This window comes from Bufo gargarizans, chromosome 11 (assembly GCF_014858855.1).
Source record: "Bufo gargarizans isolate SCDJY-AF-19 chromosome 11, ASM1485885v1, whole genome shotgun sequence".
Classification (NCBI taxonomy): Eukaryota; Metazoa; Chordata; class Amphibia; order Anura; family Bufonidae; genus Bufo; species Bufo gargarizans.
In genome coordinates, this window is record NC_058090.1 from 81613842 (window position 1) to 81735737 (window position 121896).

General features: G+C 44.0%; 3 protein-coding genes and 1 non-coding gene across 4 annotated transcripts; all 4 read right to left on the reverse strand.

Annotated features, from left to right (window-relative positions):
• Window positions 1-6105: 6105 nt before the first annotated feature.
• On the reverse strand, window positions 6106-7026 carry LOC122921372 (olfactory receptor 1019-like). The gene has a single exon (XM_044271349.1). The coding sequence runs from the start codon at window positions 7024-7026 to the stop codon at window positions 6106-6108; it is 921 nt and encodes a 306-aa protein (XP_044127284.1).
• A 12171-nt stretch (window positions 7027-19197) lies between these two features.
• Window positions 19198-19271, reverse strand: TRNAR-UCU. Its single transcript has one exon. It is a non-coding gene; the product is annotated as a tRNA-Arg (tRNA).
• Window positions 19272-47799: 28528 nt separating this feature from the next.
• LOC122921718 (receptor-interacting serine/threonine-protein kinase 4-like) lies at window positions 47800-99730 on the reverse strand. Its single transcript, XM_044271906.1, has 10 exons — window positions 99500-99730; window positions 95669-95987; window positions 84448-84584; window positions 82223-82272; window positions 70596-70760; window positions 69566-69675; window positions 67446-67500; window positions 67298-67365; window positions 63344-63401; window positions 47800-49216 (listed from the first exon to the last, which is right to left on the reverse strand). Exons 1-10 carry the CDS (start codon window positions 99631-99633, stop codon window positions 48960-48962), a joined length of 1353 nt encoding a protein of 450 aa, XP_044127841.1. The 5' UTR covers window positions 99634-99730; the 3' UTR covers window positions 47800-48959.
• A 2693-nt stretch (window positions 99731-102423) lies between these two features.
• Window positions 102424-118578, reverse strand: LOC122922036 (receptor-interacting serine/threonine-protein kinase 3-like). Its single transcript, XM_044272449.1, has 10 exons — window positions 118202-118578; window positions 113162-113489; window positions 110365-110504; window positions 109741-109790; window positions 109468-109626; window positions 108384-108490; window positions 108220-108271; window positions 105992-106083; window positions 105496-105544; window positions 102424-104701 (listed from the first exon to the last, which is right to left on the reverse strand). Exons 1-10 carry the CDS (start codon window positions 118345-118347, stop codon window positions 104655-104657), a joined length of 1170 nt encoding a protein of 389 aa, XP_044128384.1. The 5' UTR covers window positions 118348-118578; the 3' UTR covers window positions 102424-104654.
• Between the last annotated feature and the right edge of the window lie 3318 nt (window positions 118579-121896).

Below are 121896 nucleotides of genomic sequence, written 5' to 3' on the forward strand. Positions count from 1 at the left end.
CCACAGACACAACTCGGATGCTACCTATTTTTGGTTTCTGGTTTTCATGGACCATTGGTAGAATGTGCTCTGGAAATAAAATTTCAGCCTAGCAGTGTCCACGGAATATGGAGGACATGGATGGCAAAAAACAGACACATGGACCAAACAGGGTTCCTTCACGGACATATTAACGGATGAACCCCTGAATACCTTGTCATAGATGTCAAAATGGGTGGGAAAGAAGTCTAGAAAAATAGAAGGATGGACCACGTGATAGATCTCAGGAGAGCCAGCCTTTGGGTGGCTGAAATAGGCTTGCTGCTTTGCCAGTGAAATTACATGAGGTCTTTATAGACATGTTGCCCATTTCCTCCTTTCTCCAACTCTTAAGTCTGACTATTGGACTCTCCATCTTCAGTTATTCCAAGGCACATCATTCAGCACCATAACCCTGTCCCTACATCACTATCAGGCCCTTTTTCTCCTACAAACTGGCCGCAAGGAAATTCTGTTTCTTGGCAGCCTATGAGTCTGGCAGGGTTGCTGCCTTGTAGAGCAGCCCACTGAACATTAGCAACAACAGGGGCAACAGCAAAAATGATGAGAAGAGACAATACAATAGGGCAAAAGGTGAAGGTACATCAACGGGAACAAAAGAAAATACAAAAAGAACACAAAAATTGGGTGGATAAAGTTATACTACTCTTACACTTCTTCCTAGATTTAACCAGTGCAGTCATAATTTTCCTTCCAGAATGTACCTATTGGTCATAAACTCCCTTGAGGTTGCCATCATCTCCCAACCCATTTAATATCAGTCTTCCTACAGTTTCTGTTACGATATGTGCAGAGAAGCTTCTGTAGACCAAACTTGTCCCTAATTTGGCTGGGCACAGAGTTAACTAGTGCTTGGATCTACCCCCTATTTCAGACTACTGTGCTCGAGAGGAAAATTCTACACCCATCACAGGTTGACTGGGCTCATCAGTTTCTCTGGGGAGTCATGCACTTAAACCCTCTGTCTCACCAGCTTGGCTTGACCATGGATAAGATAACCTTCGATTGGTGCGGGCATGCCCCCTTCGGCTAAAGCCCTATAACAGGACTCGGGACACATACAGTTCATTTGTCCCATTCTCTGTTTACTAAAGCAGATTACATCTACTTTCCCTCTGCTAGACTGTGAAGGCTCCTGTGCAGGTTTCTCTATTTTAAACGTGAATAAGGTGCCTCTTGTAGGCTTAAAACCCTTTCAGTGTTCCTTTCATTGGCATCCAGCAACCTCTCTATCCATGGCTGTGTTTATATACCTCCATTCCACTAAGCAAAACCTGACATGTCTCGCGGATACCTTAACAGACCATCTATGTACGGTTCATGTAACATGCATATTGCAGAATAAGCCCTCAGCCCAGGACTTTTCTAGTTTATTGGAATCTCACCTTGACAGTAGCGGAGATGTGGCATGGTAAAACAAATCTAAATTGTTGGTGACAAACTAGTTAGGAAAGTTTGGTTCCTTATTTTGCCATCTACTCATAAAGCGTATCACTTCCTTCTTAAGACCTGAAAGGGTTGATGTGTCTTCAGTAAGAATTAGCTAATCAATTCTAAAATAATTCTAAAAATGTTCACAAAACAAATCCAAAGATTTTTTATTCGTTTTGGATGAATTGGATAAAACAATAAGCAGCATCATTTTATTGTCCATATTGGCAGGCAATACCATAAGGGAGGAAGAAGGATGGTCACATGAAACTGGGAGGAAGTGGGGGGAGGGTTTACCATGATTGGCTCATAGGCTTACAGACAACTTGGATTAGGCAAGCAAAGGGGCAACAGGCAGGGAAGTGACGATGCAGAATAAGCCGAACATCATTCTGCTTTGTACTTGCGACCTGGCAGGAAGCTATGCTGTGGCTCGTCCTCTGCAGACATAACCCACTGATATACTGAGATAAGGACATTATAAGATGATTATAGGGAGAAATTAGGTGATAGGGACAGTATGAGAAGATTATCCGTAGATAATAGGTGACCGGGAAGGACAGTATAAGAAGATAAGAAGATTATAGGGAGAGAATAGGTGATAGGGAGGGACAGTATAGGACCATTATGGGGAGAGATAGGAACTATATTTTGGAATTTGGGGTATATTAAGGAGTGTAATCAGGAAGAGGGAGTAAGAACTGGTCATTATCAGATGTATTTGATGGCAGGCTACTGTCAGCTCAGTTTCTGGCAACTAATTCTATATTATAGATTCCAGCAGAAACAGGAAAAGAAGCTTCATTACAAACACTGAGGAATTGTCCAGTTTTTTCTTCTAGAAACCAGTTTCTATTAACCATTTGTAATTGGGCATCTCAGTGTGTTATAACCGTATTACTGAACACGCGCATTGCTGAAATATAGGGGGTGGATAAGGTACATCAGCAAATGCATTTCACATCAATAACGCAAATTACAACCATGTTACTTAAGGCAACTGCATCACAGCATCTAGTTCAAAAGACGTCTGGTATGCTCCTGGTCCTATGCTACTCTTAGAGATGGGCTTAGTGTCTGCGTATGGAGGTGCCTGCTGTGGGAGCCATCCCAAAGAATTTGTGGGTAAGGGAGTTAGAGGTCAAAATGACCTGACTTGGCCATGTTGATGGGGTGCTGCCTCCCCGCTGCTGCTGCAAAAAATATGACCCAGTGGGCTGTGAAAGACATGTACAGTCCCTGGCCGTAACACCTGCTCCAGGTGTCCACTGTGGAGTGCAGCTTGCCCCACAGTGAGAATCACAAGGAGCTGCCCTCGTTCTCTGCCACGTAAGAGTACAATGATATACTACAATGGTATGGCAGCGACTGCACCGCCAGCAATGTCTCCAGGTACCAAGTGGGGTTCAGCTTGTAGATGTCTCACGATGGAGTGGAGTACAAGAAAGAGTCTTATAAGGAGAAGAAGAAGGTGATGATGATGATACTGAATACTGTATTGCTTGGGGGTGTGGGTTGACTGACACAAAGAGGACCAAGAGAAGTAGACCTCTAGTACCTATGATTGTGTTGGTACGTCCAAGGCTCATTTTAATCCTGCATATCTCAAACGAATGTGGTTTCGTGTGCCTGCTTTGTGGTGAAAAAACATCATGCAGGAGTTGCTCACACAGAGATAGTCAGCCAAGCTTGGTTTAGCTCTGGCACATTTTGGGCCTAGCCCACCCACAGTGTTAGTGACATTACCAGGTCCCAAAGCAGATGTGACCCTGGTTGTTCTTATGTAATTATTTAAGTTCCACAAAGTGACTTCAGAACTAGACAACATCCAGGAAGCTATGGGGAAGTCAAAAAGGCAGCTCCCTAGGCTGCACAGCGGCAATCTGGACAGCTTCTTTGAATGGGGCCCTGCCAAAGATGGCGCAGGTTCCCGCGCCGGAACCCGTGCATCGTCTCCTCGTGACAGCGTATCGCCAAGGAGCGCTTCCAGATCCCCATCACCCCCACTGGAGCCCGATGCCTTTTCCCTGACGGAAGCAGAGTTCCCCTCGCTCCCACCAACTCCGAGTGATTTAGGGACTCCAGGGAACACGGAGGCACATAATGGCGCCGCTGCTAACCGGATTGAGATCCCACCCTCTAGCAGCCCTCAGAAGCAGAAGCCGCGCCTGGACACTGAATGCTCTTCTAAGGTCAGTGAGGGGTCCTGGGCCCAAGCAGTGGAGTCTCCTGCTGCAATCCTCATTGTCGCCTATCGAACCTCAGACAAGCCACTCTGTGAGGAATCTATTAAAAACATGCTGCTGGCATTACATCAGTCCCTGCGCTCAGACATGGCTGGGTTAATTAACCCTCTGGCGGCTAAAGTCAAAGACAACGCAGATAAAATCCAGCATGTAGAGAATAAAATGGCAGACTTTGCCATGTCGCAAAATAGCATTATTGATGCTCACAACGATATGGCGGATGAACTAGAGACCATCAAAAGCAAACTAGCAGATCTGTCTGGAAGATCGTTCCAGAAGGAACAATGTTAAATTTAGGGGCATCCCTAAAGATGTAGCACCTCGAGATTTGCAGCCCTATCTTAAAAGCCTCATCAAGGCATTGCTACCCAAAATCCCCGTCCCTGACATGATAATAGGATATATTTCCACTGGACCGGGGGTCGAGTGGAGGGGTGGACCGTAGGCGCAAAAACGCAACCAGAGTATTTTTAGAAACCAATGACATTCAGCCTCCAGACGCCACACGTGCCAGGAGCTAGAAGCAGCGCTCTCTCCACCAGCGGCTTCCACCCACCGACTTGAAAAAGGGGTCCGCAGAACCCCGAAACGCGTTGTCACTATAACAATAATAAAAAAAACATTGGTTTCTAAAAATACTCTGGTTGCGTTTTTGCGCCTACGGTCCACCCCTCCACTCGACCCCCGGTCCAGTGGAAATATATCCTATTAATCGACCCAGACGACGGCTTGGCCCCCGCCAAAGGGGAACGCGGACGGAATCGGCAGCATCAACCAGTGAGACAATCAGTAATCAGTCCTATCCACCTCCAGTCCAGTTGCACCAAACAATAGGTGCATCAACAACAGGTGAGCAATACCACTCTTCCTGTTGCTCCGGAGGCTCGATTCTTAACTTATTTACCCTATGAGCGCCTTTTTCTCTCCTTGGCCATTATCTACTGACATGATAATAGACAGGGCTCATAGAATCCCGAAACCGTCGCACCTGGGTGCGGATACACCAAGGGACACACTCGCTAGGATCCATTTTTTCCACACTAAGGAGGCCCTAATGATGGCGGCTAGGAACTGTGACAAACTCCCTGCTCCATTCCAAACCGTCAGACTTTTTGCGGATCTCTCCATGACGACCTTGAGGCAAAGGAGGGAACTGCAGCCGATCACTCTTGCCCTCAGGGATAAAGACATTCAGTATAAATGGGGCTACCCACAAAAGCTGCTAATCCGGAAAGACGGAAAAACCCATGTGGTAAAATCGGTCTCAGATGGACGTGAACTGCTTTTAGCGTGGGACATTCCTTTTCAAATGGAAAAAAGAGGGAACCGAAGAAGGGATGATCAGATAAATGCGATTGGAGCCCAAGATGGCTGATACCTTCAATGTGACTACCATAGTTCCGAATTGGTGATGCAGGAGACGTTATAATTATCTGGCGTCGGATTATCAACAGTCTAGAGGGGTGGAGTTATTTTCGCACTTTTCATATGGGGTTTGATGCCTAACCTTTTTATCTAGGTGCAGATTATGTTATATGTTTACACACCTAATACTCCTCTCAGCCTCACTAGTGGACTTACGCCACCTATGCCACACAGGCGAGTTTGACCGTCTGGAGTCGTAGTACTTTTCCCTGTCTTTGTCCTTTTCCCTAACTATCTTGACTCCTCATTAATCTGCTGCTTTGAATATATATACACAGAGTTTTGTAGAACCTACATATTGTTAGACACTTGTCTATTGTTAACAAAGTTGATTTGCTGACTTTTGGTTGCCTGTCTACCCGCACAGACCTTGGTTCCTCCCCCCACTCTAATGGGTCTTAAAATCTTGTCTTTGAATGCTGAAGGACTTAACTGTCCACAAAAAAGAACATATGTGTGGCGGGAGGCAACTAAAGCTGGAGCGGACCTCATCTGCATTCAGGAGACCCATTTACTACAGGAAGATGCTAAGCGTATTCATAATCGTTTCTTTCCTCATATATTGCATTCTCATTTTAGCAAGAAGTCTAGAGGGGTGTTCATAGCTGTCAAGAATTCTGTGGCTTTTACTACCTTCCACACAGTTCTTCTTCTTTCTAATTCTAGCCTTTCCCTTCACTGTCCTTGGCGGTTGAATAGAAGCTTGATTGTGACTGTACACTGTCCCTAAATTAGTTTTTCTGTCGGACACTGCAAGACCCATATTGTACTGAATTGGCTTCGTAATTGCAGTCCCTTATGAACTTAGAAATTAGTTAAGGTGGACACATCTGTATTTAACACCCTCAACTTGGTTATAGAGAGGTCAGAGGGCTTCACGCTATTTAAATCACCTGCCAAATCATCTCTAACTTCAATTGCCAAATAAATCAAATTTTTCTAAAAATACATTTGATTAGAGAACCTATTTAACAAGAATCTGTCTTACGGTGTCTTTGACAACTTTATTTCGGACACTGTAGATGATAGGGTTTACCATGGGTGTTACAGTTGAGTAGAGGATGGCGGCACACTTGTCTACATCTGGAGAAGAATGGGAACGAGGTCGTAAATACTGAATCATAATGGTCCCATAGTAAAGAGTCACCACAACAATGTGGGAGGCACATGTGGAGAGAGCTTTGTACCTTCCAAGAGAAGATCTGATCTTCAAGATAGTGGAAAGAATAAAATAATATGAAATCAAGGTGAATAAAAAGGATATGCTACCTATGGTCCCTGCTGAAATATACATAGCTACCTCATGGAGCCAAGTATCACTGCAGGATATTTGTAAAAACGGGGGTACCTCACAAAAGAAATGGTTGACATGGGAATGACAGAAAGACATCTGGAAGGTGTAGATCACATGTATAAAGGAGTTGAAGACGCTTGTGGTCCATGACATAACAGCTAGACAGTAACACCTCTTCCAGCTCATGATGGAATTGTAGTGAAGCGGTCTACAGATGGCAGCAAATCTATCATAGGCCATGACTGCAAGTATGAGACACTCTGTTGACCCAAAAGTCAAGTGGAAGTGCATCTGGACAGCACATTCTAGTAGAGAGATGCTCCTGTCCTTGGTCAATGTGTTCTGTAGGATTTTAGGGACCACGGTGGTAGAGAAGCAAATGTCAATGAAAGAGAGGTTAGTAAGAAAAAAGTACATGGGAGTGTGGAGCTTCAGATTAATCCTCACCACAATTATCAGTAGAAGGTTTGCTAATAATGTTATCAAATACATCACCAAGAAGGTCAGAAAACCAATGACCTTCAAGTATGGAACAGTGGACAAACCGAGGAGAATAAATCTGCTTGAAGAGGATTGATTGAATAGTTCCATAATACTTAAACCTAAACAAAGAAAAGGACCTGAGTTTAACAGGGCTCCAAGTGTATAATAATTGTATTTAAGTACATATACAAGAGATGAATAATAAAAATAGAGACAAAAAGACATCAGAAATAAAGTGCGGTATTCACCTGAGGTGATCAAATAGAAGTATAAATATAATCTGGGGGAATAGGATATAAAATATATACATCCCATAGGTTGTAAATTTACATTAAGTTAACTGTGGTAAGTAGATACAAATCCAGCATCATATATATCCTAATTGAACACCTATTGATCACAAGCTGATACATCAACATTAGTATCAAACAGAAGTTAGTATATATCAATACTTAGATACTAGTGCATCATGGAGAGGATAACAATTCATATCCTCATATTTAGGAATAGTATATACACATCAGCATGTGTTCAAAAGGGCACCAGATAAAACCTATCAAGATGCTATACCAAACAATACAAAAACTTGCAGTAGCGTATTTAAAATGGGTAGATCACCACAGGAGAACCACACACCCCGACGCGTGTTTCGGCAACACCTTCATATGGTGGTACCAGGCAAAGGGCCCCTTTTAGTGATGTAGAAGATGGTACCCAGGTGTAGGAATGCCAGAGTGGCGTAGGGTGGCCTAAATGTCCCTTAATGTTGGTGCACGTGTCATGGTGCTCCAACCTGGATACGCTGGATCCCAGGCATTGTCGTCTGAAGCAGAGCAAATAGGGGGAATAATCAAGGGATTTTAAGAAATAAATTGAGTCCAGCTTTACTTGAATGAATGTTTCTCCAACAGTGTCAGGCTTTGTCTTGGTTCCCAGCAGGCGTCGGCATTAACTCTGGCATGCAAACAAACTCAACCCTGCTACAAACTATCTACTGGTGGGCTCTCCAATACAATAGTGTCCATATGACGGCACAGGCTTGAGATCTGCTCTTATATACAGTTTTGCTGACTCTTTAATTGTTCCCAGAGCAATAACTGAGCCATAAAAAGAGATGATTAAATTCTTCTGCCAACAGGGATTATCCTTTCATTCAGTTTCTTCTAATTTATTTTTACTAAGGACATAAATTTTCAAACTAATCTGAAGTGTTTATGAAGACGTGAGTAAACGTCTGGACAGAGTAATGGCTATAGATATAGTGTTCTTGGACTTTCACACTGTCCCTCCTAGAAGCCCAATGGGTAAAATAAGGTCTAGGTTCTAATAAAGTTTAAGGTAAGGTATATTTTGTATCTGTATTAAAATGGCTCAAAGAAAGTCCATGCTGTATGTAGCCTGGAGACAAGGTTTGGCCACAATATCATGAAGTAAATGGATTTATAATTAAAATCCAAGCTTTCTTTTATTGCAATGCTAAATTCCAACATCCAGACCAGGATCCAGCCAGAATAACTTACATGTTTCTGACACAGTCCTTATTCATTGCCCCAGTGGTATATGGCAAGAGAGTGCTGAGGCCAGTGATTGGCTTCAATGGTTATGTACGGTATATGGGCATGTCAGCACTTCAGTCATGAAAGCAAAGCCTGGCTGGGAGGACAGAATGGCTGAAATGAAGGTAGTTCCGGACGATAAGTATAGCATTTTTAAAATTATTATTTATTATCATTATATTCACTGCATTAAAAAACTGTTACATTGGTGGATTGTGTCCACCAATGTCCCTATCTACTGGGTGGGTAAGGGTGAAGCTTCACTCGATCATCTACTGCCTCTCTGGAGGTTAGGACCTGCAGACTCCTTTCTTCTTCCATGCAGCAGGTCCCATTGGTGGAGTCGTCAGTAGCCAATTCCTGTAGGCTGCAGTGTTCTTCTTGCCAGCAAAGTCCTCTCCCTTCTGCTCATAGGGCATGCACGCTTCCTCAAGCTCTAACAGGGCCATCATGCTTGCTCTATCCCCTGTGATAAGGTGCCTGAGTAATAGATTGTCTATCTTGCTAGTTTCCTGTGAAGATATGCTGTAGTCTGGCTTTGTAAAAACCTCTGCCTGGTTACTGAATTCTGATCCTCCTATGCCTGGCCGGACCTCTATATTGACCCCTTACTGCCTGCCTGGACCTGGACCTTGGACAATTTTCCATATAGCAAGTACCCTGCCTCTCCTGTGTCCCTGACTACGATACTGCTTGACTCTTCCAGGAGGTAGCAGTCTGGTGGTTCCCCTGCAGCAAAGTTCAGATCCCTGTAAAGTTGAATACTAGAGGACTTCCAGGATAACGCCCTTAGGTTTATCCCAAAGTAAAACCTGTTGTCCTCGCCCACTACCTTAACATAAATAATAATAAATCAGCAACCCCTTTACCAAGTCATTGAGAGAGGAGATTGTAAGAGAAAACGTCTTAATCAAGAGACCTATTGGATGTTTATGTTGGAATTGAGGCAACCCAACAATCCCACTAGGCATCAGAATCTAATTTATTATTACTGATACATGCGTTACATTATTTTGTATGAGTTGTATTCAACTGTGTTACTTTTTTCAAGGTGTTGTGTTCGAATCAGCTGTAGTCTATAAAGATTATATCCAAAATGCATTAGCCAGGGTGCAAAAAAAAATGTATTTTTATTGGAAACTACAGTACTCTGATGTGGATCCCAATACTTTGTTATACTTGGGGACTTGTAGTAAACGAGTCCTACTCTGAATTGTCCCTGGTTATAAGTTGATACCCCAACGTCCTCTTCTGGGTCGATTATTCTTAATAACACATTTTTTTATTTTGACAGATGACAATAAGCTATTCAGTATAATACAGACGAGAAATGAGAGAACCAGTTCATAATGACCCAGAAAGGAAGTCTGGAGTGGGCTTGCCCTGATTGGCTCCCAGGCCAATCAGTGCTGCAGCAGGCAGGGAGCTGTCCTTGTGGAACGTCATTCTGTGTTGGGCTGTGAATGAGGGTGGATGGGTCTATGCAGTGTCCGCCAGAAAAATGTACAGTCACAGTCAAGCTTCTATTCTAGTGTGAGGGACCCTGAAGGGAAAGGCTACAATGAAACATAGTACAGAATAGAAAAAGGCAGACGAAGCTGTCAGCCAGGAAGTGAGAAGTGAGGAGCTGAGGCTTGTGTGCCTGTACGTTCTAGCTGCAATTACTGCCTTACAACACAGCAGTGGCAGCTGCAAAACTGCTACCTGCAAGGACCTTTCTTTCTTTGCCATTTTAAGGCTTCATGCACACAAACATATTTTGTTTCCGTGTCCGTTCAGTTTTCTCATGTAGAGGATAAATACAACATTTGAAATCTCAATGGAGAAACCATGAACTACTAGTCTAAAATCCATGTCAGGGCATCTCCAGGCACTTCAAAAAATAAATTTTGTTTTAAAATTGGGAAAATAGCATATGTTTGTTTTACAATACAAAGGGTAACAGTTGGTATACTAGGCCAAACTCCGTGTTCATGCAATTCACATATATATATTTTTAAGTTTGGGGAAAAACGCATGTGTCTTACGATACAAAGGGTAGCAGTTTATACCAGTTTGTGTAATAGCGTGATGCCAGGCCAAAATCCGTGTTGGTGCATCTCCAGGCATTTTAGATTCATTTTTTTAAGTCTGGGGAAATAGCATATACATAAATAAGTCTTGCAATACAAAGGGTAGCGGACAGTTTACATCTCTGAGTAATTACGTAAAATACTAGTCCGAAATCTGTGTCGGTGCATCTCCAGACAATCCAAGAGTTGGAGTGATGATGGGGGGGGAAATAATCGCACAGTAGGTTGACAACTTGTGTTTTACACTAGAAAAAAGATTTTCTCTGAATCTGCATATGTTAACTCCCATAAGACATTAGGCCCAAATCAGTTAGTGTCGCCGATACTACATTACTTCCAAAGTCAACTGTCAGAAGCAGTGTCTTCAGTGTGATAGTGGACAGGGAAGGATATCATAATGCACCTCCCAATCTTCCAAAAAACAGATTTCCATACTTTGTGTGATGGCACCAAAAATTTAGGCCCAAAAATGTCAGGGCTAAGGAACCATTCTAAAGGAAAGTCCCAAAGCCAGAATGTGGGTAGTAGCAGGACCAGCTATCCAACCTATTTCTGTGAAAATGGGGGGGTGGGGGGGAATTAAAGTATTTCCTTGCAGGTAGCTGCTTTTGAGGTCTGCACTGAAGCAGCTGCAGTTCTGCTTGGAGGCACGGCCAACCACAGCTCCTGCCTTCTCTCTCCCCTGGCTGAGAGATATCACTGTCCCTATTCTACACACACAATTCTTCTTTGTAATCCTAGCCTTTCCTTTTACTCTCCCTGGCAATAGAATATTGATTGATTTGTTTCTGACTGTCCGCGACTCCACAAGATAATTTTCTGGCCAACACTGTAACACCCTACCACCCTTATTCACAACTCAAGACAGACATTCCGCTAGGGCACCTCTGATTGTCTCAGCCTGGGAGCCAATCAGTGCAAGCCCACCCTCCTCCCACTTCCTCTGAGGGTCATATGAGAAAGCATCTACGCGCCGTTTTAGGAGATTTATCCAAAATGAACCTGAAAAGATTCAGGTTCATCTGCCATACGAAAAATACCAAAGTTCGGACTGAACCCAGCTCCGTCCAAACTGGTTTGCTCATCCTAACTCCAAAGATCATATTACAGCTTGGTAGACAATCAAAAGTCACTACCATCCACCAGTATGGGACTAATTTTTACAGGTTGGCAAAACAAAGCCTGCAATTATGGTACAATATTAACTAACATGTAAAGCAAATGCCTGACGTGTTTACCGCAACCAAGATTTAGTGGCGTTCATCAGGGATTATTGGTAGCATGCAGTACAAAACTGTTGGATGGTTCAAACTGATGCAACCTGCCCTAGTGACAACATTAGGGCACATATACTTCAACTAGCCGCCCAGATACAAAGTGTTGTCACTACAGACGCAGCACAGCAATGGGGCCTGGATGCCATGCGATCACTGATTGAACAATGACGTCTAAGGTGTATGAAAACATTCTACAGGAGAAGGTAACGGCAACCATCCATGATCTCAAGCTGAAGAGGGAGACTCAACAGAACAGTGACTCAAAGCAAGTAAATCAACTAAAGAATGGTTGGAAAAGAAGAATATTATGGAGATGCTTTGACATGACCTGAAGAGGGCTGTGAACACATGCCACCCAGAAATATTGAACTATATTTCCAGGGATTATACATTATACTGATTTATGAAACTCTACTGAATTACACTGACATAATGCTTTTAGTGTGGTACAATAGAATTCAGGACTCTCAGAGCTACACAGCATTATACAAAAATAAAAGGAACAAAGAAAATATTAGGGTAATTTTAATGCTGAGACATTGAAGGATATGGCTGAATCAACTGTCAACGGGGTCCTGGGGGAAAAAGTGGACATTCCATTCTTTCATTCAATTCCAGAAAAGCTTTTACGTTCTGAGTTTTTAGAGTTGTCCTCTACCTCATTGAGATTGTTTACATCTTCCCTTACCTTAAACTTACTTCCAGTTATTCCTGGGCCTCAAAGCAAAATCTGTAACAGACCAACAACAATAACTACGGCCCCCACTAAATCAACTTAGTCCTCAGTCAAAACAGATTTCCATATCTTCACACACTCGATGGTTACAGTCTCTGAATACAAGGGTGCTTACACTTGATGGTTACAGTCTCTGAATACAAGGGTGCTTACACTTGATGGTTACAGTCTCTGAATACAAGGGTGCTTACACTCGATGGTTACAGTCTCTGAATACAAGGGTGCTTACACTTGATGGTTACAGTCTCTGAATACAAGGGTGCTTACACTTGATGGTTACAGTCTCTGAATACAAGGGTGCTTACACTCGATGGTTACAGTCTCTGAATACAAGGGTGCTTACACTTGATGGTTACAGTCTCTGAATATAAGGGTGCTTACACTTGATGGTTACAGTATCCGAATACAAGGGTGCATACACTTATTGGTTACTCAACTGGCATTGTGGCAGGTTATGCCTGGCTATGCATAGTACATAACGTTCTACTAGAGGCACAACTATGTATTCGGAACAGGGTGGATGAAATATATCTGAACGGGTCTCAACTCAGCTAATGCCACACCATGACCACTACATATTAAATTAATTATATTACAGTGCTATTAATAAAAAAACTAAGTTACACAAATACCAAAATTAGCACAATAAGGTGACCATATAGAAGTAGATATTAGTATTTCGCAAGACTGCTCTCAACAAGGTCCCCTTGCTGTAATGTTTACAGAAGCTCGTGGCAAAACTGTCTCTTGCTCCACAAGCCTTCCATTCTCCCCCTTCCTGTGAGCTTAAGGGCAAGGTCTTAGAAGGTGGGGTATCTGCAGCCAGCCCCTGAGGAGCCGATGCAGAGGATGGGAGTGGTAGTGGCCCTAATAAAGTGTTGTGTCACGGTGTACTCCCTCAGGAAGTTGCTCCCTGGGGATCGGTGCAGTGAAAATGTAGTTTGAAGAATGAGGCCAGGGGCGAACGTGTAACAGTCTCTTTTTACTAAGTGCGGCATATAACTTTTGGTAAATTCAAAAGCAGCGGATTCAAAGAGCAATTTTTGGCACCAGAAAAGAAGTATGGAGGCAGGCTGAATGGCTGTACCTCAGCACTTGTGGGTGTACATGTCCACCATCATATTTAATCTTGACCTTTAACTGGCCTTGTGGTAGTTTGGGTGATGGATGTCTGAGCCATAGTCCTTCACCTTACAGCAGTGTCTATTATGCAGGTTTTCAGCTGTTCACTCTGGTGTCTTGTCAGTCAAGTATGTTCTTGAGGTGGTATCGGGTTGTCCTCTCTAGTGATGAGTGGCAGGGGACTATATTCGAATTTTGCGATATTTCACAAATATTTGGGCCAATATTCGCAAATTTGAGATTATTTTCTTGATCGCGAAAAATCTGCAATAATTCATGTAATGCGCACGAAATACAGGCGTGGGTCACTTTTGCTGCATTTACCAAGCTGCTAGAAGTTTCCTGAGAACTGGAGAAAATGGTTGGCACGGCAGAGCATTAAAAATGGCTTTATATGCAGTTAGAGTGCCCCAATATATTCCCGATTGCGCAAATCGGCACTAACTGATGCGAATATTTTGGCGCAATACTGTGAAACTTCACATTTTAGCAGGTCTGCATGTATGTATGGACAGCAGAACCTATCACAGTGCCTAACACCCTGCACTGCAACAGCTACACTATATATCAGGACTATATATATATATATAGGCTATCTAACTACTGTAGCATAGAGCACAGCAATGACACTGCTCTCTCTCTAAGAACTTTAAAAAAAACTGTAGAAAATTACTGCTGGGGAGGTTCTTATATAGTAAGGGGTGGGCAGCTTTCCTATTGGTTGCTAAGCTCAGACAAAGACATTGCAGCCTTCTCATTGGCCCACATGTAAGAAGGGAGGGTACTGATGAAAAATAAATCTAGAATATTCGAAATTACGAATATATATCACTTTATTCTAAATATTTGCAAATTCTCGAAGTGCCGATATTCACGATGAATGTTCGTGATCAACACTAGTCCTCTCTGGAGAATCTCTAACAAGAGCAAGAGCTCTGCATTGAGCTTCCTCTCCTCTCTGTGTCTGCACAGGAACTCCCCTTCCTGGCAGAAGGCAGGACCAGCCCACTCCAACCAAGAGGGGAGGTTAGCCAACTGATGCGATTTCACACTTTGACAGCCTTAGCACAATAAGGCGACCATATAGCTGTAGATATAAGTCTTTCACAAGCACTTTGCAGACCATAAGTTAAGTACAGTAGTACAGTAAAATCCAGTGACTTGCAATTGACATACGTGTTCTCAGACTCGAGTCGTCAACTTTTCTCTCTGACCCAGACCACCATGAAGACTTCTTCTACCCACTACTCATCTACACAAACTCCTGCTGATACCCTTAGTTCTGCGCCTGTTACTGCCCCATCTGACCATACTGTGTGGCACAATACCCCCAAATACTGTACTTCATAACAGCGTCATAAATAGTGCCACATAGACAGCAACCCTGAAAACAGTGTCCCCCAAAATAATGCTGCCTGATACACGGTGCTCCATATAATGTCCCAGTTGATTATAGTGCCCCACACTGTTAAAGTACCATCTTTTGTGTACCACAGAGTAGTAGTGATTCTCATTGCCCCTACAGAGTAATAATGCCCAACATTTTTCCTCTTACAAAGTATTCATTCCATCTAGAAATTAATAATACCCCATTTATCCCCTAGAGAGTAACAATAACCCTTAAAAAGTAATACTGATCCATTTTCTTCTTACTAATTAGTGTTGGGTGTGAATATTCGAATAGCGAATATTAATCGCGAATATCGGCACTTCGAGAATTCGCGAATATTTAGAATATAGTGATATATATATTCGTAATTTTGAATATTCAAAAAAAAATAATTATCAGTGACCTCCCTTCTTGCTTGTGGGCCAATGAGAAGGCTGCAATGTCTTTGTCTGAGCTTAGCAACATCCCTAGCATCCAATAGGAAAGTTGCCTACCCCTTACTATATAAGAACCTCCCCAGCAGCCCTTGTATGCAGTATTTTGCAGATCTGAGAGAGAGACAGCAGTGTTATTGCTATGCGCTCTGCTTTCCTGTGTGATTACATTAGTTAGTTATATATATAATACAGATAGTTAGTGGGAGATAGTCAGTGTAGGTTATATCCTGATATAGTGTAGTCTGTCCACACATACATGCTACAGACATAGTGCTGTGATGTCACAAGTTCACAACAATACTTAGTGCACCAATCACTAATAAGAAGTCAGACCTGTTAAAATGTGAAGTTTCACGTATTGCGCCAAAAAATTTGCATCATTGGTGCCGATTTCGCAATCGTGAATATGTTGGAGCACTCTATCTCCATATAAAGCTATTAAAATGTTCTGCCATGCCAACCATTTTCTTAGTCTCAGGAAACGTCTAGCAGCTTAAAAAATGTACCTATAGTGACCCACGCCTGTATTTTGCGCGCATTCCGCGAATATTACATTGCCGATTTTTCGCGATCAAGAAAATAATCTCGAATTTGTGAATATATGATGAATATTCTACCAAATATTCGCGAAATATCGCGAATTTGAATATTGCCCCTGCCGCTCATCTCTATTAGTAATATTGATATTAGTAATAACCCTTTAATAAGAAATGATGCTCCCTAAATGCCTCAAATGATGGTCTTCAGTGTGGTCCTTTCATGTACACGGTGTCCATTTCTATGCACAAGTGTCCCAAACTATGGCTATGAACTGGCACCTGTGGCTGTAAGTGTCCACTTGAATAACTACAGGCTTTTGTTATGGTGATGGGTGTCTTAATGTGTTCTTCCTCACCTGCAGCATGATCTGTGAAGCTTTAGTTGCTGGTCACCCCACTGACTGTAATGCCATAATCTGCAAAAAATATATACAGTCTAGGACTGTTATTCTCCCTGTTTTTTTACAGTCGAGCTGATTCTGTGGCCCTAAAGACCCTTGAAGAGGGAAGCAGATGTTTGTGATTCCTCATTCCTCACTAGCCCTGGCAGGAAGTAGGATCAGCCCACTCCTGGGATGGTAAGTTACATTTCTAATGCCAACCATACCTTACCATTGTTGAAGTATATGTCAGACACATGACATTAACACAAAATATCCTGCCTGTCTCTAGGTGATGTTGTAAAATGACTGCCTGTCTCTAGGTGATCTTGTCAAGTTGTTAATAAAGTTTAATGTTAACAAAAAACAAACTCAGATCTGCTTCCAGGCACTGACAGACTTATTGTAGATATTTTGCTGCAGGTAGTAATACTATATATGTTCTGTACCCTAGTACACTGCTTTTCACCTGATATATACTGGGGCAGTTAACTGAAAGCCAGGAATAAAATGGGCCATACCATTTTTTCTTCAGGGAGAGGCCATTCATTTCTATGGGAGTTCTGACAATAGCTGAGTCCTATTTTGAAGTTCATCCCCATTCACTTCAGTGTAGCAGAGCTGCAATATCAGACACAGCCAGCGGAGAGGTGTGGCACTATTTCCAGAAAAGATCTGCCATGTTCTTCTAATCCTACTTAAATATCGAAGATCAAAAAAATTAATTTTTCCTATGATATACTTAGAGGAGACAGAAATCCTAACCCACACGAGCTTTGTGGATTTATTCTCTTGATATCGCAATTTTCTACCAGTTGCTTTCCTTTAGGCCTCATGCACACGACCGTTGTGTTCCGTTCCGCAAAATGGGGTTCCATGATCCGTTTCCGTTTTTGTTTCCGTGTGTCTTCCTTTATTTTTGGAGGATCACCAGACATAAAGAAATGCAAAAAAAAATCTAAGACAGGTTTGCCATGCAAATGATAGGAAAAAAACGGACGCGGATGACAATCTTGTGTGCCTCTGTGTTTTTTAGCGGTCCCATTGACTTGAATGGGTCCGCAAACCGTTTTCCGCGAAAATAATAGGATAAGTTATATTTTTGGGACGGACTGGAACCACGGATCACGGACGCGGATGACAAACGGTGCATTAGCCGCGATTTCAACGGACCCATTGAAAGTCAATGGGTCCGCAGAAAATCACGAAAAACGGCACAACGGACACGGAATAAAACAACGGTCGTGTGTGCACACGACCGTTGTGTGCATCCGCGTCCGTTCCGTCATTTTTCACAGTTTAGCAGAGATCCCATAGATTTTTATGGAGCTGTGAAAAAAAACTGATAGTCCTCCGTTTTTTCTCCGCATCCGTGATTCCAGTCCATGAAAAAAATATAACCTGTCCTATTCTTGTCAGTGGAAAACAGAGGACGGACCCATTCAAGTCAATAGGTCCGTCAAAAAAAAACGGATGCACAACGGGTATGTCATCGGTGTCCGTTTTTTTTTTTCAAGACCTTGGTGCAATAAAATTACACTTTTCATTAACCTTCCTTTTTTTTTCCCCTGTCAGACAAAAAAAAAAGGAAGACGCAAGGAAACACAACTGAAGCCAAATCGGACACGGACCACTGAAGCCAAATCACTGACAAACTGTTGTGTGCATGAGGCCTTGGGCTACATTCACATGACCATAGTGTTTTGCGGATCTGCAAAACACGAATATCGGCCTGTGTGCGTTACGTAATTTGCGGACCGTACATGGCTGCCGCTATCATAGAAAATGCCTATTAAATGAATGGGTCCGCACCCGTTCCACAAAATTGCGGAATGGATGCGGTTATAACATGACGGATGTAAAAAATGAAAATCAGACATCATATAGTAGAACCAGCCCTGCACCTCACATGGATCCAGAGATCTCCACATTCATTGCTCCTCTTGTTTTATGGCATCTGAGGAGGCATGTCCTTTCTGCTGTAGCTCTTCCCTTGTAACTCTCACAGTTTCTAACAGGAGATATGGCTGGTGACAGATTAAGATTTAAACTGAGCGCGTGCGACCAACTCAGTGAAGTGGACAAGAAATAAGGAAAAGAACAAACAGCAGGTGGCGCCATACAGATACGTTTTATTGAATAGCTCAGCGGCTGTACAAAATTTTTAATTACATGCAATTACAAAAGTATTCAGATCCAGGGGCTGGTTTGAAAAATGTAGAATATTTTTCATGGGTCAACCCCTTTAAGCTAGTGGGTGAACCTCCGCAGTCATCTTCTGTGTCAATGTAGTGAAGACAGGTTTGTCATCTGTAGAAGGGTGGTCAGAGCAGAGCCGACTTGGCCAACATTAATGTCACAAAGCTGAGTTTGTCATTGGCACAACTTAGCTTATTGAAATGTGACGCAAAAAGAAAGAGTTGAAAGACAAATTCAGCTCTGCTACATCTATTCAATACGTATCCTTAAAGAAGAAGGATCATTCTCTGAAGCGTATCAGGAAACATAAGGTGTTTCTATAAAAAAAAAAAAAAATTTATCTAATACTTTTTATTAAAAAATTTCAAACAGATCTTAATAATCAATTATGAAACACAATCATTTTGATCGATGCGTCGATCGATCGATTGCTGGCAGCAAAACGCCCAGGGAAATGCAAGTAATTCCGAATATACCATTCAGAATCTAAGACCGTCCTTGGTGGCTACACGGATAATTACAGTAAATTAAATTTTCATTGTGCGTAAAACAAAAGGATTACGGTAGGTACCATCTCTGCCGGGACTCGAACCCGGAACCTCTGGATTAGAAGTCCAGCGCGCTCGTCCATTGCGCCACAGAGACCTCACCGCATGCTCACCATCAGCATCAGCTCTGAAATAGAATATACCTTCAGCATCCACATCATCACCAGTGCATCATCTCCGCATCACCATCCCCCTCCTCCCAGGGAATGCTGCAAAAGCAGGATGCAGGAATGTAGCCTTAAAGCTGGCATGCTTCTACAGACTGGCTGCGGCAGGAGGCGGCCAGGGCAGGAAAGGGTTAACAGGGAGCGCAGGAGCATCCTCCGACCAAGCTCAGCATCACCGGGCTGCCAGATCCAGAACAATGGCACAGAAAAGATGGAGCGGAATAAGGGGGTGGAGGGGACCATGGCACAGGGACGGGAGGAACACAGCGCAGGCTGGCAGCTCTGCCATCTGGGTCACAGACAGGATAGGCACACGGATCATTATAGGATGGGGGAGAGTGAGGGTTATCAGACCGAACGGAGGAGACATGTCATCATACGATGTAGAGCAGAGGGGATAACGATAGGTAGAGAGATATGTGATAGATAGATAGATATGAGATAGATAGATAGATAGGAGATAGATATGAGATAGATAGATATGAGATAGATAGATAGATAGATAGATAGATAGATAGATAGATAGATAGATAGGAGATAGATAGATAGATAGGAGATAGATAGATAGATAGATAGGAGATAGATAGATAGATAGATAGATAGATATGAGATAGATAGATATGAGATAGATAGATAGATAGATAGATAGATAGATAGATAGATATGAGATAGATAGATAGGAGATAGATAGATAGATATGAGATAGATATGAGATAGATAGGAGATAGATAGATAGATATGAGATAGATATGAGATAGATAGATAGATAGATAGATAGATAGATAGATATGAGATAGATATGAGATAGATATGAGATAGATAGATAGATATGAGATAGATAGATAGATAGATAGATAGATAGATAGATAGATAGATAGATATGAGATAGATATGAGATAGATATGAGATAGATATGAGATAGATAGATATGAGATAGATATGAGATAGATGATAGATAGATAGATAGATAGATAGATAGATAGATATGAGATAGATATGAGATAGATATATAGATAGATATGAGATAGATAGATATTAGAGATAGATAGATAGATAGATAGATAGATAGATAGATAGATAGATAGATAGATAGATAGATAGATAGATAGATAGATAGATATGAGATAGATATGAGATAGATAGATAGATAGATAGATAGATAGATAGATAGATAGATAGATAGATATGAGATAGATAGATAGATAGATAGATAGATAGATAGATATGGGATAGATAGATAGATATGAGATAGATAGATAGATATGAGATAGATAGATAGATATGAGATGGATAGATAGATAGATAGATAGATAGATAGATAGATAGATAGATAGATGGATAGATATGAGATAGATAGATAGGAGATAGATAGATAGATAGATAGATATGAGATAGATAGATAGGATAGATAGATAGATAGATAGATAGATAGATAGATATGAGATAGATAGATAGATAGATAGATGGATAGATATGAGATAGATAGATAGATATGAGATAGATAGATAGGAGATAGATAGATAGATAGGAGATAGATAGATAGATAGATAGATATGAGATAGATAGATAGATAGATAGATAGATAGATAGATAGATAGATAGATAGATAGATATGAGATAGATATGAGATAGATAGATATGAGATAGATAGATAGATAGATAGATAGATAGATAGATAGATAGATAGATAGATATGAGATAGATAGATAGATAGATAGATAGATAACATATTGGGTAGTAATTTCAAACACATTCCTGAGTTGACCAACCCTCCCCTCATGTCGTACCGCCGCACACGCAACATCAAAGACCAATTGGTGCATGCAGATGTGGGCACAAAGAAAATCCAATTTCGCACATACTTTGGAGCACATAGAACAGGGTGTTATCTCTGTCATGGATGTGTGAATTGTCCCCTAATACTTAAGGGGGCCATTTTCACACATCCGTTGACGAGAGAGGAGTATAGGTTCAAACAATATTTAACCTGTGATTCACCGTACGTTGTATTTTACTAAAGCGACGTGAATTATTTTGGATTTATCAGTTGAACACATTGAAACCTAACGGACTGAATGTTGAATTTAGGGTTGTCTAATCTCTTCCCTGCGGGAGGGTACCCTGTACCTGTGTATGAGTTAGGACTAGTGCTCTTTATACGGTTTTTCTTTATATTATATATTCTGGATGGAAACAATTGTCATGTTTTTTGAGGACCCTACCGACATGAAGACTCCATGTCCGCCCGTCTTGGCAGGATGCGTTAGTTTTTTAATTCCTTTCTGTTCTGTCCCCTTTTAAATTATTCCCATACGGGACTCGGCAGTCTTGATTCCTTCAAGGAAGATATATTGTCCCGGTAGATTACTGGGTTATTATTATGGAGTGGTGCAATACGCTATCCTATGACATTGGTGGTGGTGCAGGTTGTTGGTGCATGAGAGGACCAGGGGGGGCGACACTGGGGTGTTTTTTCTCCCTTTCCCCGCATGAGGACAACAGTCCTGGAAACGGGGCTGGGGTCCCTATGCCAAAGTCACGGATGGTGTTGCAGAAAACAAGAAGTAACAAATAAAGATCCGACTGACTTGATCCCAAACTAAAGAACAAAACGGTGAGCCCTATTAAAGCCCTATAGCTCTCCCTGACTGCTCAGCCCATGCAAAGATCTCTGTGATAGAAAGTTGCATGTCCACGTACCTAGACTGAGTGACACCTGAAAACCCTATAATAGTAAGGGGACACGACCACCGGCTCCCTGCACTTAATATGGAGGGAGTCAGGGTCATCTAGAATCAAGCCAACATGAAAACACAAATAAAGGGAAATACTTATCTAAGAAACCAGCAGTAGCAAACTCCAAGCAGTGAGCACAATCTAGGAAGTAGTATAAACCGCAAAGTGAGGCAGTATGGGAGGGGATATAAAGGGAGGCAATCACTGCTAATAGATGACAGCTAGAAGGGGGAGAAGAGATGTCAAAGAGAAACCAAAACAAAAGAACATCATGCAGGAGGTACTGAAGAACGTCTGTCAGAACTTCTCAGAGACCTGGCGGTGACAGTACCCCTCCCTCTACGAGTGGACTCCGGACACTCAGAGCCCACCTTCTCAGGATGGGACCTATGGAACGCCCTGATAAGACGAGTAGCCTTAATGTCCGCCACTGGGACCCACATCCTCTCCTCAGGACCATAACCCTCCCAATGAACAAGGTACTGGAGAGAACCGCGGATAACACGAGAATCCACAATCCTAGAGACCTGAAACTCAAGATTACCATCAACCACAATCTGAGGAGGAGGAGGCAAAGAGGAGGGTACAGTGGGTTGGACATAAGGTTTTAATAGGGACTTGTGAAAAACATTATGGATCTTCCAAGTCTGAGGAAGATCAAAAATGAAGGCAACGGGATTGATGACGGACAAGATTTTGTAAGGCCCAATAAACTAGTTAGGACCCAACTTCCAGGAGGGAACCTTCAACTTGATATTCTTAGTAGACAACCACATGAGATCACCAACATTCAGGTCCGGACCAGGCACACGTCTCTTATCCGCCACACGCTTATATCTCTCACTCATGCTCTTTAGATTATCCTGAATCTTTTGCCAAATAGATGACAAAGACGAGGAGAATCTCTCCTCATCAGGTAAACCAGAAGACCCCTCTCCAGAGAATGTCTCAAACTGCGGATGAAACCCATATGCACCAAAAAATGGCGACTTATCAGAGGACTCCTGACGATGGTTATTTAAAGTGAACTCAGCAAGGGACAAAAAAGAACACCAATCCGCCTGATTCTCCGCCACAAAACAGCGCAGATATGTCTCCAGATTTTGATTGACGCGCTCTGTCTGGCCATTCGACTGCGGGTGGAAAGCAGAAGAGAATGACAACCGAACCCCCAAGCGAGAACAGAAAGCCTTCCAGAATCTGGAAACAAACTGCGTGCCCCTATCAGTGACTATGTCTGAAGGAATGCCATGCAATTTGACAATGTGATCAACAAATGCCTGTGCCAGCGTTTTAGCATTGGGCAACCCAGGAAAAGGAAAAAAATGCGCCATTTTGCTAAAACGGTCCACCACCACCAGAATCACAGTCTTACCCGAGGAACGAGACAGGTCCGTAATGAAGTCCATGGAGAGATATGTCCAAGGACGGGAAGGAATGGGTAGCGGGAGGAGAGGACCTGATGGCCGTGAATGAGGGACTTTGGCACGAGCGCAGGTATCGCAGGCTGCCACAAAACCCTCAACCGACTTACTAAGAGCCGGCCACCAGAATCTCCGAGCAATGAGATCCACTGTGGCTCTACCCCCCGGGTGCCCAGCAAGGACAGTATCGTGGTGCTCCTTAAAAACCTTATGTCGTAAAGCGAGAGGCACAAACAACCTCCCAGGAGGACAAAGATCAGGAGCCTCTGCCTGGGCTGCCTGAACCTCTGCCTAAAATTCAGGATAAAGAGCAGAGACAACCACCCCTTCAGCCAAAATGGGACCCGGGTCTTCAAAGTTCCCCCCTCCGGGAAAACGTGACAGGGCGGAACGTGACAACAACACGTAACCCCAGGGCGGAACGTGACAACAAAATTAAACCTTAAAAAGAACAAAGACCATCTGACCTGTCTCGGGTTCAGATGCTTGGCTGACTCCAAGTAGGCCAGATTCTTATGGTCGGTAAACACGGTAATAGGGTGTCTGGCTCCCTCTAGCCAATGGCGCCATTCCTCATAAGCTAACTTGATGGCCAACACCTCCCTATCTCCCACATCATAATTTCTCTCTGCGGAGGAGAGTTTCTTCGAGAAAAAGGCACACGGTCGCCATTTGGCAGGAGAGGGACCCTCAGACAAGACTGCACCCACACCCACCTCAGAGGCGTCCACCTCAACAATGAAAGGCAGAGAGACATCAGGTTGTATCAAGATGGGAGCGGAAGCAAAACTCTCTTTGATACTAGAAAAGACCTTAAGCGCATCTACCGACCAGGAGGAAAAATCTACCCCCTTTTTAGTCATATCAGTGAGTGGCTTAACAACAGAGGAATAATTCTAAATGAACTTCCTGCAATAATTGGCAAAACCCCAAAAACGCATCAGCGCCTTCTGATTCTCAGGAAGCTCCCAATCAAGCACAGCGCGGACCTTCTCGGGGTCCATGCGAAAACCAGAATCGGAGAGAAGAAAACCCAGAAATTGAATTTCTGGAACCGCAAACACACATTTTTCCAGTTTAGCGTACAATTTATTCTACCGCAGAATTAGCAAAACCTGACGTAGGTGGTCCCTATGAGTCTTGAAATCAGGAGGAAAAAATCAAAATGTCATCTAGGCACACTAGTACAAATTTCCCCATTAAATGATAAAAAATACTGTTCGCAAAATGTTGGAAGACGGCTGGAGCATTCATCAAACCAAAAGGCATAACCAAATTCTCAAAATGGCCCTCAGGGGTATTGAAGGCCGTCTTCCATTCGTCTCCTTCTCTGACCCTGACCAGGTTGTATGCCCCTCTCAAATCCAACTTGGAAAAAACTTTAGCCCCAATAATCTGGTTAAAGAGATCCAGGTTCAGAGAAGGCGGATAAGGGTCACGAATAGTGATACTGTTCAGCTCCCTGAAATCCAGACATGGTCTTGAAGAACCATATTTTTTCTTGACAAAAAAAAAAAAAACAGCGGCAACAGGTGACTTCGAGGGTCGTATGTGTCCCTTTCTCAGGCTCTCAGAGATATAAGTATGCATAGCGACCCTTTCAGGTTGGGAGAGATTGTATAAACGAGATTTAGGCAACTTGGTGCCTGGGATGAGATTAATAGGGCAATCATACTCCCGGTGAGGGGGCAGCTCCTGAACACCACTCTCAGAAAACACATCCGAAAATTCAGAGAGAAAAGATGGTACAGTCTTAGTAGAAACCTCTGAAAGAGACGTCGAGAGGCAATTCTCTCTGCAAAAGTCACTCCAACCATTTATTTGCCTCGCTTGTCAATCAATGGTGGGGTTATGTTTAGTGAGCCAGGGTAGCCCCAACACCAGAGGAGTAGGTAATCCGCTTAGGACGAAACATGATACATCCTCAACATGAGCATCACCCACAGTCAAACGGATATTGTGAACTATGCCCTTTAACGATTTTTGAAAAGTGGAGCGGAATCAATAGCAAAAACAGGTATGTCCTTTCCCAAAGTGCATACCTGGAAACCATGTGTTATAGCAAATTGATTATCAATGAGATTGACAGCTGCTCCACTATCTACAAAAATCTCCCAAACAATATTCTTGCTCTCTAGAGCCACCCTGGCAGGTAGGACAAAACAGGAACTACAAGCAAACGGAAAACCTTCAATTTCCGCATCAACCTTGCCAATAGTAACATGTGTTATAGCAAATTGATTATCAATGAGATTGACAGCTGCTCCACTATCTACAAAAATCTCACAAACAATATTCTTGCTCTCTAGCGCCACCCTGGCAGGTAGGACAAAACGGGAACTACAAGCAAACGGAAAACCTTCAATTTCCGCATCAACCTTGCCAATAGTAACAGATGGAACGTTTTTAGAGGACTTTTTTCTTTTTGTTTCTTTATTACCCTCAAAAAATTCCCTGAATCTTCTAGAGGGACAAACATTTGCCAAATGATTTATACCTCCACAACAGAAACAAACCCTCCTCTGAGCGCTGAATCCTCTATTATTAGAGGCAAGCAAACCCAGCTGCATGGGCTCCTGCTCAGAAAGGGTTGAGAGAGACTGAGGCTCCTGCGCACTGAATAAGATCACCCCACTGTCCTTGGACTGAGTATGACAGGAAGGAGTGATCTCTCCTCTCTCTGTAAGACGCTTGTCAATACGAACAGCCCGAGACATGGCAGACTCCAAGGAGGTAGGTCTCTTATGAAAGGCAAATGCATCTTTCAATCCCTCTGAAAGACCATGGCAAAATGGACTTCGGAGTGCAGCATCATTCCAACCAGTATCAGCTGCCCATCTCCGAAATTCTGAACAGTATATCTCTGCGGACTGTTTACCCTGGCATAAAAGACGCAGTTTAGATTCAGCCAGAGCAATACGATCCGGATCATCATATATCTGACCCAGGGCTACAAAAAATTCATCCACTGAACGGAGGGGCCGTGCCCCCACCGGCAGCGAGATGATGATCCCCACCCTCCGCTCCTCATCACCAGAGGAATGGGGAAGTAGGCGAAAATGGAGTTTGCAAGCCTCTCTAAAATGAACAAAATTCTCACTACCCCCGGAGAACGTATCCGGAAGCGAGATTTTAGGCTCAGAACAAATTCCATGAACGCAATCAGAAACAGTCACCTGAAACTGAGAGACAGTTTTCCGGAGATCTGCTACCTCCAGTGAAAGACCCTGCATGCGGTCAATCAAGGCTGAAACCGGATTCATGCTTAAGACGGTTTTGGCGGTTTATAATGTCACGGATGGTGTTGCAGAAAACAAGTAAGTAACAAATAAAGATCCGACTGACTTGATCCCAAACTAAAGAACAAAAGGGTGAGCCCTATTAAAGCTCTATAGCTCTCCCTGACTGCTCAGCCCATGCAAAGATCTCTGTGATAGAAAGTTGCATGTCCACGTACCCAGACTGAGTGACACCAGAAAACCCTATAATAGTGAGGGGACACGACCACCGGCTCCCTGCACTTAATATAGGAGGGAGTCAGGGTCACCTAGAATCAAGCCAACAGGAAAACACAAATAAAGGGAAAGACTTATCTGAGAAACCAGCAGTAGCAAACTTCAAGCAGTGAGCACAATCCTAGGAAGTAGTATAAACCGCAAAGTGAGGCAGTATGGGAGGGGATATAAAGGGAGGCAATCACTGCTAATAGATGACAGCTGGAAGAGGGAGAAGAGATGTCAAAGCGAAACCAAAACAAAAGAACATCATGCAGGAGGTACTGAAGAACGTCTGTCAGAACTTCTCAGAGACCTGGCGAATGACAGTCAAGCATGCATGAACTCTGCCCCTACCCTGCAGTATACATGCAATGGGGATATAATCATGGGGAGGAGTGGACATTGATTTGTTCCCCCTCCCTGTACCATAATGGCTAATGGGATCCGGTTGAAAGTGGGAGCATTGACATAATATTCCCCATAGTGTAATTAAGCTGTGCCTCTTTGTTTAGAATGTCACCACTCTATGATTTATACACTGTACGTTCTATGCAGAAACAAGACAGCCGGACCTGTATCAGTGTGGATTGGATCTCTTCACACGATGCGCGATGCATCCTGTCGATAGAGATCCTGGTTGCAGGGCGCAGGCGCACGGTATGGGGATCTGATTTCACAGGATCCGTGCTGGCGCATGCGCAATACCTGTTCGGGAGTCATGGAAGTAAAAGTGTTGTGCGTAGGCGTGAAACAGGGGGAAGTCTAGCGAGAGCTGGACACCTGTAACGGTATGCACAGTACACATCGTGGGACGTCAAGAGGGTGACGCATGGAGCCGATCATGTTAGGCTTTATAGAGCACAGGAGCACCTTATTGATTACTACTAAATTGATTATGTGTAATCACGGTTTATGCTGGATATTACGATATTAAGATTATGTATTTAATCGTCACTGTCATCATTGGAAGCACATGATGTTTTTATCTACTTTTAACTATATGAAATTTGTTTCATAATCATGTATTCACTTTGTTATCCAGTTAATATGTTTATTGGCAATCATGTAACACTTGTGTATTCAGCTGTATTTATACGTGTTTGGGCACTACTATCACTAGCTTGACAAAGGCTCCATTGAGAGAGCTGAAATGCTGCATTGCTGTTGGGTGTAATAAAGTATCCACTTTTTCACTGGAAGACCGGAGTGCTGCCTTATCCTTTTTTCTTAGATAGATAGATAGAATATTAGTCTGGTATAAAGAGGAGAGCTCCATGAGCAGATCAGACCAGTAAAGAGAGGAGACAACCACATCTGGGTAAGGATAGCCCGCTCCATCCTCACCTCTCGGGTTGACGTCTATCTCTGTGCAGCATACATAGCTCCACCAGAGTCTCCATACTTCAATCCCGACAGCTTTGAGATCCTACAGAGGGAAGCCGCCCATTTTTAGGCCCTGGGCAATGTTCTCATCTTTGGAGACCTCAATGCAAGAACAGGTAGGGAGAGAGACTACCTGACAACAGACTAAAATGTCTATATATTCGGAGCAGACACTGACTGTGACAGCTCAGTGCACACCTGAGAGCAACAGCTATGACAGCACAGTAAACAAAAGTGGCAGAACATTGCTGAACTTATGTCGAAGCCTCGGACTTCATATTCTCAATGGCCGCACCAAGGGAGACTCTCTTGGTAAATATACCCTGAACTCCCATGTAGGCAACAGTGTGGTAGACTATGCCATCACAGATATGGACCCCAAAAATGTTAGAGGCTTCATAGTCACCCCACAGCCACACCTGTCAGACCACAACCAACTGCTCCTATACATAAAATCCACAAGTAAACTACCGGCACAAACATCCCAGCAGACCAGCCTCTTTAACCTACCTACATCTTTAAAATGGTCCAAAATGTCAGCCCCAAAGTATATGGAGACCATAAACAGCGCAGAGAACCAGGAGATGCTCCATAACTTCCATAGGAAAGTGTATGAGCTAAATCCAGAAGGAATAAATATCACGGTAAGGGACTTTAATAATATACTTTGCACCATGGCGGAAATGTCTGATCTCAAAAGATGCAGAAGGCCAAAAAAGCAACAGCCCAACAGTTGGTTCGACCGGGAGTGTAAAGATATAAGGAAGGCACTAAGAATGGCCTCAAATAGAAAACACCAAGATCCGAACAACCCCAGTCTGAGGGAAGCCTACAACAACATACAGCAATACAAAAATACCCTCAAGGCAACATCTCAACCAAGCTCCTCCAACTCCAAGAGGCTCTCCAGGACAACTGCTTCTGGGAACTATGGAAGCAGATGGACAAAACCAGCAAGAACACCAACCTCCACATCCAAAATGGCAACATCTGGCTCCAGTACTTCAAGGATCTGTACAAAGCCATCTCGAGGGAGGACCAAAGCCCAGAACAAAAAGAAATCACAAAAAATCTAAGATTTCCAAAACCCTCTAGACACACCAATCACGCTGCAGGAGATAACAGAGAGGATCTCAATGATAAAGAGTAAAAACGCCAGCGGCCCAGATGGGATCCTTCCAGAAATAATCAAATACAGCCAGTCAGGTATCCAGGCCGCATTAGTAAAACTCTACAATATTGTGCTGAGTGCCGGCTACTTCCCCCAGAGCTGGAACCAGGGCATCATCACCCCCATACACAAGGGCGGAGACAGGTACGACCCAGCCAACTATAGAGGGATATGTGTTAGCAGCAACCTGGGAAAACTCCTCAGCAGTATCCTGAATAAGAGGATCCTCAGCTTCCTTACCCAGCACAACATCCTCAGCAGAAGCCAAGAAGGCTTCATACCAAACCACCACACCACGGACAACATCTACACCCTGCAGAGCCTCATCAAGAGCCATGTCCACAATACAAAGCATGAAAAGATCTATGCCTGCTTTGTAGACTTTAAGAAGGCCTTTGACTCAGTGTGGCATCCGGGCCTATTCCTGAAACTTCTTGAAAGCGGAATAGGAGGAAAAACCCATGATGTCATCAGAAGTTCCTACACTGAGAACAGATGCAGCGTGAAGGCAAATGGGAGGAGAACGGCCTTTTTCCAGCATTACGATATAACAGTAGCCCTGTGAGTAGGATATATTGAATGTTATACTACAGAGGGGGCAGCATGAATCATTATTAATTGAATTACACATAACAGTACTGGAGCGGCGGGGCCGGAGCACAGTGAGCGCACAGGCCCCCAGCTCCTCCTCCCAGTCCCTCCCCGCTGATACATCGCAGCCTGCGATGCTGGAGCATGGCAGGCTGCGATGTCAAAAGGTGGCGGAACGCCGTTCCGGTGCGTTCCACCAGAAAAAAAGCTCTGGATAGATAGGAGATAGATAGATAGATAGATATGAGATAGATAGATAGATATGAGATAGATAGATAGATAGATAGATAGATATGAGATAGATAGATATGAGATAGATATGAGATAGATATGAGATAGATATGAGAGAGATAGATATGAGATAGATATGAGATAGATAGATCTCTCTCATATCATAGTGTTTTCAAATAATATCTCCACTCCATCATCACATATTACCACCAAAACTTGACTGAATAGTACCACCAGTGTTACCAAATAATATTGCCACATCAAGATCTCACAATACCACCGAATAGTACTACCATAGTGTTTCCAAATAATATCTTCACACCAGCACCACATATTACCACTGAATAGTGAATAAAATAGTACCACAACATCACAATCACATATTACCACCAAAAAGTGACTGAATTACAAAAACCAATATTACACCCTACAGTGACCATATAGAGTTAGATACCATCTCTACACATTAGCTCTACAGACCATATTAATGAATATAGAACAGTTAGATTTAGGTGACATTTTACCTCATTAGGGTTGTAACCTTTTCTTCTCCATTTGACACGGACCACCATGGCGACATCTCTTGACCAAGTCTTGTTTCTGCAGAGTTTGCTTCCCAGACTGTAGCTTTTTCCAGCACCCTCCCTGCCTATTCTAACCCTCTATGCAGACTTCCCATCCTGCTGCCTCTTTAAAAGTGCTATATGTCTGCTTCAGTGCCTGCTGTGGCCTCAGGTGCCCCCATATCTGTACAAAAAAAACCAAAATATTACAGTAAAAGTGGCTCCTTAGTGACCCCCATATACAAAAACAGATAAAGTGCCCCCATACTGTACCCTACAGAGTTAAAGTGATCCGCACACATTTAAAGTGGACCCTTAGTGGCTCAACATAGTGCCACCTTAGGGCCCCACACACAAATTGCCCTCACACTGTTAAAATGCCCTTGAGTTCATGCCTACCACATGTTGCGTGTGCAAAACTTCAGGAATGAGTGAACCAATTTGTGCAAGAAATACATTGGGAATTGTATAGGTATATCATTTCCTATCCCTTATATAAACTGCAACCCTAAATCCAATCTAATGTGTTAACTAATATAATTTGATGAACAAATGCTGTAAAAAAGAAACCCCACATATATATGGCAAGCATGTTCCCTGTTTGTGTATGTGGGGGTGAAAACATGAATATAAGTCCATGTTTCTCTTCACCCCAGGTTCATCTGAATCACAGATCCTCCTCCTCTCCCTTAATGCTGCCACGTCCCTTGCTGCCTCTTAGGCCCCTTTCACACGGGCGAGTATTCCGTGCGGGTGCAATGCGTAAGGTAAACACATTGCACCCGCACTGAATCTGGACCTATTCATTTGTGATTTTCACGCATCACTTGTGCGTTGCGTGAAAATCGCAGCATGCACTATATTCTGCGTTTGTCACATCAACGCAGGCACCATAGAAGTGAATGGGGCCGCGTGAAAATCGCAAGCATCCACAAGCAAGTGCGAATGCGGTGCGATTTTCACGCATGGTTTCTAGGTGACGATCGGGATGGGGACCCGATCTGTATTATTTTCCCTTATAACATGGTTATAAGGGAAAATAATAGCATTCTGAATACAGAATACAAAGTAAAATAGTGATGGAGGGGTTAAAAATAAAAACAAATTAACTCACCGAGTCCACTTGATTGCGTAGTTGCGGATCTCTGTCTTCTTCTGTAATGTTGAGCTGCCGGCTAAGGACCTGTGTTGACGTCACATCACATGGTCCAATCACATGGTCCCTCACCATGGTGATGGACCGTGTGATTGGACCATGTGATGAGCACAGTGACGTTCTCACAGGTCTTTTGCCAGGTCCTGAAGATAGAACAGAGACCGGCAGCTATGGAGCAGGTAAGTTAACAATTTTTTTTATTTTTTAACCCCTCCATCCCTAATTTACTTTGCATTCTGTATTAAGAATGCTATTATTTTCCCTTATAACCATGTTATAAGGGAAAATAATAAAATCTACACAACACCGAACCCAAACCTGAACCCAAACCTGCACTGCCGATGGTGCCCCTAATAGCTACAGTTGCTCATTTGCCACAGTATCTTTTAATGTCCAGCACAATTATGTTTGCCTTCCATGTCTCCTTGGTTATGTGGCTGTGTTTTGGCTGGTGGAGCGCATATGCGTTCCACCATGCGTTCCACCAGCCGATCATGTGACTTACACTTCCGGTTCCTTGTTCTGACTGGAATCTGATACGCTCACGCACTGACCACAGTTCCTGCTGCACAGGTGAACGCAATTACAGTTTATTTAATACCCTATATTAACTGACGCTCCAACACACAGTCCTTTACCCCTGAGGAAGCCGGATTGCTCCGGCGACACGCGTTGGGCGCTTGCTATGTTTCCAGGTCCACTGTACCAGCTGGCTATGTAGGTTTGGCTCTTGATATTTGACCCCATGTCGGTCTTATTGCACCTTTAATTCTAGTGGTCTTACCTTACCTTGCATTTGCTATATGTGATTCATTGTATTGCTTTATATGCTGGTTGATAACGCATACATTTTCTTGTGATAATTCAGTGGACCTGTGTGTGTCGGTTACATACATTTATTGCATACCGCACTTTGTTCTATATTGTATACAATTTTTTAATGCGTGTGTGTTGTTGTGTCCAATAAACTTTATATACATATTTTTTATCCTACAATGGTTGGATGTGCATTTATGGGGTGGCTCTTTTGACTCTCTCTTGGGTTAGATTATTTGCTATATGCAGTTTTACCACCCCCTTGCACTCCTTTAAGCATTTGGTGTGCCCCCTGTCTCTTTAAACATTTCCAAACCTGAACTTCAGTGATGAAGTCCGGGTTTGGGTCTGGTTACCAAACACGGCGATTTTTCTCACGCGCGTGCAAAATGCATTAAAACGCTTTGCACTCGCATTTTACCACAACGCACCCACATCTTAATGGGGCCCTCACACGCCACGCTCGTGTGAAAGAGGCCTTATTCTTCACTCAAGCTGAAGAGCTGCAAACAAGGACATTGTGGTCGCAGGGAATGATGGGGGGTTCTACATTTGGTCAACTGACGCACAAAGTAGCACTCAAGTCTAGGTCTGCTGTCATGTAAGGCATTGGTATTAAAAAAAAATTTGGGTAAATTTCATTTTTTAACGATAGCGTATATGCATTACAATGCAGTGAGCAAAGGTCATAAGTCAAGTAAGGCATTGGAACGAAGTCCAGCACCATGCATAATATTAATGATATAACAGTCAAAAAGGAACGAGACCCAAGGTGGGGTCACAACGCTTCATGTTCCTCTCCAGTGAATCAGAAGCAGCGCAGTCAGCAGCACTCTTCTTTCTTGCCTGGTTCACAGGCACAACACTGCGCTACAGTCCAGAGTACAATGCCATGCATGCAAGCAAATATACAGCAGCCATTTTGTATACAGCTCGCTGCCTGAGCCAGCTGGGCGATGATAGCGTGAGGCACCGGGCATCTGGAGCAGGTTCAGTAAGAACATATACACTAGAGAGGTGGACTGTGGAATGACTGGCTGCAGGGTGTACAAGACTGTGGAATGACCGGAAGCAGGGTTTACGTGAGACAGTGGACTGACCAGCAGCAGGGTGTGTTACAGACTGTGGACTGACCAGGGGCAGGGTTTACACTAGACAGTGGAGTGAATGGAGGCAGGGTTTACACTGGACAGTGGACTGACTAAGGGCAGGGATTATACTAGACAGTAGACTGACTAAGGGCAGGGATTACACTAGACAGTAGACTGACTAAGGGCAGGGATTACACTAGACAGTAGACTGACTAAGGGCAGGGTTTACACTAGACTGACTATAGGCAGGGTTTACACTAGACAGTGGACTGACCAGTGGCAGGGTTTACACTAGACAGTGGACTGACCAGTGGCAGGGTTTACACTAGACAGTGGACTGACCAGTGGCAGGGTTTACACTAGACAGTGGACTGACCAGGGGCAGGGTGTACACTAGACAGTGGACTGACCAGTGGCAGGGTGTACACTAGACAGTGGACTGACCAGTGGCAGGGTGTACACTGGACAGTGGACTGACCAGTGGCAGGGTGTACACTAGACAGTGGACTGACCAGGGGCAGGGTATACACTAGACAGTAGACTGACTAAGGGCAGGGTTTACACTAGACAATGGACTGACCAGAGGCAGGATGTACACTAGACAGTGGACTGACCAGAGGCAGGGTATACACTAGACAGTAGACTGACTAAGGGCAGGGTGTACACTAGACAATGGACTGACCAGGGGCAGGGCGTACACTAGACAGTGGACTGACCAGGGGCAGGGTGTACACTAGACAGTGGACTGACCAGAGGCAGGGTGTACACTAGACAGTAGACTGACTAAGGGCAGGGTGTACACTAGACAGTGGACTGACCAGGGGCAGGGTTTACACTAGACAGTAGACTGACTAAGGGCAGGGTGTACACTAGACAGTGGACTGACCAGGGGCAGGGTTTACACTAGACAGTGGACTGACCAGGGGCAGGGTTTACACTAGACAGTGGACTGACTAAGGGCAGGGTTTACACTAGACAGTGGACTGACCAGGGGCAGAGTTTACACTAGACAGTAGACTGACTAAGGGCAGGGTGTACACTAGACAGTGGACTGACCAGGGGCAGGGTGTACACTAGACAGTAGACTGACTAAGGGCAGGGTGTACACTAGACAGTGGACTGACCAGGGGCAGGGTTTACACTAGACAGTGGACTGACTAAGGGCAGGGTTTACACTAGACATTAGACTGACCAGAGGCAGGGTGTACACTAGACATTAGACTGACCTGGGGCAGGGTATACACTAGACAGTAGACTGACTAAGGGCAGGGTTTACACTAGACAATGGACTGACCAGGGGCAGGGTGTACACTAGACAGTGGACTGACCAGGGGCAGGGTTTACACTAGACAGTGGACTGACCAGAGGCAGGGTGTACACTAGACATTAGACTGACCAGAGGCAGGGTGTACACTAGACAGTGGACTGACCAGAGGCAGGGTTTACACTAGACAGTGGACTGACTAAGGGCAGGGTTTACACTAGACATTAGACTGACCAGAGGCAGGGTGTACACTAGACAGTGGACTGACCAGGGGCAGGGTGTACACTAGACAGTGGACTGACCAGAGGCAGGGTTTACACTAGAGAGTGGACTGACCAGAGGCAGGGTGTACACTAGACAGTGGACTGACCAGAGGCAGGGTTTACACTAGAGAGTGGACTGACCAGAGGCAGGGTATACACTAGACAGTAGACTGACCAGAGGCAGGGTGTACACTAGACAGTGGACTGACCAGGGGCAGGGTGTACACTAGACAGTAGAATGACCAGAGGCAAGGTTCACACTTACAGTAGACTGATTATGGGCAGGGTGTACACTAGACAGTGGACTGACCAGGGGCAGGGTTTACACTAGACAGTGGACTGGCCAGGGGCAGGGTGTACACTAGACAGTGGACTGACCAGGGGCAGGGTGTACACTAGACAGTGGACTGACCAGGGGCAGGGTGTACACTAGACAGTGGACTGACCAGGGGCAGGGTGTACACTAGACAGTGGACTGACCAGGGGCAGGGTGTACACTAGACAGTGGACTGACAGCGGCAGGGTTTACACTAGACAGTGGACTGACAGCGGCAGGGTGTACACTAGACAGTGGACTGACCAGGGGCAGGGTGTACACTAGACAGTGGACTGACAGCGGCAGGGTGTACACTAGACAGTGGACTGACCAGGGGCAGGGTGTACACTAGACAGTGGACTGGCCAGGGGCAGGGTGTACACTAGACAATGGACTGACCAGGGGCAGGGTGTACACTAGACAGTGGACTGACCAGGGGCAGGGTGTACACTAGACAGTAGACTGACTAGAGGCAGGGCTTACACTAGACAGTGGACTGACCAGGGGCAGGGTGTACACTAGACAGTGGACTGACAGCGGCAGGGTGTACACTAGACAGTGGACTGACCAGGGGCAGGGTGTACACTAGACAGTGGACTGACAGTGGCAGGGTGTACACTAGACAGTGGACTGACCAGGGGCAGGGTGTACACTAGACAGTGGACTGGCCAGGGGCAGGGTGTACACTAGACAGTGGACTGACCAGGGGCAGGGTGTACACTAGACAGTGGACTGACCAGGGGCAGGGTGTACACTAGACAGTGGACTGGCCAGGGGCAGGGTGTACACTAGACAGTGGACTGACCAGGGGCAGGGTGTACACTAGACAGTGGACTGACCAGGGGCAGGGTGTACACTAGACAGTAGACTGACCAGAGGCAAGGTTCACACTTACAGTAGACTGATTATGGGCAGGGTGTACACTAGACAGTGGACTGACCAGGGGCAGGGTTTACACTAGACAGTGGACTGGCCAGGGGCAGGGTGTACACTAGACAGTGGACTGACCAGGGGCAGGGTGTACACTAGACAGTGGACTGACAGCGGCAGGGTTTACACTAGACAGTGGACTGACCAGGGGCAGGGTGTACACTAGACAGTGGACTGACAGCGGCAGGGTGTACACTAGACAGTGGACTGACCAGGGGCAGGGTGTACACTAGACAGTGGACTGACAGCGGCAGGGTGTACACTAGACAGTGGACTGACCAGGGGCAGGGTGTACACTAGACAGTGGACTGACCAGGGGCAGGGTGTACACTAGACAGTGGACTGACCAGGGGCAGGGTGTACACTAGACAGTGGACTGGCCAGGGGCAGGGTGTACACTAGACAGTGGACTGACCAGGGGCAGGGTGTACACTAGACAGTAGACTGACTAGAGGCAGGGTTTACACTAGACAGTGGACTGACCAGGGGCAGGGTGTACACTAGACAGTGGACTGACAGCGGCAGGGTGTACACTAGACAGTGGACTGACCAGGGGCAGGGTGTACACTAGACAGTGGACTGACAGCGGCAGGGTGTACACTAGACAGTGGACTGACCAGGGGCAGGGTGTACACTAGACAGTGGACTGGCCAGGGGCAGGGTGTACACTAGACAGTGGACTGACCAGGGGCAGGGTGTACACTAGACAGTGGACTGACCAGGGGCAGGGTGTACACTAGACAGTGGACTGACAGCGGCAGGGTGTACACTAGACAGTGGACTGACCAGGGGCAGGGTGTACACTAGACAGTGGACTGGCCAGGGGCAGGGTGTACACTAGACAGTGGACTGACCAGGGGCAGGGTGTACACTAGACAGTGGACTGACCAGGGGCAGGGTGTACACTAGACAGTAGACTGACTAGAGGCAGGGTTTACACTAGACAGTAGACTGACTAGAGGCAGGGTGTACACTAGACAGTAGACTGACCAGAGGCAGGGTTTACACTAGACAGTGGACTGACCAGGGGCAGGGTGTACACTAGACAGTGGACTGTCCAGGGGCAGGGTGTACACTAGACAGTGGACTGACCAGGGGCAGGGTGTACACTAGACAGTGGACTGACCAGGGGCAGGGTGTACACTAGACAGTGGACTGACCAGGGGCAGGGTGTACACTAGACAGTGGACTGACCAGGGGCAGGGTGTACACCAGACAGTGGACTGACAGCGGCAGGGTGTACACTAGACAGTGGACTGACCAGGGGCAGGGTGTACACTAGACAGTGGACTGACAGCGGCAGGGTGTACACTAGACAGTGGACTGACCAGGGGCAGGGTGTACACTAGACAGTGGACTGGCCAGGGGCAGGGTGTACACTAGACAGTGGACTGACCAGGGGCAGGGTGTACACCAGACAGTGGACTGACAGCGGCAGGGTGTACACTAGACAGTGGACTGACCAGGGGCAGGGTGTACACTAGACAGTGGACTGACAGCGGCAGGGTGTACACTAGACAGTGGACTGACCAGGGGCAGGGTGTACACTAGACAGTGGACTGGCCAGGGGCAGGGTGTACACTAGACAGTGGACTGACCAGGGGCAGGGTGTACACTAGACTGTGGACTGACCAGGGGCAGGGTGTACACTAGACAGTAGACTGACTAGAGGCAGGGTTTACACTAGACAGTAGACTGACTAGAGGCAGGGTGTACACTAGACAGTGGACTGGCCAGGGGCAGGGTGTACACTAGACAGTGGACTGGCCAGGGGCAGGGTGTACACTAGACAGTAGACTGACTAGAGGCAGGGTTTACACTAGACAGTGGACTGACCAGGGGCAGGGTGTACACTAGACAGTGGACTGGCCAGGGGCAGGGTGTACACTAGACAGTGGACTGACCAGGGGCAGGGTGTACACTAGACAGTAATCACATGAAGGAGGAAGGACAGCTACAAAATGTTATAGAAGGAATGTGTGATCAGAAAGTAACCTACTCTGTAATTCAAATTTTTAGTTAAATATAAATTTAAATGATTTTTGCTGATGTTATTTTTAATCTCCATGTCACTGTCTGTATTTTTAATTTTTTTTTTAAATTTAGCAGTTTTCGCACTGGCCACCAGGTTTTATATTAGGTGCCTCTTCTTGGTCTGTACAGATCACATTTCAGCAGTCATCTCATTATTACTGGCAGGATTACAAGATATCACCTCTATCTAAATAACACAGGATCCACCATTCATAATAGGTGATGGTCACATCTTATCTATTCCCTCCCTGCACAATCACCTTTGCATCGATCACGAAACATACCTAGAAAACTCTCCTATAGAAGTCAATGAGGTCGGCTCTAGATTACTGTGTCTATGGCCCATGAGGATGCCGTAAAGCATATCTCTAAAAGCTGTTAACAGCAGCTCAGGCAAGATGGTGGCCTCCAAAATTATGTTCAGGAACTGGAATAAAAAAAAAAATCTACAACCAGAAAATAAAAAACACATTACAAAGAATTCGGGTATAACCACTGATTGGCTGCAGCAGCCATGTGGTGCCTGTCAACAAGATCTGGAACCTACAGAGGAACGCCGCAGAATAATGCAGCCACAATATTGGAAACCAGGAAAGTATGAACCCTACCATGGGCCCAGCCACCATAAAGTACTAATAACAGTACAAGTAATGTTAAAAAAGTTTAGTGTTGGATAACCCCTTTAAGTTATATGACTGGCTGCAGTGTTCCCATGAAGCCCATTAAGAGGATGTCGATTACCAGAAACTCTGGAGCTGCGAAGGCAGCCATGGAGCCGACGCAGCCAGAATCCAGTGGTGGGGACCAGGTAAGTATGAACCCCACCGCAGGTCCAGCCAGTCTGAAGAGGTCTGTTAAAAAAGTTTAGTGTTGGATGACCCCTTTAATTAATATAACTAAAAGTTCACTTTAAATAATGAAACCGTTTTATATTTTTATTATTATTTACATATTTTTTGGTATTTTATTATAATTTTTTAGGTATTTTATCATTTATTGTATTATTTCTACTGTTCTGTATTATCACTCTTTTAATGCAGCCAGAATCCAATGGTGAGGACCAGGTAAGTATGAACCCCACTGCTGGTCCCAGCCACTGTGAAGAGGTCTCGTCTGTTTAAAAAGTTTATTGTTGGAAGACCCCTTTAATTAATGTAACTAAAAGTTCACTTTATATAATTACAAAGTTTTAGATTTTTATTGTTATTCTTTAAATATTTTATGTATTTTTTGTTAGGTATTTTATCATTTATTGTATTATCACTCTTTTAATAATGCTATAATAATACAAAAAACTAATATCAAATAATATAAATGATACAAATAATAGTTTATATTATATAAAATATCACTAAATATAAAAATACAAAAAAAAAATAATATAAAAATAATATAAAATAATATAAATGCTACAAAAAATTATAATTTATATTATATAAAATATCACTAATAATAATATATAAAAATATGTATTATTTTTATATTGTTAGTGATATTTTATATAATATAAATTATAATTTTTTGCAGCATTTATATTATTTTATATTTTTTATATTATTATTTTGTATTTTTATATTATTAGCGATATATTATATAATATAAACTATTATTATTTGTATCATTAATATTATTTGATATTTTTTATAATGATAATTAAAAAATAATACATATAATAATATAAAAATTATATACATTTTAAACAATGTAACACTTTTTAAGAAAGAGACAGTCTTAGTATCCCACTGGTCCGATAAGAATTGACTGAATAATTAAGACAGCCTCTAGGTACAGTAGGTCCTATGGGACTCTGAGGTTCCTTCTACAATGCTTTAATTGCATATTGTATAACATTGGTCCCTGGGCCCCTCGTTCTGACTCCTGGGGCCCGGATCACAGGTGCACAGACCTCTATGCTCTTCCTCCCATTAATTATAATAAAAGTGAATTCTTTGGAGAGCGGTGTCGCGCGCCTACTGTTTGTCCCTTGGTTCATTCTGCTGAGGGTGTTACACGCCTCTATTACTCCCCAGCCACTCTGAAGGAAATAATATTCCTTCTCCCCATTATGAATCCTCTTGGGCTCCGATAGCAAAATACAAATGATCTGTTATGGTATATGAAGGTAGAAAAAAAAAAAGTTTGCAGTTAATCTTAGCTGGAGGGAAGATAGTAATTGATGTGCTGAGATGTCGTCACCTTCATCCTAGAAAGAATATGAGTTCCAGTTATTAACAGAGTTTATATGATGGTTTTTGGTGCTAATAATATACATATAACAGTCTACAAAATATAATGATAATAGAAAATTGTAGTAATTGGAAAAAAATAATAGAAATTAAGAATAATTAATAAAATAATACAAATTATAATGCTAGAATGTATATAACTTATGCGATTAAAGGGGTTATCCCCATTATTGTAAAAATGAAAATCAGATAATATATCAAACAAATGACAATCTCTTTCTAACAAAGCTAGAACCAGCCGTGTACCTCACATGGGTCCAGAGATCTCCCCATAGATTTATTTCAGGCTGACAACTCAAGGGGAGCGTCTTTTCTGCTGCTGCGCTCTCCCTGTAACTGTCACAGCGCAGGGGGTCATATAATTTCTGCTGCAGCTCTCTGCCTTTCAAAGCTCAGGGGCATGTCTTTGCCACTACAGCTCTCTTCCTATCACAACTCAGGGGTGTGTCATTTCTGCTGCAGCTCTCTCCTTATCACAGCTCAGGGGGAGTGTCATTTCTGCTGCAGCTCTCTTCCTATCACAGCTTAGGGGGTGTGTCTATTCTAGTGCAGCTCTCTCCCTATCACAGCTCAGGGTGTGTGTCTATTCTAGTGCAGCTCTCTTCCTATCACAACTCAGGGGTGTGTCATTTCTGCTGCAGCTCTCTATTTATCACAGCTCAGGGCGTGTGTATTTTCTACTGCAGCTCTCTCCCTATCACAGCTCAGGGGGGTGTCTTTTCTACTGCAGCTCTCTCCCCATCACAGATCAGGGGGTGTGTCTTTTCTACTGCAGCTCTCTCCCTATCACAGCTCAGGGGGGTGTCTTTTCTACTGCAGCTCTCTCCCCATCACAGATCAGGGGGTGTGTCTTTTCTGCTGCGGCGCTCTCCCTGTAACTGTCACAGCCCAGGGGGTCATATAATTTCTGCTGCAGCTCTCTGCCTTTCAAAGCTCAGGGGCATGTCTTTGCCACTACAGCTCTCTTCCTATCACAACTCAGGGGTGTGTCATTTCTGCTGCAGCTCTCTCCTTATCACAGCTCAGGGGGTGTGTCTATTCTAGTGCAGCTCTCTCCCTATCACAGCTCAGGGGGTGTGTCTATTCTAGTGCAGCTCTCTTCCTATCACAACTCAGGGGTGTGTCATTTCTGCTGCAGCTCTCTATTTATCACAGCTCAGGGCGTGTGTATTTTCTACTGCAGCTCTCTCCCTATCACAGCTCAGGGGGGTGTCTTTTCTACTGCAGCTCTCTCCCCATCACAGATCAGGGGGTGTGTCTTTTCTACTGCAGCTCTCTCCCTATCACAGCTCAGGGGGGTGTCTTTTCTAATGCAGCTCTCTCCCCATCACAGATCAGGGGGTGTGTCTTTTCTGCTGCGGCGCTCTCCCTGTAACTGTCACAGCCCAGGGGGTCATATAATTTCTGCTGCAGCTCTCTGCCTTTCAAAGCTCAGGGGCATGTCTTTGCCACTACAGCTCTCTTCCTATCACAACTCAGGGGTGTGTCATTTCTGCTGCAGCTCTCTCCTTATCACAGCTCAGGGGGTGTGTCTATTCTAGTGCAGCTCTCTCCCTATCACAGCTCAGGGGGTGTGTCTATTCTAGTGCAGCTCTCTTCCTATCACAGCTCAGGGGTGTGTCATTTCTGCTGCAGCTCTCTATTTATCACAGCTCAGGGCGTGTGTATTTTCTACTGCAGCTCTCTCCCTATCACAGCTCAGGGGGGTGTCTTTTCTACTGCAGCTCTCTCCCCATCACAGATCAGGGGGTGTGTCTTTTCTACTGCAGCTCTCTACCTATCACAGCTCAGGGGGTTGGTCCTTTCTACTGCAGCTCTCTCCCTATCACAGCTCAGGGGGGTGTTATTTCTACTGCAGCTCTCTCCCTATCACAGCTCAGGGGGTTGGTCCTTTCTTCTGCAGCTCTCTCCCTCTGTCACAGCTCAGGGGGTGTCTTTTCTACTGCAGCTCTCTCCTTATCACAGCTCAGGGGGGTGTCTTTTCTACTGCAGCTCTCTCCTTATCACAGCTCAGGGGGGTGTATTTTCTACTGCAGCTCTCTCCTTATCACAGCTCAGGGGGGTGTATTTTCTACTGCAGCTCTCTCCTTATCACAGCTCAGGGGGGTGGTCCTTTCTACTGCAGCTCTCTCCCTATCACAGCTCAGGGGGTTGGTCCTTTCTTCTGCAGCTCTCTCCCTCTGTCACAGCTCAGGGGGTGTCTTTTCTACTGCAGCTCTCTCCTTATCACAGCTCAGGGGGGGGGTGTCATTTCTACTGCAGCTCTCTCCCTATCACAGCTCAGGGGGTGTCTTTTCTGCTGCAGCTCTCTCCCTATCACAGCTCAGGGGGGTGTATTTTCTACTGCAGCTCTCTCCTTATCACAGCTCAGGGGGTGTCTTTTCTGCTGCAGCTCTCTCCTTATCACAGCTCAGGGGGGTGTATTTTCTACTGCAGCTCTCTACCTATGACAGCTCAGGGGGTTGGTCCTTTCTACTGCAGCTCTCTACCTATCACAGCTCAGGGGGTTGGTCCTTTCTACTGCAGCTCTCTACCTATCACAGCTCAGGGGGTTGGTCCTTTCTACTGCAGCTCTCTTCCTATCACAGCTCGGGGGGGGGGGTCTTTTCTGCTGCAGCTCTCTCCCTATCACAGCTCAGGAGGCATGTATTTTCTGCTGCAGCTCTCTCCCTGGAACTGTCACAGCTCAGGGGCATGTCTTTTTTGCTACAGCTCTTTTTCCATCACAGTTCATGGGTAGTGTCGTTTCTGCTGTAGCTCTTTTCCTGTAACTGTCAAAGCTCAGGAGCATGTCTTTTCCGCTACAGCTCTCTTCCTATTAGAGCTCATGGGGAGTGCCCTTTCCACTGTCCTGTCTGCTGCTGCTCTCTCCCTGTAACTGTCACAGCTCAAGAGGAGTGTATTTTCTGCTGCATCTTTCTCTTGATCACAACTCAAGAGATGTGTCCTTTCTTCTCTAGCTCTCTCCCTGTAAGGGTCCATTCACACGTCCGTTTTTTCTTTCCTGATCTGTTCCGTTTTTTGCGGAACAGATCTGGACCCATTAATTTTCAACAACAATGTGTGCTGTCCGTTTCCGTTGTTCCGTTCCGCATGTCCGAAAAAATATAAAACATGTCCTATTCTTTTCCGCAAAAATCGGATCCTGGTACAATACAAAGTCAATGGATTCGCAAAAATCGGAAGACATGTCATTACGTATGTCATCCGTTTTATGCGGATTCCGTTCCTGGAAATTAAATCCTGCAAACAGAAACTTTTTTTTTTTCAATTTTTTTTCAAAGAAATCCAAACAACTTTATTTGCTTATTGAAATTTATACATGTTTCCGTTTTTTGCGGATCCGCAAAAAACGGATGACATACGGAAACATTTTCAGGAACAACGGATCCGCAAAAAACGGACCGAAATTTGGGATATAGAAAAATACTGACGAGTGAATGTAGCCTAACTGTCACATTTCACGGGTCATGTTCTTTCTGCTGCCACACTTTTCCTATCATAGCTCAAGGGGTGTGCCCTTTGCACCATTAATTATAGTAAAAATAAAAGTAAATTCTTCGTTGAAGAAGGGAGTGTGCCCTTTGCACCGTACCTCGCGCCCTGTAAATGTCACCAATACTAACAGTAGATATGGTTGGAGGCCGTTGAAGAATGGAGCTGAGCATGAGTGACCACTTTAGCAGGTGGACGTGCACATTACTATGCAGTTTAAACACCTGAGGTCACCATTATCGTAAAGTAAAGAGAACATCTTAAAACTGAAACATTTTTAAAACAAAAAGTAACTCGTTTTTTATGCAAAATTATTTTAAAAAAAATTTTTTAATGGTAGCACAATCCCTTTGAGGTATATTATTTAATTTTTTATTAAGAAAAGGAGCATTTTGAAATCAGATTGACGTGGGACTGAAAAGATGACTATTGTGTTTTTTTCCCCTCAGAACAGGTCATCAATATCTGATCGGTCCACTTCCCTGCACCTCCACTGATCAGCTGGACCGTGGCGTTACTGTGAGCCCTGTGGCTTCCTCCTAGGCCTGTGACATGACAGCTATCAATCACATGGTCTATTTGCAGCCTAGTCCTAGTCGCTATACAATGGATGGCGGTGAGCTTGGTAAGCTCTTCAAACAGCTGATTAGCAGGGTTGCCAGGTGTTGGACCTCCACCGATCAGAAACTGATGACCTATTTTGGGGATAAAGGGATATCCTTTAAAGGAGTATCCTCATATGTTTGCATGCAGATGTCCATTATTAACCCCTTCCTGACATCAGACATACATGTACGGGGGATGTCGGGTCTTTAAAGATAGTCTCCCAATCCAGAGCCAAGCAAGCACCATAGCTGCCGGGTGCATGCTGTTCCATACAGCAGGCAGTCGCAGCTAATGTCCGCGATTGGCGGTAATGCCGACTGAGGACATTTAACACCTCCGATTCCGTGGTCAAAAAATAGACCATGGCACCTGAGGGCTAATACAAGGAAGAGCGTGGTTCCAGGTCACGCTCTTCCCCGGCGAAGATCAGGGAAAGCGCCCTGCTCTACTAATGAGTTGTTGCCTGTACTAGGCTTCCAGGCTCATTATTAATATCCCAGTTCAGACCAGCAGATGGCAGCACTGAACTGGGATGTAGCAATTTCTGTACAGAATAATAGAGCAAATTTCATTATTCTGTACAAGTTGCAGATTGATGATTGCAAGTTGTGGTCCACTTGGGGAAAACAAAAAGTAAAAAAAAAGTAAAAAGTTTGAAAAGAATATAAAAATAAAAATTATTCCCCTTTCCCTAAAATCTAAATAAATAATCAAATAAAAAAAAGGGTATCAAGGGCATCGCCGCATGCAAAAACGCCCGTACTATTAAAATATTTAAAAAGTTATCCTATATGGCGAATGGCTTAACGGAAAAAAAAAATATGTGAATCAGCTATCATAAAAAGTGATCGAAGTCATACACACCACAAAATTGTATTATCAAAAATTAAGGATCATCCCGAAAAAATTAGCCCCCACACATTTCCATAGACATAACTATAAAAAAGTTATGCGGTCAGAATATGGCCAATGGCCATGAAAATTATTATTTTTTCTACAGCCACTACATCCTATGCAATATTAAATGATAGCATTAGAAAGTACAACTTGTCTCGCAAAAAACAAGCCCTCATATGGCTGTGTGAACCGGAAAATAAAAAAAGTTTCAAACAGCAGAAGCCCGTGGCTTATGTCTGCGACCAGCAATAATGCCGATCGCAGGCATTTAAACCTTTAAATACCATTGTAAAGTGCGACCATGGCATCTAAATGGTGAAAAAGACCGGCTCCCCCGTGCGGAGATCTGAAGAGACCCAGCGTATTAGAGCTGCAATTGCTTTTCTGACCAACATAGGATAGCAGCAATTTAAGCTTATACTGTAGTTCTATGAAAATACAGTATAAGTAAAAAAAAATTTAAAAAAAATTTGTGGATACTGTAGCCTCCTAGAGGGGCTACAAAAACGTAAAAAGGCCGTACTATCAAAATTTTTAAATATGTATCCCATATGTCGAATGGGTTAATGAAAAAAAATATCAAAATGGACAATTCGCCATTTCTTCCTCGCCTCTCTTACACAAAAAAATTTAATAAAATGTGATCAAAAAGTCACACACCCTCTAAAAAGGGAATAAATAAAAGCTACAGATTGTCCCACAAAACATGAGCCCCCTTACAGCTCAGTAGACATAGCTATAAAAAAAAGTAATGGGAGTCGGAATATGGAAATGTAAAAAAAATAAAATAAAAAATACATCAAATTGTTCAAAGTTAAAAAAAAATCAGTATTAAAACACACAAAACCATACACATATGTGGTATCGTTTTAATCGCACTGACCTAGAGAATGAAGGGTACAGGTCAGTTTTTACGCATAAATAACACGTAGGGACAAAACCCAGAAAACTGTGGCGGAATTGTAAAAATTTTTTTCCAATTCCACCACATTTGGAATATTTTTCCCACTTCCCATTACACTGTATGCCATATTAAATGGTGACATTAGAAAGTACAACTTTCACCAGCGATGCTAGGGAGGACCGTCCCTGCCTGCCATTGGCTGCTCCCCCCTGACACCAGAGGTTTTTATTTGTGCGCGGGGAGAAGCAGCGGCGGTGGCACGGGGACAAGGAGAGGCGCCGGGAGCGGGGATTGAGGTAAGTATATTCAGTGTGAGGGGCCCGGGCATATGGGGGGAACTTAATAGTCTTGGATAACCCCTTTAATGATATCTATCTCATATCTATCTATCTTCTATCTATCTTCCATCGATCTTCCATCGATCTTCCATCGATCTTCCATCGATCTTCCATCTATCTATCTTCTATCTATCTTCCATCTATCTTCTATCGATCTTCTATCTATCTTCCATCTATCTTCCATCTATCTTCCATCTATCTTCCATCGATCTTCTATCGATCTTCTATCTTCTATCTATCTTCTATCTATCTTCTATCTATCTTCTATCTATCTTCTATCTATCTTCCATCTATCTTCCATCTATCTTCTATCGATCTTCTATCGATCTTCTATCGATCTATGATCATTTTGACCTTTACTTTTTCATGCCACATTCTGCTCTGTAGCTATAATGATACCATATAATTATCAGGTTCTTAACCTGTGATTCCCCAGGTACACCAATGTTGCGGCCACGGGGAATAACAGATACAACACAGACGCATCACGGAAACATCAATTAATTTCACAAATAACTTTTAATGTTTAGAACAGTTTCTCTCTAAGGAAGGCTCCCTGAGTATACATCAAAGGTGTGCTTGGGTTCTATCCATCGGCAGAGGACAAAACAGCGTGATGTTGGCCTTTTGTCAAAGGCACATGTAAAACAATTCTCTTGACGTGTACAGTGCTTAACATGTATAAATCTATGCGTGATCAAAAAATTTGGCACAATAGATATTAATTCCAAGAAGTGTACAAAGAAACAAAGGAAATTCATTACGAGTGGAAGAAAGGTGATTCAGATATCAATACAGAAAAAGGGTTCTCTGCAGTTCGAGTAAAGTCAACCTATGGATTGCCCTAGCCCAAGAGGTAGTAATGGTTGACACCACGTCACCATTTTAAAAGGGCTAGGATTAAAGGGCACCTGTCAGCAGTACCAACTCTATGAAACCATGCACGGTAGGTTCAGTTGGCTGGTAGGGTTAATCCCGCTGATTAAAATGATACATATCTTGTGAAAATCGGTTGTGTCGTTCCCAAGAAAACAGACCTTTATTTTTCATGTAACTGGGGGCTCCAGTGAACCAAGGGGCGTGGCCAGTCCCAGACAGCTGAGATGCACTGAGTGTATAGGCCCCGCCCCTCAGAGTGATGAAGCCCACAAATGCATAAAGAATAAAAGTCATTTTTTCTCAGGAACTCTACAACCAATTTTCATAAGACCGGTGTCATTTTAATCAGCAGGGTGAACCCTACTAGTTCATTAAGTTTGATCCTGTTGATAGGTGCCCTTTAAGCACTGAAAGCTATATAACAATGGGTTAACTTTAATAACCTGTGCCTTTTTTCATTCTATGTAACTATAAAACACTGAATGGTTTAAGAAAAGAAGTTTATTCACATGATTGTTTATCCTACAGGGAATTTCCCATCTATGTTTGGGGGTCTCCCAACCTCGCCCCACCTGCATGCAGCAGCCAAAAGTGGTCAGACCCAAATAGATGAATGGGGCTGCTTCAGTAAGTCCAAACGCCTCTGACTGCTGCATCCAGGCCGGGCGGATACGAGTGACTCCATTCTACAGTCTAGAGGAAGGTGCGGGTCCCACAGTTGGGAATATTTGGGATGGGAATGCCCATTTAATGGCATCATGTCTGGAATACCAACTCCAACAATTCTTCAAATCACGCCTTGTTTCAGTGATCTCATCAATCCTTCATGGTAATGGTTCATGAGCTGGAGAAACTCCCTACAGCTCTCCTGACCCTTGTTGATGCTCATGAGTAACGTCTTCCTGATCTGTTCCTGGACGGAGCCGACGGTTATGAAGTTTAGTTCCTCTTGTGTCAATGTACTTTTGGAGAAGAGGACATCTAATATTTCACTCAGGTCGGGTTTGGCTTGAACAATCTGTGCAAAGTTTGATTGTAAGAAACCTAACATGATATAAAAAAGATACATAAGCAGTCAGTATACAATTTTGGACTGCATCTAGAAAGTTTTCGACCCCCCCCCCCCCCCATCAAAAGTAATAAGAAGTTAAGTTTTGATAAGAATAACGGTTTGACATAGTGACAGTAAAAATGCATGATGACTGACCGTCTCCCCAGTGAGGAGATCCCAGGAGTGGTTCCATTGCTATGGCAGCCTAGGAACTTCTGGAGGCTCCAAGGTCTGTCATAGAAAGGTTCCTATCAAGCACTGTCTATAATAAATTATTGCAATGTATGGGAGAAGTGATCAGTCGATTGCACGGTAAAGTCTCCTAGGGGGACTAAAATAAAGTGAAAAAAAAAATGTATAAGATAAATAAATAAATAATAATTATATAGTAGAAAACGGACAGCACATCCAGTAGAAAATCGTGGTTTATTGACCCATGTGGGACAGTGAAGCAACGTTTCGGCTCGGACACAGAGCCTTTCTCAAGCATAAAACATAAGTGCATTACAGAGTATAAATAGCCAAACATGATTAGGGGGTGGAGCAAACAATATACATAGTAATTACAATAAAATCACAATATCAAAATACTAATCATTATAAAGTGACATTCTATAGTGTATGGTGATAATCACAAAGGACATAATTGTATATAGAATAAATCAAATGGTGTTCCCATATTACATAAAATCAAAAAATCTCATAACTGCCACCAATGATCATCAGCTGCTGTGTATCATAATGCTCAAATTAAAATATCACCAGGTGGAGTAAAGGATAAGATCAAAAACATACCCATCAGACACATCATCGGTCCACATGCAATCGATTGCCAAACTTGGCGTGTAACAACTAACAGTGCGCAGGCGCCAGGTTGCGTCCTGAATACATGATCTCATGCCGTAGCCGGAGTAGGCGTATCGTAAGCCTCCTCCCCTTTCAGACGTAACAAAACAGGTCACTGATTCCAACCTTCCAACGCGCATGCCCACAAGGTAACGGGAAGCGCCATATTGGTAAACTGCCCCAAGCTGTATAACTATTATAGTATCGGCAGGTAGGAAGCAAATAAAGGAAGGGGAAACTCCTTGTCAAAGGGGTACACCATCCTGATAGTGGACATGCAATGAAAGCCCGACGGGCACTGCCGTGCCGATCGCGCAACTAAGCACCGCCCCATACACGCCTCCTACCACAGCAAAAAACAGGGTTCTCCTGACAACTCTGGGATACAGTATAAAATAAATATATCATGATGCTGTTCCGTAGGGCGTGTTCGTGTCTTCTCCATATTACTCAACATCATTCATCCAAGATTTTGAGCAGGAGGAGTAAGTCATCAAAATCTTGGACGAATGATGTTGAGTAATATGGAGAAGACACGAACATGCCCTACGGAAACAGCATCATGATCCCATGCCATCATTAAACAAAACGATTTCAGTGTCTTTTGTGCCATTGTCCAGGTTGTGCCTTGATATATGTCTTTTAGGGCTCTTTCACACTTGCGGCAGGACGGATCCGGCAGGCTGGTCTCCCTGTCGGATCCGTCCTTCCGCTGTTTCGCCGAGCCGCCGGACCGCCGCTCCGTCCCCATTGACTATAATGGGGACGGGGGCTGAGCTCCGGCGCAGCACGACGAAAGCCGCCGGACTAAAAAGTCGGATATGCAGGACTTTTTAGTCCGGCGGCTTTCGCCGTGCACCACCGTGCTGCGCCAGAGCTCCGCCCCTGTCCCCATTATAGTCAATGGGGACGGAGCGGCGGTCCGGCGAAACAGAGGAAGGACGGATCCGACAGGGAGACCAGCCTGCCTGATCCGTCCTGCCGCAAGTGTGAAAGGGGCCTTATACTGTATCCCAGAGTTGTCAGGAGAACCCTGTTTTTGGCTGTGGTAGAAGGCGTGTATGGGGCGGTGTTTAGTTGCGCGATCGGCACGGCAGTGCCCGTCGGGCTTTTATTGCATGTCCACTATCAGGATGGTGTACCCCTTTGACAAGGAGTTTCCCCTTCCTTTATTTGCTTCCTACCTGCCGATACTATAATAGTTATACAGCTTGGGGCAGTTTGCCAATATCCAATATGGCGCTTCCCGTTACCCTTGTGGGCATGCGCGTTGGAAGGTTGGAATCAGTGACCTGTTTTGTTACGTCTGAAAGGGTGAGGAGGCTTACGATATGCCTACTCCGGCTACGGCATGAGATCATGTATTCAGGACGCAACCTGGCGCCTGCGCACTGTTAGTTGTTACACGCCAAGTTTGGCAATCGATTGCACGTGGATGGGTATGTTTTTGATCTTTTTGTACTGGATGTGCTGTCCGTTTTCTACTATTATTTTGGGGTAAGGAGTCACACCCTTGGACATAGCACCCGCTGTATATTTATGTGAATTGGTGCTGCCATTTTTTCTTTATATATATATATATATTTTAAACATAGGCATCTGAGGGGTTAATATATATATATATATGCTGCGGTCGAATGCAACCATGTCATCTGAGCGGTAAATTGCTGAGCTCCTGGTGACAGAATGGTTCCCCTGTGCTGAGATTGCGGATGCCGTTCGGTTGCTATGGCAGCCTCGGGCCTTCTGAAGGCTGTGAGGCCTGTCATAGTGAAATTCCAATCAAGCATCAGTTCTGCGTTGCGTGAAAAATGCAGCATGTTCTATATTCTGCGTTTTTCACGCAGCCCTGGCCCCATAGAAGTCAATGGGGCTTCAGTGAAAAACGCATTGCATCCGGAAGCATTTTTTCATGATGGTCGCTAGGAGATGTTGTTTGTAAACCTTCAGGTTTTTTATCACGAGCATGAAAAACGCATCAAAACGCATTGCACCCGCGCGAAAAAAACTGAACGCAATCGCAGACAAAACTGACTGAACTTGCTTGCAAAATGGTGCGAGTTTCACTGAACGCACCCGGAGCTAATCCGTCACGCTTGTGCGAAAGGGGCTTAACTCAATGCAGTTAGAGAGAAGCGATCACATGCTTGCATGTTAAAGTCCCCTAGGGGGAGCTTTAGACAGGTTAAAAAAAAAAAAAAAAAAAAGAACTTAAGATTTTTAAATATATAATAAAAAAAAAAAATAAAAAAAAATTCTAATAACTCTGCTTCCCCTCGTAAAAAAAAAATTAAAAATGCTGTGTCCCTAAAATGTCCGTACTATTAAAATATAAAATTGTTTATAACGTACAATGAACGGTGTAACGGAAAAAATTCTAAATAGTTGATTCCCTGTTTTTGGTCACTTCACCTCCCAAACTATTGAAAAAAAATATTTAAATAAAAAAAAAAAATCATACACATCCCATAAGGCTAGGGCTACACAGCGACAGCAAGTTTGTTTTTCATCTTTCAGAATGATTGCGTTCAGTTTTTTTCTGCGCGGGTGTAATGCGTTTTGATACGTTTTTCACGCACATGATAAAAAAAACCTTGAAGGTTTACAAACAACATCTCTTAGCAACCATCAGTGAAAAACGCACTGCAGTCGTGCTGAGACCCCATTCATTCCTATGGTAGCACTGCTCCACTACGATCATTGGTCACACGCCAGCTGTCGCGGGCAAAATCGCCGTGTAGCCGCACCCTTATTGTAGCAGTGCGGTCTGTTCACACCCATTCATGGAAGGCTGTCTTTGCCCACTTTATTATGTCAGTTACTTTTACAACCAGCTTGCATGTAACAGCCTCCTCCTGCATGTGTCCATTACAAGCTGACTGCATCTCAGCAGCTTCCTCCTTCACGGTCAGCTTGCTCCAGAGTCCTCCAGCCTTCAGAAGAGGCTGGAACGCCCTGCTCTGAGTAAACCCTGCCAGATAGACTGAAAATGAGCTTCTATAGGTGGGAGGATATGCTCTCCCTATAACACTTCACTGTGTGACTAGCTTCTTCTGGGGGCGGGCGCGCCGGGAACCTAGCTTCCTTTATAGGCACATTTTGATGGACAGGATCTCCAGCCAATCAGCGGCCAAATGGTGCAGAGTGACTGAAAGGTTGTATTTGGGCTTTATATCACTTTTTAACTGCTTCCTGACGCAGTGATTTTCAATTTTTTCATTTTTTGCTTTCCCAGAGCCATAACTTTTTCAATTTTTTTTTTTTCTGTTAACATAGCTGTACGAGGGCTCGTTTTCTGGAAATAATTTTTAAATGGTGTGGTTTGTTTTTACGGCTTTCTCTATGTGTTAAAATCAACCAATTAACTTTATTCTGAGGGTCAGCACGATTACAGCTATACCAGATTTATATAGTTTTTTTTGTGTTTTAACCCCTTCCCGACACATGACGTACTACTACGTCATGAAAGTCGGGGACTTAATAGTACGTCATAGATAACTCCGGTCATCGCGCGGTGACCAGAATAAGATGACTGCACTAATCGGCAGTCAGCCATCTTAGCTGAAGGCGAGGAGGAGTTTTTCCGCCACCCTGCAGCCCCGATCGCTGCGATTGGCTGGCTAGTGAAGACCGGCCCATCGCAGCGCCGGCAATGTATGGAGCTGCAGGGGGGCTCGGCTAGAGGTGGGAGGGCTGATGAGCCCATGTCTCCTCCTAGGTCAGGGAGGGGACACCAGACACACATGTCCCTTCGCAGCGCTGTGATTGGCTGGAGTAATGCTCCAGCCTATGGCGGCGCTATACTACTATTGGCCTATCTGTGGTGCTGCCGGTGGCTGGGACGGAGGTGATTGGGGCTGATTACATCAGCCCATGTCACCTCCGAGGTCAGGAAGGGGACATCAGGCACTGATGTCCCCTCCCAGCGCTGCGATTGGCTGGAACAATGTTCCAGCCAATGGCAGCGCTATGAAGCAGAAAGAACCGTTGGTGCCTCTCTGCAGGCAGCCATTCTAGCTTGGTGACTGCTTGCAGAGAGGACCTGTGCCCCTCTGTGCTGCTCGTTGTCGGCTGGGACTTGTGGTACTACCACATAAATCAGTGCTTTTCACTCAGTGAAACACCTGTTTGCTAAAAAGTACCTTTTCCACCACTTAAAATGTTCGTATGATGGTGCTCTTTCTGAAATGGGGTCACTTCTTGGGTTTTTGTAATTTCTGGAGACCTCAGGAAATTTTTTAAATGCGACATGGCAGCTAAAATCCATGTTTGCCAATTCAGGCCTGCAAAAAACATATTTTGCACTTTGCCTCTAAAGGCCTGCTGTGCGCTAATACAGCAGGCTACGAGCACATATGGGGTGTTCGCAAAATGGGGAACATATACTGGGGTGCATTTTCTCCTTTAGCCCCTTGTAAAAGTAAAAAATTGGGGTCTGCTAGTATTTTTTAATTTTTACAAATGTGTGCTTTGAAATGCTTGTCTCAAGTAATTCTGCCTTCTGTGAGACACCTGTTTGCTAAAAAGTACCCTTTCCACCACTTAAAATGTTCGTACGGGGGTGCTCTTTCCAAAATGGGGTCACTTCTGGGGGTTTTTCATTTCTAGGGACCTAAGGAATTTTTTTAAATGTGACATGGCAGCTAAAATCCATGTTTGCCAATTCAGGCCTGCAAAAACCATATTTTGTACTTTGCCTGCTGTGCGCCAAAACAGCAGGATACGAGCACATATGGGGTGTTCGCAAAATGGAGAGAAAATGAGGAATATATACTGGGGTGCATTTCCTCATTTAACCACTTGTGAAAGTGAAAAATTGGGGTCTGCTAGTAATTTTTCATTTTTACAAATGTGTGCTTTGAAATCCTCTCTCTAGTATTTCTGCCTTCTGTGAGACAACTGTTTAGTAAAAAGTCCCCTTTCCACCACTTAAAATGTTCGTATGGGGGTGCTCTTTCCAAAATGGGGTCACTTCTTGGGGTTTTTCATTTCTGGGGACTTCAGGAAATTTTTTAAATGTGACATGGCAGCTAAAATCCATGTCTGTTTACTCAAGCCTGCAAAAACCATATTTTGCACTTTGCCTCTAAAGGCCTGCTGTGCACCAATACAGCAGGCTATAAGCACATCTGGGGTGTTTGCAAAATGAGGAGAAAATGGGGAACATATACTGGGGTGCATTTTCTCCTTTAACCCCTTGTGAAAATGAAAAATTGGGGTCTGCTAGTGATGTTTCATTTTTACAAATGTGTGCTTTGAAATGCTTGTCTCAAGTAATTCTGCCTTCTGTGAGACACCTGTTTGGTAAAAAGTACCCTTTCCACCACTTAAAATGTTCATACAGGGGTGCTCTTTCCGAAATGGGGTCACTTCTTGGGGTTTTTCATTTCTGGGGACCTCAGGAAATTTTTTAAATGCGACATGGCAGCTAAAATCCATGTTTGCCAATTCAGGCCTGCAAAAAACATATTTTGCACTTTGCCTCTAAAGGCCTGCTGTGCACCAAAACAGCAGGCTACGAGCACATATGGGGTGTTCACAAAATGGGGAGAAAATGGGGAACATATACTGGGGTGCATTTTCTCCTTTAACCCCTTGTGAAAGTGAAAAATTGGGTTCTGCTAGTAATTTTTGATTTTTACAAATGTGTGCTTTGAAATGCTTGTCTCAAGTAATTCTGCCTTCTGCGAGACACCTGTTTGGTAAAAAGTACCCTTTCCACCACTTAAAATGTTCGTACGGGGGTGCTCTTTCCGAAATGGGGTCACTTCTTGGGGTTTTTCATTTCTGGGAACCTCAGGAATTTATTTAATGCAACATGGCACCTTAAATCCATGTCTGCCAATTCAGGTCAGCAAAATCCATATTTAGCTGTTTGTATCTAGAGCCCTGCCATGCGCCAATACATCATTTTTTGAGCACATATGGGGTGTTGGCGTATTCGGGGGAAAATGGGGAACAAAATGTGGGGTGCATTTTGTCCTGTTACCTCTTTTGTCTTCATATGCGACCTAGCTCCCAATTACCATTCCAGCTAAATCCTCTTTCCTAACCGCCATATGGTGCTCCTTCCACTCTAAAGCCTGCCCTGCGGCCATGCATAATTTTTTGAGCACATATGGGGTGTTGGCGTATTCGGGGGCAAATGGGGAACAAAATGTTGGGGGCAAATGGGGAACAAAATGTTGGGTGCATTTTGTCCTGTTACCCCTTGTGAAAGTGAAAAATGTGGGTGTAAAGCAATTTTTTCTGAAAATTTTTACAGCCAAGCGTTATCTAATTCTGTGAAACGCCAAATGGGTCTAAGTGCTCACTACACACTTGAGGGATGTAGTTTCCAGAATGGGGTCACTTTTTGGGGGTTTCCACTCTAGGGGTACCTCAGGGTGTGTTCACTTGCAAGATGTCTGTGAATTATTCCGGTGAAATCTGCCTTCCAGAAGCCATTTGGTGCTCCTTTCCTTCTGACCCCTGTGGTACGCCCATATTGCAGTATACAAGCACATATAGGGTATTGCTGTAATCAGGAGAAAATGGGCAATAAATTAGGGGGTACATTTTCTCTAGTTCCCATTTTTGAAAGTGAAAAATTGAGGCCTAAATTTTCTGGAATTTTTTTAAATTTTTAATTTTCACAGCCGATTCCATGATTTACCTTTGAGGACAAAGTTCTCACTACACATCTTGAAATATTCCTTGAGGGGTGTAGTTTCCAGAATGAGGTCACTTTTGGGGGATTTCCACTTTAGGGGTACCTCAGGGTATCTTTATATGCAACATAGCTCCCAAAAGCCAATCCTGCAAGATCTGTCCTCCAAAAGCCCTATGGCGCTACTTCCCTTTTGGACCCTGCCATGCACCCATACATCATTTTCTGAGCACATATTGAGTGATGGCGTATTTGGGGGGAAATGGGGAACAAAATGTGGGGTGCATTTTGTCCTGTTACCCCTTGTGAAAGTGAAAAATGTGGGTGTAAAGCAACTTTTTCGGGAAGTGACATTTTGAAATTGAATTCCCATTTTCCTTTAATTCTCGTGGGGCGTCTAAAGGGTTAACAAAGTTTGTAAAATCAGTTTTGAATACCTTGAGGGGTGTAGTTTCTAAAATGGGGTGATTTATGGGTGGTTTCTAATATGTAAGCCCCAGAAAGTGACTTTATAACTGAACTGGTCCTGAAAAATTAGGGTTTTGGAAATATTGTTAAAAATTTTAAGATTTGCTTCTAAACTTCTAAGCCTTCTAACGTCCAAAAAAATAATAATGTAATTTTCAAAATGATCCAAACATGAAGTAGACATATGGGGAATGTAAAATAATTACTATTTTTGGAGGTATTACTATCTATTATAAAAGTAGAGAAATTGAAATTTTTTTAAAATTTTTGGTAAATTTGGTATTTTTTTAAAATAAAAATGATATATTTTATTTTACTCATTTTTACCACTGAAAACTATCTCAGAATGGCCTGTATAAGTAAAAGCGTTTTAAAGTTATTACCAAATAAAGTGACACATGGCAGATTTTCAAAAAATGGCCTGGGCAGGAAGGTGAAAACAGGCCCGGTGTTGAAGGGGTTAAAACTGTAAAAAATAAAATAAAAAAATAACATCTTTGAAAAAAAAAATATTCTTTGCATCCCCATATCCTGACCCCCATTTTTGGGGGGCGATCAGTAGGTTTTATTGATACCGTTTCAGAGTGTGTATGACTTTTTGATCACATTTTATAAAATGTTTTGGGGGGGGAGGTGAATCAACCGAAAAAAGGGCAAATAGGCCATTTAAAAAATTTTTTTTTTCCATTAGGCCGCGTTCACATCTCTGTTTAGACCCCTTTTACACTAATGATTTGTATTGGCTCCAGATGCGTTAGGCTACTTTCACACTTGCGTTCGGAGCGGATCCGTCTGGTATCTGCACAGACGGATCCGCCCCTATAATGCAAACGCTTAGATCCGTTCAGAACGGATCCGTTTGCATTACCATGAACAAAAAAAAAAAAAAAAAAATTTTTTTTTTTTTTTTGTTCATCATAGTGCAAACGGATCCGTTTTGACTTTACATTGAAAGTCAATGGGGGACGGATCCGTTTGAAAATTGAGCCATACTGTGTCAACGGATCCGTCCCCATTGACTACATTGTAAGTCTGGACGGATCCGTTTGCCTCCGCACGGCCAGGCGGACACCTGAACGCTGCAAGCAGCGTTCGGGTGTCCGCCTGCTGAGCGGAGCGGAGGCTGAACGCTGCCAGACTGATGCATTCTGAGCGGATCCTTATCCACTCAGAATGCATTTGGGCAGTACGGATCCGTTCGGGGCCGCTTGTGAGAGCCTTCAAACGGAACTCACAAGCGGAGCCCCGAACGCAAGTGTGAAAGTAGCCTTAGTAAAAACTCTCACCGTTTTACAAGCACGTTCAGTCAGTTTTGTCTGCGATTGCGTTCAGTTTTTTCCACGCGGGTGCAATGGGTTTTGATGCGTTTTTCATGCGTGTGATAAAAAACTGAAGGTCTACAAACAACATCTCTTAGCAACCATCAGTGAAAAACGCATTGCATCCGCACTTGCTCCTGGATGCAATGCGTTTTTCACTGAAGCCCCATTCACTTCTATGGGACTAGGGTTCATCAAGACATGGTTCATCACATTTCACCATAGTTGGTAAGAAATGGCTCACATACTAAACTGTTACAGGAAAATATTAACACTCAGAAGCTGATCAAGCGCCATAGCCACTGAGTGTCTGCTTTTTTACATAGTCCATGATTGGCGACAACACCGATCACCCTCAGATGCCATGGCATCTGCACGGTCATTTACCAGGAGAGCTGCACTTCCAATGTCCAGATGTCTCTTCTGAAAGGAGATCACGGAAGCCATTCGGTTGCTATGGCAGCCTGGGGCCTTCTGAAAGTTCCTACCATGCCCTGCCCGTGGTAAATCATTGCAATCTATCAGACGACTGCATGTTAAAATCCCCTAGAGGGACTAAAAATAAGTCTAAAAAAAAGTAAAAAATTAAAGTTTTTAAAGATGTTAAATATTAAAGGGCATCTGTCAGCAGATTTGTACCTATGAAAATGGCTGGCCTGTTGCATGTGCACTTGGCAGCTGATAACATCTGTGTTGGTATCATGTTCATGTGTGTCTGCATTGATGAGGAAAATTATGTTGATATATATGCAAATGAGCCTCTAGGAGCAATGGGGGCGTTTCCGTTACACCTTTGATTGACAGGGCCAGACAGTGTAAAGGTGATCACGCCTGTCTGGCCCTTTCAATCAAAGTGGAAAGGGCAGGGCAGTTGCAGAGAGAGCTGAGACTCTAGGTGTAATGGCAATTCCCCCGTTGCTCCTATAGACTCATTTGCATATATTAAAACTTAATTTATCTCAGACACATATGAACATGGAACCAAGACAGATGTCTTCACCTGCCAAGAGCATATGCAACAGGTCAGCAAGTTTTATGGGTACAAGTCTGCTGACAGATGCCCTTAAAGTCCACAAGAGACACATCACTGCTGCAGCCAGTTATTGGCTGCAGCGGAATGGATGATCATGCCTGTTCTGCGGATGAATTAAACAAGTCACGGACCAAAAGTTGGACACGAGAGGCGGGGAGTAGGTAAGTATGATTTTTTTCCATCACAGAGGCAGGCTGCAGGCTCCTTTAATGGTGTTTTCCTGTTCTGTCTAGCAGTTCTGAGATGATTTGTCATACCCAGTGGTGAACTTCCTTCTCTTTTCTTTAGAGGAGGAACTTACTACTGAACATGTGCAGCACAGTTTAAAGCATTGTAACTAGGAACCTTGGAGAAGCATGTAGACATTTAATATAGGGTACAGAAGAGAACACAGGAGAGGTGAGAACTGATTTTCTATCACCACTAGAACACCCTGCTTATCACTGTTTATAGTATAAGGGACAGGAGAGAACACAGGAGAGGTGAGAACTGATTATCTATCACCACTAGAACACCCTGGTTATCACTAGTATAAGGAAAGGGAATAACACAGGGGAGGTGAGAACTGATTATTTGTCATCACTAGAACATCCTGCCTATCACTGTTATAGTATAAGTGACAGGAGAGGTGAGAACTGATTATCTGTCACCGCTAGAACACCCTGCTTATCACTGTTTATAGTATAAGGGACAGGGGATAACACAGGAGAGGTGAGAACTGATTATCTATCACCACTAGAACACCCTCCTTATCACTGTTTATAGTATAAGGGACAGGGGATAACACAGGAGAGGTGAGAACTGATTATCTATCACCACTAGAACACCCTCCTTATCACTGTTTATAGTATAAGGGACAGGGGAAAACACAGGAGAGGTGAGAACTGATTATCTATCACCACTAGAATACCCTGCCTATCACTGTTATAGTATAAGGCAGGGATGGGCAAACTGCAACTGTCCAGCTGTTGTAAAACTAAAAATCCCAGCATGCCCAGTCTGCCTACAGCTATCAGCCTACAGATGGGATTTGTAGTTTTACAACAGCTGGAGAGCTGCAGTTTTCCCATCCCTGGTATAAGGGACAGGAGAGAACACAGGATAGGTGAGAACTGAATACCTATCACCACTAGAACACCCTGCTCATCACTGTTATATTACAAGGGACGGGAAAGAACACAAGAGAGGTGAGAACTGATTATCTAGCACCACTAGAAAAACCTACTTATGACTCTTTATAGTATAAGGTATAGGAGAGAACACAGGAGAGGTGAGAACTGACTATCTATAATAAATAGAACACCCTTCTTATCACTGTTTATAGTATAAGGAAGGAAGAGAACACAGGAGAGGTGAGAACTGATTATCTATCACCACTAGAAAACCCTGCTTATCACTGTTTATAGTATAAGGGACAGGGGAGAACACAGGAGAGGTGAGAACTGATTCTCTGTCACCACCAGAACACCCTGCTTATCACTGGTTTTGAAAAATAACGGCCTTAGATTGATAGAATATACGTTATATTTATGATTAATATTTCTAATCTTATCTAAATTTATGTGGAAGTTCATAAATTAATTAAACATTAATAACAGATAATATTTTTTAAGCTGGAAGTCAGTACATTTCTATCAACACCGACCCTACATTTCTGGTCGACCAAGCCTTCTGTCAACTGTGTCATTTTTGTCTGCCTGAAACAACAGATTGGTGGTGGTGAAAGGTGTTGAACGCCCACTGATCTGGTACTATTATGAGGGTAGGCCAACGATATCTAAGACCTAGAAAACCCCTTTAAAGAGCCTTAGGGTGGCCATAGACTATACCCGATATACACATTCATGCATGTGTTCTCAATAGGGAGAGGCAACTAAGCCCTTGTAAGACGACTCTCATGGCTGCTAAACTTCCTTGAGAACAAAAGGATGGGGCATGATGAAATCCAATCCTGGTGTATCGAGTGTTACGTGCAATGACCTCTTTAGTACCACCTCTAGGTAGCTACGCTGTCCGTCAATATCTGACCCACTGAAAGAGCTCTGAAACATCTTTATGGATATTAGCCAAATGAGATTACTAAATTATTCAATTTTCTATGTAGATGGTTCTCAAATGTGAAGATATGTTTTAAAAGAGGAGGTACAGTGGATATAAAAAGTCTACACACCCCTGTTAAAATGTCAGGTTTCTGTGATGTAAAAAAATGAATTTTTTCCACCTTTAATGTGACCTATAAACTGTACCACTCAATTGAAAAACAAACTGAAATCTTTTAGGTAGAGGGAATAAAAAAAATAAAATAATAATAATATGGTTGCATAAGTGTGCACACCCTTAAACTAATACTTTCTTAAAGCACCTTTTTGATTTTATTACATCACTCAGTCTTTTTGGGTATCAGTCTATCAGCATGGCACATTTTGACTTGGCAAGATTTGCCCACTCTACTTGGCAAAAACACTCAAAATCTGTCAGATTGCGAGGGCATCTCCTGTGCACAGCCATATTCAGATCACCCCACAGATTTTCAATCGGATTCAGATCTGGGCTCAGGCTGGGCCATTCCAAAACTGTAATCTTCCTCTGGTGAAGCCATTCCTTGGTTGATTTGGATGTATGTTTTGGGTCGTTGTCCTGCTGAAAGATGAAGTTCCTCTTCATGTTCAGCTTTCTAGCAGAAGCCTGAAGGTTTTGTGCCAATATTGACTGGTATTTGGAACTGTTCATAATTCCCTCTAGCTTAACTAAGGCCCCAGTTCCAGCTGAATAAAAACAGCCCCTCGGCATGATGCTGCCACCACCATGCTTCACTGTGGGTATGGTGTTCTTTTGGTGATGTGCAGTGTTGTTTTTGCGCCAAACATATCTTTTGGAATTATGGCCAAGAAGTTCAACCTTGGTTTCATCAGACCATAACACCTTTTCCCACATGCTTTTGGGAGACTTCAGATGTATTTTTGCAAAATTAGCCTGGCTTGGATGTTTTTCTTCGTAAGAAAAGGCCTTCGTCTTGCCACTCTACCCCATAGCCCATACATATGAAGAATACGAGAGATTGTTGTCACATGTACCACACAGCCAGTACTTGCCAGATATTCCTACAGCTCCTTTAATGATGCTGTAGGCCTCTTGGAAGTCTCCCAGAACAGTTTTCTTCTCGTCTTTTCATTAATTTTGGAGGGACGTCCAGTTCTGGGTAATGTCACTGTTGTGCCATATTTTCTCCACTTGATGATGACTGCCTTCACTGTGTTCCATGGTAGATCTAATGCCTTGGAAATTCTTTTGTACCCTTCTCCTAACTGATACCTTTTAACAATGAGATCCCTCTGATGCTTTGGAAGCTCTCTGTGGACCATGGCTTTTGCTGTGGGATGCGACTAAGAAAATTTCAGGAAAGACCAACTAGAGCAGCTGAACTTTATTTGGGGTTAATCAGAGGCACTTTAAATGATGGCCGGTGTATGCTGACTCCTATTTAACAGGATTTTGAATGTGATTGCATAATTATGAACACAGGCTACATCCACAGTTATAAGAGGGTGTGCACACTTATGCAAGCCACATTATTTTATTTATTTTTTTGTTTTCTTCCCTCTACCTAAAAGATTTCAGTTTGTTTTTCAATTGAGTGGTACAGTTTATAGGTCACATTAAAGGTGGAAAAAGTTCGGAAATGATTGATCATTTTCTCATTTTTTTACAGCACAGAAACCTGAGATTTTAACAGGGGTGTGTAGACTTTTTATATCCACTGTATATAGTTTTGTATGGCATTAGATACTTATTATCATGTGTTTACCTGCTGCATCTGCAATGTCTGGACTGGAGGTCTCTGTGGAAGCAGGTCTATCAGGAATCTGAAAAGAACCACAATGATCAGACTGAGGTTATGGCTACAAAGACACATAAGGAGCTTGGATTTCTCATAAACTATGTTACGTGGTCATGTAAGGTCATAACGTGACCCCATTGACAATCATTAGATGCAATATCGCAAGCTTTTAAATTGCAGGACTGAGGTCTGGTGGAGGAACTACGTTTGCACTTCATGGGTGATTTGATCTTTTAACGGGGAAATCCAGTCAAAAAGTAATTTTAATATGACATCTAACACATCCATACATTACAACATTAGGGATATGCGCCTACTCTAACTGTAAAAATGTCTTCCACCCAAGCCTATAAAGCAGGGGTACTCAACTGGCGGACGGGACCGTGGTTGCCAGCTGTCCAGACCCCTGCAGTGGCGTGCTAAGGCTAAGTGGGGGGGGGGGGGCTCTCAGGAGGTGCCTGAGTCCAGAAGCAATGAGCGCTTCCATCAATACAGATGGAAGCGCTCATTGCTGGAGCGCAGGGAGCTGATGTCCTGTCACTCACGGCTCAGCTCCCCGCGCTCCTCCCCTCCTTCAGGCCGAGGCGCTCTGAATGGTGAAGCAGGAAAACTTCTCTCTGCTCCACCATTCAGCCTGCAGGCACAGATCGTGCTGCCCGCCTGTGTGGGCGGAGCCTGCAGCCCGGAAATCTGCATAAGCTCTGTGTCTGCAGGGGAGAGAGGACTGTGAGCTTCAGGAACGGGACAAGGTGAGTAGTTACTGTGTTTTTTTTGTTTGTTTTTTTAACACAGAGGGGGCACAATGAGCATTTCTACTCTGGAGGGGACACAATAGGCATTTCTACTCTGGAGGGGACACAATGGGCATTTCTACTCTGGAGGAGGCACAATGGGCATTGATAATGTGAAGGGGGGACAATGGGCATTTCTACTATGGAGGGGGTGCACTGGGCATTTCTACTCTAGAGGGGGCACAATAGGCATTTCTACTCTAGAGGGGGCACAATAGGCATTTCTACTCTGGAGGGGACACAAGGGGCATTGCAAATGTGAAGGGGGCACAATGGACATTTCTACTCTGGAGGAGGCACAATGGGCATTGATAATGTGAACGGGGCACAATAGGCATTTTCAGTATGGAGGGGGCACAATGGGCATTTCTACTATAGAGGGGGCACAGTGCACAGAGGGCATTACTACTCTGAAGGGGGCACAGTGCACAGAGGGCATTACTACTATGAATGGGGCACAGAGGGCATTATTACTGTCAAGGGGGCACAATGAGCATTACTACTATTAAGGGGGCACAATGGGGATATCTACTATGGAGGGGGCACAGAGGGCAATATTACTGTGAAGGGGGCACAGAGGGCAATATTACTGTGAAGGGGGCACAATGGGCATTATTACTGTGAAGGGGGCACTATGGGCATTATTACTTTGAAGGGGGTACAATGGGCATTATTACTTTGAAGGGGTAAAATGGGCATTACTACTATTAAGGGGTATTATTACTGTAAAGGAGGCATAATTGGGATTATTACTATGAAGGGGGCACAATGAGGATTATTACTATGAAAGGGGCACAATGGGGATTATTACTGTGAAGGGGGCACAATGGGGATTATTACTATGAAGGGGACACAATAGGGATTATTACTATGAAGGGGGCACAATGGGGATTATTACTATGAAGGGGGCACAATGGGTATTATTACTATGAAGGGGGCACAATGGGGATTATTCCTGTGAAGGGGGCATAATGGGGATTATTACTATGAAGGGGACACAATAGGGATTATTACTATGAAGGGGACACAATGGGGATTATTACTATGAAGGGGACACAATGGGGATTATTACTATGAAGGGGACACAATGGGGATTATTACTATGAAGGGGGCACAATGAGGATTATTACTGTGAAGGGGGCACAATGGGGATTATTACTGTGAAGGGGCATAGATAGGGCATTACTACTGTGAGGGGGCACTTAGGATATTCATACTCTGTGGGAAGGAACTAAGGAGGCATCACAATGTGTCAGGGGCACTAAGGAGCATTATAATGTGTGGGAGCACCAAGGGATCACCCTGCTGTAAGGGTGCACTTAGGGGTATCATACTCTGTGGAGCACTAAAGGGATATCATACTGTCTGAGGGGCATTAAAGTGGCATCATTATTGTTAGGGGGCACTGAAAGGACATTCTTGCTGTTTGGTCGGCAGAAAGGAGATTAGGTGGGCTTGGAGGTGTGGATTATTGTAAAAAAAATATAATAATGCAGCGCTATATGCCAAAGGTGTTGTCCCTCCTTATATATTTTTTTGTTCTGCAGCTCAGACCTTCATCCTACAGCAGACTCAGGTATGTGGACCTTTACAAAAAGTATACTTGAGTACCCCTGCAGTATTACATGGTCAGCCAACTTCTATTTAATAGGGTTTGTCTCTAAGAGATAACCCCATTAAGCTATATGCAATTTACAATACCTTTCTGTTACTGGCTCCTTTATAATGTTCTCAACTTTGCAGAATCTCTATTTTTTGGAATGTATCTCAACAATAATCCCAGTGTCCTTCTGCTATGGACTCTTGTGATCAGCTGGAATCTGTGGCAGTAAGTGTTCAATTTTCCTGTAGTGCCTCCACAGGGGAAACTAGGAATTACACCATGCCCATTTAAAAGGATTTGCTGAATGTTTAATGCTGATGACCTGTTCTCAGGATAGGCCATCAGCATCTGATCGGTGGTGGTCAGACACCCGCCACCCAGGGGCGTAACTAAAGGCTCACGGGTCCTGGTGCAAGAGTTCAGCTCGGGCCCCCCTTCCCTCAGTGCTTTTTGGCCAGGGGCCGGGAAACGCATAGCCTTGGTGCTTCCTGAGGCAAAAATTAAAACGCTGTGGCACAAGGGTAGCAACTGCTACCTCTGCACCCCCTATAGCTACACCCCTGCCAGCACCTCCGCCGATCGGCTGTTTGAAGAGGCTCTGGTACTCATTGCAGCTTACCAAGCACAGCCCTGTACATTGGATAGCAGCTGTACTTGCTATTACAGCTTAGCCCCATTCATTTGAATAGGAGTGAGCTGCTCCTAGCCCATGTGGCCGATGAACGTGACATCCTACTCTTCAAACAGCTGATGGGCGGGAGTGTCGGGAGTCTGACTTCCATCAATAACATACTGATGACCTATGCTGAGGACAGGTCATCAGTATTGAACACCTGGACAACCCCTTTAAATCAATAGGTTGTATAATGCAGGACAGGACCTTCAGAGCGGTGACGCTCTTTGTAACCACTCCCCCCCCCCCCCTCATATTAACTCAAAATTCTTTAATAGGGTGCATAAAAAAGAGTTTTCTAGACTACACAATCCCTTTAAGAGAGGGTGCACAAAAGTGAAGCATTTCTGACTTTCCTGCCCAATGATAAAGGTCTCCACACATTATTGTATTGCTGTCCAAAATGCCCATTTTCAGTGGGACCAGCTGAGAATCTAATGTGTAGAGGGTGCTCCTAACTCTCATGAAAGTGATCGAGCTAATTCTTTTGCCTGAACTATTTGTTTTTCCTAAAAGAATCCACCAGATGGCAGAGACGTTCTCCTCTCATCCCACTGACATACATTTACTTAGCAGACCAAAAGTGTTATGTGCTATGGAGTCAGGAGAATTAGATGTGGGTGAAACTTTTGTTCGACCAATAACTGTTGAAGGTGCATTGTTAGATGATGGAGGAACCATCAGGGAACCATCAAGCTGCAACTGTGATAACAGAAACATATCAGGAATCAGTTGTAAATGCAGCTACTAACTTGGAAGTCCCTGTTCTCTTCTGGTTTATCTACACTATGATGCAACATATCTATTCTCCTGTGGCACATATCTCCACCATGCAGCAAATCCATCAGACTTACGTTGGCTGCTCCATTTTTGTCTTCATGTAGAATGTCTCTGAAAATACTTACACTGATGGTAGTGCTGTCTGCAGATAAATGGAAGGAGCGTTAGATATTGGTTATTTCTGACATTGACAAATGATGACAAATGACTAGAATCACACACCTGGGATGCAAGGTTCAGGATTTGACCTCGGCCTACAATCTGGGTTGTCTGAAGTCTGTAGGAACAATCCAAGGAGAAGTAACGTAAGCAAAAATCAACATCCTTCTGACAAATGATAATATGCTGACTTAAATCTTCTGAAGCGCCTCCCATTGACCATAGAAAACTACATCAGGTTGAACTTTTCAAGAGGAACATTTTTAAATATGCTCAAGGGATTATCCCACGAAAAGTATACTGTCCAGTCCACCTTCTCCTGCATTCAGTGGTGGACAGCAAAGTGATCTCACAGGCAAGCAGGAGAGGATCCCAGAGATGCAGGTGCTTGATTATCTCATGTGAGCTGTTGTCCACCTACAGAAAGGGAAGATAGTCCTCCAGAATAAAACAAAAATAGTTTTACATTGTGGGATAACCCCTATAAGGCTGCCCATATACAAAGCAGGCTGGGAACAAATAGCATGTACATGTGCGGTAATTAGCCACATGCCGATCCTACCATCAGGCCACGTCATGAATGGGCAGCCTTACACATTCTACTGTCTTGGAGCACGGACCTCCCATGGTCCATGCTGTGAAAAAATCTGGACAAAGTCATGACTGGTGTTGCAGTGGTCCCATAGTCAGAACAACTGTAGTAAAGAGTCTTCACCACCCATTCAGTTTCCATCAGGCTGTGTAAAAACGAGCGCCGAACGACTTCTATATCGTTGATCGACGCTCATCGAGGGCTGAAAATGACACGTGAAGGACTCATAGTCTATGGAAAATGATTAGGCCACACTCATACTACAATGGGCTAAATAAACTATTCTGGGTAAAATATCATAGATAAAACAGAATATACAGAAAGGACAGAGATAATCACTAAAATAGAGCAATTCTCAATCCTAAATGTTTTAATAGAAATACTGATTATAACAAGTAAATAAAAAGGAAAAACAGCTAGGATAACCAAAAACGCCTGCCACTGGACCATCACAGCGTGTCTACAGCGGCTACATCTCCATGGCAACAGACTACAAACAAACTTTGTGTCATCTAAAATTAAAACAAATAAGTCACAGGGGCCTGATGGGATACACCCAAAGCTATTAAAAGAGCTCAGCGGTGAACTAGCAAAACCATTAACAGATTTATTTAACCAATCACTGGCAACAGGAGTCGTCCCAGAAGATTGGAAATAAGCAAATGTTGTGCCCATTCACAAGAAAGGTAGTAGGGAGGAATCGGGCAACTATAGGCCAGTAAGCCTGACATCAATAGTGGGGAAATTAATGGAAACCATACTTAAGGAGAGGATTGTGGAACATCTAAAATCCCATGGATTGAAAGATGAAAAACAGCATGGGTTTACTTCATGTCAAACTAATCTCATTGATTTTTTTGATTGGGTGACTAAAATAATAGATGGCGGAGGTGCAGTAGACATCGCTTATCTAGACTTTAGTAAGGCTTTTGATACTGTCCCACATAGAAGGCTTATCAATAAATTGCAGTCTTTGTGCTTGGACTCCCATATTGTTGAATGGATTAGGCAGTGGCTGAGGGACAGGCAACAGAGGGTTGTAGTCAATGGAGTATATTCAGACCAAGGTCTTGTTACCAGTGGGGTACCTCAGGGATCTGTTCTGGGACCCATATTGTTTAATATCTTTATCAGCGAAATTGCAGAAGGCCTCGATGGTCTAATCTTAAGGTCATTCTCTCTTTCATCTGTCCCATGAAAAGAGTATAAGTCAGGTTTAGATTACACGGGGTTTGTTTGTAGTCTGTTACCATGGAGATGCATAGGTTTGTGTAGGTTTGTGTAGGAGCTGTAGAAACATAACTGTAATAAATGTGTTCAGACTAAACAAAAATGAATAAGACTGTGTTCACATCTCTGTCAGAGGTTTGGTTAGGGGCTTCTGTCTCACATTTCATCAGAAAAGAAAAAAAATAACAAAATCACAGACACTTTGGTGGGAACCAATGGAGTCCATTATAAGTCAAGAGGTCTGCTGGGCACCACTGGTGTCTGTTCTGTGTCATATCCATCACTACGTTACGGTATCCGTTATGAATAAAAACCAGGCATATTGTGTAATTAAGGTCATGACTTTTCTCTAAGGCTGTACCTGAGAATGTGAAGACTTATGTTTTTTGAGTTCATCCAAAACCCTAACAACTTCATTGTGAATCTCACCAGCGTAGGCAGCGTTCATCTCATTGGTTCTTCCATTAATGGCTGCAATACAGACAGAAATCAGACGATTAGAACCATTAGTCTTGCAGACCTTGTAGTACAGTCTCCTGGATATGATGTCCTATCAAAGCTGAGCTTCAAACACACTATGAAGTATCCCTGTATATTTGGAGTTAAATGAAATCTCCACCCACAAGTTATTCAATGGACTTGATTAAACTGGATAAGGTATTGCTCATGTCACACCTTTATTCGGGGATCCCAAAAATAGAACAAAATCAGCCTTTCCTATGCCAGAGGATCTGTCATGGTCACATATCTTTCAAAATGAAGGTACCAACAAGTAATACATGGGGATGTCGCCTTCTACCCAGCTGGACCTGTGAATGGAACTATTTTTACCTGTTCCCTGCCGCTTTGTTACGCTCCCAAAATGTCTTCACTGCATGGCCCCTGCATGTAAAGTTCCTACATGGACAGGGTCACATACGCTGTCACAGCTGTCAGCGGTGACATGTCCCCAAGCAGCACGTGACCATGTCCATGCTGGAAATTTACATGCAAAGACCAGAAGTGCAATGAAGAAGGCCTGGGGGCAACAGAGCTCGAACCAAGCAGCAAGGAGCAAGTAAGTACAGAAGTCTTCAGAGGTACTGCTGGGGAAGGCGAGGGGCAATTCTTAGTAGGAAATCCTTTAAAAGATGTATAAAATTTGAAAAAAATTATGTATTTTCCAAATTATAACTCTAAATTTGCCAATTGACCCCAATAAGAAATTTTATGGGGGGTGGGGGACGTTCACAGAATTGCAGAATTTGTATTAAGACCTACAATCTTCAACTTATTCCAAGCAGGGGACTCCCCCATGACATCCATATCCATTGGGGTTGTCTCTGGCAGGCAACCAATTTAAATCATCCAACCCCAGTTGTGGACCAGCTGTCTAGAAGGTAAATCCTTACCATAAAAGCTGGGCCTTTTACCAGGATCGGCATCCCAACACTCCTGCATCAGCTGTATAGCTTCAGGAACCATTTTCTGAGATGTCCACTTGTTGACCAGGTTCAAATCAGGTCTATGTTTCTGGTTTTGCGGAATAAGCACCTTTATCAATTCTATGTTTACATCTAAAACATAGAAATACAGTAGTCAACAAAAGGGATAATTAATGTAGTTCCCGTCTCAAGCTAAAATATACTTACTGCCTAATAGGACGGTTAAAATATTAATGCTTTTTTAGAATGAATTCTAAAAATTGGCTAATCTCTCTCTTACAGTTCAGAGATAGGCAAATAAAGTATTAATATCACAAGGATACATAGTGTGTATAAATATATCCACTAGAGTCCACTTGCGGAAAGCTAGCCACCACAGTGATCAAGTGGCTATCCGCAGGGAGATTAGCAGTGGACCCACTGGGTTTATTATTTATTTGCAACACCCAGCAGTCTCACTACCTAAGGCCTCCTGCACATGACCGTAGGTGTCCCGTTGCCGTATTGCGGACCCATTCACGGAGTGCTTCCGTGGGGTTTCGTCCCGTATTTCCGTTCCGCAAAAAGAAAGAACACGTCCTATCTTTTTGCAGAATGGCCAGATCGTGGACCCATTAAAGTAAATGGGTCCTCGATCCACTGAGGCTGCCCACGGATGCTGCTCGTGCATTGCGGCCCGCATTTTGCAGCACGGCCACGGGGCGGACACGTTCGTGTGCAGGAGGCCTAAATATTGATAGTGACTCAGGTGAATATTAAAACAAAGCCTGATCACTATACAATATAATCCATGTGTGGGGTCTGTTTGTTGTTTTCCAGAATAGATATCCCACTGTCCAGATGCCTGACAATCTGAGTAATAACCGGGAGGACCCCTAACATGAACTAGAGGCTAACTAATATTGCCGGAAAGGCTAACTAATATTGCCGGGCCCTGTTCGACGCGTTTCTGGTGTCTTTTTAATGGACACCTCATCAGGAGCTTGCGGGCAAAAATGAGATTTTTGTAAAACTTACAAGTAAAATCTATTTCTCGCTCTTCATTGGAGGACACAGGAAACGTGGGTATAGCTATGTCCTCTAGGAGGCGTTGACACTAGGCAGAAGCTGTTAGCCCCTCCCCTGGCAGCTATACCCCCTCCAGCCTGGAGAGAGAGCTTCAGTTTGTGCACAAGCGGTAGGAGAAGCAAGCCAACCAACGAAAAAACATGGAACACCAACCATGCCAAGGACCCAACGGGGTTCTAACCAGCAACCACCACAACTGTGGCCAAACAACAATACTGGGTGGGTGCTGTGTCCCCCAATGAAGAGTGAGAAAGAGATTTTACTGGCAAGTTTTACAAAAATCATTTTCTCATATTCATTGGGGGACATAGGAACCATGGGATGTCCAAAAGCAGTCCACAGGGAGGGAAAAAAACACAGACCCATGGAAGCAAGCGTCCCTGCAGGCATCTAAAAAAAATGCCGCCTGCAAGACCGTGCCGCCCAAGGGAGCGTCCGCCGATGCATAAGCATGCACCTGGTAAAATTTTGTGAATGTGTGTAAAGAGGACCAAGTAGCCGCCTTACACAACTGTGCAGCCGAAGTGCGATTCCTCCGAGCCCAAGATGCGCCCACCGCTCTGGTGGAGTGAGCCGTGACACGTAAGGGCGGAACCCTGCCCCGGGCGGAACCCTGCCCTTCCGGAATGCCAAAAAGGGAGTCCATACGCCTGAAGGGACCAGAGGCTGCTAAATAGATCTTCAGAGCCCTGACAACATCCAAATGGTGTAACTCCCTTTCCTTAGGGTGTGCAGGAGAAGGACACAGTGAGGGAAGGACAATTTCCTCGTTGATATGGAAGTCAGTGACCACCTTTAGGAGAAAGGAAGGAACGGGCCGGAGAACCGCTTTATCCTTATGAAGAACCAGCAAAGGTTCTCTGCAATAAGAGAGACGCCAACTCGCACACCCGTCTGATGAATGTGATAGCTACAAGGAAAACTACCTTCCAGGACAGGAGTCGGAGTGAAATCAACCACAAGGGCTCAAAGGGGGAAGCCTGGAGTGCTGAGATGACTAAATTCAGATCCCAAGGCGGTAAAGGAGGATGGTACGGAGGAACTGTATGTGCCACTCCCTGAAGGAAGGTTCTTACAGGCACCAGGGGGGCCAGAGGGCGCTGGAAAAGGATAGAAAGCGCCGACACCTGACCCTTCAAAGAACTACGGGCCAGACCAAGGTCCAACCCTGATTGTAGAAAGGACAGGACCGTTGGGAGAGAAAAATGAAGTGGACCTACTGGTCCTGTAATAGATCCTGGACAATGCAGGCTTCATGGCCTGAATCATAGTGCGGATGACAAAGAGACCTTAAATGCTGATGGAAGACCGGTCCCTGCTAAAGAAGGTTGTCTCTGAGTGGCAGTGACCAAGGGACGTCTCCTAGAAGGAAAACGAGGTAGGCCTAACACGCGCGACGGGGCCAATCTGGGGCGACTAGGATCGTCGGAATGCCCTCCATCCTAATTTTCCGTAGAAGCCTGGGTAGGAGGAGGAAGGGGGGAAACACAAAAAGGAGGGAGAACCCCTGCCAAGGGGAGATCAGGGTATCCACGCCGCAAGCTTCCGGATCTCTTGCTCAGAAGAGGAAAGTTTCCGATTGAGTATTGAGGTCATCAAGTCCCTGTCCGGGTGACCCCAATGTAGACAGATCGCCTTGAACACCTCCAGGTGGAGGGATCTATTGTCGTCCTGCTGAGGAAGTCCGCAGTCCAGTTCTCCACACCCGGGATGTAGATTGCTGAAATTGCCGATACGTGAGCCTCCGCCCACCTTAAGATTTTGGCAGATTCTTGCATCACCACGAAGCTGCGTTCCCCCTGGTGGTTTATGTACACCACCGCCATGGCGTTGTCCGACTGGACTCTGACCGGGCAACCCCTCAGGAGATTCAGTGCCCCCCCCCCCAGTGCCGTAGGGATAGAAGAATCGCCCTAAATTCTAGGACATTGATCGGAAGCTTGAACTCTGACCGAGACCATGTGCCTTGCACTGTCCTGGGAGGGAACACTCCTCCCCAACCTTGCAGACTGGCGTAGGTGGTAACAACCATCCAGGATATTGGAAGGAAGGACCTTCCCAGAACTGGAACCGACAGCCATCAACAGAGGGACGACCTCACTTGAGGAAAAGGCGGATGGGATAGTCCAGACTCTCGGATGATTTGTCCTAGGAGGACAGGATCGCCCTCTGGAACGTGCGAGAGTGGAACTGGGCAAAGGGAATTGCCTTGAAACAAGCGACCATCTTCCCTAACGTTTTCATGCAGAGGCGAATGGACGGAAGTCTGCAGTTGAGAAGAACCCTCACTGATCGGTGTAAGGCCAGTCGCTTGTCCGGAGGAAGGCGAACTTGTGCCGCTTCCATGTCCAGAAGCATACCCAGAAAGACCAGTTGTCTGGAGGGAATCATAGATGACTTCTGAAGATTGACCAACCACCCGAAACGTGCAAGGGCTTCCAGCGTAATCTTTACGCTGCTCGACGCCTGAGCGAATTGGGGAGCCTTGATGAGGATGTCGTCCAGATAAGGCATAAGGAAGATGCCTCTGGAACGGAGCAGGGCGAGAAGAGGGGCCAGAATTTTTGTGAAGATCCGAGGCGCAGTCGCCAGCCCGAACGGGAGGGTGACAAACTGGTAATGATAGTCTCCAATTGCAAACCTCAGGAAGCGCTGATGACTCTGCGCGATGGGGACGTGAAGGTATGCGTCCTGGATATCCACGGACTAAAGGAATTCTCCCCCGTTCTAGAGAAGCAATTACAGGAACGAAGGGATTCCATCCGAAACCGCTGGAGACAGAGGAACCTGTTCAGCAGTTTGAGGTCCAGGATTGGGCACACAGAGCCCTCCTTGTTTGGGGACCACAAAAAGGTTTGAGTAGAACCCCTTGAACCTCTTTGCTGGGGGAACAGGAGAGATGACTCCTCGGTCCAGGAGGGACTGAATGGCCTGGGAGAAGGCGGCTGCCCGCTCGGGGTCCCGTGGAGGACGGTATTGAAAAAACCTGTCTGGGGGAGGGACGAGAACTCGATTACGCTATCCTGAGGATACAATCTCGAGTGCCCAAGCGTCGGAGATGTGGGTCCGCCAGACGTCCTGGAAGAGGAGGAGGCGGCCCCCACCCTATTGGGTCGGGGCGCACCTTCGGGCTGAGGATTGCGTCCTGGGACGCTAGGGTGGCTGTGCCCTAAAGGACGTCTTTTTGCGCCAATCCTGGGAAGTAAACCCGCCCCCCGGGGAAGAGTTGCCATGGGGCGGGAACTAGCGAATCGACGAAAGGCCCTCCACGTGAGGAACCTGACCTAGCGTGAGAGGCACGCTTTGCTCTAGGTTCTGGGAGATGGGTGCTCTTGCTTGGAAGTCACGTCCGCTGCCCACACCTTCAGCCAGAGCTCGCAGTGTAAGGTGACTGCAAGTGCTGAAGAGCGCGCAATGAGGGCGCCTGCGTCCAAGAATGCTTCGCAGAGGAACTTCCCCGCCTGGGTGATCAGCTGTGCCAAGGATCGTAGATCCTGAGCAGGGACCTAAGATACAAAGTCCTGGTCCAGCTGGCTGCCCCACTCAAAGATTGCCTTTGCCACCCAAGCGGAGGCTAACATGGGCCTAAGGGCTGACCCTGTGGCTGCAAAGAAGAACTTTGTCAAGGATTCCATCCGACGGTCTTCAGGGGTCTGAAGGGAGGATCCATCGGCTACAGGAATAGCCGTATTTTTGGCTAGCCATGCCACTGGTGAGTCGACCTTAGGAGGGGATGCCCACGTTGACACACAATCCGCTGGGAATGTATATATAGAACATCCAGCTTTTTAGGGGTGGAAAAACGCATGTCTGGATGGTCCCAAGCCTTAGAAACCACCGTCGAAAAATCATTATGGCGAGGAAACACCTTCAAGGCCTGTTTTGGACGGAAAAAGGATACCCCCTGTTGGTCAGTGGGGGGAAATCATCCTGCACTTGGAAGGTGTCACAGATGGCAGCAATGAGGCTGTCTACAGTGGAGGCCAACTTGGAAGGCTGCTCCGTATCCATGTCCAAATCAGAATTTTCTACTTCTCCTTCAGACGGCATGTCCCCAGGAGAAGAAAAACCTGAGTGAGATCTTACACGGGGTGGAGAGGGAGATGCATCTGAGGAAGAAACGTGTTCTACTCTGGGACACTTTTGTGATTGCCGTGTGCTGACGGATTCACCAGAGGGAAGTATCCTAGGGGGGTCACCAGAGCAAGAAGCTCTGGAGGGTGCATCCGAGGGAGGTGCAGCCCGCGCTGGTGGCGGATTCTGAACCAAGCGACCCACTATAGATAGGGTGGATTGGGAGATTTTAGAGAGGTTTTCTACCACCTGAGAGAGGGTTCTGGCCCAATCCGGCAACTCAGATGCCAGAGGGGAAGGCAGCAGTACGGGCTAAAGTGGGGGCCCCTGACAAGCAGTGCAGACCAAATCTGGTTGCCCGCAAGGAAATTTTGCCTGACACATGAAGCAGACATAATGGACAGCTATGGGCAGCTTAGGATGAGCACCTATGGTATCAGACATGATGGTTACCCAGGGAAAGTATAAATCACAGAAGAAATGCACCAAACGGATATGCCACTGACTATACTGGCTAGTCATAAATGCAGATATTAAAAGCTGAGACTTTTGCCAATATATTCCTGTCAGGAAGATATCGGAGCCCATCACCTTCAGACCGTGTTCACACCATAGGTAGCTTAGTGGTAGGACCCCTTGCCATGCTGAGAACCGTGACGTGGTGCATGATGGGCTCCGATATCTTCCTGACAGGAATATATTGGCAAAAGTCTCACCTTTTAATATCTGCATTTATGGCTAGCCAGTATAGTCAGTGGCATATCCGTTTGGTGCATTTCTTCTGTGATTTATATGATTATATTTTCATCCGCACAATGCTCCGTTTTGTGTAGGATGCCTTTGTGGTGCATGTGGACCGCGCCGACATCCTCCACCGTATGCAATTTTTTTTTTTGCTGGGGATAGTCGTTTGCTGCGGTCCACATGTCCAATAAAAAACACGCTACAGTGTTAGGGGTTGAGCAGCTCCCCCAGATTTGCCACTATATTTCTGTGTTTTTACCCAGGGAAAGGACACACCTGAGGCTGGAGAGGGTACAGTGACCTGAGGAGAGGAGACGACAGTTCCTACCAGAGCCAGGAGCGAGCGCTGCCGTAGGAGGATGTCCTCTGAGAAGAGCTTCCTGAGCGCTGTGGAGAGAAGAGAAGGTCACGCCCCCTCAGGTCCCACGATCTCCTGCTCCACCTCTGCTGCGACAGTGCGCACGCATGCGCTCGCCGATCAGTAACCCCCAGAGCGCCGCCCATATTGTAACCCCCGCAGCGGCTGTAAAGTTTGCGACAGCGCTCCGCCAGCAGGCTGTCCTTGGAGAGCCGATGTGGAGCGCCGCCCGTCCTGTAAACGGAAGAGGTATGCGTCCTGGACCGAAGCGCCTGAGATAGGTCCCGCCCCCTCCAAACCCGAATGCACTCCGCCTGTTCACCGCGGGTGAAGGCTCAAGGACCTCTAATAAAGATCACCCCCCTCACGCAAGAGACCGGAGAGTGCCGCTTCTAGGGGGGGGGGACGAAGGCCAGGAGCAGGCATTACTTATCTGTCCTGCCGCCATCTTCACCCTTCCTCTTCTCCAGCAGGGTCACCCCTTCAGTTACTGGCACTGTAGTGGCAGGACACTGGAAGAGGGACTTGGATGGGTGACCCTTCCGCTGACGGGATGCAGGGGAGCGAGGCTGCCCTGGTCCACCTTGTTTTCTTGTGGGGGAGGAGGCAGCGTGGCGGGCCAACGCTGGCAAGCTCCCCCAGGAGAACAGGGAGTCTAGGCGACCACTGTTTCCCACCTGAAAAAGAAGGAAAAAATACAATAAAATAAAAAAAAAATCTTCAAGGAGCTACCCTGCAGAGTCTTGCCTCCTATTGACACTAGAAAAAACGGAAGCTCTCTCTCCAGGCTGGAGGGAGTATAGCTGCAAGGGGAGGGGCTAACAGCTTCTACCTAGTGTCAACGCCTCCTAGAGGACATAGCTATACCCACGGTTCCTGTGTCCCCCCAACCCCCCAATGAATATGGGCGAGAAAAGCAGGTAAGTGAATGATTACACATGGTGAGAGCAGTACTAGCGCTGGTATGGCCGTATGCGCCTGCCGACTCCTCCTCCTTATATAGGGATGCGCTGGAGATGCGAGCAGAGGGCTCATCGGAAGCGGCCAATCAGATGAGAGGGGTGTGTCCAACCAGGACGTACCGCCCCAGGTGACTAAGTACCGTCACAGGGTAAGCAATTCAATAACTCCGCCCATAATAACAGATTTTGGAGGACCCTTAGGCAGCTAATTTAAATAAAAAACAGGAATAACCAAGAATCTAGCAAAAGAGATGAAAATCTATAAAGGTTATTGCATTTACACTCAATATGGTGGTGAAATCCGTGAGAACGGTCCATAATAGACATTTATAAACCACCCATAGATGTTCACATTGGTAAATGAATACAGTGTGATACAAAGAGCATATCACATCATGTTGACCTGTAAATTTAATGTTGAGAAAAAATATAGAAATGTAAATAGGTAAATTATAACAGTAATCAGAGTATAAGGGATGCAGCCTCTGTTACAGGATAATCCGGAAATAAATAAATCAGAATGCAGAGTTTAAATGAAACAGGTGTAACTACTTTGTTCATTCAAACCTCTGTGTTTTTCTGTACAAAGGCGAAAAATCCACTCAAGCTCTTTTCTCAAGAGCCATTGTCAATGTCACTGTCACGGCTTGGTTGTAGTTTGCCGTTACACTTTCGCCGTGCATGCTGGTTGCCAGCGGCAACGTGTTGTTGTATTGCATGCATGTACATTTCCCCTTTTAAGTCTGTCTTCCTTTCCATTCTGGTAAGCACGGGGTTAAGTGGTGTGTAAGGTGGAGCTGGGTGTGGCCTCATGGCTCTTATGTTCTGAGCTGTGAGCCTGTATTCAGTTTTTCTTCAGTGTCTTGAGGAGCTGCTGCTATTCCATCTGCCCAGTCCTTGAGGGCCACCTTATGGGACATCGATGTCTTCAGCGATGTCTTACTTATGTCTCCTCCATTTTTTCTACCTTACCTGTTGTTATGTTTGGTGTGGGTATATGTTCTGGGGTTGTTGTACGTCTAGTTGTTGTTCCGTGTCTGGTCAGTGTTTGGTGTATTCTGTCCTAATATGGATGCTAGATGTTCCCCTGTTTGTCTATACCTCTGGAAGGGGGTCCCTGGGTTCCCCGGAGGGGGAACCAAATGTCAGTGCGCAGCTCTACCGGGGACCACCATGCATCCTTTCCGCATGGGGGTCCAGGCAGTTACTGGTGTGCTGGAATCCTGTAAGAGTTGTTTGTGCTGCTTCCTGTTAGGTGTTAGGGTTCCAGTACTGTTTCATGGGGTCCAGTCGTCATTGTTGTTGCGGCAGGTACGTGCTTTTTGTCCTTGGCTCTTACCTGCCTATCCATCAGCTATGCACTGTCTCCCATTCCCAGTTGCTAGGCCTGTGTGAGACTTCGGTTCATCCGTGTCGTGGATGAACTGGTCATCTCCTTGCCCAGACCTTACTACCAGGGATCATCAGGGCTAGCAAGGGTCCAGGTTCCGGTGCATGAGCCCTCCTACCATCTGGGTTCGCTCATGCAGTTAGGAGGTAAAGGGATAGGATGAGGGTGGTGATAGGAAGTGACCTGCTCCCTTATCTTGGCTTTCAGGCTTAGTGGCTTTCCCTAATTTCAGACATTGTACGTTTGGGGGGTTTCCCCCACTCCCAAGCATGACAGTCACTCCCTCTGAGTGACTGACGAATGTGTTCAATGGCTGAGTGTGAGCCAACGACGTGTCTGGCTTGGGGAGTATCACTTTTGTTGTGGATGTCCCCTAAATGCTCGCCTATCCGTCGTCTAAGCTCACGGGTAGTTTTTCCAACATACTGTAGGCGACAGGAGCAAGTAAATGACTCCCGTGGTCCTACAATTGATAAAGGTTCTTATTTCAAAGCTTTGAGACGTGACATTGCTAGTAAACACCTTGTTGACCTTCATAGAACTGCACGCGATACAGCCGCTGCATCTGAAATTGCCCGACATCTGTAGAAAGCCAGGTGCTCAGTTGTACAGGTTTAAAAAAACAAAACGTGATGGGGGGAGAATCTTCAATAAGATCGCCAATGTCAGTATCCATTTTCAGCATGCTCCAGTACTGAGCGAGAATTTCATATGAATAGGTTAATGTCTTTGACCCATTCAAAGGTTTTATATTTCTGTGAAGGGACAAACGACACTCCTTTTTGTAATAGAGAAATCTCCCCTTTATTTAAGGTCCGTTTTGAGAGGTTGATAATCTGAAGACTGTCTGAATTTGTCCGTCTCTAATGACACATTGTCATTGATTCGTCCTGTCTCGTAGCAGATAATCCGAGACTGGTTGAATGTTACCCCCCTCTTTTACCTCGTGTATTGCCTCTACCCCTGTTAATTCTACCGCATCCCCTATTAATCTGTGTATTGGGAGTGGGTCTGTTCTTATTAGAATCTGTCTCACTTTCGCCCTCAGAAGAAGAATGTTCCGTGTCAGTTTCTAGAGTTTTCACTTGTTACCTTCAAAGTCAAAAATCCTACCCTCTTTAAAGTCGCGAGTATCCCTAATGTATTGTGAATGTTTTTTGTCCTTAATAAAAACAATGAATTTTTCTACTGCTAATTGTAGAGTATTTTCTTTTCTACCAAACTCTGGATTATTGCTACATTTTTTAACACTCTCAATACTTTCCTTCAGTTCTTTATCAGTTTTGATAAGAGAGTTCTCTCCTCCTCCAACAGTAGTGTCATGAAACGTAAAGAGGAATCAATGGACTCTTTCTCCGATTTAATTAAAAATTCTGAAGAGCGTACTCTGGTGGGAGGTGTGCCGTCACAGGGTGAGCAATTCAATGCCTCCTCCCGTAATAACAGATATCGTAGGACCCTTAGGCAGCTAATTTAAATAAAAAACAGGAGTGGGGATAAATTAGAAGAGCTTGGTACACTCAAAATTCTGCATTATGCTCGATCCTATCAATCTTAGCAAAATTTATGAAAAGCTATAAAGGTTATTGCATTACACTCAATATGGTGGTGAAATCCATGAGCACGGTCCATGATAGACATTATTAACCACCCATAGATGTTCACGATGGTAAATGATGGTATGTGATACAAAAAGCTTATCACATTCTAATAAAGCATTACTATTTTAACCGTCCTATTAGGCAGTGAGTATATTACATATCAAACATAGACACAATTTCTTAATTTGTACCACTGACAAAATATATAGATACGGTATATCTAAGATGATTTCAAGACTTTTGGAGGCTGCATCTTCTTACTCAAAGTTGGAAAATAAACTGGTCCCAAAATTCTTAGCAAGTGATCCCAGGGTAGATACATTTCTGGTATTCTGGGGCCTGTGACCCTGACACTTTAAGAATCAAAGGTTTCTGTAATGTTCAATGGTTTAAGTGAAAGCACAGCCTGTCATTGGAGGGATTTGTCCCATCTTATAACGTGATGAGGTATCGGTAGGATATGTCATCACTATAACTGGTGGGAGCCCAACCTCTGAGACCCCACTGATCCTGACAATGATGTAGATGCAGAGTTAGTGTAGCACTGCACCCCTTCTATGTTTCTCCTTCACAGTGGCTCTCCTGGCCATCCAGCTGGGCAGAGAACTGCACCAGATCATATTCACTTGAAACAGTGCTGCATCCCCTTCATTTTCAGGATCGGTGGGGTTCCCAGAGGTCAGACCCTCCACTGATCATAACGTGATGACCTATTTTAGCAATATGCTGTCCCTTTAAAAGATAGGAAACCCCTTTAAACTTAGTACTAGGCCCAACTCTGGGAATCAATGGCATTGTCATCTCGTAGACTCCTACAGGTGTGTCCCTTTTGACAAAGCAGAAAAGGCTACGATAATCCCCATGCTGGTGGTGAAGAGATCTTCTAGCCATAAAAATGTAAGGGTATGACCATGACCACATGGGGCAGATATTTCACAGTGAAATTTCTGATGGGGATTTTAGATGCAATTCTGCAGTAAACTCTGCATGTAACACGTTTTTGCTGCGGGTTTCACAGATTACATGTCGTCTTCAATGGTTTTCGGTGCAGAATGAGCCCAAAAGTCGACATCTGAAAAACAATTGTGTGGGCATGCCCTAAAATGACATCCTACACACTTAACATTCGTTCACGATTCTGTAGCATAATATTCAAAGACTGTGAACATACAGTACCCTAAATGGTGACTAAGAAAAGGTGAGAGCCACCATGGCTATCAAGAAGTCAAAGAGGAAAGTTCTCTGAATTTCCACTGAATGTGGAAACCTCAACAAGATGACAAATGTTCTCAAGAAGATGATGCCAAGTAATCATCATAACATGATTAAATATGGATACAAATGGAACACAAACAATAAGTGGAGAAAAGAAAGTGATAGCAATGTCTGGGACCTACTTTCATACGGCTCCTGACCAGACAACACCACCCAGGTCAAGATTGCAAAACTGCAACATAATGAGAAAGAGTTAGCAACACAGGAAGTGACTGCAAACACATAACTAGTGATGTGAAAAGTGTGCGCGTCTCCAAATACTAAAAATTTTAAACAACATAGGAAATTTATGTTATGTTCCTTATTTGCAACTTTGTGTATAATTGAGTCCACTAGAGACAACTGATGGGTAAAAGTCCCTTTACTTAGGCCAATGATTGGATTAATTATCAAGAAGGTGCACTCCTAGGAATATTTGTTCCAGATAAATTCCCTGTTTTAAGGTGCAACGATGCACAATGTTTCATGTGTAGCAGCCATAGGGTCAGCTGTTAATCAAACAAGTGGATATGGGGTTAACTATAAGTACAGTCAGGTCCATAAATATTCGGACATCGACACAATTCTAAAATTTTTGGCTCTATACACCACCACAATGGATTTGAAATGAAACGAACAAGATGTGCTTTACCTGCAGACTGTCAGCTTTAATTTGAGGTTATTTACATCCAAATCAGGTGAACGGTGTAGGAATTACAAGCAGTTTGCACTTGTTAAGGAACCAAAAGTAATGGGACATAATAATAATAATCATAAATCAAACTTTCACTTTTTAATACTTGGTTGCAAATCCTTCGTAGTCAATTACAGCCTGAAGTCTGGAACGCATAGGACATTACCAGACGCTGGATTTCATCCTTGGTGATGCTCTGCTAGGCCTCTACTGCAACTGTCTTCAGTTCAGTTCCAGTTTTGTCTTCAGCAAGTGAAATGCATGCTTAATCGGATTCAGGTCAGGTGATTGACTTGGCCATTGCATAACATTCCACTTCTTTCCCTTAAAAAACTCTTTGATTGCTTTTGCAGTATGCTTTGGGTCATTGTCCATCTGCACTGTGAAGTGCCGTCCAATGAGTTCTGAAGCATTTGGCTGAATATGAGCAGATACTATTGCCCGAAACACTTCAGAATTCATCCTGCTGCTTTTGTCAACAGTCACATCATCAATAAATACAAGAGAACCAGTTCTATTGGCAGCCATACATGCCCACGCCATGACACTACCACCACCATGCTTCACTGATGAGGTGGTATGCTTTGGACCATGAGCAGTTCCTTTCCTTCTCCATACTCTTCTCTTCCCATCACTCTGGTACAAGTTGATCTTAGTCTCATCTGTCCAAAGGATGTTGTTCCAGAACTGTGAATGCTTTTTTAGATGTCGTTTGGCAAACTCTAATCTGGCCTCCCTGTTCTTGAGGCTCACCAATGGTTTACATCTTGTGTTGAACCCTCTGTATTCAGTCTGGTGAAGTCTTCTCTTGATTGTTGACTTTGACACACATACACCTACCTCCTGGAGAGTGTTCTTGATCTGGGCAACTGTTGTGAAGGGTGTTTTCTTCACCAGGGAAATAATTCTTCTGTCATCCACCACAGTTGTTTTCCGTGGTCTTCCGGGTCTTTTGGTGTTACTGAGCTCACAGATGAGTTCCTACTTTTTAAGAATCTTCCAAACAGTTGTTTTGGCCGCGCCTGATGTTTCTGCTATCTCTCTGATGGGTTTGTTTTGTTTTTTCAGCCTAATGATGGATTGCTTCACTGATAGTGACAGCCCTTTGGATCTCATCTTGAGAGTTGACAGCAACAGATTCCAAATGCCAATAGCGCACTTGAAATGAACTCTGGACCTTTTATCTGCTCATTGTAATTGGGATAATGAGGGAATAACACACACCCGGCCATGGAACAGCTGAGAAGACAATTGTCCCATTACTTTTGGTTCCTTAACAAGTGGGAGGCACATATGCAAACTGTTGTAATTCCTACACCGTTCACCTGATTTGGAAGTAAATACCCTCGAATTAAAGCTGACAGTCTGCAGTTAAAGCACATCTCGTTTGTTTCATTTCAAATCCATTGTGGAGGTGTATAGAGCCAAAAATGTTAGAATTGTGTCGATATCCCAATATTTATGGACCTGACTGTATCAGCAGACTAATTTCTAGCAAAAAAACATCCAGAGGACCAGTAGCAAATAGTCATGCGAGTAATAAATTACCTAATTATATGGATTATCGAAGCATGTAAAGTATGGTTGACCCTCCTCCCCCCAAGAAGAAGAATAGTTATTAGGCCACGGTCCAAAATAAAGAAGATGGAACTTAAGACGTAAGAGAAACCTCACCTGTAAACATCAAACTCTTTTGTAGGCTTGTAAGTGACAGACACGAAGGCTTCGGGCGGAATGTAGGCCACAGTGCCCACTATAGACTGACTCATTGAGATGGATGCTTCATGTTTAGCAAGGCCAAAATCTGTTAGCTGGAATAAGAAGAGGCTAAGAGCAAGCAAGAGGAGCAAAATAAAGGCCTTACGCGAAGGCAAACATTATATACAGGCCATGGTGGTGGTCATCAACGATAGACAGCTAATATCTGCCATACACAATCACATCCTCCTGCTTGACAAGACGAACAGACGAACAGAATTTTTGGTTTGGCCAACATGAGTATGGCCATACTGGATTTGATACAGTTGTTCTGTATTACAGGATGCACCTTAGATCAGAAAGTGACCATATAGCCAGCTTTACATACTCATTTTGGTGGTCATTTTCTAATCAAATGTCTTCATGAACATGAATTCTCCTACATTTTTAAGAAAATTATCAAAATATGGGTTGTTATTCTTTTGAGTACCTTCATGGAGCTCTATTAGATAAGAGAAGTGCACATCGAGGACGGCTTTAGGTGGTGAATCAGCATAAGCCAGCGAGATGCTCAACTTAGTAGGGACACATGGAAAAAGACGTGCTGCTGCTTGTCTTGGTGGATAGGGGGAACAAAGAAGAGTAGGTAGGTGGGAAGGTATAAACTATTTTATTGGCAGTAATAACGTGTTTCTGGGCCACACAGGCCCCTTCGTCAGATTTCAACAATATTACAGACAAAAGAGTTTGTTCAACAGTTAAAAAGGTTAAAATTCGCGCCCAGTGGAGATAGGCGGCGTGTTTACAACCATGTGACCTGTTCAGTTCATTCAACAGAAAAAAAGGGTATCTAATAAGATCAATTTTATATATATAGTGCTATGTGTATGCCCTGCTCATAGAATTACAGACGACCATTTATTAACAAAAGCCTTTATTTAAATCACTTAATAAAATACACAATGGAGTCCATACGTAACAGTGGAGAAAATACCATTTGAAAGAGGGACCACGGGGAAGGGGGAGGACAAAAAGGGGGATATGTACAGTAAAAGGTGAAACAGCCAATAACTGCTGTAATATGCACAATATAAACCCAGATGATGATCTAGGAAAGTTACCCAGACAGAATCACTTACCGTATATACTCGAGTATAAGCCGACCCGAATATAAGCCGAGGCCCCTAATTTTACCCCCAAAAAATGGGAAAAATTATTGACTCGAGTATAAGACTAGGGTGGGAAATGCAGCATATGTGGGGGATCTGTGGAGGACGCTGTTATGTGGGGGATCTGTGGAGGATGCTGTTATGTGGGGGATCTGTGGAGGATGCTGTTATGTGGGGGATCTGTGGAGGACAGTGTTATGGGGGATCTGTGGAGGACACTTATGGGGATCTGTGGAGGACAGTGTTATGGGGGATCTGTGGAGGACACTTATGGGGACCTGTGGATGGCACTGTTATGGGGTGGATCTGTGGAGGACGCTGTTATGGGGTGGATCTGTGGAGGACGCTGTTATAGGGGATATGTGCTATGACACATAGGGCCATGAGGGGGGGGGGGGGCAGCATAAGACATATAGCATCTTATGCTGGTCCCCCTCATGGCCCTATGTGTCCCCTCGTGTCCTAAACTGCGCACATAACTGCCTTTGCGTGTAAAGTGTTACTCCTGTGTAAAACAATCTCTCTCCTATTGATAACAGGTCCGGCCTCTGTACTCACTGTCACGATGAATGCACTACAGCAAGCGGGAGCTGGCTGGCCCGCGCGTGACTGACATCACTTAGTAACGCTCCTCCCACTTCAGGAAGCAAGAGCGTTACTAAGTGACGTCAGTCACGCGCCGGCCGGGCCGCTCGCTGCAGTGGCATTTTTCGGGTTGGCCAAATCGAGACTCGAGTATAAGACATGTGCCAAAAAACTCGTCTTATACTCGGGTATATACGGTATATAAAAATTCCCAAAAAGTATAGGAGTACACATTGATAAATCCAGTGTGACTGCAATACATAAAGTGCACCTTACTAAATCAATAACAGTCAAAGCATACCAACATCCTCACCCGTCCCAGTGTCCCTCACTTACCCAACGCGTTTCGCCAGATGGCTTCGTCAGGGGAAGTGAGGAGCAGTGGATGGTTGGTCTGTATATACACAGAGAGAATTACCTCAGAGAAGACACATAAGTCACCGTGAAGACAGCAGCGCATGTGACTGTATCCTAAACTGATCATTGGTCCGGGAATCAATGGGGGAGCCTCCTACATCACCATATCTTATGTGAGCATGCCATTACTAAAGATGGCCACTATTTATTGACTGCGCATGCCTCAATCGGGATATGGTCACATGACCAATCACGTGACCCACCGATTTGTTGCAGAAATACGGCACAGAGCGGAGGTATGTATGTATACTCCAGGTGTGGTGTTTATGCAAATGTTTGTCAAATATGGCAGATGGCGCATAGGCCACCCTTATATCACAATCAAAAGTATGTTAAATACAAGAAAGCCATGTTGTCCCTATCTCCAGATAATACGTAAAAAAATACTAAATACATTAAGTATACAACAGGCTCTTACTATCTAAGAGAATACAGAGGCTAAATGTGCCACAACTAAAAGGGGCTTCATTCCATTAAATGAATAAATACAGTATATATCAATTGATTATACCGTAAATACATTGATTATATAAATAAAGTGTATTAAAAATGTGCTAAAAAATCCTAGTAATAAAAATATATATGGAAAAAACCCAATAAATTCATACAGGTAAATATTGTAACCATGATTAAATGTTACCACAAATCAATCAAAATGAATTAATCAAAAGCAAATTGTGCTTATACATAACTTATAATAGGTGAGGTGAAGAAAAAAGGAAGACCATGTGCCGGAGCCATAGTTATAGGTACCGGGACATGTCAAATAAGGTAAGTGATAGTGCCAAGCGTGATGAGTGACCAAACCGTGGAGTGAATACCTACCTCTGATACATACCCGAGTGTCCAAGCATATGCGCACGCGCACACAACAATATGCGCGCCCGCGGAACAGCGTATCTGGTAACGCGGTTTTCAAGAGAGAGGTTATAGCAACAGGGCAATAAAAAGGGCGCAGGCTCGGGCGATGGGCACTAATCGCAATGAACTTCTACATACGAAGAAACAGTCCAAAAAGGTGGATTGTGTAAGATTTATTACCACCTAAAATTGCAGGTCATAAGAAATATGCGAAATATTACAGAAGTTTTGGCCAATTCTACTCTCAGATGGGACCTTAAAGAAACACCTTACCCCACAACCATCTATAACGTATAGGAGATCCAGAAGTTTAAGGCCTCTTTCACACGGGCGTCATGAATTTGGGCCGGATAAGATGCGGGTGCGTCCTGGGAATATGTGCGATTTTTCAGCGCGAGTGCAAAACATTTTTATGCGTTTTGCACGCGCGTGAGAAAATTCTGCATGTTTGGTACCCAAACCCGAACTTCTTCACAGAAGTTCGGGTTTGGGTTAGGTGCTGTGTAAATTGTATTATTTTCCCTTATAACATGGTTATAAGGGAAAAAATTTGCATTCCTAATACAGAATGCTTAGTAAAATAGTGCTGGAGGGGTTAAAAAAATTTTATAATAATTTAACTCACCTTAATCTACTTGTTCGCGCAGCCCGGCGTCTCTTCTTTCTTCAGGACCTGGGTAAAGGACCTTTGATGACATCACTGCGCTCATCACATGATCCATGTGACGGACCATGTGATGAGCGCAGTGACGTCACCACAGGTCCTTTTCCTCCTGCACAGCAAAGAAGAAGAAAGAAGAGAAGCCGGGCTGCGCAAACAAGTGGATTAAAGTGTTATAAATTATTATTTTTATTATTTTTAACCCCTCCAGCACTATTTTACTTAGGCATTCTGTATTAATAATGCTATTAATTTCCCTTATAACCATGTTATAAGGGAAAATAATAATAATCGGGTTCGCATTCTGATCATCTCCTAGCAACCATGCGTGAAAATCGCACCGCATCCGCACTTGCTTGCGATTTTCACGCAGCCCCATTCACTTCTATGGGGCCTGCGTTGCGTGAAAAACTGCACAATATAGAGCATGCTGCAATTTTCACGCAACGCACAAGTGATGCGTGAAAATCACCGCTCATCTGCACAGCCCCATAGAAATGAACGGGTCCGGATTCAGTGCGGGTGCAATGCGTTCACCTCACGCATTGCACCTACGCGGAAATCTCGCCCCCGTGTGAAAGAGGCCTAAGGGATATGCTTGTCCAAAGCCATCATAGAGGTGAGCAATTGGGGAAAATATTTGGATCAAAAGGCCCAAAATGGCGATGTTCCCCATGTGGAAGATGCAGTTGCATGTCCCAATATACTCAATATGTGATTCTTTTCGGGATGCTTCTGGACAAAGAACATATAAGATCACTCACCAAGTAAACTGTACATCAGTAGGGGTAATTTACCGTGCAACATGCCCCTGCGGAAAAATTTATATTGGTATGACTACGAGGGAGGAAGAGTACGAGAACATGTGTTGGACATTATATCTGCGAAAGATGAGGGATTCTGCTCACATCTAGAGTCACTACCACGACATGTCAAACTTAAACATGAAAGTGATCCTAATGGATTGAAGGTGAAAGCCATCGATCGGCAATTGGAAGAAAAAACTTGCACATTAGGTACCCTATCCCCTCGGGGTTTAAATGAATATAATAGTTTTGTTCCTTTCTTATAAAATATACTACCCCTTTGGGATAGGATATAGGCATTTAGGGCCCCTTTTGGTATAGTCATTTGATATATGGTTGTTGTTTTTTTAAATGGGTTTTATCATTATTTTAACTCTCTTATGTTTCGCCTCTCTTTTCCCCCTTTTTTTTTGATAAATACGATACATAGTTGCGATTATGTGGGAGACATCTAGGCGACATATGGGACATTGTGCTAAAAAAAATAATAAAAATTTGAACATGTAATTCCACTTGGGATTTTCATGATATGGGTATTATCACAGTATGTGGTATGGGACGCGTGTGGGTGCGTTGGCATGTGCGGGCGCGCATATTGTTGTGTGCGCAAGCGCACATGCTTGGACACTCAGGGTATCCCTCCACATATATTTTCTTATGCTTTTTGGTTATTTAGTAGTAAGTACTTGATTTATTGTGTACAGTGTATAGTTGTATGAATAATTATTGGAGGTAGGTATTCACTTCACGGTTTGGTCACTCATCACGTTTGGCACTATCACTTACCTTATTTGACATGTCCCGGTACCTTTTACTATGGTCCGGCACATGGTCTTCCTTTTTTCTTCACTTCACCTATTATAAGTTATGTATAAGCACAATTTGCTTTTGATTAATTAATTTTTGATTGATTTGCATAAACACCACACCTGAAGTATACATACATTCATACCTCCGCTCTGTGCCGTATTTCCGAGACAAATCGGTGGTTCACGTGATTGGTCATGTGACCATATCCCGATTGAGGCATGCGCAGTCAATAAATAGTGGCCATCTTCAGTAATGGCATGCTCACATAAGATATGGTGATGTAGGCGGCTCCCCCATTGATTCCCGGACCAATGATCAGTTTAGGATACAGTCACGTGCGCTGCTGTCTTCACGTGACTTATGTGTCTTCTCTGACGTTTTCGTGGTAGAGAGGAGGGAATACTTTTTTAGCCAATGATCGCGACTATATGCGATCAGATAGGCGGATCTTTCAGGCACATGATCGGTACGTAACGGATGTCACTCAGGTGTCGGGAATTATAGGTAATTCTCTCTGTGTATATATAGACCAACCAGCCCACTGCTCCTCACTTCCCCTGACAAAACGCGTTGGGTAAGTGAGGGACACTGAGACGGGTGAGGATGTTTGTATGCTTTGACTGTCATTGATTTAGTAAGGTGCACTTTATTTATTGCAGTCACACTGGATTTATCAATGTGTACTCCTATACATTTTGGGAATTTTATATACCGTATTTTTCGCACCATAAGACGCACTTCTTTCCCCCCAAAAGTGGGGGGGGGGGGAATGGCAGTGCGTCTTATTGGGCGAATGCTGCCATTTTAACATCCCAGCAGGGAGGGAGGAGGAGATGGAGGCAACTCACGGCGGGGCCCGATGCAGTTTACTGTACTCTTGCACCGGGCCCCGCACACACGTATTCAGATATAAACTGTAGGCAATTGATATGTTAACTGTAGGCAATCCATATTTAAACTACAAGGTAGCGCAATCCGCGCACCTTAGTACTCACTATTGAACGCCTGTACTTGCAGGCAGGCTGGCCGGTCACACACTTCCTCGCGGTGCAGGCTCCGCCTGCTTCATTAATAAAGTGGGCGGGGCATTCGCCGTGAGGAAGTGTGTAACCGGCCAGCCTGCCTGCAAGTACGGGCGTTCAATAGTGAGTACTAAGGTACGCGGATTGTACCTTGTAGCTTTAATATGGATTGCCTACAGTTTACATCTGAATACTGGTGTGTGCGGGGCCCGATGTATTAGAGTACAGTGACTGCACCGGGCCCCGCAGCCATTTTAACACCAGTTGCCGGCCCCCACTTGTATTAGGGTCACTATTTACTGTACACAGGGACACTGTTATGGGGGATATCTGTGGATGACACATATATAGCATAGGATGCTATATATGGTGATCGTAGGTGAGGCCTGCTGTAGGCATAAAGCACCTCCCAGTATGTCAGTGTGGGAGAGAGAGTACTGGGTGTGATTTTGAAACAGAGGCCTGCTGAAAGAGGGTCGCAAGGCCAGAGTCAGGCGGACTTCTGGGCCACAATCTGATGTTCTTGTAGTCACAGCCTAGAGGCTGCTGGACTGTTTGGGCTGAGAAAGCCGCACCTGAGGCAGTGTGTGAACTGTGCTATGTAGGTGAGTCAGGGAGACAGGTTATTTGTATTAGCAAGTGCCTAGACGGGCAGGTGCTTATTTTGTATCATTTATGTTTGTGCTGGTGCCAAATAAAAGTGTTGTTTGGACCTTAATCCGGGTGTCCTGAGGAAGTATATGGTTACGACCCCCTGAAAGAAAGGCGATCCCTTACAATATATACAGTACAGACCAAAAGTTTGGACACACCTTCTCATTCAAAGAGTTTTCTTTATTTTCAGGACTATGGAAATTGTAGCTTCACACTGAAGGCATCAAAACTATGAATTAACACATGTGGAATTATATACATAACAAACAAGTGTGAAACAGCTGAAAATATGTCATATACTAGGTTCTTCAAAGTAGCCACCTTTTGCTTTGATTAACTACTTTGCACACTCTTGGCATTCTCTTGATGAGCTTCAAGAGATGGTCACCTGAAATGGTCTTCCAACAGTCTTGAAGGAGTTCCCAGAGATGCTTAGCACTTGTTGGCCCTTTTGCCTTCACTCTGCGGTCCAGCTCACCCCAAACCATCTCGATTGGGTTCAGGTCCGGTGACTGTGGAGGCCAGGTCATCTGGCGCAGCACCCCATCACTCTCCTTCATGGTCAAATAGCTCTTACACAGCCTGAAGGTGTGTTTGGGGTCATTGTCCTGTTGAAAAATAAATGATGGTCCAACTAAACGCAAACCGGATTGAATAGCATGCCGCTGCAAGATGCTGTGGTAGCCATGCTGGTTCAGTATGCCTTCAATTTTGAATAAATCACCAACAGTGTCACCAGCAAAGCACCCCCTCACCATCACACCTCTTCCTCCATGCTTCACGGTGGGAACCAGGTATGTAGAGTCCATCCGTTCACCTTTTTCGGACTGACTGACCTTCATTTCTTAAAGTAATGATGGCCACTAGTTTTTCTTTACTTAGCTGCTTTTTTCTTGCCATAATACAAATTCTAACAGTCTATTCAGTAGGACTATCAGCTGTGTATCCACCTGACTTCTCCACAACGCAACTGATGGTCCCAACCCCATTTATAAGGCAAGAAATCCCACTTATTAAACCTGACAAGGCACACCTGTGAAGTGAAAACCATTTCAGGTGACTACCTCTTGAAGCTCATCAAGAGAATGCCAAGAGTGTGCAAAGCAGTAATTAAAGCAAAAGGTGGTTACTTTGAAGAACCTAGAATATGACATATTTTCAGTTGTTTCACACTTGTTTGCTATGTATATAATTCCACATGTGTTAATTCATAGTTTTGATGCCTTCAGTGTGAATCTACAATTTTCATAGTCATGAAAATAAAGAAAACTCTTTGAATGAGAAGGTGTGTCCAAACTTTTGGTCTGTACTGTATATATACAGTCATGTGAAAAAATTAGGACACCCTTTGAAAGCATGTGGTTTTTTGTAACATTTTTAATAAAAGGTTATTTCATCTCCGTTTCAACAATACAGAGAGATTAAAGTAATCCAAATAAACAAAGAAAACTGAAGAAAAGTCTTTTCAAGATCTTCTGTAAATGTCATTCTACAAAAATGCCTATTCTAACTGAGGAAAAAGATAGGACACCCTCACATGTATTCCCTCTTAAATTGGCTCAGATCTCACACAGGTATATCACACCAGGTGCACATAATTAGTAGATCGTTACTCTGCATGTTGAATGAGGCTTGCCCTATTTAAACCTCAGACATTTAGTTTGGTGTGCTCCTGACTGTTGAAGTGAGAGTGAGCACCATGGTGAGAGCAAAAGAGCTGTCAGAGGACTTCAGAAAAAAGATTGTAGCAGCCTATGAGTCTGGGAAGGGATTTAAAAAGATCTCAAAAGATTTTGAAATCAGCCATTCCACTGTCCGGAAGATAGTCTACAAGTGGAGGGCTTTCAAAACAACTGCCAACATGCCCAGGACTGGTCGCCCCAGCAAGTTCACCCCAAGAGCAGACCGCAAGATGCTAAAAGAGGTCTCCAAAAACCCTAAAGTGTCATCTCGAGAACTACAGCAGGCTCTGGCTACTGTTGATGTAGAAGTACATGCCTCTACAATCAGAAAGAGACTGTACAAGTTTAACTTGCATGGGAGGTGTGCAAGGAGGAAACCTTTGCTTTCCAAGAGAAACATCGAGGCCAGACTGACATTTGCCAGAGATAAAGTTGACAAAGACCAGGACTTCTGGAATAATGTTCTTTGGACAGATGAGTCCAAAATTGAATTATTTGGACACAACAGCAGAGGACATGTTTGGCGTAAACCAAACACAGCATTCCAAGAAAAGAACCTCATACCAACTGTGAAGCATGGAGGTGGAAGTGTCATGGTTTGGGGCTGCTTTGCTGCAGCAGGACCTGGTCAGCTCACCATCATAGAATCCACGATGAATTCTACTGTGTATCAGAAGGTGCTTGAAGAACATGTGAGACCATCAGTTAGAAAATTAAAGCTGAAGCGGAACTGGACCATGCAACATGACAATGACCCAAAACATACTAGTAAATCAACCAAAGATTGGCTGAAAAAGAAGAAATGGAGAGTCCTGGAATGGCCAAGTCAAAGTCCAGATTTGAATCCCATTGAGATGCTGTGGGGTGACTTGAAAAGGGCTGTACGTGCAAGAAACCCCTCAAACATCTCACAGCTGAAAAAGTTCTGCATTGAGGAGTGGGGTAAAATTTCCTCAGACCGATGTCGAAGACTGGTAGATGGCTACAAGAACCGTCTCACTGCAGTTATTTCAGCCAAAGGAGGTAACACTCGCTATTAGGGGCAAGGGTGTCCTATCTTTTTCCTCAGTTAGAATAGGCATTTTTGTAGAATGACATTTACAGAAGATCTTGAAAAGACTTTTCTTCAGTTTTCTTTGTTTAGTCGGATTACTTTAATCTCTCTGTATTGTTGAAACGGAGATGAAATAACCTTTTATTAAAAATGTTACAAAAAACCACATGCTTTCAAAGGGTGTCCTAATTTTTTCACATGACTGTATACCAGTATACACACACAAATTATATACAGATAAAATTATGAAATAAATATAACTAATAAAAAGCTGGAGACACCAGTAGATAACGTATATAGAATATTAATGTATAATGTATTATTCAATAGGTACTGTATAAATATTTAATTATAAAACTGAGTGGAGGGGGTTAAAATAACTTTGTTTAGCATAAAAGCCACCACAAAAATTATCATCAATTAGCATAAGAACACCCCTCATTGACATACATTGTACACCATATATAGTCTCTTTAAACTTTAAGTAGAACAGATGTTATACTTGCACAGGTTCTATACCAGGGATCAGCAACCTCCGGCACTCCAGCTGTTCTGAAACTACAACTCCCAGAATCCTCCTTTCACTTCTATGGGAGTTAAAAGAACAGCCACGAAAGTGTGCATGCTGGGAGTTGTAGTTTCAGAGCAGCTGAAGTGCCGAAGGTTACTGATCCCTGTTCTATACTGTCTAGATGGAAGTTCCCTGATAAGGTCACTAGGGGGCACCAGAGTCCTATGGAAATAAGGAGTTACAATTACTACAAAATGGATCGTTTTCCTAGTTACTGATACAACAAAGAAACCAAAAGGAAGAAATATATTATATGGACTATTCAGTTTTAATAAAAAATAGTCCATACTGGTGTCTCCAGCTTTTTCTTAGTATATAGATATATATATATATTATATATACTGTATATATATAATTTATCTTATATACTTTTTATTATATTTTTTACTATTTATGATCTTTATATACAATTTGAATGGAATTTTTGAATGATGTATTTTATTCATGGAAGTCTGGTTTGAGTCTTACTATGTTTTGAAGTATTCTCCCTATTCTACTGAATGAACTAAAAAGGTCACATGGTTGTAAACAAGCCCTCTACCTCCACTGGGCGACTTTTAACCTTTTTAACTGTTGAACAAACTCTGTTGTCTGTAATGTTGGTTGAATCTGACGAAGGGGCCTGTGCGGCCCAGAAACTCGTTTTCCTGCCGATAAAATAATTTATACCTTCCTATTACTCTTCGTTCCTCAGATCCACGAAGACGAGCATCGCCACTTTTTTTTTCACTGTGTCCCTCTATTAGATTATTTAGTATGACAAGTGCACTTTAGTCCGATTTTCACACAAGACTCGCCCCTTCAATTGTATGGATAAAAAGGGACAGGACATTTGCGCCATCCATGGCTGGACCACAGAAAGGTTTTACAACACAGGTTCTGTTCTTTAGAAGGTGCACACTAACCTGAACATCTAAGGACTTGTTTAATAAGACATTATGGGGCTTCAGATCACGATGGATGATTGGCGGTTCCAGAACATGGTGAAGATAATTCATACCCAATGCCACTTGGTGAAGAATCTGAAACCTCACTGCCCATGGTACATGTTTAATGTGTTCAAAAAGAGTCCAAACTGAACCGTATGGCATGTACTCCATGACCAGGCCATATTTAGAATGTTTTCTCCCTTCTGCCTCGTATAAGCCAAGCAGACGAAGAACATAGGTGTAATTTGCTCGGGACATCATCTCTTTCTCTTTCATGAGGCTTTCTGAATCAGCACTGAAATAAAAAAAGAAGGAGTTCTGGAAATGATCACAGAAGTACATTACGCTTCGCTCACACTGCTGTCAGAGGAGTCTCACCAGGTTTGACGGTAAATATAGAGCTTTTCTTCCTGTCAAGATGAAGAAAACCATGACAGAACCCTACATATACTAATATAAGTCAATGTGGTCCATCAGCCACTGGCAGTATCCATTTTTTGACAGATTCAGCAGAGCATTTTGGCTTCCATTTTAAAAATAAACCACCATGGAAGAGTGACCTCAGCTATAAAAGGGGTGTTCCAGCTAATCAAAAATACTTTGCAGAGGAGACAGAGAAGATACTAGTACTCTCCTCCTCTGATCCCCCAACTCTGCCATTCCATCCATCGTTGCACCTGTTCCTGATGAACTCAACTTGTGACTCCTGTCCTGACATGCAGGAAAAACACAAAAATGGCCTATCAGCCAATCAATGGCTGCAGTGTGGACGGCTTGCTTACAGGGCACAGTGATTGGCTGACACGGCACAAAATAATCCCAAACATACCCATAAAGTGCCCTGGAAACAATAGCAAACTATACCCAGATAACAGTGCTCAGGTTCTAGGTTTCAAGGCCAAGCACCAGATGTTCGGTCTAACTGTGAATCATCCCAAAGATGGTGGTAGAGGGTGGTTCCTAGATGGGTGAGGTCCCAGGAGACGTTACGCTTGGGACGCCGCTGATTTATTGTAGATTTTGCATCATGTTTTACCTACTCCTGTCAAACCTATGGTAAAGTCTGCATGTGAATCCAAATATCATTGGTTTTACTACAGATTTTTAAAAGGTATTTGAAGGGACTGTCCAGAATTTCATTTTTGATGACGTCCTATCCTCTTGATAAGCCATCAATTTCTGATCGGCTGAGGTCCAGAAATCTACTCCGCTGATGACAACTGTTGACACTGGAGCTATCCCAAAACATCTGATCATCGGCCGTTGAGATGTTGATAGCTCATCTTGAGGATAGGTTGTCCCCTTGATCTAGTGCAGGAGGTGGGTGACAGAAGAACTCTAGCAAAATTAACATCACTGTTAGACAATGTCTCCCACCCCACGCACGAAGCTGTTGTGGAGCTGGAGAGCTCCTTTAGTGACACAGACTGCTGCATCCTAGGTGCACGAAGGAACGTTATCGTAGGTTCTTCCTCCCAGCAGCGGTTAGGATTTATAACCACCTCTGTTCCCAGAAACCCAGTAGTGAATTCTGTGTTATGTTTTTCTTGTATTTTTACTCTTTCATTTCTAAATACTCTTATTTTTTCTCCTGTTGTTAATGTGATAGCTGCTGTTATGCCAAAATTTCCCCACTGAGGGACAATAAAGAGATTTTCTTCTTCTTCTTCTAAAGCTACTTTCACACTAACGGGACCTCCGGCAGGCTGTTCCGTCGGGTGAACAGCCTGCCCGATCCGTCCTGCCACTAGTGACCGTGTGCCCTTGGACTGCCGCTCCATCCCCATTGACTATAATGGTAGCGGTGCGGAGGCACGGCGAGAGGCTGTCGGAATAAATCGAGAGGCTGCCGGAATAAATGTCGGACATGTCGTAGTTTTATTCCGGCAGCCTCTCGCCGTGCGCTGCCGTGCCTCGCCGGAACTCCGCCCCCGCCCCCATTATAGTGAATGGGGACGGTGTGGCAGTCCGGAGGCACAAGGTCACTAGCGGCAGGACGGATCCGACAGGCTGTACACCTGACGGAACAGCCTGCCGTAGGTCCGTGCCGCTAGTGTGAAAGTAGCCTAATAGAGAATTTCCTTTTAAAAGGAGAAGGGCGTTAATTAACCCTCCAAGCCTGGAGGACCTCCAAGTCTACTAGAACTTAACTTTCTTTGCTAAAACTTAGGTTGGTACTTAAGGGGACTGCACAAAGATGAGAAACCTGATGTACATCCTCACCCCCATCGTTGAGGGGGACACCATTATAGAGGGCAAAAATAGAGTTGTGTGATCAAAAACTGCAACAGCCCCCTCCACCACCACATGCAATTTACAATACTGGAGTCTTCCTGTGTAATCTTTAGGACCCCTGAGGAATTAGGGTCTGGGGTGATTGCTATAACTTATCCCCTAAAATTAAGACCCTGAACTCCAAAATTGTTTTACGACACCCGTGTGGAACCACTCTTGGTGCACTTTGCACCTTGGGCTTGACGGTGGTCATTCAACAATTACGAGCCATCATGGCGGGCAGGGTAACCTGAAATTGTACCATGATGTGTCACTGTGAAAACCAGGCCTTTAAAAAGTGGTTTTACGGATCAGACAACACCTCTGTCACACGCATGTGGTGCTCTGCAAACAAGTAGGAGAGTGAGATGTATAGGAGAACCTTTATTGAACACCACTAGTAACGTACTTTTAGGCTTTGTTCACAGGTAGCAGCTTGACAGTAAAAGGTGTGGTATTGCTGGTATTAGCTGCAATATTGCACATCCCTTAAAGGGTTTCTACCACCTCATTTGGACCTAATTAGCTGTCAGACACTAGCGATCTGCTAGTGTCGTCTCTACCTAACCATGCTATTCTAAGACCTTTGTGTGCAGCTGTTACACTAAAAAAACTACTTTTATTGCTATGCAAATGAGCCTCTAGGTGCTATGGGGGCGTCTTTTCAGCACCTAGAGGCTCCGTCTAGTCACCCTGTATTCCGCCCCCGCTCGTCTGTCAAGCCCGCCCATCTCCTCTAGATTGCCAGCCTCCATCTCATCCGTCAGCCGAATTCTCGCGCCTGCGCCGTGTGCGTCTGTATTCAGCGCAGGCGCAGTGACTGTCTGAACGCTCCCTGCGCTGGCATCTCCACTGCGCCTGCGCCAATTACGTCAGAGTGCTCCGAGGAACAGATGGCGCAGGCGCAATGGAGATGCCGGCGCAGGGAGTGTTCAGACAGTCACTGCGCCTGTGCTGAATACAGACGCACGCGGCGCAGGCGCGAGAATTCGGCCGACGGATGAGATGGAGGCTGGCAATCTAGAGGAGATGGGCAGGCTTGACTGATGAGCGGGGGCGGAATACAGGGTGAGTAGACGGAGCCTCTAGGGTCTAGGTGCTGAAAAGACGCCCCAATAGCACCTAGAGGCTCATTTGCATAGCAATAAAAGTTGTTTTTTTTAGTCTAACCGCTGCACACAAAGGTCTTAGAATAGCATGGTTAGGTAGAGCAGATACTAGCAGATCTTCTGACAGCTAATTAGGTCCAAATGAGGTGGTAGAAACCCTTTAACAAGCTTATTTTAGCTGAAAACTGTGCAATTTCAATTTCTGAATTAAAGGGATATTCTAAAAACATTTACAGTCGATCTTTTGGCAGGAACATCCCAAAAAGTAATTGCAAGTTAACTATTAACCCTTATATATCTCTATACACTTTGCCCTCAAAGGGGAAAAAAACTAAGTTGACAGAGACAGTGACCTCAAGGAGCAAGATAGCAGAGTGTGACAGCACGTGATCTCCAGGCTCCGCCCACCCGGCCCGCCACTTACGCGCTGTCTCTCAGAGTGTTCTTCAAGGCGATGTCCATCCCCAGCTTGGTGCTACGCCCCCTGTAGACCACCCCGAAGCCCCCGCTGCCCACCAGCTCCAGCTGGGACAGGTCCCCGGGCGGCAGAGGCTGCATCTCCCGGGGGCTGTGTGCAGAGTGTAAAGGTCCGGAGCCGCTCCTCTCAGCGCTGGAGACCGGTGGGCGGGAGGCGGGAAAATGCCTTGTGAGGGGAGGAAGGACAGGCGCCGATGTGACACGTATCTCCCCTCAGCAGCCTCTCTGCTTAGGAGTTTGAGGCAATTTTATTAAATTTCGACCTCTAAAACATAAATCCTGACTGTTTTTTGTCATTCTTTACCTCATGAAAACCATTTCTGACAGAATTTTTTTTAGATTTCAGTCAAATTAAGCTGAAAAATATACCCTGCGAAACCCATTTTCCGTAACCGGAAAGCACTAGTGCTGCTCAAAGGGCTACGAGCTATTTCTGTGGACTCCCTTGTGAAAGTCGTCAATGGGAGGCTGTACTGCCATCCATTCCGCCTCGGCAGCCTTGCTAACCAGAATTTTTCTTTTGATCAACTTATCCCAACGTCGCAGACAGCCAACATTTTTTACGGACGTATTGGAAAACCATAATGAGCGATAAAAATTATAAGTAATACATGTCTATAGCTCAATATACTGTGTAAGTTAGCAAGTTAATTGTTTTCCGACCCGGTGCCGCCCCCCCCCCCCCCCCTTTCTCTGCGCCCTCAAGCAGCCGCTTGGGCTGCCTTATGATAGAGCCGGCCCTGAATATTCTTATAAGATCCCATTACCAGATTGGTACCACTTGGAACCGAACCCGAGTTCGGGAAATGGTTATTTACAGTATAAATCAATTTCTGAAGTTATGCGAAGTCTCGCGGGACTTCGCGAAGTAATAACTTTGGCTCATCGGAGCAAATACATTCTAATACTGTACGGAGCGCAGTATTGAAACAAAGTTTTTTGCGAATTGACTTCGGATGTTTCATCCAAAGTCGACTCGCTCATCCCTAATCACCAGCCCCAGAAAAATCACGAACACATCTATTTTTTTGATAGATACAGGAAAAAAATTGCCTACTTCTGGACAGTTGGCAACCCAGCGCCTTGGGTTAGTCCCGTGCGTGTTGCGAGACCATGGCAAGAAACCACGTGTTGTTTCTGTGCAGAATTCGAAGGAAACCGTGACAGACCTGCTGCATTTACGGTGGATTTTTAGAAACTTCTACCCAGCTGTCACCCTTCGTTTCTTCTAGGACAATGAAAAGCTTTACAGGCTCCGTCCGGTTTCCTTCTGAACCAACCTGCGTATGGTTTTATCGTTTAAGATGTACAACCCATGTTGGAGACTCTAGGCTTCATGTGGATTTCTGGAAAACTGTACCACCCAATGGTGACCTTGCGTTGTGAAGAAAGCCTAGGATAACTTTTCAGCCTTCTTGTTTATTAGAACAGCCTGCTGGATTTATAGAAGGATACTGCCATTCACCTCTGGACCCCATTGACTATAATGGGATCTGGCCAGCTTCCAGCATGAGTGTCGGGTTTCGGCTGGGCACTCATGACGGAAACCAGCAGGATCCCATTATAGTCGATGGGTTTCAGCAGTTAACGGCAGTATCTTGCCGGTTGTTCCTCTGCCGGATTTGAAAAAACTGCTCAAAGCGCTCTGCCTCTTCAACTTTCATCAGCTGTGCCCGGCTTTTCGACCGCTTGGCTTCAGTGGATTTTCTGATCACTGGATATTTAGTTTCTCGAGAACGTGACCTCCGAAGTGAAAGAGGGCATATAGCTCCTCACATGTGCAGCTACATCAACGTGACTCATGTGACTCTTCTTTCCTTCGACCGACGTGATTTATCAGTACTTTTAGCAGAGAACTGTTGACAATTTGTTGCCCAACTTTTTGCCTCTGTTAGCTTCTTACCATGTAATGAATGAACATGCAACAGTTGTGTCCCTTTGTGTAGCCAGTTGGCACATTACGTTGCACAGATTGTGGGATGACTTCTAACTGACACAACCTTTTCTAGGTATTTAGGCAAGGTTCTCAGACTTGTCATAGTTTGAAGTGATCATAGAGTGTTTCAGCACACAGGACTCCCCTTACACACTCCAATAGCTTGCATTGTGAATATTCCAGTCTGAAATGAATAGATGACTAGGTGGGATATGCCCCAGATATACCAGTAATTAGCAACAGAGATGTGTTGAAATCAGTGGCATCATATTTCTCTGAAAAGCAGAACTTTACTGTCATATTGCGACTTCCTTTTGCTTTACTTCTTCCTCAACAGCTGCATACTTGTGGATGGTCTTTTATTCTGATTTCTGCTTGAAAAATAACTTTTAGGAGCCTTTTAGTATAGATCGAAACTGAAAAAATATCTTCACTGTTGTCAATGATACAATGGGTATTGTAGCATTGACAACAATTCAGCTTTGTCAGAGGGACATTACATGGGTCCAAATCACCGTCTTCATCAATGCCCATGCCCTTGATGGTCCTAACCTTAATGAACACTTATAGGCTGTCACTCTAAAAATGCAGTAAATCATTCGCATGTTTTTTTTTACTTTTTACATTTGAACATACTCCATTAACATATCTCAAAAATAACAAATGTGTATACAGTGAGCCTCTGAGGAGCTGGAGCAGAGGATGGAAGTGGTAGTGGCCCTGATGATGTGTCACTGTGTACTCCCCCAGGCCCCTGGGGTCAGTGCAGTGAAGGAGGGGCACACTGTGTTCCCTCGGGGCACTCCCTTTACCTGTGGGCTCCTGTCTGAGGGTAGTGTGGGGGTGTTGATGGTGTTAATCTCCATGTGGGTGTTAGACAGGGCACCTGATGGAAATGCAATGGCCAGTATTTGGTGTTAGGAGAGTCAGAGACATTGAACTTAACAAAACTCACTCTTTACTGTGTACAAAATTGAAGTTATAGTACATTCAACACTTATCTGTACAAAGTGCAAATTTAACCCAGATGTCCAAGCATGAACTAGGCAGTTTGTTGCAACAATGGCCCTCTATTTACTGGTTCTCTCGCTAAAGCTCCTGTTATTGCGATCTATGGCTAGCAACTACAACTCTGGCTATAGTGTCTACGAGTCTGTGGTGCATAGGGTGTCTTAACTTGTTTCCCCTTTGCAAAAGCAGGGTCCAGGACATTTTAAACTGGGTTAAATTGATGTTTCTCTCTCTGTCTCATTGAAGCTTTTCAAATCCTCCTCCTTTATTTCTTGCTTTGTTTCATCTCCTGGAGCTTGTGGAGGTGACAGGGCTTAGAGCTAGACTCTGGAGAAAAGGAGCACATGGAGATTACTCCTTACCACCTCCCTCTCTCTACAGATAGACTGGAATATTCTGGAACTAAGGGGTGGAGCCAGCCCACACCCTGAGCTACAGAGAGGGCTGGGCAAGGACTGTTAACTCTTTCTCATGCTTAGACATACTAGGTGTACAGTACAATTATACCACTTCCACTGGGGTACTGCATGTAAACAGTAAGATAAATATACAAAAATATAAACCAAAACATTTACAAGTATAACAAGATGCAAGCACTAGGACATTATATGTATGCAAAGATATATTGAGTGCATATGACAATAAATAATTTTGAGGATAGAAACAACGGAGCCAACCCATCTTCCCCAGGCAAGTGATCAGTATGGTAAAGCCACCAGACTTTGAAATTCAACAATGACTTATGTATACAAATTTATAATTGCACAGACAATCATTAAGCAGTGGAGTGTAGGGAGTTCAGTCATTTCTGAAAATCATCTAGTCAAAAAAGCTACAGATGGTTGACTAGAATCAAATCTTTCAAGACACCCAAGAAGCACACCTTCAGTATAATTACATAATATTTTAAATGGATGTCCAAAATGTCATGGAGAGCTGATGGAAGCAATATACATTCTCACATCTGCATCAAATTTGAAGAGGCTCTATCTGCAGGTAGGAGTGAGATAGTGAATCGACTATGATGGGTGGTCAATGTCCTAGGGTTCCATCTCTGCAATGGGCAAGGACAGTTACTCTCCATTTGAGCAGGAAGATGTCATACATGGAAAACATGACTATAGACAAATGTGAAGGTTTTGGCACCTGTGGTTTAATCTAATATATAATAAAGAATTGTTGTTTTAATTAATGGGCTTAAAGTTAGAACCCATGGGTGGTTCAACTTCTGTTGGCTTTTTATGGCCATGCTTGGTGGAGCTCAAATGCCTGATAGACTATAGATGCGAATCAGCAATCTTTAGCTCTCTGAGTAAGGTCTGGAGGAGCCCAAAGTACTGTGTACTTTAAAGAGCACTTTAGCAGCTTCATTCTATTACATATAAAATGTTTCTTGTGCCAGGAGATTACTGGGATGGCTTCATTAGAGGGCTTAAAAGCAGGAAGGTATGACATAGTTGAAATTAGCGTAAAAAATGTTCTCAATATCAGAATAATCTCACAAATATTAGCAAATGTATGGATGCTAACAGCTGGTTTGGTCTGGTGGGTGAGAAACTTCTATCAAAGGTTGAAAGGGTTGTTCAGGCATATACCTAGTAGGACCCATGCTTGGCATTGACTAGTTGTCTTGTCAGCCATTCAACAAGAGAGATTTAGAAGAAGAGTGGTAATGAGGACATCAAATTAGGAATGTCTGTTCCTCTATAAGTTCAAACACAGGTTTAGTGGGTAGAACTCATCAAAATGAGCTATCGTCCTGTTGCTGCTTCACACAACCACATCTTCTCTATTGATCCTCAGACAGGAAGGCCAGGGTTCTTGCTCCCTTGTCCTGTAGGACACCCTTGACTTTGAGTTGCATTTTGCCATATGCTCCAGGTCTAATATGATGTCAGCTGTATTGTGCTTCCATGTACTGCTTTTCATAGCTTGTCCACAACCATCAATTATGAATAAATTGTATTCAAGTTGTATTTAGAACATTTTCTTAAAAATAGATTCTATTACTTTAGGATCGTCCTTGTACTTTGTCACAATAACATTCCTTGCTCTGATCCCCAAGTCCTTCAAACTCTGGCTACCACTGAGTTTCTCCTGCTCCTTTTTAGTTATGAGGCCATTATTGTCAAGCTTTTTCATTATCTTTTTATAGTCACCGGAACTCGGTGATTGATGTTGCAATGTTATTCATGTAAGCTTCTGAAATGAAAAGCAGATATTTAGCACATACAGGAGCGATGTATAACATGTTACAAGATTGATAGAGCAAATATGTAGCAAAGCACGATAGATCTCATAAAAATTGGGCCTAGAGTCAGAAATATTACCTAGGCTAATCTAACCACTATTAGTACATCTGCTTCTTCTGAAGGACGCAATTACATGGACAGATTATAGGACATGAATGTTCATGAGAATGTTTGTTCCTGATAATTGGTCCATGTAAATGTGTTGCCAATCACCTGACAAACACAGCAGATTATTAACACAGCACATAAAATTAGCATTTGTTTGCACCCCCATTGCTGTGCATAAACTGGTATGTGCTGCCGATAAACTATGAAACTGTATAGAGATGACGGATTGTAGTAACGATCTTTCATCCCCATACAGAGGGGTTCATTTCTCCATGTAATGAGGCCACGGTTCCTTCCCAATCGTTTCCCTGTTTGAGGTGACTGCCTTTAATTAACATACAAAGTTTAGCTACAGGGGTAAATCCTCTGAAAACAGAAGACCAGAACATATGGGATATAGGACCAAAGAAAATCTGGCCTAGATCAAGAATGATCTTCTCAAGGCGGCCTTCTGGAAGGGTTTGATTATATTGCATTGAAGTAACTTCTATATGCTTTCTAGGGTGTCTTCCGTGGCTGCCTTAGGCTTGCAATCACACCCATCTCTCTACAGTTCAATAGTGATTTTCATGGAAGGAACCTGGTATTGAACTTTAGAGTTTGCTTATGGCTAGATAATAAAGCATTGTTACAAACCTGCTGAAGAAATTTCACCATCATCCTCAACGGCTTCTGAAAGTAAAAGCTGAAAAATAAAACAAAGTTTGAGTAAGCATCAGCTCAGTGAAATGGGCAATATTTACCATAAATGCTAGTAAGATTTTCCGAAGACTTCTCTATTAGCACATTTTAGTCCCCCAAGAACATTCAAAAACTTGGAGAGCAAACTAAGGTTTTTGGTGACCGAAAGGGATAAACTCAATATAATATAGAATAGGTAGTAATAATAATAGTATATCTGTGTATTCTATTATACTGTGATAATCTTTTACTGGGAGTCAGATGATACATCTGATTTCCCCAAAAGGCAACAAGGAATGAATGGAATATACGACATGATCATCTATGGATATAGGATAGGATGTAGAGTGGGGTGTTAACTGTACATGTCCTGTATGATAAATAATGTGCCTACCGCCTATGCTGTTGCAGACCTTCCCTACTGGAAAGCTTGGTGCCATGGAGAACTCACCATATTGTCGTTCTTATCTTCTTTCTCTTCTGTTTTTTCATCCACTGAAGATGTTTCTACCTCCAATATATCCTTTTGAGCATTTTTTAAATCTAAAAGAGACACTTGTATTAGAAGAATTCTTTTTCTGGACACCAGATTCAATGCAACCTTAATATGGAGTTGAGTATGAGGTTTTATTATAACATTGGGTTTTACATGTTATCATTGTGTGGAGCAGCCCTTGGTCCTTCAGGGTTCTTCATTCACTCATAAATAGCCCCAGAACTGCATCTGACCATCACTTCATGGGACATGTTAGGACTTTGCCTTCAGAACCCTTGCTGAGAATCTAGCACAATATATTTCTGAGGAGACAACTGCTAGGCATGGGTGTCTGCAGGGGGGGGGGGGGGCAAGTGAAAACTGTGAACTGAGTTCTGCCTCTGCTCTGCAGCACTGGCTGATTCGGGGAGGGGGGGGGGGGGTCAACGGGGAAATTGCCCCCCCCTTCCTGAGCTGCTCACAAGTGGGGGGGGGGCGGCGGCGGGGCACAGGGAGATGAGCGCCTCCACTGTGGAAGGGTTCATCTCCATAGTCATCTGTATCGCCGTCCTCAGGACAGCGATACAGATTACTGTGCTGAGGCAGAGGAGAGAGAGGCGTGTCCCTTTCCCTTCCTTCTGATAGGCTGCCGGCACTAGGCCGGCAGCCTATCAGAGGCCGGCGCAGGTGGCGCGATGATGTAATCGCGCTGCCTGAGCCGTACAGCGTGGGACACAGGCCGGAAGAGGCGGCATCGCATTGCTGCCAAGGATTTAAGTATAAGTGTTTTTTTTTTTTGTACAATACTGGTGGCTACTGGCACATAATGGGGGTCTCTGGCTACTGGCACATAATGGGGGTCTCTGGCTACTGGCACATAATGGGGGTCTCTGTCTACTGGCACATAATGGGGGGCTGTCATTACTGGCACATAATGGGGGGGCTGTCATTACTGGCACATAATGGGGGGGCTGTCATTACTGGCACATAATGGGGGGGCTGTCATTACTGGCACATAATGGGGGCTGTCATTACTGGCACAAGGGGGGGCTGTTATTACTGGCACAAGGGGGGGCTGTCATTACTGGAACAAGGGGGGGCTGTCATTACTGGCACAAGGGGGGGCTGTCATTACTGGCACAAGGGGGGGGGCTGTCATTACTGGCACATGATGGGGGGGCTATTATTACTGGCACATGATGGGGGGCTGCTATTACTGGCACATGATGGGGGCCTGCTATTACTGGCACATGATGGGGGCTGTTATTACTGGCACATGATGGGGAGGCTGTTATTACTGGCACATGATGGGGAGGCTGTTATTACTGGCACGTGATGGGGGGCTGTTATTACTGGCACATAATGGGGGGGCTGTTATTACTGGCATATTATTGGGGGCACTATAGGTGCATCTACTGAGGCCACAAAGAATTTTATATGGGGGGCTTTGTACAGTAGAATTTTATACTGGGACACATTATGGGGGGCACGAGGAGGAAGGGAGGAGAGGAGCACTATGGAGGCATTTACTGGGGGCACTATATAGGAGTATTTTATACTGGCACATTATGGGGGCACTATGGGGACATTAGCTCAACTGGGGGCATTACAAGGGGGTATTTTTTGCACTTCCACATTATAAGGAGAATTATTTCTACTGGGGGGGGCATTACGGTGGGCTTTATTACTCCCCCATGGTATGACCCCCTAGTAGCAGCACCAGCCTCTCCCTGCTCTGCTATCCCTCTGCCCCTTCTCCAAATCCTTATTATGAAATCTTTCTCATTAGGATAAAAGACAACATCAGCTCCGCCGAGCCCCCGGCCAAAGTGTGGAAGTGGCGTCCAAGCCAAGTAATTGTACGTTTCTGCGGACGCCCATGCTGCTAGGAGCACTTCATTCTCACAATATGACACATAGCCTTAAAAAGGGTATCCCTTTAAGCATTTGTTTCCATTAGTATTTATGGCATATCCTCCTATGGGACCTCATTGGAGTACAGGGATCTTGTGAACCGCATTAGACAATTAGTGACAGTTTTCACATTAAAATCAACATAGAAGCAGTCATGTTTGGGTGCAACTATCTCCTTGGACATCTATGAGTCAAAAGAGCCAAGTAAGAAACTCTCCACTGACTTCAATGGGTCACTAGTCCCTGTACTCACAATGGGTAAGAATTTTGTGGAAATAATTTTAACTGACCTTTGAGAAAATCCTCCAAAGAGATGCTAGAATGTTCAAATGTTACTGTTAACTAAAAAAAAAAAAAAAAAAAAAAAGCAATCAGACATATTTTACAATGTAATAAAAGAAAGTACCAATGTTTGGAAGATAACAGCTACACATGACACTACTGCAGATTGTACCTGATCCTGGGAAGACGTCTTACGAAGAAGATCTTGAACCCTTCGAACAGCATCAACAACTTCATCTGTATATGCCTCCAACATCAATGATGTGGATTCACTACAGTCTTGTGGAAGAAACAGACATGGAAAAGGGACATTATGAAATGCAGAACCAAGGACGATACATGGAGCAGCGTCTTTATGGTTGTGCCATGACTATATCAGACAAAAAATATCTTCCTTTCTTGCTCAATATTGATGCTGAATTTTAAAAACAAAATGGTTTAAAGCAAATCTCCTAAATTTGGACATGCTTTAAACAATGTCCAGTCAACGCTCTTTAAGAAAACCACCTAAAATTGCATAGAAAAAAAAGTCTTCTACAGGGGAGGTAGGCTAAATGAAAATGGACAACATGTATGAAATTTAAGGGAAGTAAAAATCTGAAATAAAAAAAATCTGGTTTAGGTCAAGGGTGGTCTCCTCAATGAGGTAATCTTTTGGTTCTCAAGTTGAAAATAACATAAATTACTCAGTATTTGTTTTTATTCATAATGGTACATTAGACATGAGAATTGGTTGACAAACTCTCTAAAGATTTGATCTCTACAGCGAGGGAACCATGATTAGCAAAGTTTTTGTGTTGGATTTGACTACTTTCTTGGTCATAATGTTGGCAGGGTATGCATTACCTGCCCAGGCAATCAAATTCAGCATCCTCTATTTAGGCCCTCCATTGACATCATGACACTCTTGAGTGCTCTTCATCACTACTATCTTGACTGACCACTTGTTTCTAACTTTTTGACTACATTTCTATGCCTCACAATTTTGTTGTTGGAAACCAATTGCCTGTATCATGTGTGATCATCTGCTGATGGCCCAGCCTATACAGTACAACTATGCATCGTCATCAGTATGGGAGAAAGGTTTCTTGTTAAGCTTTACTTGTCCACCATTCTAAAAACATTTACAGCCTATGTTGGTCCCAAAAAAAGGATCATTAGGAACACAGGTAAAAAAATTTAGGTTTTACAAATTGATCCACATTACACCCTAAATTAGATTTTCAGCACTGCAGGAAAGTAGTCCATGTACTCACCATGGAAGCTGGGCCTATTATCTGCATTTTGATTCCAACATCTAATCATTAATTCTTTAACTTCAGGCACCATTCTGATATTGCTGTACTGGTCTAGAACACTAGCTCTAGGTCTTTGGCCTTCACCCACACAGCGCTGGATTACAGCCAGAGGTATACCTACAAAAGGGGAAGACAAACCAACATGGCATCTGTTGTATATTGTGGCAAAATAGAAGGGATACAGTATTTTCCATAAATGTGCTCTGCCTGCGGCCAAGTACTGGGACCTACCAGGATAGGGTTCTTCACACGAGAACATTGTCCATGTTAAGATCCCATAGCTACAATTCATAAAAACAATATAGAGATGTTAATGACAAAATTCCATTGTAAGCATCATCATATAACATCTAATGGTTGGTCTGATTTGTTTTCCTTGAGAATCCATTTAAAAGGAGTATACCAGTCAGACTTCCAATTGCCAAAGCAAGCAGAGGTGGATGTCATGTAAATGCCTGTGACCACTGTGTGTATGGGAAGTGAGGGAAAGCAGTTTTGGCCTCAGAGAACTGGCGGAGGAGCCATCTTGAGAAGGTCCTCATATTGTAAATGTTTAAACAGCCGTAACTAAGGGAAAAACTCAAGGAAAACAGTGGTATGTGAAGAAACTAAAGATCGCTTTATGCATAATGCTGCTGCAGCAGTAACATATGCTAAAATTGATTTGTTGATGAAAACATGACAGTTACCCTTTAAGAATACATAAGTCCTTTTGGCTAGAGTTAACTTTTCATAGAAGAAAAGCTAGTTTAAGAGCATAGCCAAATTGCTAAATGTGTAAGCTAAATATAAAATAAACAAATATGATCTTTGCTGGGGTATTTATTATCTAGTAGAAAGTCAGAATTTTCTCACCTGTAAACATCAAAGGATTTGGCTGAGTAATAGTTGATGTCATTCAGAGCTTCTGGTGGCATGTATGATAAGGTGCCAGCCAACGATGGAGCTACAGAACTAGTTGCCCCAACAATCTTGGACAATCCAAAATCTGTGATCTTAAGAAAGAAGGAAAACATATAAACTGTATCCTACACAGAAGAATATCTATAATTAGAAATGAGGGCATCTGATTCAGATTCTGTGTCAATCAATTTTGGAGAATCGAGGATAAGATAGAGAGAGAGAGACTCTTCCAGGAGTTTTAGTTGTTCCTCAAGATGAAAATGTGAAAAAAAAGGAAGAAAGATTGTGTGGCAGTATAAGATCCCACACTATACGGCAGGATCCTAAATTATCCAGAAGGACAGGGATGAGGTTTTACAACATGTTTTGGCTTTGACCTTAAAGGGGTTATCCGGGTTCGGCGCTGAACCCGGACATTATCCCTTCTTCACCCCAAAGGCCTTTCTGAGTGAAGCATTGGAACATTTCATGCTCCCCTTTGCCCGGCGCTACATCGCAAAGGGCAAGGGTTGTTTGTTTACATTTTTACACTGCTAGGTGGAAGCTTCCACCTAGCAGTGATCCCGGTGACATTCGTGGCAGTGATGGGCAGGCTTTAGCATTGCCCTAGCCGTTTGACAGGATAGGGCAGCACTAAAGACCGCCCATTAGTGCCGGTGATATCACCGGGCTCACTGCTACGTGGAAGCTTCCGCCTAGCAGACGACCGTTATGTCACCGGATATGAAGAAAAAGCTCTTGCCCTGTGCTATGTAGCATAGGGCAAGTAGGGACATCGGAGCATGATGCTCCACTCAGAAGGGCCTGAGGAGTAAAGAACGGGTTATGTCCAAGTTCAGAGCTTTAACCCCTTTAAGCCTTCCTCAGGCACAATCAATAAAACTAGACTGGACAAAAATTATATAGGACCTGAAGATGGTAAAAAGAGTGGGCTTGAGAGTTGCTGCCAAATACAATGAGAAGATACTATATATTTACCCAATCTGGTCACACAGAAGACCAGAAATTAAATAATCAAGTTTAAAAATCTTGCATTGTTATCTTTCTTTTTTGGCCGATTCCAGACCCCTAATAATTATGTCACCCTTTCTTTTGCTACTAATAGACATATACAAGTATAGGTCATAGACAATAAATTTAAACCGGTTTATTCTTTTTTGATCTAACCTCCCAGTCATTGGATTGGAAGTTATTTTGTAAGGGTCAAGGTCGGAACCCAAACATGGCATGTCACATGTCCAATAGAAGATCCTTTCTTTAAATTTACCTCCAGCTTATTCCTCTCTTTCCTGAGATTGAGCTGCGGTTCTTTTTTTTATATGGACAATACTGTTAGAGAGCTGCATCTGGTGGATAGCATAGGGTGGCTTGAATCATATTGATCTACCAGGACATTTGATCACCACATCTAGATGCACAATATGGAGTTGTGCCCATAAATTGCACAACATCTTCAGTGAGAGCAGAACCACGTGTGTTTTATGAGCCAGTACCATTTGTCCCCTTATCACACCCATGAGGAGAGCTGTGATACGCGGTCAAGGAGCCCAGATGAACAGGCGATGGACTTTGGAAGAAGCATGTCAAGACCCAAAGCTTCATCTTGAAGAGCAATGCGTACACTATGATTGTAGCCTGCTCCCCATGCATTTATTGGAGCACATTTGACACCAGGAAAGATATAATACAGTGTGGGCTCAGCACGCATGTGGAGCCTGCATTCCCTGAATTTAATGGAGGCCAGTACAGCACCAGTGGAGGTAGTATTTAGTGTAGATTCCTGTCCTAAAGAGATCGCCTTAACGCTGGCAGACAGGCACAAATGATTTTTGTACAAAATGTATTTGCCAAAAACCTCACATTTATAACGTAGCATCAGAACATTTTCTATAGTGAGTATGGCACCATTATATTTACTTTATTATTTGTGTTTGCCGAGTGCTGTTGCATGGTGTTTGTTCTTGCTTGAACACTGTGACACCTGTAATTTATTCTAACTACTGCTTATTCAGGAACAGTAGAAATCCAGGAACTTTATAAGGTTACCCCCTTACATTTCCGAGACCTCAGCCCCACTAAACATTTTGGAAAGTGATGGAAATGGTTGAGTGAAAGGAGACTGTAGCATCTCCTGCTTTGCAGCAAGTTATTTTCATGTTCACATTGTACCATTGCATCCTTGGTATATTTTTGTGGAATCCATGCTCCAATAATGTATTGGGTTTGTTCTATAGGGGAATCTTGCTCCATTGTCTACTAGGTAGATGTCCAATATATATAATGGAAGCAGTCTACCACCAATATGCCATAAACTTATGATAAGTAGGACCTTCACCAATCCTGAACATGATGGGGCTACAGCACTTTATCAATGCTCCCCTTCAAAGGTTTCTGTGCTGCAGTTCTCTGCATAGATGGTAGGTGAAGCCCTGCTTGGCAGAGAAGCCTACTGAAGATGCATAGTGCTAAATCAGCTCTGCAGCCCCTTTATCCTCAGGACCAATTAGAGTCCTCCACCGGTCATAAAGTGGGTTATATCCAAGCAGTATGCCATCACTTTACAAGGTGGAAATACCCCTTTAACGTATGAATTTACACAAAAAATACACATACAATGACTTTACCTACATCACCATAGCGGTTATTCTCTCTTCCTTTTAGCTCAGGCTACCTATATCAAATCCGTAATTCTGGTCCTGGGACAGTATAATGCCGGTTGTAGTTGGCATTGGGAAGTGACATGAATTACCTGTGCATCTAAGTGCCTGCTTAACAGTACATTGGAAGGCTTCAGGTCTCGATGGATGATTGGTGGGTCAAGGCTGTGCAGATAGTTCATTCCCAGGCCCACCTGGTGGAGAATCTGGAACCTCAAGGCCCAGGGAACATCAGGGATATTGTCAAAGAGAGACCGTAAAGAGCCGTAGGGCATGTACTCCATGACCAGTCCATGTTCAATAAGATTTCCTTCAGGTTTCTCATACACACCAATGAGGCGGAGCACGTGAGGGTTGCTGGCCTTCTGCATTACATCTCGTTCTTTCTTTAGATCCCTCATAAGTCTTGTCAGGTTGGAGCTGGAATAAAAGCATATAGCAATACATATGAGTGGTCAACCATCAGAACATGGAATGAAAAGGTCTTCCAGCCCAGGCATGTTTTTGCTTTTGCTTCATTATTTTTGGAGCTCTTGGCTCCAATATTCCCATAGGCTTGAGCATCCTCCTCTCCATTGGACAGTATGGAGACTGCAGTGACTGTCAACCAGCAAACAGGGGCAACTGGACCACCGATCTCCTCAAGGTTGAGACCCAAACCTATGAGGAATTTGTCTCTTTTTTTTGTGAAAACAATCTTTAACAAGGTATACTTTTATGGAAAAATATTATTTATTATACGTATTTTTTGCTGAAACACAACATTCAGAGGCCTGAATATCAGGATAGCATAGAAAAGAGAGGAAAGGTTGACAGGTTGAGGTTGATAGAGGACTCCTGCAATGCCCCTCAATGAACTGTACTTATCTACCTCAATACCTGCCTTAGAATTACTACTTTTAATAATCCTTTAACTATCCAACACGTTTCCACACCACCCTTTTAATTGGTGCATCCTCAAGGGTGATAAAGTGGAGCAGTCAATGTGTTTGGACCATCAGACCACAAATCATGATTCAACATTTTGTTCTGGCACACCTGGGCCAGCTTTCACCTTCCAGCCCAGGCCATTTTTTGCAAATCTTACATGTGTCACTTGACGTGGTAATTACTTTGGAACACTTTTACTTATCCAAGCCATTCTGCGACTGTCTTCTCACGACACATTGTACTTCACGACAGTGCTAAATTTGAGTCAATATAATTTTCATTTATAAAAAAAATCCCTAATTTACCCCAAAATTTTAAAAATTCACAATTTTCTAGATTTGAATTTCTCTACTTTTAAGGCCTTTTTCACACGACCGTGTGTTCTCCGTGGCCATATTGCGGCCCGCATACAGCGGGTCCGCAATACACGGGGCACCAGCCGTGTGCATTCCACATCACGGATGAGGACCCATTCACTTGAAAGGGTCTTCAAATCCGGAGAAGCGGTGCGGAACGGAAGCACTAGGGAGTGCTTTCGTGGGGTTCCGTTCTATGCTTTCGTTCAGCAAAAAGATCTTTTTGCGGAACGGAGGGATCGCGGACCCCATTCAAGTGAATGGGTCCACGATCTGCATGTGGCTGGCCCACGGCTCGTGCATTGCGGACCATAATTTGTGTGAAAGAGGCCTAAGACAGATAGTAATGCCTCATAAATTAGTTATGAGTCCCCATATGTCTGCTTTATGTTGGCATCATTTTGTAAATGTAATTTTATTTCTTTAGGACGTTAGAAGGCTTAGAAGCCATTTTTCTAATTTTCAACAAAATTTCCAAAACCATTTCTTTAAGCACCAATTCAGTTATAATGTGATTTTGAGGGGCTTACGTAATGGAAACCCCCCATAAATGACCCCATTTTAGAAACTATACCCCTAAAATTATTCAAAACTTTGTTAACCCTTTAGGTGTTCCACAAGAATTAAAGGAAAATAGAGGCAAAATTTAATTTTTTAGGCAGATACTTTAATGTTAATTTTTTCTTGCAACACAGCAAGGGTCAACAGCAAAATAAACCTCAATATACATTACTCTGATTCTGCAGTTTACAGAAATACCCCATATGTGGTGGTAAACTTCTCTATGGGCACGTGACAGTGGTCAGGAGGAAAGGAGCGCCATATGGATTTTGTAGGCCTATCTTGCTAGAATAGTTTTTGGGCACCATTCATTTTGCATTTGAAGAGACTCTGACATACCCCTACAGTGGAGACCCTCAAAAAGTGACCCCATTTTGGAAACTACAGCTTTCAAAGAATATAATAAGGGGGTACTGAGCACTTTGACCCCCCGGAATTTGAAAACACTTGGCTGTGAAAATGAAAAGTTTTATTTCTTCCAATAAAATGTTGCTTTAGCCCCAAAGTTTTCATTTTCACAAGGGGTAACAGGAGAAAAAGCACCCCATAATTTGTTAGGCTACTTTCACACCTGCGTTTAGGTGCGGATCCGTCTGGTATCTGCACAGACGGATCCGCACCTATAATGGAAACGCTTAGATCCGTTCAGAACGGATCCGTTTGCATTACCATGAACAATGTTCATGATAATGCAAACGGATCCGTTTTGACTTACATTGAAAGTCAATGGGAGGCGGATCCGTTTTGACTTACATTGAAAGTCAATGGGAGGCGGATCCGTTTTCAATTGCACCATATTGTGTCAGTAAAAACTGATCCGTCCCCATTGACTTACATTGTAAATCAGGACGGATCCGTTTGGCTCAGTTTCGTCAGACAGACATCAAAACGCTGCAAGCAGCGATTTGGTGTCCGCATCCAGAGCGGAATGGAGGCTGAACGGAGGCAAACTGATGCATTCTGAGCGGATCCTTATCCATTCAGAATGCATTGGGGCTAAACTGATCCGTTTCGGGCCGCTTGTGAGAGACTTGAAACAGATCTCACAGGCGGACCCAGAAACGGCAGTCTTACCCATTTTCTCCTGAATATGGCAACACCCCACATGTGGTGGTAAACTGCTCTGGGGGCACATGGCAGGACTGGGCGCCATTGGTTTTTATTTTTTGAGTGATTGTCTTATGTGGGGGCTCATTTTTTGTGGGATGAGGTGACCTTTTCATTGGTACAATTTTGGGGACATAAGACTTTTTGATCGTTTGGTATTACACTTTGTGAGGCAAGGTGAAAAAAAAGGCTGTTTTGGCGTAGTTTAAAAAAAAAATTGTTTTAAAGTATTCACCTGAGGGGGCATATAATGTGATATTTTTATAGAGCAGGTTGTTACGGATGTGGCGATACCTAATATATCTATTATTTTTATTTTTGTCAAGTTTTACACAGTAAATGCATTTTTGAACAGAATAAAATCTTGTTTTTGTGTTGCCATTTTCTGAGAGCCCTATTTTTTATTTATTTTTCTGGCGATTGTCTTAGGTAGGGTATCATTTTTTGTGGGATGAGATGGCGGTTTGATTGGTACCATTTTAGGGTACATAAGACTTTTTGATTGCTTGGTATTGCACTTTTTGTGAGGCAAGGTTACAAAAAAAAAAATAAGTATGTTTTGGCATAGTTTTTTTTTTTTACAGCATTCACCTGAGGGGGCATCTCATGTGATATTTATATAGAGCAAGTTGTTACGTATGTGACAATACCTAATATTTCTATTATTTTTGATAAGTTTTACACAGAAAATGCATTTTTGAACAGAAAGAAATCTTGTTTTTGTGTTGCCATTTTCTGAGAGCCAGATTTATTTTTTGGGCGATTGTCTTAGATAGGCTCTTACTTTTTGCAGGATGAGATGACAGTTTGATTGGTACAATTTTGAGCTAAATACACCTTTTTGATCGCTTAATATTACACTTTTTGTGAGAGGTGACCAAAAATGGCTGTTTTGACAGTTTTTTTTTACTGCATTCACCTGACAGCGTGGATCATGTGAATTTTTTATAGAGCCGGTAGATATGGACTCGGCAATACCTAATATGTATACTTTCCTTTTTTTTCCTATTTTTTTATTATGCAAAACTTTATTGTAACTTTTTTTTTCTACAACTTTTGGGGGGTTTGATCCCCTTTACAATGCATTACAGTACTTCTGTATTGTAAAGCACTGGCTGTAAGTGTATTACTCTCTGTAATACACCTATAGCCTGCTTCTTGTGAGATCCAGGGGGCATCGGGCTGCCTTCCCTGCCATCAGGTCCCCGTCACAGCAGCGCAGGGACCCGATGAGGAGGGAGCTCCCTCCACACACCCCGCGGTCAGCACTGACCGCAGCATAGTGAGGGTTAATGCGCCGACATCTGTATTTTCATTGATGCCGATGCATACAGCAGGGGTCCGGCCAATGGGAACAGCCGGTCCCCTGCAGCTGATCGGGCAGCTCCTGCACCCGCCTGATCAGCGCGCCGTAGTACTACGGCGCTGGTCGGGAAGGGGTTCAATAGCAATTCTATAGCATCCTTTCTAAGAACTCTGCGGCTCCGTTATGTGCAGCAATGTGCTCTTACATCTCTTCCTGTGTGATCGAAAGTGAAAGTCTCTTATACCGTGAAATTCTCACTTCCTCTGCAGATACGTGACCGACTCGAAGAGATATCTCTCGAGAAAGCAGACCTCCATCCTCCATTGCACAATCCTTTTTTGATTAGTCCAGCTACATATGTGTGTATTTAGCCAAGTTATTTGAAAAGTATACACAGATGTAGCAGAGCTTAGTTTGTCGTTTCAACCAGTTCAATGGAATATCATGCAACGATTATAGCACAGTAAGTGGCTGGCCATAACAGGGCACCAGTTACATCAGAAACATGACATTTTGACCTCCCTTCTATATAGAGCTTATCATGGTTCCTGAACAGAATGCCAGAATTGCAGTGAGCACTGACACACAAGCAAAGGAATGGGCGATGTAATGCTGTGCAACAATTCCGATTTAAAGGGCTTGTTCCATCTTATTAAAGTGATCGCTAGGAGATGGACATCCAGATCTACCTTCCCTGTACTCCATGATTTTGATGCACTCTAATGTCTTTGGTGAGGGTCTGGAACCCCAACCACTTTTCATTATCAGGAACGGTGGGGGTTCCAGACGCTCACCAAAGACAGAGTGGATCCCCTCAAAGTCCTGTTGGAGTCCTGTATCGGCGGTCAAGTAGGAATAATAATGTTACCTACCTGTTTGATCCCTGGATCATCTTCAGTGCAACCTCCATACTCAGCATCTTGCTCCGTCCTCTGTATACAAGTCCAAATCCCCCGGAGCCCACCAGCTGCAGCCCCTCCAAATCCCCAGACGGTAGAAGCATTATGCTGCCTGCCATGTGTAGTGACCGTAAGAACTGGGTGATCCAAGGACAGGGACCACAAGTCACCCACAAGGAGAGCAGAGTTCTGTCCTGTCTGCACTGCAGCAGTAGTCCGAGTGGTGGCTGCTCTTATCTTCTGGGTTCCTGTCAGGGTGACAAAAGTAAAGGCTAGACACCTGGTGACTGGTTTATGTTACTGATTGCTGGGAAATTCCAGCCCTGTGCTGGGAATTCTACCATCCCCACTCTCTGATCCTCAGCCCATCCTCCACTGATGAGGTAATATTTACTGTTGTTAAATATTTAACCCTCCAGGAGGCAGCCAATTTTGGAATTTCCATTCTTTTTTTTTTTCTCTTCTGCTTTCAGTGGCCGTAATTTTTTTATTTTACCATTGACAGCCATATCAGGGCTTGTTTTTATTGCATCATAGTTTTTAATGTCACAATAACTTTACTCTACAGGTTATTACAGTTATAGAAATACCACATTTACAGGTTTTTATTATGTTTTGGTACTTTTAAAAATGTTAAAAAAAATCTAAAAAAGAAAAAGAAAATTGCAGTGTCACCATATTCGGACTCCCCTAACTAGGGATGAGCGAATCGACCTCTGCTACATCTATAGTTGCGCTGAGGGTAAATAAAAACGTTAGGTGTAGGGATGAGCGAATCGACTTCGGATGTTTCATCCGAAGTCGATTCGCATAAAATTTAGTTAATACTGTACAGAGCAGGAGCTCCGTACAGTATTAGAATGTATTGGCTCCGATGAGCCAAAGTTATTGATTTGTGAAGTCTCACGAGACTTCGCGCAAGAACGTCAAATTTATTTGTACTGTAAAAAAAACATTTCCCGAACTCAGGCTTGGTTCCAAGTGGTACCTTGTGTAGGAAGGTGCAAGGGCCCGTCATTGACAGAAGGTATGTGTCACCGAGATTCCTGGTCTCGGTTAGGTAAGAGCTGGTAATTTTAAGTGTCAGTTAGTGCTGTCTGACACTATTTGTTATTTAGTATGGCTGTAAAGCCGACCCGGGCCGGCTCTTACTGGGAGCAGCCAAAGTGCAGGGTGGGTGGCTTCTCCCCACGCTCCAGGCCATGTAATGTGGCTGTGTTCAGAGAGGTGAAAGAGTATTGCAAGTCTTGCCCAACTTGCCAGATAACCAGCCCCCAGCCACATTTCCGTAGTCCCCTGGTCCCTCTCCCGATTATCAAGGTTCCATTCGAGCGGATCGCTATGGATCTCATTGGCCCAGTACAGAAGTCCACTAGAGGGCACCAACACATTTTAGTCGTCCTCGACTACGCCACTTGTTACCCAGAGGTGGTGCCGCTGCATCATACATCAGCCAAACTCATAGCTAAGGAGTTAATGGAGATGTTTTCTAGAGTGGGTCTGCCTAAGGAGGTTCTGACTGACCAAGGGACCCCGTTTATGTCCAACGTCATGAGGGAACTCTGTAAGTTGCTCCACATAAAACAGCTACGGACGTCCGTGTATCATCCGCAAATGGATGGCCTGGTAGAGAGGTTTAATCAAACATTAAAAAATATGTTAAAAAGAGTGGTGTCTAAGGATGGAAGGGACTGGGACCTTCTTCTGCCCTATCTCATGTTTGCAGTGCGAAAAGTGCCCCAGGCCTCTACTGGGTTGTTGCCCTTCGAACTGCTCTACGACAGACAGCCTCGCGGTCTGTGGGACGTCGCCAAAGAGGCGTGGGAACAACAGCCCACACCGCACAAAAGTGTTGTTGAGTACGTCACCCAGCTGCAGAGCCGGATAGAAACAGTGTTGCCTCTGGTTAGGTAGCATATGGAGGCAGCACAGCGAGCCCAGAGTAGGGTCTATAATAGGCAGGCTCGGGTCCGGAACTTTAACCCGGGTGATCGGGTGTTGGTTCTGGTACCAACCGTAGACAGTAAGTTCCTAGCTAGGTGGCAGGAGCCCTACGAGGTACTTGAAAAAATTGGAGAGGTAGATTACAAGGTACACCAGCCAGGGAGGCGAAAGCCGGAGCAGGTGTACCATGTAAATCTACTCAAACCCTGGAAAGATAGGGAAACCTGTACGGAAGACAGCCCACGACCAGGGTTCCTAGGGGGAAGTGGTTTCAGCCCCTCTGTCTGAAGTAGGGGAAATGGCTGCCACAGTGAAAATTGCTGACAGCCTCTCCTCTAAACAGGCTCAGGAAGCCAGAGAATTCATTAGTCGGAACACGGATGTGTTCTCGGACTTCCCTGGACGCACGTCCATAATCCGGCATGACATTGTCACTGAGCCTCGGGCAAAAGTCTGGTTAAAACCATACCGGCTACCTGAGGCTCAGCAAAAAGTTATCGCGGAGGAAGTGCAGATAATGCTCCAGCTAGGTGTTGAGGAATCAAAAAGTGAATGAGCCAGTCCGATAGTCTTAATACCCAAACCGGACGGGACATTGCGGTTCTGTAACGATTTCCGCAAACTGAATGAGGTGTCCAAGTTTGATGCGTATCCCATGCCCTGAGTAGATGAGCTTATTGAGAAGTTAGGCCAAGCCCGGTATTTTTCTGTGTTGGACCTCACCAAAGGGTACTGGCAGGTACCCTTAATGGAGGCTGATAAGGAAAAAACGGCTTTCATCATGCCAGAGGGGCTGTATCAGTACAAGGTATTACCCTTTGGTCGACATAATGCTCCCACTACGTTTCAAAGACTAATGGACATTGTACCCTGTCCACATCGTCGGTACGCTTCGGCGTACCTGGACAATATCGTTGTCCATAGCACCGACTGGGAAAGTCACCTACCTAAAGTACAGGCTGTAGTTGACTCCCTTAGGAAGGCTGGCTTAACCGATAACCCAAAAAAGTGCGCAATAGGGTTAGAAGAGACCAAGTACCTGGGGTATGTAATTGGGCGCGGAATGATCAAACCTCAGGTGAACAAAATTGAGGCAATTAGGAATTGGCCCCGACCTGTCCCTACTCGGCAAGTAAAGTCGTTTCTGGGTATGGTGGGGTACTATATGAGGTTTGTCCCCAATTTTGCTACAGTCGCCGCACCATTGACAGGCCTTTTGAAGGGACGCAAGTCAGTGACGGTCCAGTGGCATGAGCAGGCGGAAAAGGCTTTTTCCGCTTTGAAGTCGGCCCTGTGTGGGTCCCTGGTATTGGTGACGCCCGACTTCAAAAGGGAGTTTGTGGTACAGACCGATGCCTCTGAAATAGGCCTCGGAGCTGTACTCTCTCAGGACATCAATGGGGAGGAACATCCGAAAGCTTACCCCAGCCGAGACTAGGTACAGTATAGTGTAGAGAGAGTGCCTGGCCATCAAGTGGGCACTCGAGTGTCTCTGCTATTATCTGTTGGGTAGAAAGTTCCGTCTGTTGACCGACAACTCCCCTCTCAAGTGGATGAGCTAAAGCAAAGAGAGGAATGGTCGGGTCACCAGGTGGTTCTTGTCTTTACAAAACTTTGAACAAGTTTTCTGTGGAAAATAGGGCAGGCAGGTTACAGGGAAACGCAGATGCCCTGTCCTGCGTACACTGTCTGGAAAGTGTTCACCCCCTCAGGGTTGAACAAAG

Bases quoted from the DNA above. Each gene is read 5' to 3' on its own strand.
- LOC122921372 (XM_044271349.1), bottom strand. From the start codon at position 7,026: ATGGAACTATTCAATCAATCCTCTTCAAGCAGATTTATTCTCCTCGGT.
- LOC122921718 (XM_044271906.1), bottom strand. From the start codon at position 99,633: ATGCAGCCTCTGCCGCCCGGGGACCTGTCCCAGCTGGAGCTGGTGGGC. The intron at 95,988-99,499 runs GTAAGTGGCGGG...TTTTTATTTCAG, and splicing joins AACACTCTGAGAGACAGCGC to TGCTGATTCAGAAAGCCTCA. The intron at 67,366-67,445 runs GTGTGTGATTCT...ATTTATCTGCAG, and splicing joins TCCTGAACCTTGCATCCCAG to ACAGCACTACCATCAGTGTA.
- LOC122922036 (XM_044272449.1), bottom strand. From the start codon at position 118,347: ATGGCAGGCAGCATAATGCTTCTACCGTCTGGGGATTTGGAGGGGCTG. The intron at 109,627-109,740 runs GTAGGTCCCAGT...CCCCTTTTGTAG, and splicing joins GTGTGAAGAACCCTATCCTG to GTATACCTCTGGCTGTAATC. The intron at 106,084-108,219 runs GTCAGTTAAAAT...TGTCTCTTTTAG, and splicing joins TTTGGAGGATTTTCTCAAAG to ATTTAAAAAATGCTCAAAAG.